Source organism: Erpetoichthys calabaricus, chromosome 14 (assembly GCF_900747795.2).
Source record: "Erpetoichthys calabaricus chromosome 14, fErpCal1.3, whole genome shotgun sequence".
In the NCBI taxonomy this organism is placed as follows: Eukaryota; Metazoa; Chordata; class Cladistia; order Polypteriformes; family Polypteridae; genus Erpetoichthys; species Erpetoichthys calabaricus.
Window position 1 is genome coordinate 62,294,140 of NC_041407.2, and position 109,690 is coordinate 62,403,829.

Here is a 109,690-nt window from a genome sequence, read left to right on the forward strand (position 1 = left end):
GCAAAGACTGTACTATTTTTATTTAACATAATATGCATTAAGTAGGCATACCTAATTATACAGTTGGAAGTACAGGGAATACATTTCACAACTATTTTAAGTATACTAACAAACAAGTGCTTTTTACTGATGTATTCTAATGTTGAAGAACCCCATTGATCTAACACTACACACCAGCAAAAATGTAGAAAGAAGGGAAAATGCATTATCTCTTAAGTAACGTATCTGAAGTATCTTGCTAAGTGTCAAAAATGCAAAAGAGTGGTAGATGTGTAATTTTTTTTTTTTTTTTAAATAGGTACCTACATCTGAGAAAAGCAATTTTAGAATGTCACATTATATTTGAACACCACTGTCTATCAAGTGCATGTCTCACTGCACAATGCTTCATGCCATTAGCCTAGGAAAATCCTGAAACAGTTATGGATATTCAGGAAATTCATGTTAATAAAACAGCTCCACCAATACCTTCAATCATCAAACAGGCTATCTGCATGTAGAATGAAATGGAGTACAGATCGAGTTTTTCTGCAGTAACTAGATCATACCCAAATCAACACTGGCAATCATCCACTAGACAAGTTATCAACTGCTAACAAGACTTACCGTAGATACTCGCGTATAAGTCGAAAAATTTATGCCTTAAAATTCATTCAAAAACACACAGTCGACTTATCCACGGGGCAACACTAATTTCATTAAATAATTCTTTAAACTGTGAAATACCGTACTTGAATTTGAGCATTAGCTTTTGCAGGTTTTGGATAACAAAAATACCATTAGCTGCCAGTAGATGGCGGTAACCGGCAACATACACTCAACATTCATTTGGCACAACGTTTTGCAGCTCTTTATTAAATTTGCATTGAATTGTTTCTGGAAGAAGCTCGGAGACCCCACATGCTCTGCATTATTAGCCTACATATATTTAATTGCAGTTTATTAATAAAATATATCAATATATTAAGTTAAACTTCTTACCGGTACGAAAATGAATTCTGAAAAGAAGACAAGAGCATCGTATCCCGCATCGTTCAAACTGAAAGTTATTCAGCGTGCTGAGGAAACCAATAATTGTGTGGCTGGCAGAGAGTTTTGCGTTAGCGAAAAACTTGTAAGAGATTGGATAAAAAATAAGCCTTCTCTACAAGCAATGCCAAAGTCTAAAAAAGCATTGCGTTTTGGACTTTCGCCTTTCAGTGGACTGGAAAAGGACTTGAATGACTGGATTGTAGAATGCAGGCAAAATGGATATATTGTGACTCGTTCGAGCATTCGGTTACGGGCACTTCAATTGGCAAAAGAAGAAAAGTATTTAACGATCGATGGTAAGCCTTTGTTGAAATTTCAAGCATCGGCTGGCTGGTGTACGCGGTTTATGAACAGATATGGGCTGTGCCTTCGTCAGCGAACAAAAATCGCGCAGAAGCTGTCAAAAGATCTAGAAGAAAAGGTCAGTTCCTTTCATAAATTTATTATCAAGCAAAGACAAAGGCATGACTTTGATCTCAGTAACATTGGTAACATGGATGAAACGCCAATGACATTTGATATGCCGGGGAATCGAACTGTAGCAGGTATTGGTGAGAAGACCGTACTTATTAAGTCAACGGGCCATGAAAAAACCCATTTCACTGTTGTCCTCTCGTGCTTGGCAGATGGTACAAAGCTACGCCCAACGATAATATTCAAGAGGAAGTCGTTCCCAAAGAACATAAAATTTCCTGCAGGCATTACTGTTCGTGTACACCCCAAAGGCTGGATGAATGAGGCTGGAACGAAATTGTGGCTTCAAGATGTGTGGGCTAGGCGATCAGGAGCAGGGCAAAGTAAACGCCCGTCACTTTTGGTGTGGGACATGTTCCGCGCTCATACATCAGAGGATATAAAGGATGAAGCCAGGAAAATGGCTACTATGTTAGCTGTTATTCCCGGCGGACTGACATCGATGCTCCAGCCATTAGATGTTTGTTTAAACAAGCCATTCAAGGACAGAGTACGCAGCATGTGGCAGCAGTGGATGTGTTCTGGAGAAGTAAAATTAACAAAAGGAGGGAATTTGAAGAAACCAGACATTGATTTAGTAGCTAAATGGGTAAAGGAAGCTTGGGACTCAATTCCAGCAGAAATGATCAAAAAGTCGTTCTTGAAATGCGGCATCAGTAATGCTATGGATGGATCAGAAGATGATGCCATCTATGAAGACAAAGAATCAGCAGTAGATGATTCAACAGATGACGACAGCGAAGAGGAGGATGTTTATGCTGACGACGTCAAGGAAGAAGACTTTCACATTTTATTCGGACATTCTGATGACAAAGAATCGGACTTTGAAGGATTTGAAGAAGACACTTAGGGCCACTTTATTATATGCGAGGGACTTGAATACAAATTTATTTGAAATATTCTAACTAAGTAAATAAATAAAAATGTTTTTGGAGTTTTAATTTTGGCTTTCTAAAATTCTTCAAAGATTAAAATGTTGAAAGTCTGGGCCCAGGTACATTGGGTATAATTATGAAAGTTTTACCCTCGACTTATACGCGGACCATAATAAATTTCATAATTTTCGGCTTAAACAATACACTCGACTTATCTGCGAGGTCGACTAATAGGTGAGTATCTACGGTAAGTCATATTCATTCATGACAAGGACATCACTAAAGAATAACCAAATTTGTAGTTTAAGATACTGTCTGACCTTGGGAGACTGACATGGCCTGTCAGAATGTTAAGTTTTGACAAGTGCATGTAAACTAATTGATTTTAAGGTTAAACAGTACAATCTAACCATTTATTGAAGTCTTATTTTCAAGCCCTACAAATTTTTATCAAGACCTCTATTTGAAATTACCCTTTCACTCCAAATGTTGCTTCACACACAACCAGAACACTATATTCTGAAAACATCTTTCTTCAGATTCACATTAAACACACACACACACACATTTAAAAAAAAAAAAAAAAAAAAAAAAACATATCAAGAACAAAGACTCAATCTATTAACTTAAAAATTTAATTCAAAACACAATGTGTGTATATATATATTTATAAAAAAGTTCAGGGTCAAAAGATGACAAGAGCAATAAATGTAATTACATTTGTATTAACTCCCACAGGCAAATAACACTGAAAAAATAAAACCGAATATTGGAACAAATGGAAAAACCCAATGTGCTCAACTGGCATTACTTAAAGTCATGGTTTTATGAAATAAAAAGTAATTCCCAAATCAAAAACAAACTGTACATTCTAGAGCGCAACCGGATTACAAGAACCTATTAACCAGTGGTGTTTTGGGCCCTTCATGGTTATTTATGACTGTGGAGATGACTGAGCCTTTCGCATAGATCGCAGTGCCTTCTCTCGAAGATGCTTTTCTAAATCATCAAGGTTGTCTTCTGCGTCAGTGTCTGAACCCTAAAAACAGAACAAAACAAAAAAATATATTAAGAATGCGGTGTGTATTTATCAGGTATGTTTGTATATTACACAAGGTAAGCAATTCAGATAGTATGCAATAGCAGGATTTCATTCCACACTAACAATTACCTTTTTAAGATCTGGATCTGGATCTGAATCAGCATCAGCATCAACTTCAGCTTCGGCTTCGGCTTCGGCTTCGGCTTCAGCTTCGGCTTCAGCTTCAGGCTCTGGTAAAGAGGTTTCTGGGAAAACAGTAGCTACCTCAGCTGCTGCAGCAGCGGCTGCTGCTGCCTTTTCCTTTTTATGTTTCTTGTGCTTCTTGTGTTTTTTGTCTTTTTTGTGCTTCTTGTCCTTTTTCTTCTTCTTTTTCTTTCCTCCAGCTTCTTGATCAGAATTCTGTATGAACAGCAAAATAAGACCTGTTTAAGATTTCTTGACACACTTTTGTACTGGTCAGTACAAACGTAGTTTACACCAAAGTAAAACATACACAAATTTATAATGAACAATTATTATGTTTATCAGGAATATCACAAAAAAACATTTCTAAACCTTTGCTGGAGATGGACTACGAGATTCACTCTTCGCCTTTTTCACTGGTGGAGGTGGAGAACCTGTTGGTGATCGAGATTGACAAGCTGATGGTACAACTGGTCTCTTCTTTCTAGAGGGATCAGGTGATCCAGATACAGATCTTGAGGGTATCCTATTTACAGCTGGAGGAGGACTAAGTGACTCCCTACAATATTAAAACAAAGAAAAGCTGCTATAATATGTGCCAAAAATGGAATAAGAAAACTTGTACGGAGTGATAATTTAATTACTATCAGCAACACAATGTCAGAGCACACATTTGAAAAACTACTAAGAATTGTAATCGTTAGCAATAATTAAGATATGCTGCCAAAAAAATCACCTACTTTATAGTCTTTTTAGGTTCCGGTGTCCTTGATACCCTTCTGATAGGTCTATTGCTTGGAGAAGGTGACTGTTGACGTCTTTGCTGTTGTGGTGAGCCCGAGGACCCTCGTCTTGGAGGTGGACTTCCAGATGCTCTAACATTTCTTCCTCTGGGAGCAGGTGATGGCGAGAGACGTTTACTGTGAACAGGAGGGGAACGCACTTCCCTTATCTGTCGGCTTACTGGAGGACTCCTCCTGTGTCGAGGCGAAGGAGACCTCCTCTTTGGTGGAGGTGAAACCCTGCGCTTAGGTAAGGGTGATCTGGAGGCACGGCGTTTGGGAGCTGGGGATGGAGAGGTTCGTCTTTTTGGAGGAGGTGTTACTGATCCTCTTCTTTTAGGTGGTGGTGGTGATGGAGAGTACCTCCTCTGAATTGGAGGAGAGTATCGTCTTGGTGATGGTGTACGTCTACGTGGTTGAGGTGAAGGCGATCTAGATTTAAAAATACTACATCAGTACTGTACCTACAGGAACAGGTTTTAGAGAATGCAAAGAAGTAGGTGCAAAGTAATTGCCTGCGCCGAGGGGGAGGAGATGGAGTCCTTCTGCGTCGAGGAGGTGGAGGGGGAGATGGAGTGCGGCGACGTCTTCCTTGAGGGGGAGGAGAAGGACTTCGTCGTCGTCTATAAAAAAAAAAAAAAACAAATTGGTGGAGAAAAAAAAATATATACTGATGATTTACCTTCACAGTAAGAACATTTATATAAAACATTAGCAAAAAAAGGTGGTAAGCATCTACACCAGGTCATCACTAAACAGAACGTTTAAACGAGCTTTAACATCATCTTTTAAAATATTGATAATGTAATTTTTAAATAATATACCAGCTAAAGAAAGAAAAACAATATTTGATACCAGTACCAAACATATGCTCAATTCAACTGCGTCTCTAAAACAAGTGTGTGCGACTGCATAGTGTTGCCTTGCAATAGACTGGTGTCTAATCTATAGAGTTTGTCCCTGCTTTGCACTCAATGCTGCTGGAATAGGCACCAACACCCTACACTGGATAACAGGATTAGAAAAATGAGTAAAAGAATAGATATCTTTCTACCCAGTATTGCATGTTAAATAGACCCATATAAAAATTAGTTTAAAATGAACTCCAATATGAAAAGGTGCATCTCACACCCACCAGTAGCTAAGATGTGTACGGGAAACTATGATCATCTTCCTAAATCTAATATGCCTAACACAAAAATAGCTTGTCTAACCAACCTTTTAGCCAATGGAGACTGCCACCTCTTTCCAAGCGGCATCCTGGCAGCAAGAAAGAACAGAACCAACCATCACAACTAAGGTTCAACATCAGTATTATAGGTTTAGACAAAGGTTCTTATTGTTGGAAGTTTTCATTTTTTTGCTCTTAGTGACAAAGAACTTTTTTTTTTAAATATTTTTTTTAAACTGTACAACTAAATTAAAACAAAATTTCAATAGATTTATATGGGGGGGGGGATGCTGTTGTCAGACATGAAGTAAATGTTTTATTAACTACATTACTGATGGTACAATCTAAAAAGTTTACCTAGGGGATGCCTCTCTTGGCCGCCTCCTTGGAGAAGGAGAGACACTGCGTGAAACTGAATGAGGTCTTCGTCTTTTGATTTCTCCATTTCTTGCTCCTGACTTTTTAGGTCCTTCATCTTCAGAGGAGGAGGATGATCCAGTTTCTTTCAAAAACACAAACAAAATGGATGAGAATCCTAATATAAAAAATACATTCTAACCCTATGGGAGGAATTATGACAAAAGAAACAAACATTTTATCTGGTCCAGTTGGTTCATATTTCCACATCACACAGCAGGAATACAATTTTAAGCAGCAATCACAAAATAGACTTACTATTTTTCAAATAATTAAAAAATAAATAAATAAATCAACTGAAACCTATTTAGAGTCATTTATTAGTTTTAAAAATTCACATAAGGTTCACAAGTTATTTTGCTGTGGAGTAGGAAGAACCTATTCAATAAGAATTAACATCTGTGGACTTCGGTATTTGCAGGGGGTTAGGTCCTGTAACCAAACCCCCGCGGATATGGAGGGCTGACTGTATGTACATTTAACTGCCAACATAAAAGAACCAATGTGTAAAAAAATGTATATTTATGCAAGCAATTACACTTGTTACAGATAAATATATGTATCACTGAAGAAATTAATGACAGCTTATATATAAGAAGCATTTTCTTTTAAGCCATATGCATTATGGATAAACATTTTATGTACCGTAGATACTCGTGTATTAGTTGATCTCGCAGATAAGTGGAGTGTATTGTTTAAGCTGAAAATTACGAAATTTGTTATGACCCGCGTTTAAGTCGAGCGTAAAACTTGACAGCTATCAGAGATAGAGGGCGACAATCAGCTGTTAAAGGCGACAAAACTCACTGTCATGTCACAGGTATTCCCCTCTGTGCTTGGAGAAATGCTAGACTCGTTGACTCTGCAACTAATCCTCGTGTGTGCGTGAGTTGCGAAATGTAAACAAAGGCAAGATGGCGTCGATATGTAACAAGGGAGCGAAGCGAGTGCAGAAAAGAAAACACTCGGCAGACGACGTTTTGCACATTATCGCCGAGTCGGACTCTGATTTTTCAGAATCGGATTTTATTGACAGTGATCAGGAATCGAGCAAGAGAGTGAGAAGCCGGCATGATCGGACACCAGCCAATGCCGTGCCAGCTGAACGCATTCGCGCAGCTACTGGACTTCACAAGACAGCATGGCTTGCTGTTGGACACGACAGATCACCCGCTGCTGGACTACTTCAGGCTGCTCTCTCCTGATGCTGCTTTTCAGCTACTGTACTACGTTGCAGCTAATGGTATGTTTGTTATCTAAAACCTGCAAAAGCTAATGCTCAAATTCAAGTATTGCACAGTTTAAAGAATTATTTAATGAATTTAGAAAAAAACTAGCTAATTAGCAATAGTATTACTGGCTTATAATTATTTCAAAGACCATGGGAAACGGCAGATGACCGGTGACTTAACACCGTGAAGCGTTGAGTGTACAATGTCATTACCCAAATTCTTTGGACAATTGTGTTGCCCCGTGGATAAGTCGATTCCGTTTTTTTGAATGAATTTTAAGACATACATTTTTCGACTTATACGCGAGTATCTATGGTACATTTTTAGTTAATAATGTATTTTAAGAGAATTTTAGTATTTTTATGGTCACTGAACAAGTCTACAGAATTAAATTTATAAATAGGTAACACCTGTGGTCTATAGTTTAATTATAAAAATACTAAAGTTAACAGTTTAATATAAAACTAAGGTTTCTATACATCTGGATATACAGGAGCCAAATGCAAAGAAGAAGAAAAAAAAAATAAAAACCTGACTGGAGCATCACTAAAAATCAGTATGTCTTTAAACATTTTAAACAAAGCTAAAATGTATAAAGATAGATTGCCAGTAATTCAAACTGCCTTGAGTAGCTTGGGGAAACAGCCATATTAATCCAACAGTAGTGTGGTACATATTTAGGTGCAAATTTAGCATTTTGAAAACCTAGCAAGCACTAGGTATCTAAAAATGGAAAAAAATGAGCAACAGTCAGTCCACTTAGAAAGTGATCATCAATCGTGATATTTATAAAAAAAAAAAAAAAACTATCTGCAAAATTCTACTCTCATTTCAGTATTATAAACAGTTGTAGAAGTATTTCAAGACATCATTTGCTAAACTTGGAGATTGTCACAGTATTGGGAAAAACTACAGTGGGGCAAAAAAGTATTTAGTCAGCCACCAATTGTGCAAGTTCTCCCACTTAAAAAGATGAGAGGCCTGTAATTTTCATCATAGGTATACCTCAACTATGACAGACAAAATGAGAAAAAAAAAAATCCAGAAAAATCAGTCTGATTTTTGAAGAATTTATTTGCAAATTATGGTGGAAAGAAAGTATTTGGTCAATAACAAAAGTTCATCTCAATACTTTGTTATATACCCTTTGTTGTCAATGACAGAGGTCAAACGTTTTCTGTAAGTCTTCAAAGGTTTTCACACACTGTTGCTGGTATTTTGGCCCATTCCTCCATGCAGATCTCCTCTAGAGCAGTGATGTTTTGGGGTTGTCGCTGGGCAACACGGACTTTCAATTCCCTCCAAAGATTTTCTATGGGGTTGAGATCTGGAGACTGGCTAGGCCACTCCAGGACCTTGAAATGCTTCTTACGAAGCCACTCCTTTGTTACCTGGGCGGCGTGTTTGGGATCATTGTCATGCTGAAAGACCCAGCCACATTTCATCTTCAATGCCCTTGCTGATGGAAGGAGGTTTTCACTCAAAATCTGACAATACATGGCCCCATTCATTCTTTCCTTTACACGGATCAGTCGTCCTGGTCCCTTTGCAGAAAAACAGCCCCAAAGCATGATGTTTCCACCCCCATGCTTTACAGTAGGTATGGTGTTCTTTGGATGCAACTCTGCATTCTTTCTCCTCCAAACACGACAAGTACAGTTTTTACCAAAAAGTTCTATTTTGGTTTCATTCCTCTTCTGGATCATCCAAATGCTCTCTAGCAAACTTCAGACGGGCCTGCACATGTACTGGCTTAAGCAGGGGGACACGTCTGGCACTGCAGGATTTGAGTCCCTGGCGGCGCAGTGTGTTACTGATGGAAGCCTTTGTTACTTTGGTCAAAGCTCTCTGCAGGTCATTCAATAGGTCCCCCGTGTGGTTCTGGGATTTTTGCTCACCGTTCTTGTGATCATTTTGACCCTACGGGGTGAGATCTTGCGTGGAGCCTCAGATCGAGGGAGATTATCAGTGGTCTTGTATGTCTTCCATTTTCTAATAATTGCTCCCACAGTTGATTTCTTCACACCAAGCTGCTTACCTATTGCAGATTCAGTCTTCCCAGCCTGGTGCAGGTCTACAATTTTGTTTCTGGTGTCCTTTGACAGCTCTTTGGTCTTGGCCATAGTGGAGTTTGGATTGTCACTGTTTGAAGTTGTGGACAGGTGTCTTCTATATTGATAACGAGTTCAAACAGGTGCCATTAATACAGGTAACGAGTGGAGGACAGAAGAGCCTCTTACAGAAGAAGTTACAGGTCTGAGAGAGCCAGAAATCTTGCTTGTTTGTAGGTGACCAAATACTTAATTTTCCACCATAATTTGCAAATAAATTCTTTAAAAATCAGACAATGTGATTTTCTGGATTTTTTTTTTCTCATTTTGTCTCTCATAGTTGAGGTATACCTATGATGAAAATTACAGGCCTCTCTCATCTTTTTAAGTGGGAGAACTTGCACAATTGGTGGCTGACTAAATACTTTTTTGCCCCACTGTATGTACAGTACTTATATACAACTTTCTATCTGCAAGTTGCTTTAAACTGCAAATAAGCAGAATAGCTCATGCGATACATATCAAAGACTAAAGCATATTTCACTGTACAGACAATTACAATATTTTTAATTCACTGCTATGTTGCTTGTTATCATAAGTAACATTAAATATATTAAAATTCTCTCAATTATGCACAGGCACTTTATATATGAAATAAAGGTAAACTCAAAACTGACAGTGATTATATATATATATATATATATATATATATATATATATATATATATATATATATATATATATAAATAAAAGGCTTTTCTGCCAAATAAAGCATTATCTGATATTATTCACGCATTAATGAAGCAGTACTTTCTAGACAGATCTGCATCACACAAGTATGATACTGGTTACGTTTTCCTAGGCTGCTTTAATGTACAGTAACACGGGTTTCATAGTTTCAGCCACAATATAAGCAACTATATACATTCACTCAATATACAGTACATTAGAGTAAATACATGTCTTTTATATCAGTTTGCAGGCAAACTTGTAATAATAGTTTTGATTTTAATGCTAAGTCCTAAGTGCAATATCATTTATCTTCATATCTAGTAAGTTATTAGTCACTGATTTCCACCTGGTTTAAATAAGTAAAATTGCTCATTAGGTTGACTTCTAGTTGGAAAAGCAAACTGCACTATTCAAACTTCAATTTGCTACACTAACAGCATAGAAGAAAAAGAAATTGTACTTCAAATCTAAATAGGATTTAAAAGGTGGATACATTTAATAAATACTATTGATTTTTCATGTAAATTTTAAGAATTGATGCGATTTAAATAAAATTTATATCATGATTACTGCTGGTCAAGTTTTTTTTCTCTTTTAAAAAGGCTTTGGAAAAAAAAAAAAAATGTAAATAAGAAAAATGGTATTTGATAAACTTGGGAGCTCTGAAACAAAGAAAAGCTATATTAAAAGTTCAAGGGAGACTGGAACTGCCCGGTTCACTTTGGTCCAAGTCTTCTACTTAGGCAGACAGGTGCAAGCCTCTCACTGACACTTCAGCTAAAGTGTAGGTTTTCCTCACAGGACCGGTCTTTGGAATGAAGATTCATCATCTTGCCAGATGTGGCCCACAAACAACTACAGGCAGAAGACATCCAGAGAAGGCTCAGTCTTACACAGTTTATGACTTGAATCAGTGAGCAAAGAGCCATAACTTAACTAGGGTAAACATTGCACTAATTATTAAGAAAAAACTGGAACTACAGTATGTATAACCAAGATACTAATGGGAAAATTTTATGCCCTTCTTAACCATTAGAAGAAGTGCTCTCTGCCCATTCTCGGTAAGGTCTCAATGGTTTACTCTAAAATTACACCACCTATTGCTTTGGGCATGTCAGTTAGAAAAGTTGGGGAGACCCCTCCAGGACTTATGACTTTTCCAGTACCAACCAGGACAAGAATCCAGGACAATCTGGTTCTGAATATCCACAGTAAAATACAAACCTAATAAATTCAAACATGTGGCTTGTATTAATTTACTGACAGCAAGAGCTTTAATGTCAGTTTTAGTAAGTGATTTACCCACAGTAATAGCATTATACAGATAATTGTTTTCTGGATAAACAATGTTCCATTATATGTGTGGCAGGCACAGAAGCATCTTGTGCCAATATCTTGGGGTCTGCAATCAAAACATACAAAAAAATCATTAAAAAAGCATGTTTTGTTTGAGTGTGGTTTACAAATGCAACACTTGAAAGCACACATAAAAATGCAGACTTTACTGTGTTAGACTGCTAGTGATCCGACACCCATTCCAAAATTTCATTTTTAGTGATCATTTAGGTAATAAATTGTTGTGGTTGAAAAAGATATGAGGTATACCTTGGGAAGGGCATCCACACACACTACCTAACTCTCTACGGTCTCACCATCAAAAAAAATAGCCTAGAAAAGCCTAAAAAGTTACCCACATCTTTGCCACACATTTAAAATGCAGAGGATTTCAGATACTAACTTTTCGTCTCATATGAAGACAAAGAAGGCAATATATAGTAAGCTGAAGTATCACTAACCCAACTAGCACTCTCTCTAACACTACTAATCCACTGGCACTTTATGTATGTATGCACATTGGTCGGAAGTGACAATAGCCCTGCAAAAGGCTTCCTTGTTCTTTCTCAGTTCACAATGGTTTCAACTTCCTTTCACATGCTTTTTCAAAGCAGACTCACCCATATTTCCAATGTTCTTATACAGTCCTTCATACAGTAACTACACACAGTTGTAAGCCTGTAAGGAAGCCAATCTTTATAGTCAGGATTTTCCAACCATTTTAATTTAAACGCACACTTTCCTGACATTTTGACTGCTCAATAAATCAGTGACAGGTCTAATGTGCATAATGCAATTTACCTTGTTAACCATTTATCAGTTAACGCTAACACATCACTGATAATTTGATGTGCAACCTAACAGCTACTATACATCTGTACCAGTTTGTCTGCATGTGCACAGAGAACACAACACAAGGTGATAATACGTGAGGTCATTATAAGTGATAATTAGATGTGGTTTTTTTTTGGGCAAAACATCTGATTTAATTTCATGATATGTGATAAATGGAATTCACTTTAATATTTTCCCTGACTTAAGTACCATTCCCCTCTCAAGAATTAAGATTAAAATGGGGCTGGAGAAGTCCAACACAGTTCTGGGACTACCTCACAAAAAAAAAAAATGAAGTCAGCTTCTCAACTTGGACACCAAACACAGACAATTTAAACTCCAAATTAAGAAGCTGTGCAAGGAAGGATGAGCAGATTATTCGACATCCACCACCTCACTATAAAGCTGCCTTGCTTGGGAAAATTGCACATAATGTAAAATAATCAGTAGTGTTGATGCAGAAGCTATGCAAGGCAAACATTCACTTTGACTTCTCCAGAGATAACCACATGGAAAGTACTTTATATCATCACAATCATATTATATTAATATATATATATATATATATATATATATATAATATATATATATTAATATATATATATATATATATATATATATATATATATATATATATATATATATATATATATATATATATATAAATAAAATATGCTGTGTACCAAATAAAAAACTACAAATATTCAGATCCCCCAGGTCACAGGCAACTGAAGTCTACAAAACTTTATAACACAATTCACACAGCAACCATGGACAGAAGTCCATCTTTAAGTACATGCATAACCACATTTACTAAGACAGTTTGGAAATGTCAGTCAATCTAACAATATCTTATATTTGTGGAATGTGGCAGGAACAAGTTAATTTACCAAGAAGGCAAGCCATCCCTCCACGCACGAAAAGCAAAACACACACAAACCTAATGTAGCTAAACATAATGCATTTAAATAAAAAACTGCAGGTAAAGAAAATAATATTTTCACAAAAAAAGGCTATTTAAGTTCTAAGATATTATTTTATATTAAATGTGGTTGCATTAAGGGAAGAAACCATGCTAGATGTAATGTCTTAACTTTTATTTAGCACGCTCTTCCATCTTGGCTCTCAATTTACAAAATACATCTTTTAAAGTGGTCCTAACAGCCCTATAGGGCATTTGCTTATGTTTATTTACCAACACTAAACAGAAATGAAGGAAAAAGTTTACCCGATGAAGACTGTTGATTCTGCCTGCGATACTGGCGTCTCTGTTGCACAGAATCTGCTGTTGCTCCTTTCCCCCCTTTCTCTTCTTCTGCAGTACAAATGAATTGAAGTGTCAGATTTTGCAATTAAAAAGGTAATAACTCTGCAATACCATACTAAGATGGTTTTCCACTGGAAAGTCTTGTGGTAAACGTGCCATTCTTTACAGAATATAATTTTCTCAACAATACAAAAAATGAACTGATTAATAACTATGAAATGCCTTGAGACTATAATACTAGGTGTCCTAATATATACAAATATTTTCCCCATAAATATTCATTAAGTGTAATAATTTGTACAGCACCAAAAGAAATATGAATCAAAAGCTTAAAAAATTGCAGAATGCATGCTACAGCTCAAAGGTTTGGGATCACCCAATAATTCTCACGTTTTTAACAGAAATGGACATCTTTTATAATCAATATACAATTAAATTTATTTAAAAATATAGCCAAAGCATTGCTAGTATTTGATGACCATTACTGCTTGAAATTACTAGGTTTTAGATTTTCACATATAGCTGCAGATATCATTTTCGAACTATAACACTGCCCATTTAAAGAAGCGCCATTATAAAACACAAGTACTGTCCTGGCTATATTTTAAATCAATTTAATGGTATCATAAAAATGGTATCAATTAGTATCAAAAACATGAAAATTTCATGGTGATCCCAAACTTGTCACTGGTAGTATACCTAATTTGAAGTGATAAAAATCACAAGCCATGCCTCATGCATTTCAGAAGTATGCAAGTAGCTGCAAAATGGAGTAATGTTTAAAATTTACAGATTCTTAGCGTTATTTTTTCTCAGGAAATGGTAAACACACTTTTCAATTCGCACGTACAGGCTCCAGTGGAGTTTTCATGTAATTGAAAAAACAGTGCAAAAAGTAGGTACAGTCCCAACTGGATGAAGTGGGAAGAATATCAAAGTAAAACAGGTTTGTAGATCTTTAGCATGATGCTGCCTTTCACCTAAAATGATTGAAAATGAGCAAATAAAGAACATTTTTAAATTTCCTTTCATCTTCTTTCAGGTAATCCTGATCCTTTAAAGCTATAGTTTGTAGTACTTCTAGCTCTGATTGCTTCCTCCAGTTCAGTTTTTTTCCCCCCTCAAAAGACCTCTACACCTCTGAATAATGATGGCTAAAAACTATATCAATATCACAAACAGCAATCTTGAACCATAAAATAGGCTCATAAGATTAATCTGCCTCTAGCAGTAACACCCGTTAGCATACTTCTGCAAAGGCATTTGACCTTGGTAGACATTTTTCAGATGTTCGCCATCATTCGCCCGTTTCCCCAAGACTCATCATACAGCTGGAGGGTATACATTTTCCTCTACATCTTCACCTTTGGTCTATAAAACCTTCTAACTGGTGCATTATGGTGTATCAGTGCTACTGTGGGAAGAACTTTCCCACCAGCCCAAGGGGGGGATTTCCCGCATAGGATGACTAAAACGGAAGTAGTGGCTGCTGGGGACGAAAGAGGCCAGCAGGAAAGTTGAAAAGGGAGGCCTGGCAAAGCAACAAGACATTGGTGTTTTTGTGGATCCTGTCCAACAGGTCATCTGAAAAGTCAATTGTGCCCTGGATCGTTTCCTGTTAGGATGAATGGACTGTCTCGTTCCTGCCGGTCATGTATATAGTGGTGGATTAATCGTCGTATGTCTTCAAAAAGAGCGCTCCTGCAAATATCACCCCTCGCAGCCCAGGCCTACTGGTAGGACTGTTTCACTCATTTACTACGGAAGCTGTTCTCAGGATTGTCATTTAGATACCAAACCATTTTATCCGCTTCTGCTGTATTGGACTTTATAAGGACGTTGTCGTGAGTGTTTACTGTTGTGGTTCATTGTTATGTTACAACTCTATCGGGGGGAACGGGGAGGTTTATCGGATTATTGTGTATTTTGTTTACATTTAATATATTTATTCATTGGTTTTGGGTCTCTGCTTCTGAGTGTGTACAGGTCGGGGCAAGGCTGGGTGTGTCCCTGGAATCTCCACCAAAAAACAAATAACTCAGTCTCACTGGTGTGAATCATAGCGGCACCAGACCACTACAATGGTCTGTCTAGAGAGAAAAGGATAAGCAAGTTGGCTAAACATCATGTTATGTTGGTAAAATAAGAAAAACATTTTAAATGAGCTTTCTTGTCTTTATTAAGTATTAAAATTTAATTCCAGGGATGTGTGTGTATTAGGGAGATTGTAACCACAACTAAACCAACACTAAGCAATAATAAGTTTACTTTTTGTTTCATGTTCCTTCTGTCCCCATTGACTGCTATGATGTTCTCCTGGGAGAAACATTTACATATAATGCTGTACTTAAAACTGTTTCCATGGTCAACAAATGCATGTTACGGCAGTAGAAAAATATTAAAAAAATTTGAAACAAATGCTTATTTTCCCTTGGGAACAAACAGTATAATCTTAATCTACACAGAAACAAATGGTAGGATCCTTAACCCTGTACTGATTCACACTAACACATGAGCTGTCACACGGGCTGGGTAAAATTTATTCAGAATAGATTTATTTTAATCTGCAAATTATTAATAAGTTGCTTCTGCTTGTTAGCAAAATGAAACACAAAGGAAGACACTGACCCGATTCTGAATGTTCAGATCTCCTAGGCTTTGGTGCCGGTGATGGGGATTCATTCTTTACATTGATCTTGCGTTTAGAAGCTGTTTAAAAAGATACAAATTAAATTTCTAAACAGAAAAATTTACACACCAGAAAATCAGATACTACTTAAAACTCAAAAATTATGTAAAACGCATAAAGTAATTTCAAAATCCCTACCTGTAGGTCTCGTAGGAGAAACTGAACTACGCCCTTTCTTTGTACGACTAGATGGCTGAGGAGTCGTGGATCTGCGGCTTTTGGGAGGTGGACTAGAAGGTGGTGTCCTGTGACGCCTGCGGGGTGGGCTTGCTGAAGGAGATGACCGACGAGGCTTGGAACGGGGAGGGGTATTAGAAATGCGTTTAACAGGTTTCTTTGGAGGAGATCGTGACCGAGATGAAGATGATGATGAGCTGCTCCCTGATGAGGAAGGGGATGGAGATCGCCTTCTGGAAGATTAACAAAACAAAATTCTATTGCTTGTAAAAAGATCAAAACAACTGGTGCATTTCGTAAGCTAAACAAACGCATATTTTTTAATTAAATGCAGAGGTGGATAATACTTTGTGTCCCATCATAATTTTTGCTGGATAGACCTTTGTGCTAGTCTACCAATTATTCTATACAATTTTCATGCTGCATTTTCATTTTCTACATTAATTTTAAAATAGCAAGCATTTGTAAAAACGGATCAGAATTACTTAGTCCAATGTAAACTTTGAGAAACTGCTTTTTTGGCAACATCCATAATCAGTAAATTGAATAATGCGTTTGACTTGGTGTGTCTAGTTAGGTTCTCCATTAGTGTTTTATGGCAAAAAAATGGGTTGCAAGTAGAAAAATGCCTTCAAACTACAATAGCAGCCACAGCACAAGCAGAAAAAAAACTTTCTTTCAATAAGACAACATATACTTGAACTTAACACATTTACCTAGTTACAAACTAAAAGTGCTGAGCATGCACAAAGATGCAACTTGTGTTTGCGCAGATACACGAGACCGAGTATGGGATGCAATATTTTACTGATCAATTCTGATTAGAACTGTAGGTCAATACCACTGATTTTTGATTTGCAGTTAAATAAAACAAAGCTCTAATTAAGATCACAGCAGTAAACACTGAACAAGTGGGATAGCTACAAAGTAAATATTAGCACTAACACTGAAAAAATATTTACATTTCCATACACTGGGAAATGCTGTTGTAAAATTCAGCTAATAATGTATCCATGACACAAACAACTTCAAAGTTGGGCTTATGCATACCTATTACTAAACTCCACCTCCAGCATTGTATTTTGCTCTTTTGTGGCCAAAACAATATCTAGTAGTTTTACTATGTGAATGCAGAACAAACACACCAAAACAGTTAAGAGCACTACTTTTCTAAACCAAAAATATTTCACATATAGGCATATTACAAAAAGTACTGGTAGTCATAGCTAGTGGAAAGAAGTTTTGTTACGCTCATAAAGACATATTCCAACAAGCTATGCCAATTGATTTACTGTATGCAAGTGCTACTCAATATTTTAAAGAAAATTCACGCTCAGCCACAAAATATGAGATTCCCTTAGAAGTCCTTAGTGTATGCTTACTAAACAAAAAAGAGCAAGGATTGTGACAGAACAACTGTTATGAGACATTCTTGCAGAGCTACAAGCCGAATTGATTAGTTAGGCTAGTAGTCTTTGCCTTTTACTGAATTTTCAGTAGAAAAGATTTAATCACCTACTAAAAGGCTAAGCTGCTGTCAAGTGGGTATTGCCCATTCTACTAGGCTTTAGTGGCACACTAGGCCTGTCAAAGCAGCAAATATAAAAGACATTCAGCGGTGTCTTCCCCCACTTGGCTTCCAAACTAATTGACTGAATTTCAGTTTGTACCAGGATCAGCCTTTATCATCTTCTGATAACAAAGGTGTAAATCAGAAGTAAACAGGCAGCTTTCCAGGGGCCTCTATGCAAACTCTTTCAAGACCAGAAGACTTCAAATGGGCTCAAGCAAGAACAGACCTATAATTCAAGGAATGACATCTGGGATGTACAGAATAACACACCTATGAGAAGACTCCAATTTTGTAACTGGTAGCGACTTTAATTCAGTCATAAGGGGTTCCAACTTTTCTTATTAACTAGTTACTTATCCCATCTGAATATATTCTCTCTCCCACACAGAACTCCATGGATAATTGAGGGCACAATGAGAACTTTCAGGGGAGCACTCTGCTCTCATACTCCCTAAAGTTAGCCAAATCAATATGCGGACAATACAAATTTCCATACCGGTTCGGTCGAGCCCCGGGTTAACGACGACTGCCACCAGTACTGTTAGTCAGCAGGGTGCTGGCGGAAATTGGGCTACTGTTGGCCGAAGAAGGAGAAGAGGGGGTGGGGGGAGGGACACATGCCCTGAGGCAGGAAGGTAAAGAGTGGAACCAAGGGTAGGAACTTTGAATTTTGGCAGTATGACTAGTAAGGGGAGAGAGTTAGCAGATATGATGGAGAGAAGGAAGTAAGTGTCTAAATGGAAGGGGAGTAAGGCCAGGTGGATCGGAGGGGAATTAAAATTGTTCTATCATGGTGTGGTTAGGAGGAGAAATGGGGTAGGGATTATTCTAAAGGAGCATTATGTCAAGAGTGTTTTGGAAGTAAAAAAAGTGTCAGACAGAGTAATGATTATGAAACTGGAACTTGGAGGTGTGATGAATGTTATTAGTGCATATGCCCCGCCAGTTGGGTGTGCAATGGAATGAGAAAAGATTTTTGGAGTGAGTTGGATGAAGTGATGAACAGTGTACCCAAGGGACATTAAGTGGTGATTGGAGCGGATTTTAATGGACATGTTGGTGAAGGGAACAGAGGAGTCAAGGAGAGGAATGAAGAAGGTCAGAGGATAGTAGATTTTGCCAAAAGGATGGACATGGCTGTGGTGAATACTTATTTTAAGAAGAGGGAGGAACATAGGGTTACATACAAGAGTGGAGGAAGATGCACACAGGTAGATTACATCCTATGCAGAAGAGTCAATCTGAAGGAGATTGAAGACTGCAAAGTGGTGGCAGGGGAAAGTGTAATTAAGCAGCATAGGATGGTAGTCTGTAGGACGACGTTGGAGATCAAGAAAAGGAAGAGAGAGTGAGGGCAGAGCCAATGATCAAAATTGTGGAAGTTGAAAAATACTGTAAGGTTGAATTTAGGGAAAAGGGTTAGACAGACACTTGGTGGTAGTGAAGAATTACCAGACAGTTGGGAAACTATGGCAGATGTAGTAAGGGTGACAGCAAGAAGAGTGCTTGGCTTGACATCTGGACAGAGGAAGGAGGAAAAGGAAACCTGGTGGTGGAATGGGGAAATACAGGAGAGTATACAGAGGAAGAAGATGGCGAAGAAGAAGGGGGACAGTCAGAGAGATGCAGAAAGTAGACAAGAGTACAAGGAGATAAGGCGCAAGGTGAAGAGAGAGGTGGCAAAGGCTAAAGAAAAGGCGTATGATGAATTGTATGAGAGGTTGGACACTAAGGAGGGAGAAAAGGACCTGTACCGATTGGCTAGACAGAGGGACCAAGCTGGGAAAGATCTGCAGCAGGTTAGGGTAATAAAGGATAAAGATGGAAACATACTCACAAGCGAGGAGAGTGTGTTGAGCAGATGGAAAGAGTACTTTGACAGGCTGATGAATGAAGAGAACAAGAGAGAGGAGAGGTTGGATGATGTGGAGGTAGTGAATCAGGAAGTGCAACAGACTAGCAGGAGGAAGTATGGACAGCTATGAAGAGGATGAAGAATGGAAAAGCCACTGGTCCAGATGACATACCTGTGGAAGCATGGAGGTGTTTAGGAGAGATGGCAGTGGAGTTTTTAACCAGACTGTTTAATGGAATCTTGGAAAGTGAGAGGATGCCTAAGGAGTGGCGAAGAAGTGTACTGGTGCCGATATTTAAGAATAAGGGGAATGTGCATGATTGTAGTAAATACAGGGGGATAAAATTAATGAGCCACAGCATGAAGTTATGGGAAAGAGTAGTGGAAGCTAGGTTAAGATGTGAGGTGATGATTAGTGAGCAGCAGTATGGTTTCATGCCAAGAAAGAGCACCACAGATGCAATGTTGGCTCTGAGGGTGTTGATGGAGAAGTATAGAGAAGGCCAGAAGGAGTTGCATTGCGTCTTTGTGGACTTGAAGAAAGCATATGACAGGGTGCCTTGAGAGGAGTTGTGGTATTGTATGAAGAAGTCGGGAATGGCAGAGAAGTACGTAAGAGTTGTACAGGATATGTACGATGGAAGTATGACCGTGGTGAGGTCTGCAGTGGGAGTGACTGATGCATTCAAGGTGGAGGTGGGATTTCATCAGGGATCGGCTCCGAGCTCTTTCTTATTTTCAATGGTGATGGACAGGTTGACAGATGAGATTAGACAGGAGACCCTGTGGACTATGATGTTTGCTGATGACATTGTGATCTGTAGCGATAGTAGGGAGCAGGTTGAGGAGACCCTGGAGAGGTGGAGAGGAAAGAAAGTCAGTAGGAACAAGACAGAATACATGTGTGTAAATGAGAGGGATGTCAGTGGAATGGTGAGGATGCAAGGAGTAGAGTTGGCAAAGGTGGATGAGTTTAAATACTTGGGATCAACAGTACAGAGTAATGGGGATTGTGGAAGAGAGGTAAAAGAGTGCAGGCAGGGTGGAATGGGTGGAGAAGTGTTTCAGGAGTGATTTGTGACAGACGGGTATCAGCCAGAGTGAAAGGGAAGGTCTACAGGATGGTAGTGAGACCAGCTATGTTATATGGGTTAGAGACGGTAGCACTGACCAGAAAGCAGGAGACAGAGCTGGAGGTAGCAGAGTTAAAGATGCTAAGATTTGCATTGGGTGTGACGATGATGGACAGGATTAGAAATGAGTACATTAGAGGGTCAGCTGAAGTTGGATGGTTGGGAGACAAAGTCAGAGAGGCGAGATTGCGCTGGTTTGGACATGTGCAGAGGAGAGACGCCGAGTATATTGGGAGAAGGATGCTAAGGATAGAACTGCCAGGCAAGAGAAAAAGAGGAAGGCCTAAGAGAAGGTTTATGGATGTGGTGAGAGAGGGCATGCAGGTGATAGGTGCAACAGAACAAGATACAGAGGACAGAAAGATATGGAACAAGATGATCCGCTGTGGCGACTCCTAACGGGAGCAGCCGAAAGAAGAAGCAGAAAGCAAAACTGATAATCGAGTTAAGTCTTTCCTCCCTTCCTACATTATTAGGATTGTCCCTGGGTAGGCAAGTTAAAATTAAATTTTTCCTTTCTTACACTGCTACAGCCAACAATATTCATAACACAGGATCCATTAACCCTAATGAGCATTATATATCAAAGGTGTACTTCAGTGACCAATATAGACAGGAAACAGTTTCTTGAAAAGTGTTTTCTCAATGAGGGTTAGACAAGAATATTAATAGTGTGCTTTTAATTTTCCTTAAATTTACTCAGAAGTCTGGTTTAAAAAAAAAAAAAAAAAAAAGCCTAAAAGATTGATGCCAAAGCCAGGTATGTGGACTTCTACATTACTAAAAGCTCTCATTGGTGAATAAACATCAGCAAAAAACAATACAGAAAGTTGCTATGTACACAGTTATGGAAAATACTTTAATAATTTTCACAATGAACATGATAGGAGCAGGGTACAAAAGGAGACAAGTTAGTGGACAGGGGTTGATGGGGAAACAAGTTTATAGCTTCTTCATTCTATTTGTTTTACAATATATTTGATCATACCATCGTTAAATGTGAAAACATGAACGCCTTACAAAAACCTGCTGCAATAACCAGTGTGTGCCATCAATTTTTTAAGGCTATCCAAAGCCCACTTTCTGGCCAGACATTACCCCTACATATTTAGGTCTTCTTGGGAGCACTTTCCTGATAATTTAACACTACTGGCCAATTTGAATCTCCTGCACCCTGGAAAAGAACAGTTCCCAAGACCATCAATTTCGACTATAAAAACGTAACTCGTAACTAGATAATTGACAAAATTGAAAGGCTTCTTCTCATTTAGCCATCACTTTAAGGTCTGGATTTAAATAGTAAAGTGATGAGAGGCAAAGCATTTCTGCACAAAAACCATATGAAACTTTTATTACCCCACTTCTGCATTCAAACACACACTATTGTAGTGAAGACCAAGGTTGTCTGATAACACAAATAGGCTTAACTAATCAAAAATAAACTTGTTTTTTTTCCCTTATGTTTTGTGCAGCAACAAAATGGATTTCACAACTAGGACAAAACATTATGGTGACCCTCACTACTAAAAGCCATTTGAAAATATGACAAACAGCTGAAAGCAGATGTTTAGGAAGCCCAAGTGAAAAGCGAATTAAAGTGAAAAGTTTATACCACCTTTATAAAAAGGTACAGATTATTTTCTATCCATTAAATGGATAAAAAAGAAAAATGGAATTGTTCATGCATTTTTTTTGACCCGACAACTTCCCAACCTTAAATGAATTCAGGTGAAGACAGTTTTAGAGCTGAATACTAAAGGTGCTTACTATCAGCAACTATGGACGATTCTGAAACAACTAGCTGAAGACTTGCAATACAACTGACACACATGATGTAGAGTAAATTTCAACTAAGAGACATATTAAAAAACTGAAATTAAGGATAACTTTTGAAGACAAGGCATGATCTGGATGACAAAAATCTCACAAACAGGCTTAAAAACACTCAAGATTCCCAATGCAGAACCCAAATAACACTACAAATGGACTGCAGAAAACATTTACTGATATTAGAATAGTAATCTATAATATAGTGATGATTATACACTTTCCAAATAGTAAGCTTTCCTATAATCACAAATATTGTTTTGCTTACTTTAGACCAGGGGTGTCGAACTCCGGACCTGGAGGACCGCAGTGGCTACAGGTTTTCATTCTAACCCTTTTCCTAATCAGCGAGCAGTTTTCACTGCTAATTAACTCCTTTTCCATTCATTTTAATAGCCCTGTTTTTAAGGAATCAGTCCTCGAATTGATTCCTTTCTTCAGCAGCCAAACAGAAATGAGACGTGAAACGAGCCAACAGATGAGCAGCTAAACCGGGATTTCAAACTCCAACCAATTTCACTCCAAACAGTCTCTTAACTCTTTTAGGGCGGATGTCGACTTTTGTCGACAGGAGGGGTTGAAGGCGAATGTCGACAAAAGTCGACATCCAGGGATAAAGGGCGACAATCAGCTGTTAATGGCGACAAATCTCACTGTCACGTCACAGGCATTCCCTCTGTGCTTGGAGGAATGCTAGACTTGTTGACTTGGCAAATAAACATTGCGTGTGCGTGAGTTGCGAAATGTAAACAAAGGCAAGATGGCACCGACATGTGAAAAGGCAGCGAAGCAAGTACAGAAAAGAAAACACTTGGCAGACGTTGTTTTGCGCATTACCGCAGAGTCGGACTCTTGATTTTTCAGAATCGGACTTTATTGGCAGTGATCAGAAGATCGAGCAAGAGAGTTAGAAGCAGGCATCAGCTGATCAGACACCAGCCGATGCCGCGCGAGCGGATCTGCTGCTAGTTGAGTGCCTTCGCGCAGCCGATGCATCTACGGCAAGGTTCGCATGGGATAAATACACATACATTGATCCGTTGAGAGCCGATCTGGCTACCGGAGTTTACAAGACGGCATGGCTTGCTTTTGGACACGACAGATCACCAGCTGCTGTACTTCAGGCTGCTCTCTCCTGATGCTGCTTTTCAGCTACTGTCAGACGAGACAAACAGGTAGGCAGAGATTTTTTTTAATCGCGGGCTGCGTTTGCATCGCATTCTCGTTTTTCAAAGTGGAAACCCACAACGAAAGACGAGATGAAGCGCGCTGTGGCATTACAAATAGAGATGGGACAGAACTGGTGATATAACTTCAGGGAGCATTGGTCCAAACGTGTTTTGTCCCCTGGTGGCTTAGGTACGTGCTGCTGCAAAGTTTTATTCACTTCTGTAATAAACAGAAGCAAATCCCATGGGGTGAGCCAGGCTATAATGCCATACATAAAGTTCATAAAGTTTCAGAAGATGAAAAGAGGTGACAATACGGTTTTCATGCAGGCAGAAAACTTGGTGGCAGTGGCATGGCACGATGGCAAATGGGTGACTTGTCTCTCTACAGTACACACTAACAATATATGTTAGAAAATGCAGCAACAGACAATTGAAAAATAGGCATCAAAACAACACATATTGTAAGGAGTGCAATGTGGCAATGACTGAAATTGGCTGCTTTGAGCGAGATCAGACTTTGCTGTGTAAAATGTATGTGATATGTATGTGAAATCATAGAGAATTCAGGCTCATACAACATGCAAGACAGTAACATTTGTCAAAAGTAAATATTTTTTGTTGATTTGATATGTTAAACAATTGCTTTGTGTTCTTTTTTTAAAAAATGTTAGTTTTTGGAAAAATATTCAGCCCTGGGAGAAAAGAAACAAAAAAAAAAATTAGCCCTAAGAGAGTTAATGAGAAGCTGATTCTTGCTGTTAATTAAGCCCGTTATTTAATCCCATGGCTTGTTGCTGCTTTCATTCTGCCACAGCAGACATTTCCAAATCTGTTGATTTTTCTGTTTTTTCTAAGAACATTTTCAAAGTGTTTTGGTGACCTGAGAGATCAACTTTACTGAGACCTTCACCTTTATTTATTTTCAGATATTGTGTGATGGGCACAGGTGAGCTGGTCATATGGTGGCTTGTTTGAGGTCTCATTGTTTGGCTACTAAATAAGGAAAGAGAGACAATTAAGGGGCCTGAGTCAAGTTAATTAAAACTAAAGCAAAAGAAGTTAATTAGCAGTAAAAGCGGCTCACTAATGAAGATGATGGTTGGAATGAAAACATGTAGCCACTGCGGCCCTCGAGGACTGCAGTTCGACACCTGTGCTTTAGACAATAAAAAAGAAGCATTTTAAGAATAAAAGTTCTTTACACTGATAAAAAAATCTTTACTACAACCATAAAAGATCTATTTGGAGAAAAACAGGTGAAGTTTTTGAAGAAAACAAAACTGGTAGTTACTTAGTTCAATGTATTCTTCCTCACTAATAATGCCAACTACACATTCTATAAAGAACTATGCTGAAAGGAGTTTTACATCATTTTCTTGCTAAATTGGTTAAATACATTTCAAAAGCAACCTGTAATTATAGAACAGGAAGGATAAAAACAGGTGGCCTTTATGGTGTCTAGACTGAAATAAAAAATATCCTGTAAGATCTCAACAATCCAGTACATACTAGAAGGGAACAGAGAAGGAATGGGGTTAAAAATTCTAAGGCAAAAAACAGATGAGAGTTGTGTTGGGCCAAGAAAATGTCTGAGGAGCTATTCAGTACCAACTGACTAGATGGCTAAACTTTTCTGCAATTCACCATGATTTGCATTTCTCTCTAAATTGTTAAATTCACAAAAGACATATAACATGTAACTGTGTAAAAATGTTTGTACCCTATATAGATTCAAAATTAATGGAAAAGTTACCAGTGACAGTGTATTAAAAAAGTCCCATGTTATTTGTTACATAAGCCAAAACAAACAAAAAGGCTTATGTGTTCACACAGATATTGTTTCGAATAATGGTGTGACAAATATATTTTATAAAAAGTAATGAAATAACAAAACTTACCTTCTCACTGGTGACCTACTTCTTCTGTGTCTTGCAGGTGGAGGGACTCTTCTTGGAGGGCTCCGCCTTCGTGGAGAAGGACGTCTTCTAGGACTTGGCCGTCTCCGGAGGGACCATGATCTGAATTAACATTGATAAAGTTAGACAAAGCATATCAAAAATACAAATTAAGAAAGTCAACTTTAGTAGTAAAGTAAATCTACCTAAATATTTTAAAATAGTACATTTTAATGGAATCCTGTTGTGCTAATTTGATATCAAAAACGCAAGCTTTTAAATTGGTAATCATTCCAGATTACTAACACAAGTTAAACTTGTGAAATACAAAACAGTTTTATATTCCTGTATATTATATCCATTCAGGCCACTAAAAAACAAATCACTGAATATTCAACTGCATACAATAGTTTGCAGCAACTTTATATTCTTAAGCACACAGGCCAACAATTTAAAAATCTTAATTTACCTGGAACGTGACCTTTGTCGTCGTCTTGTTCGAGAATGTGACCGAGACAATGACCGTGATTTTGAACGTGACCGGGATCTGTGTCGGTTTCGTTCTCTTGTCTCTTTCTCCTTTTCTTTCTGTTTTGGCTTTTCTTCCTTCTTTGAAGGTCTGTCTGGCGAGGCATCTTTAGCTTCCTGAACAGAATCAGGTTTGACTTCTTTCAAAATATCACTGATAAGGAGGGAAAAAAAAAACAAAAACATTTGTAATCAATATCAATTCCAAAGGTGAAAATAACAATTGTGAATAAAATGATACATTTTATTCTGGTGTAAAAAATGCCTCCCAATTTTACACACAGGCCTTCCCCACATTGCTCAAAAAACACTTTACAAAAATTCACGTACACACAGAAAATGTTTTAATATACTTTTTACTTTTGAATGAAAAAGATGCTGATCTTTCGCAGTTAAGAAGAATGAGCCTAGAATTATTTCAAAACATGTACCATTAGCTCAAACATCTGACATCTTGTCATTATACTGAATTCCTATAAGTTCAATACTTTGAAAAGTATTAACATTAGATATCATTTTCAATACCAGTTTTGGGGGAAAAATGTGGGGGACATGCAAAATATTGAAGACCAAATTTACTTTTTATTAAAAAAAACTATAAACTAGATCCCTCTTTTAGAGTGTACAATTGTCCAGAAGTCTCCAAGATGGTCATACATTCAAAACGTTAATAAAAATCCATAAAGAACAGCAGTGTAGACATATATAAACTGTTCAAAATTTTTGCATTAATGAGATTATTCTTGAGGCAACACACATGTTCAAAACGCCTCTGAAATTGTCACCTACTCCTAATTCCCAAGTCAGTAGAATGCAAGTACAGCAGTCTACTTTAAACATTACTGTAGCCTAAAATAGTGCTTCTCTCCGTGATGAACACCCAAGAATTTTAAAATTCCAATCAACACCCTAACATAGTAGTTTGAGAAACTACTTGAGTAAATGTTTTGAGAATAAGGGACTAAATACTGAAAGTGGTTGAGTAAAATTCTTCTAATAATTGCCCTTTAAATGTCTTTGCACACAGTACTTGGGTGTTAATAAAAAATAAGCATTTCTTATTACTGCCATTTTACTATGCTTACATCACATGTACATACTTCTTGCAAACAGATCACAGTAAGCACACCAATCTGGCTGAAGGTAAAACTGAACACTTTTTGAAAAATTTTAAATATAGTGTCAGCTTACAAAGAGCGAGCACTCTGCAAAAATGGAAACACACAGTACATCTGTAAACTAAGAATGACACAATAGAGGCAAACAGCGGAGGAAGCAGTTACCTGGCAACTTTAGCAATAGAGTATGTGTTAAATTGACAAGCAAAGGCATATGACCCCAAATAGATAAACAATTGCACATTAATGTGACTGCACTAAATAAAAAAGGTGTAACAAACTTAATGGGAGAATTGTTTGAAGACTTCACTTTTACTGCCAATTGTGAACAGTGAAAGGATGAGTGCATGTGTTGTAGTTTGTATGCCTGAACTCAATGTCAAAATGATCCGATAGTATGGAAAATACTATACAATTTATAAATTTATTAGAATCCATGATTGTATATTTATTAGAACACTCTAGACGAGAACAGGCCATTCAGCCCAACAAAGCTCGCCAGTACTATCCTCTTATTTCTTCCAAGAAAACATCAAGTCGAGTTTTGAAAGACCCTAACGTCTTACTGTCTACCACACTACTTGGTAGCTTATTCCAAGTTTCTATCGTTCTTTGTGTAAAGAAAAACTTCCTAATGTTTGTGCGAAATTTACCCTTAACAAGTTTCCAACTGTGTCCCCGTGTTCTTGATGAACTCATTTTAAAATAACAGTCTCGATCCACTGGAGTAATTCCCTTCATAATTTTAAACACTTCAATCACGTCACCTCTTAATCTTCTTTTGCTTAAACTGTAAAGGCTCAGCTCTTTTAATCTTTCCTCATAATTCAACCCCTGTAGCCCTGGAATCAGCCTAGTCGCTCTTCTCTGGACCTTTTCTAGCGCTGCTATGTCTTTTTTGTAGCCTGGAGACCAAAACTGCACACAGTACTCCAGATGAGGCCTCACCAGTGCATTATAAAGGTTGAGCATAACCTCCTTGGACTTGTACTCCACACATCGTGCTATATATCCTAACATTCTGTTAGTCGTCTTAATGGCTTCTGAACACTGTCGGGAAGTCGATAGCTTAGAGTCCACTATGACTCCTAAATCCTTCTCATAAGGTGTACTCTTGATTTTCCGACCGCCCATTGTGTATTCAAACCTAACATTTTTACTTCCAATGTGCAATACTTTACATTTACTGACATTAAATTTCATCTGCCACAAATCTGCCCAAGCCTGTATGCTATCCAAGTCCTTCTGTAATGATATAACGGATTCCAAATTATCTGCTAATCCACCTATCTTGGTATCATCTGCAAACTTAACCAGCTTGTTACTTATATTCCTATCTAAATTATTTATATACATTAAAATTCCAGGACACCCCGCAGATTCAAAAAAATCAGCAGATGCTTAAGTCCCTTATATACAGTGCCCTCTAATGTTTGGGACAGATGCACATTTTTCCTTGGTTTACCCCTCTGTTCCAGTTGAAAATTACAAATTGAACAATTCAGATGTGATTAAAACTGTACATCGCAGACTTTAGAGTATTTGCAGACATTTCGGTCACATCATTTAGAAATGACAACACTTTCTACACAGCAACATAACTTTTGGGACACAGCAAAAGTAGGTACCATATATTAAAGTAGTCACATTTAGTACTTTGTTGCACATCCCTTGCATGCAAAGCCTGCTTCATGTCTGATTCATAGACATCACCAGGTGCCAATTATCTTCTTTGGTGAAAGCTCTGACAAGCCTATAATACAGCCATCTTCAGCTCCTGCTTGTTTCAGGGGCATGTCACCTTAAGTTTTCTTTTCAGCATATGGCATTCTCAATTAATATTAAATCAGGTGACTGGCTTGGCCATTCAACAATTTACCATTTTTTGATGCTGAAAATCTCGTCTGTTTGGATAATGATACAAAGCATACTGCAATGAGTTTGGAGGCACATACTAGAACTATAGCAGAGGTTTCTATACACCTCAGAATTCACTGTGCAACTGCCATCAACCTTTCCTTCATATACGAAGTGTGCCAGTACCTGTGGCAACCATACATGCCCAAGTCATATCACCCCCACCACAAGGTGGTATTAACAAATGAGATGGTATGCTTTGGATCTTGGCAAGAGTAAAGTGTGGAGACAAAAAAGAACTGCCCATCACTCCGATAGTGATTAATCTTGATCTCTTTTGTCAACAAGACCTCCCCCCCACCACCCGGCTCACCTTGCGAGCTACTTTTAAAATGACCAGGTCGAAATGATCTACCTACAATAAAAATGCTATATTTTATTTTATTTTTTTTAAATGGGTGTGTTTAACACAGAAGATGCCGACCGTTTAACTAATGACTAATAATAATATGGGTTAACAATTTAGAAACACGTATAGGCTGATCCTAAAAAGTTACGTGCAAAAACAGATCTGTAAAATCCCACAACACTGTCCAGCACGTCTTAAGTAACATGAAGCCAAAGTTAGTGCGAGGTAAAACCAACAACCGCTCTTTTACATTCGATTGCCGTTTTTCTTTCTTGCCTTCCAAGATTTTTTATACATTTGAATTATGTTAGAATAGTGATATTCGATCCGACAGCCCTAGTTATTTACTTAAAACAACGTTGTAAAGATCTCCACAGAGCTTTTTTTTTTTTTTTTTTTTTTTTTTTTTTTTTTTTTTTTTTAAACTCACCTCTTGTCATCTGGCTGTTTTCCTGAGGCATCAATGTGTTTTCTTCGAGAATTTCGTTGTACATTTAGAAGAGCGTGCATGCCACCTCATCATTTCTCTTGGCCCTTTTCTGTTGTGGACCCTCAACAGTCGTTTTAAAGCATTAACTGAGGGAAGAACGTTAGAAGCCAAGGCTTCAGACTGGCAAATTTCTTTTGTCAGTTGTTTAAATGGAGAAAGGAGTGTGATTATGTTCTCGATCAAACCCCACTGATTAGGCGTTAAGAGTTGCAGGTAACTCAAAATCGGAGGCATAAGCCCCAAGGGTTCTTTTCTGCTCCAGCAAGATTTGCAGCATATAGAATGTGCTGTTCCATCTAGTCAAAACGTCTTGCTGAAGCATTTTCGGCTGCATACCAAGTTCAGTTTGTATAGTTTTGAGACGCGAGTTGGCTAATTGTGAATGCTTAAAGTGACCGACTATTTTTCTGCCAATCGCTATTGTATCCGAGACGCTGCACTGGAATAGTACGCCATTGTTCACGGCAAGCTGTAAAGTATGAGCCATACATGGCAAACTTGGGATCCCGCATTCCTCCATAGCCTTTGCAACGTTGCATGCATTGTCTCGTAATACTACATGAACATTCTCTTTGGGTATTTTCCATGTTTCAAACATTCTTTTAAACGCCACAGGGAGTGCAGCACCCATGTGTGATCCGGAGCATTCTTGGGCGTGCAAGATTGCTTTCTGCAATTCAAACTTGTGGTCGATCCACTGAGCAGTTAAACTAAGCATACTAATAGCACTCATATCATATGTCCATATATCTGTAGTAAAGCTTATGGCTGTGACATCTTCAGCAAGGAGTTTGTGCACATGACTTTCCACAATCTTATGTAACTCTGGAAGCGCTATGTCAGAAAAATAACGGCGACTGGGTATCTGGTAACGGGCTCAAGATGCTCAAGCAGCCTTCGAAATCCCGTATTTTTTACAACAGAAAATGGCTGATCGTCCAGAGCAATAAATTCCATCACTTTTGCAGTAATTGTTTGAGCTTTAGGGTTATCTTTATCAAATTTATTTGATTTTTCAAGTAACTGATCAACACGTTGAGCAACTGCAGTTTTTGATTTTGTGCGCGGTGGCGCAGGATTCTCCTCTTTTACACTGAGGAATTCTGTATATTTGTCAGGATGGCATGTCTTCAAGTGTGTAATTAAGTTGGTGGTATTGAAATTTCACCCTTTGGTCCCTCCGCGCAAAACATTAGTTGAACAAGTGTTGCAAATGGCATATTTTATGTCACTCTCACTCACTTTGAAAAACTTCCACACCGCAGATATTTTCACACAGTAGCCCAGCGTCGCCTAAACGTCTGGCACATCCGGAACACAGTGAATGCGTCATCAATATCGGTCCGATGCCGATAAAAAATTATTTTAACCCATTATCTGCCGATACAGATATAAATCCGACTTTATCGTGCACCCCTAGTAATATGGCATTGTATTTGCGTATACTGTAACCTACACACTGTCCTGTATACTTTACAATCTCCAATTTACTTAATACCCAATACAATGCAAATGCTATGTAAATAGTTGTTCTACTGTACTAGGGGGCTCTGCCCCCTGCTCGCTTCGCTCGCCAACCCCTGGTCTTGGGTAACCCGAAACAGATTTGAAAGAGATTACTGTCTGTCTTGGTAACTGTGACATTATGTATCATGTTCACCGTCACGACATCTGTAGGTCTATGTAATATATGTAAACTAGGGGGCTCCGCCCCCTGCTCGCTTCGCTCGCCAACCCCTCCAGCAGCGATTTGTATTTATCGGCTCTAAGTGAAGGCTGGTTGTTTTTTATCCACTGCAGATCATTTGATTCCGCTCGAACATAAACGTCAACGATGTATTGTTGAGTCAGCTTTCCTGCATTGAGTAATGGATTAAAGTCGTCCCTTACTGAGAGTCTGTAGGAGAAATATTCTTTCATGGATACACGTGATCGTCTCTGTGCCTGCTGTTTTTTAATTCTTGAAATTGTAGCACTCCATCCTTCCTGTCCAGTTGGAAATAATATGGGGTATGTTAAAGTATCAAGAAGCGGAAAGCAAATGTCTATGCGTTGGAATGTAGGTGTGTTGTTTTTATCAGGACGTAAATGTAGAACAATATCTCTGTGAAATGGAGGCTCACCATCTTTTCTTTGAAAGACAATTGCCACTTCATTAACGACGGGCAGATTGTATCGTCTTGGATCTTGTTCTTTGTCCTTTATCAAGACCAAAGCAATTGTAGTTGCCGCTATACCTTCTGCATTTGCTTTTGTATTTGCCTCCTTTTCAACTTCATGTAGCATTTTTATAGACTTAGCTAATGGGTGATTGTTTATGACATGTTTCAGAAGCGCGTTTTATGCGCCGCCGTCTATTTTCTTGTTTCTTTCGTGTTCGTGTGTTTGTTCCCGTTATCCTTTCCGAATCGTTTTGTACCCGTGACCGTGTATTCATGACTTGTTTCTTTCTCAGCATGCGAAATATGGATAAGTAATAAGGAGGATCGCACTCACTGTTAATATGTATCCTTTTCTGCAGTTGAACGGTTAATAGTGCTTTATTGAAAGGACATCCACCTATGCTGACACCTATGCCGACACCTATGCTGCCTAGTGTGAAGGTGTCGACGTTCACTTTAGAATATGTGGCTTTGGGTGTCACTTCTTATGGATGTGTGGGGGGGATTGTTGTTGCGCGAGCGTCTTCTTTCTTTTTGTGTTCCTGTGTCTTGTTTGAATCCCCCTCTTTGTGTGTGTCCCGTCCCTTGCCTGTAGGGTCTGTGGGGTGGGTTTGTGTTCTTTTTTTTTTGTCTTCCATGGGCTTGTTGAATCCCCCTCTTGGTGTGTGTCCCGTCCCGTGCCTGTAGGGTGGGGGGGGTGGGGGGGTTTGGTCGAGCCTTGCTGTTGTGCGGTCGTCTGTTCTTTTTTTTTTTGGTGTGTTTAGTTTCGTGTGCAATGTGTTTCGTGCTTTGCCCGCGTTTGACTACTTTTTTATGTGCCTTTTCCTTTTTTCGGTGCTTGTTGCGTCTCATTTCTGTGACTCCTTTTTGTATGTGCTCACTCCTTTTTTCTGTGGTCTTGTCCGCCTCTCGCGGCCCCTCATCCGCCTTTGTCGCCCTCTTTTGTCCGCCTTTCTCCGACTCTCGCGGACTCTTTTTGCGCCTGCGCCTCTCTCGCCCTCTTTTGTCCGCCTTTCTCGGCTCCTCAGCCGACTCTCGCGGACTCGTTTTGCGCCTGCGCAGTACGTCTTTTTGCAGCTACGGCCCATGGCCGGATGTGCCTGCGTCCATCATCCGGTTTAGCATTCTTGGTCCATCATCCGGTTTAGCATTCTCGGTTAGTAATATGGATTGTTTAGGGAAAAACAACTCTAGCAAGCGACATGGCACTTTTCAACAGATCTAAGACTTATTTTCTCATCAAAAGTTAGCATTTTACACTTCCTCTAAGCCATTAAAATAATGACTGACTGAGATAGTAATTAATAGGCTCTGGTAATAGTGGGAGGAAGCTTTATTTGTGGCACATGTGCTTCTAAGCCTGCACTCTACATAATGCCATGCTTCAAATTCTCACGTTCAAATGCACAATTTTAGTCTAGTTGCTGGTGAAAATAAAGCCATTAACTGTTTTACATTTTTCACTGGATTTATTTAAATTGACAGTTTTTTTAATTCAAAGTTGCCGATAATAAAATTGTTTCTTTCCAATATATTTTATATGTTTTGATAGATTTAATTATTTATCATGTATGTATAAACCTATACTGCAGCATCCTGATAGTAAATTGACCAGCAGTCAATGTATTAATAAAGCTTACCTCATACCTGTATCAATGCTAAGTATCAAAAGTCTACATAAATCAAAATAACCAGAGGAGCCTCAGTGTTCACCAGATGCCAAACACACACTGAACCTTAAATATGCAAATTTTGAGCTACATTAAATATAATTCTGACCTTAATGTCTGTATAAAATGTTTACTAATTTGAATCTTTACACTAAACATGTCTAATGTTTAAACACCACTACAAAAATGAGTCATTTTTCAGATACACAAGTTCCATAGACAGTTGACTTTAGTCGCACACTCATTCTACCATAATCTAGAAACCCAACTGGCTCTAGCTTTCCAGACTTAAGTCTTCTCACTGAGAGTTTCCTGTTTCCTATGTACTCTTTCAAAGGGATATCTAACCAAGTCATTACAATTAGATAACCAGCACAGACATAAATGGCTTTCTGAAATTCAGCTACCTTCACCTTGAGGCTATGGATTAGTGAGAACTTTACACAGAGCTCAATGTGTTATAAGAAAGGCTGTAGTGGTTTAGCAAATTACCTTGTAGATGAAGCTTCCTGTATGAGCAAATCTTTTTTCAAGATTGGCAAATGGTCATGCTCGGGTGACAGCTGTAAAGATTTCTTTGTTGGAAGTGGAGGAGGAGATGGTGAAGCACTGGGACTCTTAGTCTTTCGACGTGGAGACCGAGAATGACTACGCTTTCTTTCTCGTCTAAGTGGTGACCTTCTTCTAGGTGAAGGAGAATGTGTTTTTTTCCTAATTAAAAAAAACACCATAATGTATACTCATTTTTTTTGTTTTGTTAGGCACTCAAAGAACAGAATACAGACTTAAAAAAATTGCTACCAAAATTGGTTAAGAACAGCAACTATCACATGCAAAAAAATAGTGATTTTGGTACATTTAATATTAAATACACACTGATGGACAAATTATATTCAGTAAGAGAACACTAATATTACTAAAATGAAATTTCTAACTGAAGATCAATTAGCACTGGATCTTTTTTTGGCACAAGTGTATTCATACTTTCAAGAAAAATCAAACTTTTCTGAGTTTATTACCTTAAAGTAAAAGGATCACTTAAGTACGTCTACTTCTACCCAAATTAAACAAGATATATTGCTATCTAATAAAATCAACTAGGATGGCAAATTTCATTGATCATCAACACACTATTAGGGGAATATGCTTGGTCTGCAAAAAACTAACCAATCTCACTGAAAATAACTGGTAATAAGAACACTCGCCAACAAATTTTATTATTAATAATTGCTTAGTAAAGTACTGCATACATCACTTCACTGGCAAAGTAACACTTTGAGATATTGTGAAGGAGGATGCAAGTAGGGTCAAAGACTAAATTATTTGAAATTTGGAGTAACCATCACACCTGATAAGAAATCTACACCTTGCAAGATTTGTAAAAATGAGCACATTCAGTACAGGTACACAACTAATGTGGGAGCACCTGTAAAAGCACACAAGTAATTATGGTTCCTCTTTCACTTAACCCTTGGGGATAATTCAGCAGTATTCTCAACTACCCCTTCTTCTGGAAGATCTTTATCTAGAAGTGCAGAATGAGTGACCAACAGTATACAAAACTTGTGCAAAAGCATCTCTTTTGAGGACTGACATGGCTAGTATTTTGATGCTGTACTGTAAACTGGGAGACCCTATGTTCATCTTGTGGTCTTTGCTGCCATCTAGCAGATAAAATGAAAATGCGCTCTAGACAACTTTAATTGAGGCTTTGCAATGGTTTCATAAGGCTTCTGTCAATTGTGTCAAATTTTGATGACAAAAGTTTACAAGTGTAAAACTAGACCTTGCAGTTTGCAAAAAGACTTGTTGCAATGTATTTTTGAGCATACTTTGTACCACTGTTGAGAGCACTGTGCAACTATCATTTTATTTTAAACTTCCCAATTAATCAAAATTGACCAACTAACTGATTAGTAAAATAATTGCTAGTTGTAGCCCTAGTATATAAACCTGTCAGATAATGGTACAGGGGCAACCCAGAATGACTGGTCTCAGGCTATATGTAGGGTAGACATTGAAAGCCAAGCAGAACTGAGAGCGCACAAACGCACAAAAATGGTTTACCTGGGGTGCATAAGCTCCAAAAAACTAGGTAATAGGAAGGTAGTCTCACCATGTACCACATTCCATCTCAGCTCCAATCCTCTAGAATTTACTTCTAAAGAAAACAGCCACAGTAACAGAGTATATCACTCAACAGACTGCCTCTGCCTACCCACAATGGCAAGTGAAATAATCACTATTTGAGATTACACCTATTGACCCTTTTCTTGTTCAACATACTCTCCTGGAAATCTCCCTTCGAGTCTTACTCAAAACATCTGTGTAACACAGTTTACTCATATATTAGCACAAAATAGTGTGCATACAAAAAAAAAAAAAATGTACGTTCAAAATTATACCTTCTTGGGCTTTTTGATTTGTCTCTCTCTCTGCTTTCCTTAGTGTCCTTGTCTTTTTTATCTTTTTCTTCATCTTGCTTCTTCAAAGAAGCCAACTTTTCTTGTTCAATCTGCAATGTGGCAAAAAAAAAAACACACTTTAATAGGTGGCACTAAATGGCTAATATTTATATTAAAGGGGACACTACACCCAAGTTCAAAAGGGAAAAAACCCACAGCAGAAAATACTAAAATTGAAGGCATGCTAATTGGGCACGATCTACTCCTGCCCAGCAAGCATGTAATCCTTTTGCAGCAATTTAACAATTTTAAATAATACAAAACATACTAATGCACCATTCTTAATTATAGCTAGCCCCTTGCCAAAATATAACCTCATCGTACCATTGTGTGGAATCCACAAACTCTTTGCATGATTTTGAACAAAGTGCTATCTGGCCTAGTCTTGTGGTCAAAGCTAATAATTAAAATACATAGACTTAGATCAAAGCTACAGTTCCATGTATCAGTTTTTCTGATTCGTGATGTCAACAGAAATTGGCTACTACTATAAATCAGATTTTTCACTCAAAATGACTTAATGTAAATTGACCTCTCTCAAAAAACACTTTTCAGTATATGCTTGTCTAAGTTTTATTTAGTAATTAAGTTGAAGTGCGCCCTTACACTTGAGTACTTTTAATACTTTGAAGTTCGAGCAGTAAAACAACACATACCCAAAGACTGGAATAATGGCTTTTACATTAAAGTGGAGTAATAAACTGTATGGAGAGGACTGGCAGATGTATGTTTTGTCATAGGGGCTTCTTTCAACCCAAGTTTAAGACAAGTCTTCAGTAAAAAATTGAGAGGAGATGCTTAATGAAGTCTGGCTTTTCTTTTTGTCCTTCAGTTAAAGTTAACACTCCTTGTCCAGATGTAAATGGTGAACAAGCTTGTGTTTAGCACAGCAGTTCACATTCTGAATTAGAAAGAGAATCTGCTCTTTTATGCTTAATAAACAGGCTAGTTCAAGAACTAAATTTAACTTGTCAACTTTTTAAGCATGCTAGCCTTGTATGTTTCTTACAAACGTTAGAAATGTGGTTTGTAATTACCAGAAGCATTTTATTCTCTACTAGCCAACCCGTGGCGAAGCATATGCCGCATAATTATGTATTGATGGGTGAACACTTCCTGAAGGACACAGTTGTCCAAATGGGGTGGGTTTGAGGATACGACTGTTGGTGAATGAAAAGATGGAACTCTGGAGAGGGCAACATACAATAGTCCGTGACTGAAAACTGGAGGACTGCCATCGTGCCTCCACCTTCCAGAGCAAGGGACAGGGCTGGACGGCGCTCAGGCGCAGATTGTGAAACGGGGAGAGGGGAAGGACACCCATTCCGCCCCAGCCCCCCCGCCATTCTAGTCTGCTGATTTCTTAGTCATCGTTCAGTATGCACTGCCTGCTCATGTGCCCTCCCCCAACTCCTCACCTGAGTCGCTTTCGTCTGTGTACAGTCCACATGCACCTGTGAGTCGCATTGACTTTTCATTGTTCTTTGCGGTTCCGGCTGCTTTTCTATATATAATCCACCAAGTCACCCGACCATGGTAGTAGCGACGGGGGGTGTGTACAAAGGGCAGGGACTTAATCAGTGTGAGCGTATGACCCGCACTTACTGGGAATTGCTCGTTCGTGGGGAACAATTGCAAGCCCCAATCTCCATCACGAATGGGGTTCAACGGCTTACCCACGCCTCTCGGCGCCAGGTAGACACACGATCCATTCAGTGTAGAACCAGACATCTAAGGGCACCACAGACCTGTTATTACTCAATCTCACGTGGCTGAAAGCCACTTGTCCCTCTAAGAAGTTGGACGCCGACCGCTTGGGGGTCGCGTAACTATTTAGCAGGAGCGAGTCTCTTTCGTTATCGGAATTAACCAGACAAATCGCTCCACCAACTAAGAACGGCCATGCACCACCACCCACAGAATCGAGAAAGAGCTATCAATCTGTCAATCCCCTCTGTGTCCGGGCCGGGTGAGGTTTCCCGTGTTGAGTCAAATTAAGCGAAAGGCTCCACACCTGGTGGTGCCCTTCCGTCAATTCCTTTAAGTTTCAGCTTTGCAACCATACTCTCCCCGGAACCCGAAGACTTTGGTTACCCGGTTGGCTGCCCGGCGGGTCATGGGAATAACACCGCCGGATTGCAAGTCGTCATTGATTATGGTCGGAACTACGACGGTATGTGATCGTCTTCGAACCTCCGACTTTCGTTCTTGATCAATGATAACATTCTTGGCAAATGCTTTCGCTCGAATTGTTGGTGGGCGGGGCTCTGTGAGTTGGCAGGCATGGCTCTGTCTTGCGTGCATCTTGCTTGCCATGGACTTAGTGAATTCTTAGAGTTGGTGGGTGTGGCTATGTCGTGCATATCCCATGGTTGTCTTGCGTGCCCTGTCGGCTTAGTGAATTTATATAGAGATAATGCCACATGTATTATGGACAGTCTGTGTACAGGTTATTTTTATTAATATTTTCTATTAGTATTTATGGTCACTGAAAAGTAAGCCTGCAGAACTTAATTTTGTTTAAAAATAGAAAAAAGAAAAAGCAAACAGGTAAGACCTGTGGTCTGCAATTTAATTGTAAAAACGTTAAGGTCAATGCTTTAAAATAGAGCATAAGGCTTCTATACGACTGTCTGTGCTACAGTGTAGAAAAATGTAAAAGGGTAAAAATGCATAAATTACAATTCTGAACAACTGCGGTGATATTAAATGGGTTAGAGGTACTGTCTGCAATTCATATGATGCAAATGTTAAAAAAAAAAAAAAAAAAAACTCAAGATGGTTACCAATCGACAAGACAATAGTACAAGAGTTTAGTAATTTAATCCTTACACATTTAATCTATTTAGTCTGAGTCTTTATGCATTTAATGTTTTTGGATTATCATAATCTGATGCATAATTAACAATTTACGAGAACACAAAGAATAAAATTTGTAAAATACTGCTGATTGCCTTAGACAAAATAGTCAAAAGGAACCAATCAAAAATTTGCTATTTTATGGCTAAAGTAAAAAAGCTAAAATTTTGTACCTGTCTCTGTTTGATCTCCTCTTTCTTCTGCTCCAAGAAAGCAGAGGGAATCCCAGCAATGTTTTCTTGTGCACTCAAAAGTAATGGCCACAGCTCTCCCATAAACTCTCGCGCATTCTTCCCATTCAGGAATCCAGTGAGATTAATCTGCATCATTTTACTGTCTGGATTCTGCAACAGATATAAAGGCGAAGAAAAACACAATGCTTAACATACATAAGTAATTAACAGCATACACACAACTCCTATATCTGCCTAAACCTTACCTCTCAAAGACTTCACTGTCACAATAAACTTCAGTATCATTGATAAAAAAACAAAAAAAAAAAAAAAAAAAAAAAACTGACTAGTTGAATCTTTTCCTCTCCTTTAGTAGCAAAACCTTGCTCACCTTATCGGAGTCCAAGTGGCCTATTAACCCTTTGTTGACTTTATATGTAGTGCAGGAGCACTTCTACTTTCATAAGTGTAAAAGTTTACTTACAAAATGTAAGATTTACTAAACTGATTAGTCTTAAATCCTTGAGAAGTTTAAAGACTTGCTTGGTCGCTGAAACTCTATACATTCTGCTCAATACTCCCAAAACAAAGGTCTAGCATGCATTAAACTACTGATGGCTACACCAAGACTCTGGCCTAACACCTCATCTTAAATTATCTTGTATGTAAAGTTATTGTGAGCAAAGATGTGTCTTCAAAGGGTTAAGTGGCCAGTAGTTTCACAGCCAATCCCTATAATGTTCTTTGAGGTTTTGTTCATAAAATTTCTTGAAAAGATTTTCTTGCTCAATCAACAAGATCCACATAACAAGCGTATCAACACCACAATTCAAGTACAGAGTCCTGATGTCTTCTCTTTCTCCGTGGAACCTTTGGTTTTGGAATCGCCAAGTCTCCTGCAGAGAGAGATGTTCCCTTGGCTTGCTTCCGACTCCCTACAGCAACTCAACCACCTTGAGTTTAATGTTATATCATTTATCTAAATTGCAAAAGACGAACAAGCAATAATGAGTACACAGCCACAAAAAAAATGTTAATTGCTCTAAATGTTTTTTCCTTGAAGGTTAAACTTAATAAAAGCATAAGGAGTGCAAAAACTGGCAAATATCAATTTATCCTCAGTCAAGAGTGCTTCTAATAAATAAAAATACATTTCAGAAATTACACTCCTACCCAAGTAATGGTCTGAGTATAGATGTTTATTTTTTTTCTCTCTTTAAAACTCTTCTAATATGCTACCTGAAATTATATACAGATAAAAGTGGGTCAGGCTTCAAGGCCTATATTTAAAAGAAAATGTGAGTCGTCATACATGAAACATACAGTCACACAGTCTACTACTCCTATTCTAAGACAAATTTGGAAAAAAAAAAATTTAAATCTACACATCTGAAAAATCAGTAACAACTTACGTAGGCATTTTATTCGGTCCTTTTTTCTTAGAGGGGAATGACTATATTTTAATGTCCAATGCTGTTAGGCCATTATATCCAACAATTAAAATGTAAAGCAGTATCTCTTATTTTTAATGTTATTTGAATGAAACATTCAGTTAAATGTACAGCCAACCATTCAGAAAGCGGGTGTACAAAAGGGATACTGCAATATATAAAATTTATAAGAACAGTGTTTCTTTCCCTTAAAAAACAAAAACAAAAAAAAACTACAGAGCAGTGTAAAGATTTGTCCAAGTGCTCTTCACTGGAATTCAGGTCACTTTACACAACTCACCTCCAAACACACACTGCATCATCAAGGGAGTTGGGTCAGAGCGACTTTGGACGCTCACTCTGCTGTGACCTAATTAGGTGATGGTGCTATACTTCAGACGCAAGGAATAACATCCATATTGGTTCAGGCCTTTTAAATCATAAATCACATTATCATTAGAAAACTTCTGTCAAAGGTAATTAAAAATAACAAACACATTTAAATAAACAAGGTTGATTTGCATTTACCCAAGGAGAAAAGAGATTTTTCTCCAGCAGTATAACACTCAAGTGAGAAGCAATCTGCCATTCTTGATTTATAAAGTACCCTCCCATATCGAAAAAATACTCGTAGCTATACACTAAACATCATATCACTTGAAAAATCTATTTAACATATTACCTTCTCCTCAAGTTGGTTGAAAATAAACTCAATGACAACATCATCTTCAAATCCCAATATTTCTGTAACTCTCTGTGTAATCCATGGCTTGATTACTTCAAGGTTCACCTTTGTCATATCCACCTAAAAAGGAATGGTTATTGAACACTTTAGACAAAAAAAACCATGTAAATTTACAGTATTTATACACTAAATGGACAGCCTACCTGGTACAAAAATTCAGTTTACACGAGAGACAACAAGTACATTTACATGGACTTTAATAACTCAGTTATCATTAGACACACAGGGGAAGTATTTATTCTGGCTAAAGTAGGATATTGGTCTCTGAAAAACTGGGTTAACACAGATTTCTCCATGTATAACCAGTTTATTTGGCCATGTAAATCCTCAAGTAAGTAGACCCTACTTGATGTATATACCAGTATTAGAATGTTGTTGTTTCCATTAGGATTTCTATATTGTATTACAGAAAAAGGTATTATAGTGTTACTTGAATAACAGAGGTAGCTTTAAAAAAAGCCACAGAATGTGATGTTTTCATCACTGTATCGAAAGGTAGAGTAACAAAATTTCACTGATATTGGTATCAAAATACAAACACATATCGTAACATCCCTTAAAAAAAAAAAACAATCGGGGGGGGTATTATCCTGTATTATTCAGAGCATGCCATGTAATAAAAGCTCTTTGCCTGCTTGTACTTCTCAGAACATAACACCTATTGTTTTGAGATGATCACATACTAAAGAACAACTGAAATCCTTTCCAAAATGAGAAAAAAGAAATGACTTGCAACTAAGTAGAAGAAAAAAAAAACGAAAAAAAAAAAAAAACACACAGCCACGTAGCATAACTAGACAGTGGTATGTGTGTAGTCCAACTTAGTGAAAGCAGGTATTCCAGTGAGCTGGATTATGAAGGCAGAAAGGTGTTTCAAGAATATCCCTCTACAGCAGAAGACTGCAAGATTTATAGAGAGCACAGGAACAGTAGCATAGCATAACACATACAGTGGGTACGGAAAGTATTCAGACCACCTTCAATTTTTCACTCTGTCATATTGCAGCCATTTGCTAAAATCATTTAAATTAATTTTTTCCCTTATTAATGTACACACAGCACCCCATATTGACAGACAAAAAAAAGAATTTTTGAAATTGTTGCAGATTTATTAAAAAAGAAAAACTGAAATATCACATGGTCCTAAGTATTTAGACCCTTTGCTGTGACACTCATATTTAACTCAGGTGCTTTCCATTTCTTCTGATCATCCTTGAGATCACCTTCATTTGAGTCCAGCTATATTTCATTATACTGATTGGACTTGATTAGGAAAGCCACACACCTGTCTATATAAGACATTACAGCTCACAATGCATGTCAGAGCAAATGAGAATCATGAGGTCAAAGAAACTGCCTGAAGAGCTCAGACACAGAATTGTGGCAAGGCACAGATCTGGCCAAGGTTACAAAAAAATTTCTGCTGCACTTAAGGTTCCCAAGAGCACAGTGGCCTCCATAATCCTTAAATGGAAGACGTTTGGGACGACCAGAACCCTTTCTAGAGCTGGCCGTCCGGCCAAGCTGAGCTACCGGGGGAGAAGAGCCTTGGTGAGAGAGGTAAAGAACCCCCCAAAGATCACTTTGGCTGAGCTCCAGAGATGCAGTCAGGAGATGGGAGAAAGTTGTAGAAAGTCAACCATCACTGCAGCCCTCCACCAGTCAGGGCTTTACGGCAGAGTGGCCTGTCGAAGCCTCTCCTCAGTGCAAGACACATGACAGCCCGCATGGAGTTTGCTAAAAGACACCTGAAGGACTCCGAGATGGTGAGAAATAAGATTCTCTGGTCTGATGAGACCAAGATAGAACTTTTTGGCCTTAATTCTAAGCAGTATGTGTGGAAACAACCAGGCACTGCTCATCACTTGTCCAATACAGTCCCCACAGTGAAGCATGGCGGTGGCAGCATCATGCTGTGGGTGTGTTTTTCAGCTGCAGGGACAGGACTACTGGTTGCAATCGAGGGAAAGATGAATGCGGCCAAGTACAGGGATATCCTGGACAAAAACCTTCTCCAGAGTGCTAAGGACCTCAGACTGGGCCGAAGGTTTACCTTCCAACAAGACAATGACCCTAAGCACACAGCTAAAATAATGAAGGAGTGGCTTCACAACAACTCTGACTGTTCTTGAATGGCCCAGCCAGAGCCCTGACTTAAGCATCTCTGGAGAGACCTAAAAATGGCTGTCCACCAACGTTTACCATCCAACCTGACAGAACTGGAGAGGATCTGCAAGGAGGAATGGCAGAGGATCCCCAAATCCAGGTGTGAAAAACTTGTTGCATCTTTCCCAAGAAGACTCATGGCTGTATTAGCTCAAAAGGGTGCTTCTACTAAATACTGAGCAAAGGGTCTGAATACTTAGGACCATGTGATATTTCAGTTTTTCTTTTTTTAATAAATCTGCAACAATTTCAAAAATTCTTTTTTTTGTCTGTCAATATGGGGTGCTGTGTGTACATTAATGAGGGAAAAAATTAAATGATTTTAGCAAATGGCTGCAATATGACAAAGAGTGAAAAATTGAAGGGGGTCTGAATACTTTCCGTACCCACTGTATTTGCAGGCCATTATTAAGGTCAGCAATGTTATGTCAATACACAGGTGGGGCCGCTAAAAGGCCTTTTGGGTATATACCGCCATTGCAGTTTGCCCAAAATCTGGCCTGCCAGGTTCAAAGGGTAAACGGATCAAAAGATTGCAATAAAAAGAGCATTCAGAATGACCATAAGTATACCACAGATACAGTTAGATCCATAAATATTTGGACAGAGACAACTTTTTTCTAATTTTGGTTCTGTACATTACCACAATGAATTTTAAATGAAACAACTCAGATACAGTTGAAGTGCAGACTTTCAGCTTTAATTCAGTGGGGTAAACAAAATGATTGCATAAAAATGTGAGGCAACTAAAGCATTTTTTTAACACAATCCTTTCATTTCAGGGGCTCAAAAGTAATTGGATAATTGACTCAAAGGCTATTTCATGGGCAGGTGTGGGCAAGTCCGTTGTTATGTCATTAATCAATTAAGCATATAAAAGGCCTGGAGTTGATTTGAGGTGTGGTGCTTGCATGCGGAAGATTTTGCTGTGAAGAGACAACATGCGGTCAAAGGAGCTCTCCATGCAGGTGAAAGAATCCATCCTTAAGCTGCGAAAACAGAAAAAACCCATCTGAGAAATTGCTACAATATTACGAGTGGCAAAATTTACAGTTTGGTACATCCTGAGAAAGAAAGCAAGCACTGGTGAATTCAGCAACGCAAAAAGACCTGGATGTCGACGGAAGACAACAGTGGTGGATGATTGCAGAATCATTTCCATGGTGAAGAGAAACCCCAACCAGGTGAACACCACACTCCAGGGGGTAGGCGTATTGATATCCAAGTCTACCATAAAGAGAAAACTGCATGAAAGTAAATGCAGAGGGTGCACTGCAAGGTGCAAGCCACTCATAAGCCTCAAGAATAGAAAGGCTAGATTGGACTTTGCTAAAGAACATCTAAAAAAGCCAGCACAGTTCTGGAAAAACATTCTTTGGACAGATGAAACCAAGATCAACTTCTACCAGAATGATGGCAAGAAAAAAGTATGGAGGAGGCGTGGAACAGCTCATTATCCAAAGCATACTACATCATCTGTAAAACACAGTGGAGGCAATGTGATGGCTTGGACGTGCACGGCTGCCAGTGGCACTGGGACACTAGTGTTTATTGAGGATGTGACACAGGACAGAAGCAGCCGAATGACTTCTGAGGTGTTCAAATACATACTGTCGGCTCAAATCCAGCTAAATGCAGTCAAATTGACTGGGTGGCATTTCATGATACAGATGGACAATGACCCAAAACATACATCCAAAGCAACCCAGGAGTTTATTAATGCAAAGAAGTGGAAAATTCTTGAATGGCCAAGTCAGTCACCTGATCTTAACCCAACTAAGCATGTATTTCACTTGTTGAAGACTAAACTTCCGAGAGAAAGGCCCACAAACAAACAGCAACTGAAAGCCGCTGCAGTAAAGGCCTGGCAGAGAATTAAAAAGGAGGAAACCCAGCATCTGGTGATGTCCATGAGTTCAAGACATCAGGCTATCATTGCCAGCAAAGGGTTTTCAACAAAGTATTAGAAATGAACCATTTTATTTCCAGTTATTTAATTCGTCCAATTACTTTTGAGCCCCTGAAACTGAAGGGATTGTGTTAAAAAAATGCTTTAGTTGACTCACATTTTTATGCAATCGTTTTGTTCACCCCACTGAATTAAAGCTCAAAGTCTGCACTTCAACTGCATCTGAGTTGTTTCATTTAAAATTCATTGTGGTAATGTACAGAACCAAAATTAGAAAAAAGTTGTCTGTCCAAATATTTATGGACCTAACTGTATATTCAAGATGGCTACATTCATACCTCAACAGCAATGGTGTTCAAGGAAGGTAAAATTAAAAATGGTGATAACACTAAACAAACCAGTCCAGCCTCCACATCAGGCTACAATTGACCAGGGAATCCTACGTCAGACGCCCATCTTTGGTCACAAACCAACAATATGATTGCAGCAATCACAGCAAAGAATGGTGATGGAAGCATTATCCTATTAGACTTTTCATGAGCAGGGACTGGGCATCTGTTTAAAACTGAATAATGGACAGAGTTCAATAATACAATTCTTCTAACAAAAAAACTAAAGCATAAAAAAAGACACCTTTCTCAGCAGTTCAACAATACCAGGTCAAGGTCAAAGAGAACATCAGAGCTGCTCAAGAACAAAAAGGTGAATGATTTACAATGGCCCAGGCAAAGCCCTACTATCATTCTGATCAAACAAATTCAGCACACAAGAATCACCTGACTAACATGTTGCTGCAAATTTGACTTGTACAAATGAACCAATCAGGAATGAAATTGATGTCACAAACTAATATGGAAGTTTCAGTGTTTTAAAATAAGCATAACGCAGAGAACTACATCAATGAAGGATTTGTTATTCAGAAAAATTAAAGAAAAGGTTCAGGAACTGAATAATTTTGCAAGACAAGGTAAATGTTATCCTAAGGATTGCAAGGGTTTCTTCTTTGCTGTAAAATAAGCAGTTTAAACTGAAAAATTAGCAGATAAGAACCAACAGACAGATTAATTTATTTCTTCAGATACTACAAACCTAACATGGCTAACGTTTCCTTGAACAAACCAGTAATTTGGAAACAATCAAAAAAGCTAAAAGGTAACAGAGCAGAACTGCTCTAAAGTTCATGGTCCGTTATTACCTTTGATGGAGGCCAGGGTCAAGGCACAGGAACAGAATGTTAGAACAGTTATTTATACCATTCCAAGTTACACTTTTAAATCAAACTTAATTTTTATCATTATATCCTCCTAACTTCACACAATTCTGTAGTCTTGTATTCTCTCAGAGTTCAATTATTGGCAGATGTTTATCCTTGATTTTTTTGTGTGTGTGTATATAAAAACAAACATGTGATGGTCCAGTTCTGAGGGAAAAAAAGTTACAAACCTTCTTTTCCAGGCATTCTGCAAACTTCAGCTGCTTTAACAATTTCTTCTGTTTGTTGCTAAAGCGATTGTCTTGCTCTGCGCTTGTACCCTAATAAGAAGGATTTGGGGAAGAAAAAAGAAAATCATTAAAACAGTAATTACACTTCTAATATAAATTAACACACAAGTCAATGATTACAAATTAAAAAAATTACATTTCTGTATATTTACACTGTGACTTCAAATAATGCCACAGTTCTTTGTGTGCAAGACACCAGGGGCCTCAGGTACAAATGGTGCGTATGCACTCATATCGCGATGTATAACAACTAAACTTGGCATAAAGCCACACACATTTTCACGCCAGCTCAATCCCTTGCATACGCAAGCTCTCCGCTCAGTTTTGCAAACTGGCAGCACCCAGCGTCAAAGCAGTGCTCCTGTTCCTGTGTGGTTTCCCTTTCTTTTTTAGATCCACATCCCTGACGCGGCTTTATCAAATACACTGAAATTAACAGCATATCGTTTTTTAGTTCAAGGCATCGGATTGTAAGCAACCTGTAACCATGTAATGGTGCACTGAATGGACAAACTATTTCAAATACCATAGCCACTCTAACGTATGCATACACCACTCGAGTATTTTAACCCACTGTATCCGAGTGTGAAATCACAGCTGTACAGCAGCTGATCAGAAAGCTAAATGGCAGATTGTGTCAAGAGTATGGAGAAATATCAAGATACAGCTTCTAGCACACGCTACCTCAGTCATGGACACAGTCTAATTGAACTTCTCCCATTCGGCAAATGCTTCAGAGCCTTTCCTGTACTGACCGCGCAGTTCAGAAAGTTTCATCCCAAGAGCTATAAACACAATCAGTGCAGTAAGTGCTCCTGGAAGAACTGTTTGTACTTATAAGTACAATTACCTCACTGTAAACTTGCACTACAGTTGTAATATTGCAGAACCCGAGTTATTTATGCTTTCATATTGTACAGTATATTTTAATCCTATTATTACTGTTATTTTACTATTTATAGGAAAATAAGTTTATGGAGGATTTGCATATCGAATCTCATTGTACCACACAATAACAATAAACGAATTTAATTCAATTCAATAGAAGAGAGCGCATATTTACCAATGACGACGACTGGCCTCTAAGTCGATATAGATTTCCAGGTGCTATCTTCTTGGAACGCTTGATATTTTCAAGATGAAATGCAGTAAAGTATATAATATATATCGTTGAAAATAGTTTTACTGTCAAATATTGCAAAGAGTGTCATTATAGGACAGTAAAACTATTTTCAACCATTCTATGATCTGCCTCTCGCAACTGAAAGAGGGCACCATGGCGGATATTAACCGACTTGCTGACCAACCACAAGCATTACCTGGTAGGTAACCACCCATACAATCAGATTGTGATTCAGACTACGAATGCCATGGGAAAGAAAAAAAAAAATTTTTTATATTATATATACACACATACATACATTATTATATATACACATACATATATATATATATACACATACATACATATATATACACATACATATATATACACATATATTATATATATACACATATATTATATATATACACATATATACACACACACACACATCTACACATACACACAGATGGCCAGGGACCTTGCCCCACTGGGACACCTGGATCAGGGAAGGACCGGGAAAGGGGCAATATCTTCCCTGGACGCAAGAGGGCAGCCATCCCCCGATTTCCATCATTGGCCAAACAAGGGGCTGCCTGGATGGTTCCTGAGCCCTGAAGGACAGCATTTCTGCAACACCTGGAAGTGCTGCCGCTCCAGGAACTGTGTGCCCAGAGTGCTTCCAGGTGCAAGGGCAGCACCTCCACCACACCAGGAATTGGTTCCAGAAGACTATCACCAAGCACCTGAAGCACATCCGGGTCATGATAAAAGGGGCTGCCTCACTCCCTTCGAGGAGCCGGAGTCGGGAGGAGGAAAACGAAGCTTGCGAGAGAGGAGTGGAAGCGTCCAAAGAGAGATAGACAGAGGAGCAGTGTGTGAGTGCAAGGAATCAACTGAAAATAGTTCTGTAAATAAACCTGTGTGTTTTGGACATTGGTGTCATGTCTGTTTGTGGCCGGGCTAGCTTTTACAATAAATAAATAAAATATATACATACACACACACACACATTATACAGATAATTTTTTTACTTCGTTTAAATAATGTGTATTGTTAATGATTAAGTATGCGAGGACTCGGTTGCGCAGCAGCAGCGATGAGGTGGTGCACCGTTAAGGGGTTGTTCCTGCCTCGCGCTGTATGCTTGCTGGGATGGCGTGACCCTGTATGGATAGATGAAATAATTAAACACGTACTACGAAGATATTTCAATATCCCTTAAAACCTTTGAAGAATCAGCATTCTAAGCTTACAGATGGATTGACATTTACTAAAGAGCTGATTGTGTGGTGATTGCTTATTTGGAGAAAGAAAAAGGACGGACATGAATCAGGGGTGAGTACGTTTGAAACAGACAGTACTGCTGTAACAAATTATTTTGAGGGTCACACACAGTGCAGCAAGCATCTTGTGGGAGGTAGGAACAATCTCTGGAAGGGGTGCCAGCTCACCTCTACCACTGTGCCACCATGCTTCAATGTTAGATACATGCTTTAATTTTTATCATCATGAAAATATCAAGTATACAGCTTACAATTTAAATTGTTTAGAAAGCTGTAATATCATGAATGTAATGTATTCTGTGTCCTGTTGGCGTAAGAGAAAGTCCGTTTAAGAAGGACGTAGTGATTCACATACATAAGAGTACATAGAAGAACATACAATACACAAAGCATTGAATGTGCTACTTTAGTTATGATGGGATGTGAGAAAATATTAAACGATTTTAAGATGTTTATGACGTTCTACTTTAATGACAAAATAAACTGATTAAAGTGGAAGTTTCTACCTCCCCCCCCCACTATGTCCGTTTTTTTCTTTTCTCTGTACCCTAATAGGCTTCCATAGGACACCCAGACGGTTCAAGTGCCTTTTCACAGTGACTTTGATATCCATCCATCCATTATCCAACCCGCTGAATCCGAACACAGGGTCACGGGGGTCTGCTGGAGCCAATCCCAGCCAACACAGGGCACAAGGCAGGGAACCAATCCTGGGCAGGGTGCCAACCCACCGCAGGACTTTGATATCTGACCACTTATTTATTTAGGGCACTGTGCGACTTTCTGAACTTGAACTTTCCAACTTTCTTCTTTTGCCATTGTCTTTTCACCAAACGCAAAACATAAGGGGCTATTTATATTAATTCACATATTCAAAGAGGTGTAATTCTGGGAGGAGTCGGGCTGGGGATGCAGGTGCGTGCTTGAGCATTACTTTTAACGCTGACCGAGATTTATGGAGCGGAAGAACGTGGAAGTTGGCGTATGCACAGATGTATGCATCTGGATTTTTCTGTACGTACACACAATTCCGCTTTTGTCCGTACGCCACGTTTTAGTGTGAATTCTATACATAGCATTATGCATGAGGCCCCAGAAATTTAACTGAACAATGGGGCGTGAAAAGATCTTAAATTCAGCAGACACCATACTACTATTATTGAGTTGTAATATGTTAGAACTGTATTGGTAACATATCTAAGAATATTCATAAATGGCAACCACTGTCAGTCTGGAAATGCCACAACATACCTTTAACTGACAGTATGCTATATAATCAGCATTTGCAATTGCACTAAAACTGCAGAGTACAAGGTGCTTGAAAACTACCATTTACTTCAGGAACCAAAATTAACAAGATAATGATACCGTACCATTTGGTGTTTTCAGTGCCTTTTTACCACACAGCCCTAGTGCATGCACACACAAACAGTCATACTTGTTCATTCAGAGCAAAAGTAAAAATAAATAAAAATCTATAACTGAATCCCTATAATCTGTGGGGTAAACTTCACACAGAAAGTGACCATAGCAGGTTTTTAAACCAAGTCTGCTGTACCAACCACCATAGTGCTCCTTGTTTTATTTAACTTTCTACAAAATATGCCATATTAACATACTTGGCAAATTTAACAATTGCAAATACTTGAAAAAAGACACCTTGATAAACACTGCATTCCAACTGATTCAATGGATTTTTTTTCAACATAGCCAACAATCTCTCCATCATACTTTTGGGATGAAATTTCAGCACAGAAGTGTCACAATCACACATTTTCAATTCAACAGTTTAGAAATTTTTTCTAATTTAAGCTCCTCTTTCAGAAAACATTACATAAATGGCTACCATCATTGCAAACTTTAATTACTATTCAGGTTCAGACTTAAAAATAGACCCTTCATGCCTGCTTAATGGCAGAGTGCCAAAATAAATCTAACAACAACAACAAAAAAAAAAATCACATAATACAGAAACAGATCTCTAGCAAATACAAATTATATAGCCCTGAGGTGTTGCCTGTGCATTTTGCTTAATGTCAGTATGAACATCATTGCATCTTTAGTACAGTATATTGATTGTTTTTGGGGGTCGAGAGAGAGACAGAAGTCGTAAGCCTTATCAAATTGTATACATGCTGAATAAAGATCCATGACTATGCGAGTGATTCCTCATGTTTATAAATAAGGTCTGGATATCAATAACCTACTTTACTAACAATGGGACTTAACTGTAAACGTAAAAGTACAGAATTGAATTGGCTTCACTATGATTTTATGGTCATGCTAAACTTCTACCAAATCTTTTCCTGTACTATTTACAAAGAACGAAGTAAATTATATTTTTCAGTAGCTAAAAAATGCGAGTATGACTATCACACAAGTATCCCTTAGATCTGTGTACTGCATTGTATTGTATTGACCCCCTTCTTTTGACACCCACTGCACGCCCAACCTACCTGGAAAGGGGTCTCTCTTTGAACTGCCTTTCCCAAGGTTTCTTCCATTTTTTCCCTACAAGGTTTTTTTGGGAGTTTTTCCTTGTCTTCTTAGAGAGTCAAGGCTGGGGGGCTGTCAAGAGGCAGGGCCTGTTAAAGCCCATTGCGGCACTTCCTGTGTGATCTTGGGCTATACAAAAATAAACTATTGTATTGTATTGTATCAGAACTGCTCCCCCACTTAATACTTCATGCAGTTATTACAATTTGAAGTTCCAAATGGAGGCATTGCTATTTTTTTGATCTACCATTTCTTACAAAGTAAGGCTACAGAGCTGCTACAAGAACGGTTAGTAGTTTGCTAGTTCCATGAAGGGAGGAAAAATCCTCTTGTACTATTTTTCAACAGCAATGCTGTTTTTATTAAACTGAAAGCAGTAAAAAAAAAAAAAAAAAAGAGGCAACTGTGACAGTCATGACGTTACTGATGCGATGCAATAGTTGGTGATTATGTGCTCTGACAGTCTTGAGCACACAGATATTTCTGAAAGCTCTATGTATGTGAACAAATTACAAGAGACTCCAATTTTTATCAGTCTCTGAACTTTTCACCAAGTCTAGCTGGTTTTATAAAACTGTATTCCCTGGTGAGCATAAAAGATGCATTTTTATTTATTTTTTTAACGTGGGGTTTTTCTGTTCACAAATTAATCCATTTAAAGATTGCTCTTTGAAATGTTTGTTTAAAACAAAACTATGAACAGGAGCTCCATAAGAGCTGTGTGGTACATATCTAATGATGCCAAAGAATGATGCGGCAAGACAATCACATCATTTACTTTGTCACCATCAATCCTACTCGATAACATCTTGGTTACTCATTTTCTTAAATCCATGTTAAGCCAGCAAAGTCTCTGCATTATTTTAGGTGCTTTGTGTTTTATTTCATGTGTTCATGCACACTCACTCCACTAAAAGAAGATTGATTAATACGAAAACTGAGATCAATTGGGGCATTATGACCAAAAAGTAAAATTTGACCACTCACCGATTTATATAGCACATTATTATGTGTTTATCAGTTCTATTATCAGTTATGCCTATTAATTACTGCAATATTCTGATAAATTATCAAAATACTAATTTGTTACTGCATATATACATCTTGCAGTCCAAAACAAAAATACAAATTAGCAGAATGTAAAAACTAAGAAGGGAACTATCACATGGGAGCTTTAAATTATTTGAATTACATTCTCAGTTGATTAAATTGTAAATATCACACTGAGCAAATGATCACGGTGACTTCCGTAGATGTGCTTCATATATACAGTAGTCAACGCAGCTGATCCAAACTGAAATGCAGTTGGAGAGTTTGCATAACTGCTTGTCCAATCAGCTGATGCTGGGATGCTGCTTTTTTGAAAGGGAAAACTTTCCACTGTAGTTCAGATTGGATCACCTGTGCAAAATGCATAGGTGCATGAAGTCTGGCTCTCATCTAAACAGAATTTTGACATCTTGACTCTAAGTGAAAGCACTCTTACCCTTTTCAGGCATCTGTTACAGTCCATCCATCAAAGATAGAGCTGAGTAAGGAGAGTTTTAACGAATACCACCCCCCTCCCTAATCAAATGGTCTGTGCGAGAAAGGAAGAGTTTTACTGAATACCCCCCCCCCCCCCAAACAAGTGTTCTGTGTTAATTTTTTTTGTCCAATCCTTCCATTCCCTTCCTAAATTAGAAAAACTGTATAGCAAAGAACACCTGTTTGTGACAACAGTAATGCACAAAGCCTCTTTGAAATTTTAATAATGTAGGTTTAAGAATTTAAAACTGGTCTAATTTAATTGTGTTTACTGGTATAGTCAGCCCTACTTATCTCTGCTTTTATATTTAATGTGAAAATTTGTCAAACAAATGAAATGTTTCATTTCACCAATATACAGAGGTTTCACTGAAAATGTAGGCTTAAATAATTTTGGATGAGTTGCTGTATCCTGCTACTCACTTTGAATTTATACAAATCTCAATTTTTAACACAAGTTTGTAATGAATGGCAAGGTAATAAGGCAGTGATCACCAACCTTTTTGAAACAGAGCTACTTCAAGGGTACCGAGTAATACGAAGGGCTACTTGTTCGATACAAACTTCCTGAATAAAATTGCACAGTCCACCTTTAATGATATTAATACACTAGAAATTTTCCTTCACTTTTCTGCCATGATTTTCTTTATTTGTAAGGGTTAAAAACTCTGTCTAGCTCCTCATCGTAGCTGTGCCTGTTTGTTTCTCTCAGCGAACAGTGAGATGGAGATTTGTCTTGCGCATGATATTGAATTTTGACCGCATACTACTCTCCAATTTCCATCAATTCAAGTGTTACTTATTCAAAAAGAACAGCAACACAATTAAATGCAAATTTTAGATGGAGCTCCATGGTGTCTAGTGCTATTTTTGGAACATGCCCTATGGACAACTCACGTGGTCCCGTGGGCACTGTGTTGGCTACCTCTGTAATAAGGTATACTTTTCCAGAGTTGATACTCTGGCAAAGATGCTTTTGTGAATATGCCAGCCACATCTATTTTATCAGAAGCCATGTTTTCAGCACTGTAAATGCAATAACAATCAAGACAGGCATGCTGTGATTTTATGGTCATGCTAAACTACCAAATCTTTTCCCGTACTATATAGAAACAACTATGTACATTTTGCAACAGCTAAGAGTATGACTATCACACAAAGTAACTCTTAGATCAGAACTTCTCCCCAACTTCATGTAGTTACTACAATTTGAAGTTCGAAATTGAGGCATGGCAATTTTCTTGATTTATAGTTCCTTACAAAGTGAGGCTACAGAGCTGCTACATGAACGGATGTACTCCGAGCACCATTGTCTTTTCAAAGTTATAAAGCTTAGGTCTAATAGAACACAAGAGCCTATTTTGATCTTACGTCAAATTTAAGTTTGCATACAGTTTCAGACATGCTAACAATATAGCTATTGGTTTAGGTTCAGGAAGGTAGATATTTAAGGAGGGATGTGCCATCAACACAAATTAAAATGTGTGACTTCATTAATATCTTGTTAATTTTTTTTGTTGATAGCCATCATTGTACTTTATGGGAAACACACCACAATGCAATTTTTTACAGACACTTATAAGTGATCATTCAATGAAAAGCTCAACTCCATGACTTTATGATGCAAAACAAAATAATTTTTTAAGCACGATAACCAATGTGTGCTGGTCATTGTTAGTTTACAGGACTGATTTTATCATGAACAACAGACTACTGGCACTAAACGATCCATATACTGAAACAAAGGTGTATGTGCCAGTCATATCTACTTATCATAACACCTGTTTACAGATGCTGAAAATATATAAAAAAAAAAAAAAAAAAAAAAGGAGGGGAGAGCCAGGCTTAAACAGTACAACTGAGCACAAATAAGACTAAGTTCTTAATGCCATTCCTAATCAATCATTTAAATATATTGTTAACGATGTCTTGAAGTTTAAAAATGTAGCCGTTTGCCTTTTTCTACTTTAACATACGTAAAAAAAAAAATACCTTTAAATAGTTCAACAAAAAAAAAATCACATTGATATATACTTGAACAATTTGGTATAAATTTGATAAACCGATTACTTGATAAAACTGTCCAAAGACTGTATAAAGAGTTATAAACACTGGCAACCTACAATTAACTAGCAACCTCATATTTAATGAGAATATCACTGCACCTAATTAAGAAACAAATACCGAAGGACTTTGCCTCTGCAACAAGACAATAATTGCGGGCAGCTTTGTGATCTTTTTGCGCATAATAAATTGTTAAACGTTTCCGCTTTTGATGCGTTTAAACAAACATTCTAGTAAAACAAAATGCCACAACTGCAAATATACTGGTTTATGTTACAATTTAATATTAAAGTAGTAATATATCAAACTTTATGAAGGTTGATTAAAATCGGTTGCCAGGGCCTAAAAAAAGTTTGCGAGCAGTGAATTGGCACCTTCAACGCTTTGTCAGAAACGTGTACCAAAATTAAAGTTGTAAACTGAACGCGGAGTTTCAGGACATGAGAACGCTGGTTAGGCACTGCAACACATTTAACTTTAATGGTATCTACTCTGATCTGGTAATTTCATACATTCAGTCATTCCACACCTGGATGAATTCCCGAAACCGAAAGAAAATTAGCAGCGAGAGATTTGGCTGAATGGAGATTTGACGATATGCTTTAAGGATATCTACGTAGACGCCGAGCCCGGAATCGCGGTTAACGCTAATTGTTAATTTTGTCATTTTTTGACTACCTTAACCATGCTGCCACGGACCGTTCTTTATAGAGTGTACAACACACTAAACCAAATTAAAATGCATATCTATGTGAAAAGATGGCTACCGAATGAATTCTAAATCGAGATTAAGTGCATATTGAACGAAGCATGTGGGAGGCTGCTATCGCAATCAATTATTAGATTTGCATTTTTCCCTTTTGCACATCGTGTAAGAATGTCTTAAACAACAATCAAATACAACGGTGAGTAGTGGTTGTATCATGTTTTATAGTAAAGATGTAAACGCTAACGCGCGCTGGTAAACCGGCAGGATGAACACATGAGCTTAGGCATGCAGGCCCAAAACGTGAGATGACCCTCGATTGTTAACAACGAAATAAAACCGTAACACAGAATCTGAACAGACGTGTCTATAATAAAGACAATGTAACACAACTATATAAAAGGTGATCACGTTTTCCGAAAGAAATATTTAACTCGCTAAATGCGTCTTAATTCGCCTTCGCCATTTTTTTATCCCCAGACTGCTGCAGGATTTCGTGCAACTTCATACACAAGCATTCGCCTTCTAAAATCAGTTTAACATATCTACCACAACTCAAGAAAAAATGAATTTTCCTCCTAGTCAGGTTCAGCTGGAGAATCTACACTAATAAATAGTATTCTCAACATGCTTTTTAATGAAATTATTAATAAACAAGTACTTACGCGGAAGAATCCCGCGTCCATCTTCCACCGCTCTCCGAAAAGTGCCCACGAACCCACAATGCACTGCGGCAACGTAGAGACGCTTGCCGACTAAAATATAAATAACGCAAGAGGGCGCCATGTGTCGTCGTCCAGATAATAGGAGCCCTCTTGGTCGTTTGATTCTCCAAGGGACGGCACCGAGGAAAATGAGAAGCAAGAATTAATGCATCACAAGTATAATCGAATGGAGAGCATACGTTTGGGAAGTAAATGGTTTTCTTATAATATCTGTAGATTTTTAACTAAACATTAAAGTAATTTATGCTAATTTGTATTTGTCTTTAATAATCTTTACGCGTTTGCAGTTTACATATCGTTTTAGCAGGTATTATCTATGCGGCTATTGATTTAGGTGCTGGAAGGTACTTTAAGGGGGGGGGGGGGGGGTGTACTGCAAACACAAATTTAAATTTGTGTCCTCATTACATGTCTTTTGTTGATTGAGGATTTGTTGGTCAAAACTAGCCGCCATATGATAATCTTTAAATATTGAATCACTCATGCCAAATTTCTATATGCATTGTCCTAACTGGACACCTAACTACAACATAATGTATCCTGAGCCAAAAATATTATAATTCAAACATTCTATACATGATTTTTTTTAGGGATGCTAATAAAAACTAAAACGGAATAGGCTCACAGATGGCATGGTGGCTCAGTAGTAGCGCTTCTCATTCACTGTATTAAGTTCAGCGCTCACGTCCTGGGCCCTTCCTGTGTGAATTTTTCATGTACTCCCTGTGTCCACAGGCGTTTCCTCCTACACTCCAAACACGATCAGTAGGTGGACAGGAGAAGCACACTTGGCCCTAGTGCTTGTGTGTTTGCCATGTGATGAACTGCTGCCCTGTCCAGGAATTCTTGCACCCTATGCTTGCTGGTACAGACTCCAGCTTCACTGCGACCCAGCTGAGGATGAAATGAGTTTAGAAAATGGATGGATTAGGCTCACAATCCTATAATGGACATTGGTCACAGGAAAATCTATATATATGACAAAACATTTAGGGCAATGTTTGTGGGCAGCCTAGTAATAATAATACATTTTATTTATATAGGGCCTTTCCCATGCTCAAGGCACTTCACAGAGTTTAAGAAAGAACGGCAGAGTATACAGTATATAGCATTGTACTAAACCAGATAAATAAATAAAGAAAAGTAAGATAGTAAACTCAGAGAAAAAAGCCAAACAGACAACATAATTGATGGTCTAGCACACACACAGGTTACATGAGCATCTTGACATAGAGGTAAACTGAGAGACGGGTAATAAAGTCAGGTAGAGCTAAAAGCCTTCCTGAACAGATGAGTTTGAGTTGTTTTTCTTAAAAGAATTCATGGAGTTAGCTGATCTAATTAATTTCGGTAGATCATTCCAGAGTCTGGGCGCTATACAGCTGAAGGCCCTGTCACTCATGGAGTATAGATTAGTGTGTGGTACAACAAGATTACCAGAATCAGAGGACCTTAGTGGGCAGACAGGCAAATAGTGATGGAGAAGGTCGTTTAAGGCTTTGTAGGTTATTATTAGAATTTTATATTCAATTCTGTAAGACACGGAATCAGTGAAGGCGAAGCAGGATGGGTGTTATGTGCTCGCTGCTGCTGGTCCATGTAAGGACTCTTGCAGCCGAGTTTTGAATAAGCTGGAGCTGTGATATAAGATTAGAAGGGGCATTATTGTAGGGAATTACAATAATCAATGCGGGATGTGATAAAAGCATGGACAAGTTTCTCAGTGTTAGAAAAGGAGTGGAAGGAGCGAACACGTGATATGTTACGGAGGTGAAAGTAAGAATGTTTCTTAATGTGATTTATGTGGGCGGAATAAGAAAGGGAGGAATCAAAAATGACACTAAGATTCTTTGCAGTAGAGGCAGGTCTGATGAGATCACCGCAAAGATTGACTGGGAAGGAGCTCATTTTATTAAGTTGCACTTTAGTCCCAATTTGCAGGAGTTCAGTTTTGTTGCAATTTAATTTTAAAGAGTTCTGCTCCATCTAGGTTTTAATTTCACTGAGGCAAGTTGTGAGCTGAGAAAGCTCGGAGGAAGTTCCACTTTTAACATTGAAATAGAGTTGAGTATCATCTGCATAAAAATAACCCAGTCCAAAGCTACGAATAATATGGCCAAGGGGAAGCATATAAATACAGAAAGTAGAGGACCGAGGACAGAGCCCTGAGAAACTCCTTGTATGACTGTGCCATTGCCAAGACTAACAAACTCTTGCCTATCAGTCATTTAGGACTTGAGCCACTGGAGGGCATTGCCAGAGATACCCAGCATGTTCTCCATTCTGGACAGTAGAATGTCATGTCTGACAGTGTCAAATGCTGCACAGAGGTTTAACAGAATTAATATGCTGGTTTGTCCAGAGTCTGCTGCCATAAGCAAATCATTGGTTACCCGTAGCAGAGCAGTTTCACAGCTGTGCTGTGCTGTTCCATCAAATTATTAGAAGTTAAGTAGTTGGTGAGTTGGGAAGCTACAACACGCTCAAGAACTTTTGACAGAAAAGGTAAGTGGGAAATAGGCCGAAAATTGTTAAGATTGTCAGCATCAAGACCAGACGTTTTTAACATTGGGGTTATAGATGCGGTTTTAAAAGTGAGTGGCACAAAGCCAGTGTCAAGGGATGAGTTTATTATTGTTGTAATAGTTGGGATTATGGCATGAAGGCAGGATTTAAGAAGTGTGCTGGGGATGGGGTCCAGTACACAAGTAGTCGGCCTCATCTTACAAAGCAGGTCATTAACAAAAGCAGATGTGACTGGTGAGAACTTAGAGAAGAAGCTGGATGGAGTGGGAAAACAGGAAAAGATATAAACAGGTGATGTATTTATGTTAGTTGAATTATTTAGGTCTTTACTTTTGTTACGGAAAAAGTGGAGGAATTTCTCACAGACTTAAGTAGAAGAGGTAGTTGGACCAGATGCGGGTTGGAGTAGTTTATTAACTGCAGAGAACAAAACCCTTGGGTTATCGTGGCCACTTTCTATTATTCTGCCATAATGGGTGTTCTTGGCAGCAGTTAGTGCTTCTCTGTAGGCTGTTTGGTGGTCAGAGAAAGGCTGGATGTGCACGGTGAGGCCAGACTTATGTGACATTCTCTCAAGACGTCGGCCAGCTGCTTTCATAGATCCATCCATCCATTATCCACAATGCTGAATTATACCAAGGAGCTGAATGCTTAAATTAAACCTCCTTATTAAAGGAGCTGTTTTATCTAATGCTGAATGAAGGGCTGTGTTATAGTGGCCAACAAGACTATCTAGTGTTGATGGAATAGGTGAAGACAGTACAAGATCAGAAATGGATCCAGAAAGGATAGAGGGACAGATATTTTTAAGGTTTCTGTAAGAAATTTATTGTTTACAGGTAAGAGGAGGGAGAGGTAATGAGACAGTGAAAAGCATTGCTTTATGGTCAGAGAGTCCCAAATCAAGTGGCACAACAGTGTTGCCTCACAGCTCCTGGAGACTCGGTTGGAATTTTGACACTGTCATTTGTCTTGTATGGAGTTGTCACCTTCTTCTCATATCTATATGGAGGTTTCTTCCCATATTCCAAAAATGTGCTCGCTGGATAAACTGTTTTGTTTTTTTTAATTAACCCACCCTGTGATGACTTTGTCCCTGGAGCTACCAGGATAAGTTTGCAAAGATTGCAAAACCTTAAGCAATCTACTCAAGTTACTTTAATTGGAGGTTTATTTCATTATACAGTTAAGAGCAGTGAAACCAATGTTTTTTTCTATTGCCCTTGCTTATAGATTCTCCTTATTTCATTTTTATCATCCTAATTTGAAACAAGTAAGTCCTACGTTGCTGCCATTACCCAGACAAAATAATCATGGTTCAAACTATAACATAAAATAACACAAAAATAATTAAACCAAATATATGACATGTCACTGTGTAAACCACTTATGAAAGTGCTAGTAATCTGAATTGTTTTAAAAAAAAAAAAAAAAACTTTTAAAAAAACTAATATACAGGTGCTGGTCATAAAATTAGAATATCATGACAAAGGTGATTTATTTCAGTAATTCCATTCAAAAAGTGAAACTTGTATATTAGATTCATTCATTACACACAGACTGATGCATTTCAAATGTTTATTTCTTTTAATGTTGATGATTATAACTGACAACTAATGAAAGTCCCAAATTCAGTATCTCGGAAAATTAGAATATCAATTAAGACCAATGCAAAAAAAGGATTTTTAGAAATGTTGGCCAACTGAAAGGTATGAACATGAAAAGTATGAGCATGTACAGCACTCAATATTTAGTTGGGGCTCCTTTGGCCTGGATTACTGCAGCAATGCGGCGTGGCATGGAGTCGATCAGTCTGTGGCACTGCTCAGGTGTTATGAGAGCCCATGTTGCTCTGATAGTGGCCTTCAGCTCTTCTGAATTGTTGGGTCTGGCGAATTGCATCTTCCTCTTCAGAATACCCCATAGATTTTCTATGGGGTTAAGGTCAGGCGAGTTTGCTGGCCAATCAAGAACAGGGATACCATGGTCCTTAAACCAGGTACTGGTAGCTTTGGCACTGTGTGCAGGTGCCAGGTCTTGTTGGAAAATGAAATCTGCATCTCCATAAAGTTCGTCAGCAGCAGGAAGCATGAAGTGCTCTAAAACTTCCTGGTAGACTGCTGCGTTGACCTTGGACCTCAGAAAACACAATGGACCAACACCAGCAGATGACATGGAACCCCAAACCATCACTGACTATGGAAACTTTACACTGGACCTCAAGCAACATGGATTCTGTGCTTCTCCTCTCTTCCTCCAGACTCTGGGACCTTGATTTCCAAAGGAAATGCAAAATTTACTTTCATCAGAGAACAAAACTTTGGACCACTCAGCAGCAGTCCAAAGGCGAGATGCTTCTGACGCTGTCTCTTGTTCAAGAGTGGCTTGACACAAGGAATGCGACAGCTGAAACCCGTGTCTTGCATATGTCTGTGTGTGGTGGTTCTTGAAGCACTGACTCCAGCTGCAGTCCACTCTTTGTGAATCTCTCCCACATTTTTGAATGGGTTTTGTTTCACAATCCTCTCCAGGGTGCGGTTAACCCTATTGCTTGTACACTTTTTTCTATCACATCTTGTCCTTCCCTTCGCCTCCCTATTAATGTGCTTGGACACAGAGCTCTGTGAACAGCCAGCCTCTTTAGCAATGACCTTTTGTGTCTTGCCCTCCTTGTGCAAGGTGTCAATGGTCGTCTTTTGGACAACTGTCAAGTCAGCAGTCTTCCCCATGATTGTGTAGCCTTCAGAACTAGACTGAGAGACCATTTAAAGGCTTTTGCAGGTGTTTTGAGTTAATTAGCTGATTAGAGTGTGGCACCAGGTGTCTTCAATATTGAACCTTTTCACAATATTCTAATTTTCCGAGATACTGAATTTGGGACTTTCATTAGTTGTCAGTTATAATCATCAACATTAAAAGAAATAAACATTTGAAATACATCAGTCTGTGTGTAATGAATGAATCTAATATACATGTTTCACTTTTTGAATGGAATTACTGAAATAAATCAACTTTGTCATGATATTCTAATTTTATGACCAGCACCTGTAGGTTTCTTGTAGTCATGTTGGCTGTATGATTCCAAAAGATTCTATATATGAGGGACATTCAAAAAGTTTCTGCACTTTTATATTTTCGTTGGAAACTGTGAAGGCGGGAGGAGTAGTAATTGGGCATTAAACAGTTGGTAAGACGCTGGGAAAATTGCACCGCAAAGGAAGGTGACAATGTACTGTAAAAAAGTGATGTAATTTGTTTTCGAAACTCTTAATAGAGTTAAGAAAGAGTGCAGAAGTATTTTGAACGTCCTTCATAAATACGTAAAGAGATATGGGGCTTTACATCTCCCAGCCTAAAAGAGTATGAGCTGCACTCCTGTTTGTGATTCATTCGTCCACCTAAATACATTTGTATGTGGTTGTTTTTCATTCAAAGAACAATTAGTCATTTTCCAAGTTAGCATACAATTCAGCTTAGTACAATTGACAATTTCTTGAGTTTTTAAACAGTGCGTGCTGTTGAGGGACACTTTCAGTTAAAGCAGTATCATATTTTTTTACATGTAAACATGTCTGGTTGCATTGCATATTTTACATGTTTTTACATGTAAGAAGGAAGCTGGCATTTTTTGCAATAATATTTTATTAAACATATTCAACAGATAAGTAGCGACAACACTGATAAATGTAATTAAAAGAAAAAACGACAGCAGTTCGACAGTCAGTCGGCAAATACAAGAGTGTTAAGCACAATGAAAGAGACCAAAGAGACTGCATGACAGGTCAGTGCCCACACAGTTCATCATCAAATGAACTGCAGTAAACCATCTCTGAACTGTAGAACTAAATGAGCTGTGGATCTGTGATGAAGAAAGCTCCTGAAGGACTAGGTTAAAGAAGGATGTCTTCCAGTGACCTGAATTGACATAGTGAGATAATCTCCACTGGAAGGCCAACAATAATTTTCCAGCAATAGTAGCTACAGCTTCTTTACACTTTCTACTGCAGTACAGAGAGGGAGAGAATGGAAAAATGAATGGACAAATGAAGGAGAACCTGAGGAGAGAGATTTGGCCACATAGGACTAGAGAAAAATAACAGGGGGACACTGCAAGAACATGTGGAAGAAAGAGACAGGCATTTTGACAAAATGGTTAGTGGGTATGAAGCCAGGCCTGTTAAATGGTGCTTGAAGACAGGTTGAATAATAATTTATGTATAGTTTTGAATGGAGTGTGCCGATGATTGATGTTATTGGATGGAGTTTTAAAATTTCAGAATACGTAATTCCAGCACACTGTTCCATGGGAATGAATATCAGGAGACCGCACAGTGGAAACTGATAGAGGTTTATGGGAAGCTTTTCATAACAAGGAGTAGAGAGATGCTATAGGTTTGGATTTAGGGGATATGGAAACTGCAAAAGTATAAAGTGGGTAGTGAGGGAGAGAAGTGAAAGAAATTCCACAAGTTCAAAGCACAGACCTAAGCTGGAAATAAAAGAAGAAAGAAGCAGAAATGGCAAACCTTATTCTCTATATATCTCCTTACCAGGCCCTATCATCAAGTCCCATGTTTTTACCTGTCAGTGCTATGCTGATGATAGACAGCCGTACCTATCATTCCCTCCAGAGGATCACACAGTATCAGCTAGAATTGCTGTACGTCTCACTAATATTGCAACCTGGATGAAGGAACACCATTTCCAGCTCACCCTGGCAAAGACGGAACTTCTTGTTATCCAAGCTAATCTGTATGTGCAGCACCCTATTTCTGTTGACTCATCACTGACACCTGCCAAGTGACCAGCTGTCCTACAAGGACCATGCTGCTATGGTCTCTCAGTCTTGTAGATTCATGCTATACAATATCTGCAAGATCAGACAGTATCTTGCAGAATATACAGCACTACTTCTGGTTCAGGCTTTGGTCTTGTCATGTCTGGACTACTGCAACTCTCTGCTAGCAAGAGCACCAGCATGTCACCAAGCTGCTGCAGATGATTCAAAATACAACTGAGGTAAGCACATATCACTTCTCTCTTCAGATCACTACATTGGCTTCCTATAGCATTATGTATTAATTCATATCTTTGATGCTTGCGTATGCAGTAATCAGTGACTCAGCACCTATATATATATATAGGGATAATTCTGAGGTCTTATGCTCTTTCCTGACCACTCATGTCTGCTGTTAAATGGCATCTACTGATGCCATATCTATATGCTTATCAAATCTCAGTCCAGACCCTTCATGTGTAGCTTCTGCCTAGTGGAATGAGCTATCAAACTCCATTTGAAATTCTGAATTCCACACTGTGTTTAAGAAGCTTTTGAAGACTCTTTTGTTTGGTGAATTTCTGTCTGATACTGTTAGATTTTGTAATCTAGGAATTATAACTCATTTTTATTTTGTTCTTAGGTCTTCACTTGTGATGATCAATTTTGTACCATTGTCCTGTAACACTTGTTCCTAATTAGTCACCCAGACTGATGTTTACTCGATTATGTTGACCTCTTTTGTAAGTCGCTTTGGATAAAAGTGTCTGCTAAGAAAATAAATGTAAATGTATATGTAAACCTGAACTGTAAGGACTGAAACGATTCAAGTCCTGAATCATTGAAGATAACCTGTAATGTGCAAATTCCCCGTCTAGAGTAATTTGGAAAAACAATTGACTTTATTTTAATGCAAAGTTGTTAAACAGAGGTGTGTGGTGAACATTTCGACCTGGGTGTGGTCTCAAAAATTTCTCGGCATGACGCCATGTAAATAAGGGGGCCTGTTTTGGGGGTGCAAAGATTTAAATCTGCAAGTCAGAGATGGGAATAAACGATAGAGGGTGAGAGGAGACACAGATGTGCTTAATTTCTAACCAGGAAGGGGTGTTCAGAGGAGAGTTTATTCAGTGCCAAACTGGATGGAGGTTATAGGTCCAATGATACAATTCAAAGTCACAAAAGAAGACCCCCTGTCCAACAAGGTGGAATGTTTTACAAAGGGCTTTCCTGAGTTCCATAAAAAAGCATTCACATATTTTATTTCAGACCAGGAGCCTCATGTATAAATGGTGCATACGCACAAAAATGTTGTGTATGCCTGTTTCCAAGCTCACTTCGAGATGCATAAAAACTAAACTTGGTATAAAGATATGCATATTTTCACAGCAGCCTCACACCACGCGTACACAAGTTTCTGTTTCGGTTTTGCAAACAGGCGGCTCCCATTATCAAAGAAGCGGTACTGTTTGAGTCGTTTCTCTTTCTGTTTTAGATTCTCATCCATCACTTTTACAACATTACTTTTTTATTGTTTACAAATTAAAGGAACTTGATAGTAAACATTCTGTAACAATATAATGGTGCATGGAATGGCCAAACTATTTCAACTACCATAGCTGCATTACCTTTATTAGAAGACATTGCAAACAGAAGAATTAGAAGAGAATGTGCATTTACAGATGATGATGATGACTGGCTTCTAAGTCGATTTAGATTTCTAGGAGCTGTCCTCTTGGAGCTGTGTGCTGTTAGAATACTAGGATGTATGCTTGATATTTCTATGATGAAATGCATTAAAGTATGCAAATTTTGTTTTTTCTTAGGGAAAACAGCTGCTGAAACTGCAGTGATGATTGAAACTGCTTTTAAAGAGTTTAAAACATGGGTCTACGGGTGGTTTTTGCATTTCAAACTAGGGGAAATATCACTTGATCTTGCTTCGTGCAACTGTTTCTTGTTCCTGCATATGAAAAAATAACTCAAAGGAAAGCATTTTTGTACCGTGGAGGAAGTCAAAGAAAAATCTGCAGGCATTGGACAACGTTCCAGTTCAGCAATTCCAAAAATGTTTCCACCAGTGGGAAAACCATTGGGACAAGTGCATTCATTCACATAGAGAGTACTTTGAAAGAGACTAAAGTTTCAGTAAGTAAAAATTATTTAAAAAATTATTTTTTTCAAGTCTGATTATTTTGGGTACCTCCTCTTATATTACATTTTACAGATAAATTGTTAATTTAAGTAATGTATACTGTTAATAATTAAACATGTAAGGGCACAGTGGTACAGTAGTAGCAATGAGCTGGCACCCCATCCAGGGATTGTTCTCAATGCTTGCTGGGACCGGTGTGACCCTGGATGAATGGAATAATTAAACAGGTATAACAAAAGATTTTACAATGTTCCTTAAAAGTTGAAAAATCTGTGTTCTAAGCTTACAGCTGGTCTTACATTTATTACAGATGTTTACTGCGTGGTAGTTGGTTAAATAGAAAAAGAAAATGGAAGGACAGGAACTGGGTGTTGGTATGTTTGACAGACACAGTACTGCTCAGTAAATTATTCCATCTAGGGTCTCGCCCATCCCAGCATGCATCATCCCTGAGGCAGGAACAATCCCTGAACGAGGTACCAGCTCATCTCTACCACTGTGCCATCATGCTCCAACATAATTAATAAATACCTAAAGCATTTCATCATGAAAATGATATCAAGCATACATCTTAGTATTCTAAAATGTTCAGAGAGCTGTAATACCATGAATGTAATGTATTCTGTGTGACAATCATTGCCTGCACGCTCCTGTCAGCATAAGAGAGAGTCCGTTTAAGAAGCACATAGCGATTAATGATTGGGTCAGGGAATCCTTAGAATACAAAGCATTTAATGTGCTATTTTAGTTACAATTGTGTTTGAGAAACTCTAGTAAATTAAACAATGATTTTAAGATGTTTATGACATTCTGCTTTAATGACAAAATAAACTACAGGATTAAAGTGGAAACTCTGAGATTAAAATTGACATTTTGACTTTAATCTCAACATAGACCTCTTTTACAGACGGTAGGCTGAGACTTGCTTTTTCGCGGCAACTTTCTTTTTTTATTTTGGGCACTGTGCAACTTTCTGAACTTTTGAGTGCCTCCATCATGCTGTACCACTTCATCCATTTCCTTTTGTTGCTTATACCACTGCTTAAGCCATCAAATACTACATTTTTCCTTGCCTACACTTCACTGAGCAGGACCTCCATTTCACATTCGCTGAAATTCTTCTTTTTTCCACGTGCTTTTTCCATTGTCTTTTATTGTGATATAAATGTAACATATTGGTGAGGCTGTCAGATCAGAACCTGTACAGAAGTCAGGTTTCAGTTGAGTGAAACTCATGTAACTCTTGCGTTTTTTCTGGCTTACTTCTGTTGTTCCAGTGATTCAATCTGGCAAAGATGGGTGCCTTAGTACTTACGATAATTTTTTCAGACTGGTGATAGAAATCATTGGGACATTTGATGCCACTTCATGTTTATTTTATTTTATTTTTTTGCATGTTACCTTGTGGCTGCTAAAATTTTGCTGACTTGAAGGCATGTTTTGTCAATATTAATATTTTAATGTTATTTTTATTTGCACTCTGGTTGTGACAATAGACAAACAATAAAAACGTGGTCTTCGTGCTTTTTTGTCTGGCAAATTAAGTCATCATGTATACGCTTTGCCCATCCAGTTGTTTGAGTGACATTGTTTGTGTAATTCTTTTAATCAAATTCCTTTGTTAGCACACCACATGACTAGCGTAGTTTTCAGGAACATTTGGAGAATGAGTAGAATTAACATCCTACTGGTAGGTTTATAGGTTTTAATGATACCTTGTTTACTGAAATATAGATTGAAAAACATGTTCTGAGAGGTTTCAAGTGAGGAGGACTGAAGTTTCGAGGGAAGATAGTTAAGCTCAACTAATTGTGGTGCCTATCAGTGGTTACATATTGAATGTTAGTTGATTTGCAAATGAAGTATGAATTTCACTGTAATCTATACCTGTGATAAATGCTACAGTTATTGTTAGATTTAAACATAGTCTTTGACACCAGTGGGCAAAAAAGAAACACATATTAACCAGAAAATGATCTTTTTGTATAGGAATAATTCAGAGGTTTCCAGGTAATTTCCACATTTGATTATAATTACTTGCCAACCATGGCACCCGAGAGTGGTGACATGCTGCTTGTTGATCAGACATACAAGTAAGAATTTCATTGTACTCAGTCCATATGACAATAAACTTGAACTTAAATTCACTTTTTTGAAATGTAATTTTTATTCAGTGTGTACTATTGAAATATATAAATATAACATTTGAATGTATCATTAGAATTATTATATAACATACTGAATCAAACCCTCCATACACTGAACATTTACTAATGTATTAATGTTTCCCGTTTCGTGTTATAGCTCATTTTTCTATATTTTGGGTGGCATAGATCTGATCTTGTGGCCTTCTATGTGGAGTTTACATATTGTGTTTGGATCCATGCAGGTTGTTCTCTGATATCTCAAAAACAAAGTTAGACTCTTATTACTTTCAACCAAAGTTAAAAACAAAAGTCTGTAAATGATGCTGATATGGAAAATTACAAAGCTACTGTGGCAGAAAACAACAGTAGAATGCTGCTTGTAAGACTATTAAAATATTTAAGAATATCTATATTAGCAAGATGTGGAAAGAAATGACATTAGAAGAAATATGTGAAACATATAGCATTATGTCTGATTTTTCAAAAAACAGGAATACTGAAGATAGTGCTCAAGGCCAAAAGATTTTGAACACTGCCATTTACTAAAGCGATCCTGTACATGAAGCAAATTCACTTTGATAAAATGAATAACAGACTTTCATGTTAGTCATACAGTGGGGTTTAAAAGACAGATAAAGGGTGATATGATTTAACACGACAATCTTAACAAAAAGGAACAGCATATACAAGTAGATTACTAAAAGGAGCAGGAGATGACAAATTATTGCTGTAGGCCATTTGTGCAGCATTTTATCTCGGTCATTTGCTGAGTTCCCAGACACAGTTTAATGAATTCTGTGTAAATGTATTTTTGCCAGCATGAAAATTGGCATTGTTAGTAGCACGGTCTCTTGAAAACTACCAAGGCCATGGGAACATAAAATGACAGACAATCAGAGATAAAGAAATACTTTATTAAATTAATTAGCCTTTATCTAGTATATTTCACAGTGCACTCCAAAAAGTACTTTGGAAAGGAAAGAATTGAACAAAACAATACAATGTAAGTAGGAAAGAATTGAACAAAACAACACAATGTAAGTGAAATCTAGATAAATTATGCTTGTTTGTTGTTATATGTAAATAGATGAACACCAAATTGTAAGTTGTGCCATCCTGCTCAGTCCTGACTACAGAGGACTTATTAAACAGATTCCACTATCACTGCCAATCATTCTCAGTCATCTCTGTTAAACAGACAGTAACACTGCTTTTGACTCTTGCTCTAAGCTTTCCATATCCCCAAACAAGGTATACCAATTTATACCACTTATTAGTTTTATGGTCAAAAGGAAAGGTTATCCTCAAACTTCCATATGAATTAATACTGTAACACATGTAATGGGAAATATGACATCTGCTGGAACATTTACACAAATGGCCTTCTAAGTGCTTGGAAACAACTTTGTTACCCAGTTTATTTGACTTGTTACATAACACTAAAGTATCATTTCATTTCAGTATTCAGAAATAATCAGGCCAGCTAAAAATTGCATTAGTCAATCTCATTTTATGTTGAGTCATGCAATTCACGCTCAGTCCTATTACTGTTGATTCTTCACCCCAGCTTTTAGGGCTTTCCTCTTCATGGCCAGAAGCCTATCTTCTCTGTCCTCATAACACCCTTTTTTCAGCTTTGAACCTTAATCTAGACATCTTTTAAATGTCGCTTGCTCATTTTTGCAAGTCAGCATTCAGGCATTATTTATATAAAAAAATAAGTCACAACATTAAATCCACCTACCTAATATCATTCCTATCTCTGTTTTACCATATGACCAGGGATTAGAATAAGGCCAAAATCCCTCTTGCATTTTTTTAAAGATGAATAAAGAAAACTGGAGTGAGGAAGGGCACCTGGCTTTAAACAATTCCGCTCCAAAGTCTCCTTAATGAAGAGGTACAATAATAACAATGTTTTCCATTTAAACTAAAACTGTTAAAAGTATCCCACAATTTCTTTTCATATTAAAATATGTCAAATCATTTTTTGTAGGCCAACTATGTGAACTCTTTCTTAAAAAATTCTTCTGATTATTTCGGAGAACAGCATTAAACTAATTAATAAAACAGTAAATTAAGAGACATTAGATTTAAAAACAGATGGTATATAACACCACGATATGACACATACATTAATATGGGTCTCAGATATGAAGGATGAACTTTCTGTAATTCCAATAGAGTACAGCAACACCAACAAAAGTATAAGTCTGACTCAAACCCTTGTTGTCTTTGTTTTCATGTCCTTTGGGAAAAAAAGAACAAACACACGAAAAGGAATATTAATTTACAATGCTCTGTAGAACTTCATCTTGATTTTTTTCTTGTAAATTAAAGCTACATATTATAACAAAACGAATGTTACTAATAGTCACTGTAAGAATGTATCAGTTCAAGAGCAACACAGTTTGTATGCTTATATATCTTTATCATTCTGAACTTGCAGTAAATATACAAACTAACAATAATTAGCCACTGAGGTTGACTAAACAATGGAAACATTTTCGTATTAAATAATTGGATATAGCTTCTGGTAAGAATTAGGGACTTTAGATTTCACTTCCCTTATGTAGTGAGTTTTGTAATTGTATAAGAAAGTCAGCCATATATCCATTTTCTATGCCTGCAGTTTCTGTTACAAGGCTGTGAACTTGTTGGCTATTTCAACATCATGGTGCACAAGGTAGAAAGAAAGCAATCTTGGATGAGGGCCGCTTCAGTGTCACCAAATAAATATGGTAGGCACATCCTTGGGTTATGAAAGAAAACCAGAATACAAAAAAAGGAAAGCTATGCTCTGTCAAGGCACGAATATGAAAACTTCAGGCAGAAAAGGAAATGCTCCCAGGCCCCTAGAGGTGCAAGAGAGCAACATTAATCACTGAATTTTTAAAAAAAATATATTTTCAATTAAAATATATTTCTTAATTTGGACGTTTATATGGCTTTTGTCCATGTACTTTGATTTTGTACAAGAATAATGAATGACAATAACAAGTGTTGCACATGAGTGCATAGTGAGCATCTACAGGGCTCTGTTAAGGTAAGTCTGCCATCACAGCTGTCTGAGAGAGCACAGCTGATAATGCATTCCTCTGTCTCAAAGGCAAACCAGAGCACAAGCCCAGGGATGAGCTGTGACCTCATGTCCAGTTTTGCCCCAGAGGTCCCACCTCTTCTGCCCCAAGGCTATTTAATGAAGTGAGGCTTTATTAACCCTTAACTGCTTGTGTTGGTGTATTTCATACAACAGGCTCAGTTGTTTATGTCCAGTGCCCTTTTACTTGAACCTACCGGCAGCGTCCACCATTTTTCCTCAGCTTCATTCACTACAAGTACAGTGTCACAATGGTTTCCCTCCAGTGTGCCCAAAGCCAATTTTATGAGTGAATGCACAGTTGCATGTTCCATATGGTGCATTTGTTACACCATGCAGGTACTTAGGTATGTATGACAATGATGAGATGTGCGTCTTGCAATGACTTTGTCTGCAAAGAACATTCAGCAACTGAAGTGAAATGTGATAACATGTGCAAATCCTGCAGTGGATGAAAATGTAACCGGTGACGAATGAGCACTGGAGAAGTGGTTTATTTTAAGATAGTCCTAGACTGTGTCATACTAGTCAGTACTATGGTAATAATTACATTAAAATGTACAATTTAAAATTATTGCAATATTTTATTTTACAACCTTACATTGTGCATATAAATAGCCATTTTAATACTGGTACATAAAATACAACACATGAGTACAGTACTTATGAGATGATAAATTGTGCAAGTAGTTAAGGGTTAAGGAAACCACATCCAAAGAGGATGGAGCTATCAAACAAGGCAAACAACTATTTAGTAACCTACAGAAGAGGCTCCAATTGATGCAAGTCATCTGTGATATTGTTTGGACTTTTTCCTTTTTTATTGCATTAAACACAGTACCCGGTTCATCCCCAACCCTTTACTATCCCTGTTGTTTCTTATCTTATGTCTAATTATTTCTACCAGCAAATGCTACTATAAAAAATGAAAAAAGAAAACCCTCAGCCTCCTTTCTACTCCAAAACATGATTTTGTTAGTTAAACTGCCTCTTCAAATATAGTTGTGGTTAAGCATGAAGCAAAATCTTCCAATACATAGCATGCAAATTTTGTAAATTATGCTCTCTCTTTGATATGTTTGCTTACCTATGAGTGTAACTCTAGAAATGTGAATTGTTAACTGATACATCCATCTACAAATCAAGACCATTTAGGATTTTGATTTCATCAAAAGCACCATGTCTGCTTTTTACTAACGTGGTCTCCTTCTTACACTATCTTTCACTACAAAGTCCAGTTCTGTGTTGATAACATTTGCCTGTAAAGAAAAAGCAGGTAATATATATAGGTTGGACACCAAGAAAATCAATCTAGACAAAAGGTTTTTGAATACAAGAAATTAGTAAATGAACACAATTAATTTATTGAGAAATACTTAAGAGCTTTTTGAAGATCATGAAATTGACATTGGGCTGGGCAGAGTGGCATTATGTGAATGGTTTGATGTGCATGTTCAAATAAGCTGTGACTCCCAGTGACCCTAAACTGGTTAAGTGAGTTCAGAATAATGCATGAAAGCATACATAGATAAGAAACTTTAGTAATAAAGTAGTTACATTTTAGCTGTGTTACCATGTATTAACTTTTGAGTGTTGATTATTTACAGAATACTGCTTGAATCAAATTTTTTTTATGTCTGTACAGTACTTAATTTTCTTATCGTGTTTCTAGAAATGGCTATTCAAAAAACTAAGTCCATTTATATGGAACTAACAGCAGCACCCAGAGTGTTGCCCATTTAAGTAATTTTAAGCTTTTTCTGATAGTCTGGCTTATCTTGTTGCAGCACTCAGTGCTGCCTGTGTAAGTAATTTTAAGCTTTTGTCTGCAAGATTGGACCAAGGATGTGGAATTGTATAAAGAACAAATACACACACATTGAGCATTAAATATATTAGATGACGGTTTACAGACAAAACACCAAATATTTCATCAACTGCAACAAACTTGCAATGCTCACAGACATACAGAAATGTATTGAAAATCAGTTTTTATCATTAGCAATGTCTGAAGCAAAGCAAAAAATAAAATGTAAAAATTAGTAATTATAAGGTTTTAAGATACACTAAATAAGTGTGACTAAATCTGGAACAAAACATTACAGTAAGTCAGATAAAATCTGAGAATGTACAGTACATTTCAAAATGTAACTAAGAAAAGAAATAATTCATTTTGTATTTAAAAAGGAGAGACAAATGGATGGAGGTGCAGAGAATAGATAATATAAAAGAACTAATACATCTGAAATAAAAATCATGTAATCATTTTCTCCATGTCTTACCTTTTCCAGCATTATTAGTGTGGACAGCACATCACCACTTCTTCCAGAAGCAACACTGTCCTTCAAGACAGAATCACTCAGTTTTCTCATCATTTGATGCCGCCTCATCATCTCCTCCTGTCTTCCTTGATTGACAGGAAGCTCCTGGACCTCCTGAATGATTCTGAAAAGAAAAAGTAACCCAACAATACAAGTCCAAGTTTTCAATATTCAGAACTTATTATGCCATTATATTTGTACTTGTATAACTGTTTATGTAACAACATGCAGTAAAATGTCAACCCGGTCCACTTCTCAGATTATGCAAAAGAGAGTAAAAGATAAGAAATAAAGAGAAAAAAAAAAGCAAGAATAAGTTTAGATAGAACAACTTTATATATATATGTATATAATACAAAACTAACTGACTGACCTGCTCACTCACTCATCAACAAAACTCTGCTTCCTGTATAGTTAAAAAGTTGAAATCTGGCAGGACTGTACATCTAGAGCATTATGTATCCACTAAGAAAGGACATTTCAATATATATTAATATTTAGGGGTAAACACACACGCATACACAAGAAAAACTACAGATCTCAAAATTTCAAAAATCTTTAATTGAATTTTGATGTTACAGAAAAATATAAAATAAACATACCTGTATTTTTTAACTTGTTGATCATTTTTTATTGTCTATTAATATTATGCTAACGTGGAGGATTTGCGCTGTACTGAGACCAAGCTTTATTCAAATAAAGGACAAAGCAGAAGCAATTGACTGTCCATGTGAACAGCACCACTAACCAATAGGGTGGACAGAGGACTGAAGAAGGGAAGTGGTGTTGGTCTGATGGTGTCAGTTTAAACTTAACAGGTCCCCCACAAGGTACTCCACTGTAATAAACATTTGCATCTGTGGACTTGGAAAGGGGACCCCCTACTCTGCCCTTGGAAATTGTTTATATTCACATGCATGTCTGCTTACATAGCATAGAGGATACCCCAAACCCCACCATTCTTGTCTCACTTTATTTATACATTCACATCTGTGGACCTTAAAGGGAGACCATATACAACTGACGAAAAAGACGAAAAGAAATACTAGAGTGAATGATGTAAAGAAATAAAAATCATAAACATCTAATGATGATAACAATTGTAACAAAGGCGCTATATAGGCACCCGACCCGGCACAGATGGACACAGAGGCATGTAATAAATGCACAAAGCCTTTATTTTTTCTTTACCTGTGGATGCACGTCTTCCCCGTGACCCACAGGCAATACACAGTCCCATAAAGCACTAGTCCAACACAGCAACAACCCTTTCTTTTACCACCACTCCTCCACAAGCGTAGTCCTCCTCCTCCTGACCCTGGCTCCTCGAGTGGTGGTGGCTGGCCCTTTTTATATCCCACAACGGCAGCGTTCCAGATGCTTGACCACCTGGTCCTAATTGCCCTTCCAGGTGGGGCTGAAGATACGTCCAGCTGGGCTGCTGACTCCATGCAGCTCCCCCTAGCAGCCATCCGAGCCCCCAACCAGGCTGTGGAGGACTCCATCTCCCATGGAGGCATGTGACAGGTTGGGGAATCACTGTCTGCCATGGAGGCTGCCACCAAGCGTCCCGGGAGAGGTACTGAGCTGCCCATGGTTGCTCCCCCGGAACAGATGCAGAAGGGGTGTCCCTGACGGGCATGGGACCCAGCTGTTGCCACACAATATATAATCAAATTCAATGATTACCTGTTTCAATTCAAAAGAACACACTTTCCTATAAAATTGTGCTTTCGAAAAACCATCAGCAAAAGCCACGTCTCTAGAAAAAGCAGGAACTAATCTAATGCAGTAATGTTTTACTCATAGACAATTGTATGTAGCATGTTCAAGAGTAAGCAGCTCCAGCAACCTAATATTATTATTACTGTACTTATTATTTGGCTGATGCCTTTATCCAAGGTGACTTACAACATTTCAGATACAATTGGTTACATTTCTTTTTTTTTCCCATTTGGGACACAGGCAGGTCAACTGACTTGCTCATGGTCACACAGTGTCAGTACTGACTGCTAAAAATACTAGCCCTTGGTAAAAAAATACAAATATTGTATATAGAAAAGTACTTAGTTAAGTATTACTTCTGATACACCTGATTAATTGACAGCACTATAACTGAGGCTCATTATCTTACAAAATCCATCCATCCATCCATTTTCCAACCCGCTGAATCCGAACACAGGGTCATGGCGGTCTGCTGGAGCCAATCCCAGCCAACACAGGGCACAAGGCAGGAATCAATCCCGGGCAGGGTGCCAACCCACCGCAGTATCTTACAAAATTTCCCAAGCAAAGTTGGGTAAAATAGCTAGTATTAAATATAATACAGCTAAATAGAAACAGCTTGACCTTTAAATAAAAACTAACAATATACTATATACAGGGCTGTATATATACTGTATATACATATATATAAACTGACCAGAAAGCAGGAGACAGAGCTGGAGGTAGCAGAGTTAAAGATGCTAAGATTTGCACTGGGTGTGACGATGATGGATAGGATTAGAAATGAGTACATTCGAGGACCAGCTCAAGTTCGACGGTTGGGAGACAAAGTCAGAAAGGCGAGATTGCGTTGGTTTGGACACGTGTAGAGGAGAGATGCTGGGTATATTGGGAAAAGGATGCTAAGGATAGAGCTGCCAGGGAAGAAGAAAAGAGGAAGGCCTAAGCGAAGGTTTATGGATGTGGTGAGAGAGGACATGCAGGTGATGGGTGTAACAGAACAAGGTGCAGAGGACAGAAAGATATGGAAGAAGATGATCCACTGTGGCAACCCTTAATGGGAGCAGCCAAAAGAAGAAGAAGAATATATTATAAACAGGGCATAACATATAGTGGCAGAATGACATTTTATTATGTCATTTATTATATTATGACATATGTATACCCATTCTACAAGGCAACTGCAATAATTGAATAATACATCTATATTAATTAAAGCAAAAAATCAGAGCTATATAGTTGCATATCAATTCCCATCAAAGATATGCAGGAAGATGCTTAGTAAGTAAGTAAAACACATTTTAAAAAAGCTGAGATTGATCTAAGTGCTGTAGAAGAGTATATAAATTAAGGAACTAATAAAATAAAATAATGCAACATAAACAGAATATAAAAACACACATAAAAATACATTATCAAATCATTTATAAGCCAAAGAAAACAAATTAGTTTTCGATCTAGATATAAAAAGCATAAGTTAGCAGGCTGATCTGATGACAAGAGGTAATTTTAGGCATGACTTTGATGATGACAGTGATCTGGGTGAGCAGTAAGGCATAGTCAAATCAGCAAAATATACTTGAGTGTTTATCTGCTTTTTTTTTACTGCTGCTAAGTCTTTATAGTTTTCATTTGTGTGCTATCCCATTTTTTCCCTAAACACAGTATGTTTTTACAGTTGAATAATCTCAGCATCGCAGCCTTCAATATTTTATTTTTTTATTCTGCCTTATACAATTTCTTGTATTAGGAATTTGTTAGTTTTCACATACCCCTTGGGGTCAGAGTGCAGGGTCAGCCATTGTACAGCGCCCCTGGAGCAATTGAAGGTTAAGGGCCTTGCTCAAGGGCCCAGCAGAGTAGAATTTCTTTTTGGCATTGACGGGGATTCGAACCGGCAACCTTCGGGATACCAGCGCAGATCCTTAGCCTCAGAGCCACCCTGTACAACTGGATTTTAGATTAATTGCAATATATGGGTGCAATTAATCTAAAATCTAGTTGTACATTTGACAAAAGTGAATAATAAACAAAGCTAAGCCAACATAAATAACAACAACATTTTTTAAACATAAACAGAGGGCAGCTATAGCAATTCAGGGTCCTGGCTGTATCAGGCAAAGGGGAGGAAACAACCCTAGCGCCAGTCTGCTGCAGGGCTCAACCACACACATACCGACAAGTCTCACAGGGACAGTCTGGAAGTGATACTTAGTCTAACCAGCATGTCTTTGGGGAATGCAAAGAAAAATGGGGTATTCGGACAGGCAGACTCCAGATAAGAAAGAATCTATGAAGCACCACTACATACTGTAAATTTAGCTTTCACTCCTGAAGACATATACTAAATTACTTACGATTTAATAGAAGATGCTACGCCAGGCATTCTTCTGACCACACCAGGTTTTTTCACATTTTAGCTGTATCTTTTATGATGGTTTAAGTAAATTAACATGAGTGATGTGTGTTATAAGCAGCTGCACCTTTTTTTTAACATCTTACAGCCACAAACACTGACAACTATAAACTAATGGTGACATTATTAGATCATTTCAGTGGTAGTAACAAAACTTTTGAAAAAAAAAATTTAAAAACAAATGCTTTGAACCTGTCTAATTCTTGACGAAATGTAATATACTCCTCCATGTTGTCCTTCATAAGTTGGATGATGAATGTTAAGTTTTCAAATTTCTCAATATCAAGGTTTTCAATGGGGTCCTGTATGCAAGGTTCCCCCATAAGAGGGACTTGTTTCGATGTTTCTTCAATGCTCAGATGAACCAGCCCATCAGATTCTTTCTAAAAAATGAATAAACAAAATGCATGGTAATCATGATATTGTACTTAAAAAACTATTGAATATCATAAAGTACTTTCTGGTTAAGCTGGTTTGAGCCCTCAAACTTAAAAAAGTCACTATTAACTTCAGTTGTTATACTGTATTACTTGTCAAAGAGGGAAGATTGGAAGTAATTTGGACTAAGGTGTTCTTTGGCGAAAATAGCTTCCTTTTAGAAATACTTGCCTGCAAAGGTAGTAGAGACAGCAGGGAAAGTCTGAGGACAAAGAATAAAGCATAGGAAGCCTGTTGAGCATGACAAGGTGTTAGAAGGTCTATAATAGATTTATTATTTAAATAAAGGACTGAACATACTGTATACCTTGGAGATGATAGAAAGTACTAGCCATTGTTTTTTCTAAGGTTTTATATGTAATACAAAATCTGAAAGCCTATGATTAGAATGGTTATTCACTAAGCATCTACAGTACCTTTGGTCGTGTGATTGTAACATTTCAACACATTTCATACATGGATTTTCACTTTTTTATAGATTCTGTTTTGGCATTTATTAATAATTTTGACTTATTTTGGCAAAGTTTTAATTCATTCCTGTGTGACGGTTCAGGTTAGGGTCCCTTTGGCAGCCTCTTGAACCCACCACCATCGATAACAATCAATAACCAAGATTACCCAGGCAAATGAGGACACTCACATAGCAAGAGGTAGGTGTAAAAGTGAATACGTGTCATTCTTTTTCCTTCCCCCCTTCAGTCCCGTGCAAGCTTCTCATATACTGACGCACCAAATGGGGCACAGGTGTGAATGCGATGCTCCTTCCAAGGAATAAATGAGACACCGGAAGGACACACCCAGCCGCTCCCAGAGTAAAGCACATTTGCCCACCCACCTGTGCCCAACTGAATCCTGCACTTTTGAGGGCACAAGTATTTATTTAAAATCAGCCACCTATTGCTAAGCTATGGACCCGCTATACCACATCCTTTCTTATGTGTCATGATATAATATATCAACTGTTCACAATCATCATATCATTTACATCACTGGAGGCAATGACATACTGTAAATATTGCAGTGGTTTCTGGATCCATTATCCATTATGAACTTTCTCAGCGATAGTTAACTTCTTACCAAGAAGCCCCAGGCATCAAATTTTCTCTTTTTTTTAGCTCCTTTTCATCTTTGACTTTCAATTCTTTTGATTTGTTTAGCCATCACATTTGACCTAGCTTTCCCTAACTATGATTTTTCATTTTTGTCATCTTCTGGTTATTTTCAACTCATCTCACAATAAATTTTGGACACCTCATGTCTTACAACAAATATACTATAGTATTGTATTTTAACATTTTTTAAGTAAACTGAAGTGGAAGTCATGCTTAAACTGTAGTATGCCAAGGCTACATTAATAATATACATATGATTGCTTATTTGTTCATCTGCCTTCAATGCCATGGTTTTCCTGTGGCAATCATGCCACATCTAGTACATACATATAGAGTGTTAGTAACTTAAAAGATTCATAGTAGTTCTATGCAGCAAGCTCTTTCAATCCAGTGTTTACATTATACATATTAAAATACATATGCTACTGTTTGATCTGTTTGAGTTATACTTTTAAACATGATTTAATTTACAGTCTGGCTCAGAAAAAATTGTTTCACCAGGTACATAGCAGAATTGCAACATTTAATGTACACATCAAATGTAAATGTGGGAACAGTGGATTCAGAAGTATTCACTTTCTGCACACTTTATTGTCTTGTAGATTTAATTTTAAATGGATACATGTGCCATTTTAGCCCCATCGGTCTACACTCAATAACCCATTATGAAAAAGTGAAAACGTGTTCAGAAAGGTTTGCAATTTTTTTAATAAATCCCTAATTTCTATATGTATTCAGACCATTTGCTATGGCACTCCAAATTGTGGTCAGGTGCATTCTATTTGCCTTAATTCTCCTTGAGATGTGTTGAGAATTTAATTTGAGTTCACCTATGGCAAGCTGAACTGATTCGACATCATTTAGAAAGACATACGTGTCCCTGTGTTTATACTGTAAGGTCCATAACTGACATTGCATGTCTAGACAAAAACTAAGTCATAATGAAGGAATTTTTTGTAGACTGCCATGATTAAATTCTGGTGAGGCATAGATTAAGGTAAGAATATAAAATAATTTCTAAAGCTTTCAGTGTTCCCAGGACATAATGGCCTCAACAACTGTGAAATGGAAGAGTTTACCATTCAGACAAACTGAGTAACCAAGCAATTAATTTAAATTAACACCTTTAAATTAACTTAATTTGAAAATATAACAGCTATTTTCATACTTGCAATTTTTCTGTGTATGGAGGAAAAGAAATGAATGAAAAAATATAATTCATTGGGAAGAATCTAAAATAAATTTTTACTGAATTACCTAGCACTCTTACTGCTAACTTACTTCCTAACTCTCCCTCTAGGTGGCAGTATCACACATGTCTGTCTTCGACCTGTCAAGTCTAATTGAGGTTGCAGTCCTTGTCTTGTAGCCTTTATCTGCATGCCATGTGAAGTATGACATATTCTTAATCAAAACTATTAAAATACATCATAATTAAAACAGGTGCTTTTTCTGACAATAATTTTATTTTGAATGTGTGCAGGTCCTTGTAAAACACACAAATGGGTGTAAAAAAAAATGGAAGTGACAAAAGTTATCCTGCACTTTAAAATGCTTGCAAAAGACAGCATATAATGTGGCACTATAAACTGCAAATGTGTTGCATTATGTTCTGTTTTTACCAGTTTTGATTGTTTTTACATTATTATTATTTTGTTGAGTAGACATTGTTAAACTTTATTAGGTCATCTGTTAAAAAAAAAAAAACAACAGGCAAGGGAATAATCAGAAACTATGAAAAAAGGTCAAAAAATAAATCACACAGGTAACTAAAGAACTGTTAAATAGACCAACATTTTAAAAAGTGACAGCAAGATGTCATAAACACAATAAATCAAATAAATGAAGAAGCTCTAAGCTGGGCTGTGAAAGACTCAATGACTGAACACTGAGCTAACATAAAGGGTGTAATGGAAGTCACTTGCAGTCCCTACGCTGATGGACTGAAGGCAGTACCCCAGATGTCCACATGACCAGTCAGTCAGTCAGCCATTATCCAACCCGCAATATCCTAACACAGGGTCACGGGGATCTGCTGAAGTCAATCCCAGCCAACACAGGGCACAAGGCAGGAACAAATCCCGGGCAGGGTAATAGCCCACCGCAGGGACCACACACACACACCCACCCACACACCAAGCACACACCAGGAACAATTTAGGATAACCAATACACCTAACCTGCATGTCTTTGGACTGTGGGACTAAACCCACACAGACACGGGGAGAACATGCAAACTCCACACAGGGAGGACCCGGGAAGCAAAACCAGGTCTCCTTACTGTGAGGCAGCAGCGCTACCACTGCGCCACCCCCACATGACCATCATCTTCAAATTCTTTCACATGAAGCCTGAAAACCATGAGGACCGATTTATATCATTTAAGTTAGGCAGAATGCCCAATGGGGGCTTGGCAGTCTCTTGGCATTGGAATCCCTGCTGATTTAGTTTTTTGTATTTTTTTATTCTCCACTCCACCTGGAGTTATTTTTTTCTTTTTTTTCTGTCCTCTTGGCCATCTGAACTTATTTTATTCTTTGTTACTTAGTATTGCCTAATCTTATGTTCGTTTCATATAAACTTTTCTTTCTTCATCTTGTAAAGCTTTTTTGACCTACACCATTTATATGAAAATATGCTTTATACAGTATATAGCATATTTTCATATAAATGGTGTAGGTCAAAAAGCTTTACAAGTACTGTATGTGAAAACTTTCCGGATGCACTGTAAATAAATGTTGTCGTTGTTGTTGTTGTATGGACTGCACCTGCAGGCAATATGTAATAGTGCGGGTTAGGAGATGGACAGTTATATGCCAGGGAGTCTCACTCTAATGGACTGTGCCTGGTAGTCAATTTCTACCAGGATCTAAGTAACGATGGAGGACAGTGAGGGAGCATGTTTTATATGTCAGGATACCCCCAAGCTGGTAAGTGGTTCTCTAATTGTCACTTACATGGCAAGTGCCCTAATTGTGGCCTGGCCCTGTTTAAGAAGAAATATAGAATACCTGGGGAAGTTCTAGCAGTATGGCCCCAGAGTTACCAAGTTTTCGGGAATTCCCTAAGAGTTTCCTAGACACAGCTTAAAAGCTATTTATGGCAATTAAGCCAGTGAACATGGAGCTGGGGGGATTCTTAGATTTTACACCAGCCATCCAGAGTGCTTAGATCTTCTGGTCAGTTGTCTCTTGTTGTCCCTCGTACCAAGTGTAAAACTAAGGGGGACAGGTCCTTTGCAGCTGCTGCTGCTCGCCTGTGGAACTCTTTACCTCATTACATAAAGGAGTCGTCTACAATTGAACTGTTCAAAACAAGATTAAAGACTCATTTCTATTCACTTGCATTCTGTGACCTTCAGTAATACTGATGGTTTCCTCATTGTGATTATGTAACATTACTTCCATTTATTATTTATTTTATTTATGTTCATTTATTTTATTTCTATTTATGTTATTCATGTTAATTGTATGTTTTTCTTTAATTCTATTATTGTAAAGCACTTTGGCCACAGCATTCCTATGTTGTTTTAAATGTGCTATATAAATAAATTGACATTGACATTGACAAAGGCACATTTGGCTAGAGGAGAAGAAACCAGAGGAAGGAAAGAAGGTAAAGTAGTAAGCAGGTATAGACATAAAGATGCTTGTACCAGCCTTGTAAAAAGTTGCTTTAGGCAACCAATATCTGATAGGGAATAAATCTGTGTGTAGCCATGTTTATTATTTTCTCATATACAGTATATGTACATTTATCTAAATCAATAATTTCCTCTTATATACTTTTGCCTTTTTGGCTATATTTGGATTTAAGGTCACATCATATCGGCCACATGAACCTCTACAAGACCAGTAATAATATAAAATGCCTATAAAGTAACTGAAAGATGTGTCTATGAGCAAACTGCACAAAAATAGGTGGTCTCAGAGGAACATCTGAAGGTGAGGCACAACAGCAGCAATTTACTAGTGAATTCTAGACATGTCTCAGCAAGTTACATACGAAAAGAGGTGGGCATAAACTAGCACCACAACAAAAAAAACTCACTTCTGTTTAAAAGTCAGTCACAAAATATTAATTGAACCAAGATAGCTGAAGTTGTACGCTGAGGAAAATGTGGAAAATCCACAGAAACAGTGAACAGGCTGGGATTCAAACCAAGAAATCTGAAGCTGATACCCAGTAGTGCTAACCACTGTACCACGGTGTCGCTCCACATTAAGTACTGAATTCAGAAATGCTAAATAATATACAAATGAACTATATATACATATCTAACTATAAATATCTCAGATGTTCAGTAGGCTAGCATAGTGTCCAGAGTTTGACTTGAATTGTGTCTGTTATTGGACAGAAAGACGTCTGCTAAGCTTGGCTCTGAAAGGGATAAATTACTCTGAAAATTATTTTTTTAAGTAAGATATTTTCACATAAGCACAAAAGAAAGGGAAAGAGGAGTTTCTCTTTTTGATAAGTTTGTTATTGACACATCTGTCTGATCTCATTACAAAGGATTAATGAGCAAGATGCTCTTAGGCTATGCCAGTACAAGTATGCTGCAGTGGTAGCAAGGCACTCAGATTTTCACTATCTTCAAAGCAGTGATTTATTTATTTTAATTCGGGGATGCACTCAACCTTGACACAGCTCACATATTTACACACAGAAATACATAATAGAGCAGCTCAAATAAATCAATAGTCAAGGATGTATCGAATAAATAATGAAGGCAATAACAATGTCCATGCAAAGTCCCACCCAAATAACCCTGACAGTGACAACATAAATGCAAGTAAAACTCGACAACACACTAAACACCAAATTATCAATGATAAACACTCACGACAAAGGTCCAAACAGTAAATAATAAAAGAGATCCCAAGTAAACACCTTCCTGAATGTCATGTAAAGTTTCATCCTACTGTGATGTCAATGTAAATGAAGATTTGTAGAAGTTGGGAGAGCTCTCCAGGGGCCTCATGTATAAACGGTGCGTACGCACAGAAATGTTGCGTAAGAACGTTTCCACGTTCAAATCGCGATGTATAAAACCTACACTTGGCGTAAAGCCACGCACTTTTTCCACGGTACCTCATACCCTGTCATACGCAAGTTCTCCGTTAGGTTTTGCAGACTGGCGGCACCCAGCGTCAAAGCAGTGCTACTGTTCCTGTGTGGTTACCCTTTCTTAGATCCACATCCATGACAGGGGCTCAAGTGCTCCTTGTAGAACTGTTTGTACTTGCAAGTTACCGTGAGGTAATTGTACTTATGATACAGTTATAATATTGCACAACCTGAGCCACATTATAAAGCGCGTATTTACATATGATGACAATATCATTTTTAAGATGAAATGCAGCAAAATATGTTGATTATATTATACAGATAAAACTTTAACTACACGGTGCCGCAGCGCTAGGGAGCTTGAGCTTCGTTCACGGTTTGTTCCTGCCTCGCGCTGTTTTTATGCTGTAGCTGGCACAACACTGGAAGGATAGATGGATAGAATAATTAAACATTGTGAAGATATTTCGATGTTCCTTAAATGTTTTGAAGAATCGGCGTTCTAAGCTTACAGATGGCTTAACGTCTATTACAGAGCTGATTGTGTGGCGATTGGGTATTTGGAGAAAGAAAAGTAAGGACAGGAATTGGGGGTTAGTACGTTTGAAAAAGACAGTACTTCTGTAATAAAGCATTTAATTGAAGGTCGCGCATGGCGCAGCAAGCATCTTGCTGTAAGACATGAACAATCACTGCGCCACCATGTTCCCATGTTTAATAACATGCTTTAACTCATATCATCATGAAAATGATATCACGTTTACTTCTCAGTATTTTAATTACTCAGAGAGCTGTAATATTACGAACGTAATGGATTCTGTGTCCTGTCGGAGGAAGAGCACGTAGTGATTCTGGCACATAGAGCACATATAAGATCAAATACAAAACAAAGCATTTAACGTGCTACTTTAGTTACGATAGGATTTGAGAAACTAGTAAATTAAACGATTTTAAGATGAAGTTTATGATGTTCTACTTTAATGACAAAATAAACTACGTGATTAAAGTGGAAATTTCGAGATTAAAGTTGACATTTCATGCTTTTTTCACACTGTGTGCCTTTTTTTTCACTGTACCCTAATAAGCTTTCATATGACACTCAGATGTTGGGCTACGAGTCGCCTTTTCACGCCGACTTTCATATGTGACAACTTTTTTATTTCGGGCACTGTGCGACTTTGTGAACTTGAGCTTTCGAGTTTCTCCGACACGCTATGTCACTCAATCCATTTCCTTTTATTGCTTACAGTATATAACTGTTTAAACCAACAAATAGTATGTTTTTCTTTGCCTCCATTTGGTATTCGCTGAAATTCTTCTATTTTTCCTCGTACTTTTGCCATTGCCTTTTCACAGAACGCTGGGCTTAAGGGTTATTTATATTTATTTGCATATTCAAAGAGGCATAATTCTGGGAGGAGTTGGGGCGGGACAGCAAGAGCGTGCACGTGCGTTTATTTCCACGCTGAGCGGGATTTATGTAGCGGAAGAACGCGGAAGTTGGCAAACGCACAGATTCCTGCATCTGGATTTTTCTGTGCGTAAGCACATTTCGGCTTTTGTGCTTACATCATGTTATAGTGCGAATTCTACGCACGGCGTTATGCATGAGGCCCCAGATGAAGATGTTTTCCAGACAAAATGAAATCACATGAACAAGTAGGGACAGGACAAAAACATAAATCCAGAGAAAACTGTTATCCAGTGAGTGATAGCATTTGTAATCCAGTGGTGGGGAGAAACCTTGCAACAAAAGACATCAGACAATTGTGATCCTGCTGGCTTCTTCTGGCTCACTTTTAAATTCCATGCCATATCTTGTTTCTGCCAGCAACCCCTGCAGAAACTGCAAAAGCTATCCAATGGCGCAGCAGTCTTGGGGGCTACTGGGAATTGGAGTCCTTTTCAAGTAGCATTGCTATAGTGTTTTAATTTCAAAATGCAGACATTAGTCTGCAGTTTTGCCTTTCTTCAAAACTACTCAAGTGTTTTTAACTTCCAAAAACAGGGACTTTTAAAAACAGTTTCCAGAGCCATTTTCTTCTGAAAATACCGGCTTGGTGTTGCAAAATGGAAGGGTAAAAATAAAGAGTATTGAAGACGCAGACTGTAATGGTGCTTTGATTTGTTTGTGCTCATTATGCAGCTCTTTCCTGATTAGATCCTTCTCATTACAACATCTAATTTCCTGATTGGTCACCTTTCACGGAAGAAAACCACATTCTAACAAAGCGGACATAGAAGAGTTACTTTCCATGCTACTTGTTGTGTTGCTTACCTGTATGCATCGAAATTACGTTTTGTATAGTTTGAGAGCTGCATAGATGTGCCAAAAGCAAATAATTTATTGGTTGCTTGAGTTTTGTGATAAAACCCATGGCCAAGGTGTTTCCAACTCCTCAAGGATATTCCACTTATATAAACATGCCCAGTGTAGGCGAGCATCTATGTCATATGCGTTCTTGGTCATTTTAGAGTTTTAGAGTTTAGTTTGGAGTAGAGATACTTTCATAAACAATATGAAAATATAAGTGTGGACAAAGATCATTATAGTAGTGTGGATATAGTCTTAAAGACAAAATGAAGAAGGCAAATAAAGAACAGACAGATGTGTGATAACAATGTGCATCTTTTCTAATTTCCTACAAAAGTATTCTACATAATAATAAATTCAGGGAAAAGAAAGTTACATTACCCGTCCAGTAGTAAGGCTGTAATGAATTAAAAACTTAGGAAAAGGAATAGACTGTTCTGTCCAAGTACACTTTAAAACACCAGAACTTACCCCCTTTTTCTTCTGCTCTATAGCACACTGCTTCATATAGTCATCCATTGCTATTTCCAGATTGGTGGTCACCACAGCAACCAAAATATTGGCAAAAACAAAGCTTCCACTTGTCACAAACAAAAAAAAATAAATGCCCGCAATATGCATTGCCATGCCCCCTTCAGACCTGCAAAAGAACAAGAGACACAGATTGTTATTTTAATCTTGAGGTTTTGAATCAGCTGTTAAATGCTCATAACATTCTCAAACATGCATAGTTCAATCCATGCTTTTGCAAATTTGCAGTTACTAGGTTTGAAGAACATGATAAGTCTAAAATGCTGATAGCTCTATTTTATGTAGCAATTCTTTTTATATTATTTTTTAATAATGTACAATGTACTGTGAGCTTTTTACAGTACTGGGTCATGGAGAGTCAGTTCTGGCAATACTGGTTGTAAAGGTTAGAACCAATCCTAGAAAAGACAGAACATGTGCACACATATACTTAACAGACCCTCAAAGCAATCTCCTGTAAAGACTAGATTCAATTATCCATCCATCCATCCATTTTCCAACCCGCTGAATCTGAACACAGGGTCACAGGGGTCTGCTGGAGCCAATCCCAGCCAACACAGGGCACAAGGCAGGAACCAATCCTGGACAGGGTGCCAACCCACCGCAGTAGACTCAATTAGACAATAATTGTTTAGATTTTAAGATGAAAACATGTAAACTCCATACAAGGCCCTTTAATAACAACTTAAATTGAAGTCTAAGAGCTACTTATGCCAATAAAAATCCAAAATTCATATTCTGCACTGCTAATAATGCAGTGTAAAGAAACATGGGATGTTAGTGCATGTGTATTTAACCCTTCATCTTCTATCACTCTTTTTGACATGAAGCATATATTGTGGCCATAAAGGGATGCACATGGTCAGCAATGCTACTCAAATAGGGCACAATTATTGACTGGTTTTAACAGGTCCATAGTGTGCCAAGAAAAAATTCCCCAAACCATTACTCCACCACCACCCTGGACTGTTGACACGAGGCAGGCTGGGTGTATTGGATTCATGCTGTTGGCAATAAATTCTGACCTTACCATCTAAGATTCATCAGACAGACTACATTTTTTCAGTCTTCAGCTGTACAGTTTTGGTGAGTCTGTGCCCACTGAAGCCACAGCTGTTTGTTTTAGGCTGACATGAGTGAAGCCTGACGTGGTCTTCTGTTGTTGTAGGCCATCTAGTTCAAGATTCAATGTGTTGTGCATTCTGAGATGCTTTTCTGCTCACCCGAATTGTACAGAGTGGTTATCTGAGTTACCATATCCTTTCTGTCTGCTTGAACCAGTCTGGCCATTCTCCTCTGACTTCTCTCATCAACAAAGTGTTTCTGTCTGCAGATCTACAACTCACTGGATGTATTTTGTTTGTAACACCATTTTGAGTAAACCAAGAGACTGTTGTGATTGAAAATCCCAGGGGATTAGCACCTGGCATCAACAATTATGCCTTTCTGCATGAAAGGTACTAACTGGCATGAACAATCATGCCAAGGTCAAATTTAATAAGATCACATTTTCCCCAGTCTGGTGTTTGATGTGAACATCAACTGAAGATCCTGTCTTGTATCTGCATGATTGTATGCATTGCGTTGCTTCCCCATGATTGGCTGATTGGATAACTGCAAAGATAAGCAGGTGTACAGGTGTTCCTAATACTTTTCTCACTGAGTATTTATTAGAGAAAAGGTCATTGGATGTTGTAGAAAACACCGGTACCTTGCCAGCCAAACACCAAAATTAATAGTTAAAAGGTCTTTTTCAACAAATGGTTGAAACTGATAGCTGGTGCCACCAGGTGGCAGCACCTTCTTGTGGTTTTGATGTTATATGTGCAGGCCAGATGTAATTCCATGTGAAGTGCAGATAGATAGATAGATAGATAGATAGATAGATAGATAGATAGATAGATAGATAGATAGATAGATAGATAGATAGATAGATAGATAGATAGATAGATAGATAGATAGATAGATAGATAGATAGATAGGGAAACAACATAGACCAGAATAATATTACATACAAAACAAGTGCAAGCCACAGAGCTATACATACAATATAATAATAATGATATAATCAATATATAAATAATAAAGTTAATACTATCTCTGTGTAATTGTGTCTATTATAATAGGCTAGAGTGAAGGCAGTCAGCTTAGGATGAGGCATTTATATAGTCTTAAGGCAAAAAAACAGCTCCAGTAATGTGTCTCAGCAAACCATAGTAGGAAGGGATGGTGGCTCCAGGGCAATACATCATGTAAATTGTAAATTGTAAATTAGTCACAAAAGCCACAAACTTTGCCATTGTCATTTTTTTTTCTTGATATTTCCACAAATGAGTCAAGGTCAATCCTGTAATGAAGATGAACCTTCTTGATCAGTTAATTCTGGCATTTTGCTCCCCCTGAGGTGGTGTTACATAGATCACAATGTAGAGCAGTGCATTTGATGATACAAATTAGTATTGCATCCCTAACTGCTTTTCACTCACATTAGAGGACCTGCATCTCACTAGAAAGAGTGACTGTGTTATTCTCAAGTCTATATTTCAGAAGGAGGCCCAGGTATTTCAAAGGGCTTCCTGACATACCAGACGTCCATTACCAGCTCATTTTTCTTGGTAATGTTTAGATTCAGGTAGTTTTCCTAAACCAGATGACAAAGTCCTTTACCATTTTTCTATACTCCTCTTCCAAGTTACAGTAGAAGAGTCATCTAAGAAGTGTGCAGATGACATAAATTGGAGTTTTACATAAAATCAATGGTGAAGAGGATGAAGAGAAATGGAGACAGGGCAGTTTCCTTGTGAACCCTATGCTACTGACCACCATCTCTGACACATACAGTCTTGAAACTTTACATGTTGTCTATCAGGGATGTGCACAAATAGGTGGCTGCAATGACAGAAGTGTCTTTCCCTTCCATCCATTGGCCCAAATGCCTTTCTCTTACGTGCGGAATATTCACTTCCTTTTCAATGTAAGATGCAGAGAAAAAGCAACACTAAGTAACAGAAGTAATAGGCCTAGTTAAAGCTATTGGTATTGGGGACAGCTTAGCTATTAGCTAAACAAACAGGTTTGATGGACTGAGTGGTCTTCTCTTGTTTGGCTCATATGTTCAATTGTCTACGGTATTTTAGTACCACCCTCTTAGCGGTTTTCTTGATGAATTGGGCATGATTACAGTTTTCTGGCTGTAAGATTAAGTGATTTGGGAAAGGAAACAGAGGGGTATTATCTATAGAAGTAAGGCATATGCTGCAAGAGTAATTTTAATATGGACAATTGAGTGAGCAATCTGGTACCCTTTATATGGCACGAAAAGAGATATCTATATAACGTTCACCCAATTTTATTTTCACTTTTTCCAAATTTTTCTATGTAACAATATTTCATCAGTTTCCAAGTACTTACTTTAGATCATCATAAATGGTAACCCATCCATCTTGTGTGATGCAGATAAAGAGCGAAATCATTGCTTGGTTAAGATTACCAAAGTGCTGTGGATAATCAAGTCCAAACATGTTGACACCAAACACACCAAAGATCTAAACAGCAAAAACAAAAATCACTATATTAAAAAAATTAATTAGCTGGAATGTTTTTACAATGCAAAAACCTTCCATACTTGGTGGCACCCATAAACAATATCTGTGACTGAACACTTAACATTTTAAAAAGCCAGTGTACAAAAGATCACACACTGTTCAAGATATTGCCATGCTTTTTCATGGTGTATCATAACAAGAAATTGCTTGAACTTGTCCAGATATTTTTAAAAAGTACCATTATTTATTGAACCTCTTTAAACTAGTTACCACTGGTGAGAAACCAATGACAATCAAGACAGCTTGTTAATTATGTCCAACTCAGCACAGGCTGCCAGTTCATCACAGGATAGCAGTAACTTCTTATTCTTCCTTTAATTTTCATAGGGAGTTATTCAGTATTGGAACATGGAGGTAAGGATCCTATAGCAAGAGCAATTTGTGCAAAGCAGAAACCATCCCTATATGCAATGCCAGTTTATTGAATGTTCAATGTTTTTGAACTATATTCTAGAGAACTGAAATGTCATATGAAAAAGCTGATCATGCAATCACACAGACACGGCTGTCAAAGTTCTTACATTACCTACAAAGCTTCCCCTACTGCTCCTTACAAACTTTATCAATTGCAGAGTCAAAGCCTGCCCCAAGTAGGAACAAACCCAAGGATGAACTTTGTAAAACTAGTAAGAATTCACTCAGGTTCAGGGAAAACATCCAAACTCTTCATATTTATAAACCAGGTGGGGAACTGAGCCTAATAAGATAGATACCGTGTGACCATTCTACTTATACTTTGTAACCTGTTTGACTGAGGAAATGGTACAAATCTGCTAAAGTGCACTTTCCCTGCTGTCAGTGTTGACCATGGTTTCTCGCCCAAGCATGCTATTTTTGATCATTATCCTAGGGGGAAAAAATGGGATTTCACGGGTTGCATTTTTTGGCTACTTTTTTAAAAAAACGATGCAGTATTTTGGGCTTCTTTTCAACCCCTCTCCACCGCAGTTTTACCATGTTTTTCATCCATCTGGCACCCATTCCTCTGTTATTTGCACTTGCATATGTTCTTTACTGTTGTAAATGGGTACATACCCATTCTATCACTCTGAAATATTGGGACGACTCCCCTCTATGATGGTGCATACCTAGCCCTCTCGCTCTAACACTGCTTCACGCTTTCTGGTGTATCATTTTGTACTCATGTATTGGCTAATTTTTTGGCCAAATTCTATGTTATTAAGTTGTCCTTGGGCTAAACATTTTTTAAAGACCTAGCAATCCTGCCTTCTGTCCCCATGTGGTCATAAATGTGATCGTAGTATATGCGCATGCTTGGCTTCATGTAATAATAACAATAATAATAATAAAAATAATACATTTTATTTATAGAGCACCTTTTTAACTGTTTGAGGATCCCTGCCACACACAATGTTCATTCATATTTTCAACTTGTTAAATATGCAGCTTACCATCATGTAGATTACAAGGACAAAGACGATGCTAGCCATGTCAGGAAGTGATTTCACTACAACGGCCACCATGATTGAGACACCACGCAGGGCTTGAAAGCCACTAAAGCTACGGACCAGTCTCAGTATTCTAAAAAAAAAATACAAGACAAAAAGTACACTGATTCTAAGTACGGTGTGATTTATACCTATGATTCTGTGTTAAAATAGATAGGTCCAGGTGAGAATATTGACCCAGCAAGCACCAGGTCAGTGGTCTGATATTGTCATCTTCTACTATCACCATTCAAGCCTTCAATGTCATTGGTGGTCTTCCTTTATCTTTCATCTCTGTTTCATTTAAAGACTTTGTTAAAGTGAAAGCAAAATATCAGTGAATTATGACTGGTCACTTCACAGGAAAAAGTTAAAAATGAATGCAGCACCCATTAAAGTGAGGAGAGGCTGGCAGACATTTTAAAGTGTTTAGCTACCTAAATGCTTTGATCCATTCAAAGTCTCCAGATGTTGTAGAATCAGTAGGGATCAATGTCGAAAAGGAAGCAGACAAGCTGAAAATGTTCAATAAATTCTAGAAAAAAAATTGCAGTCATTTATTAAAATAATAAATGCAAAAAAATACTATTCACCATTATACATCCTGTAAAAGTACATTTTCAAAGAATGAGAACACAAAACACAATTTTGCAAATAACAATTTCCTGTTGTTAGGCAGGGTAAGATGTTCTCAACTCCAGACCTGAGGACCCTTCTGGCTTTAGGCCAATTTTGCCTATATTTTTGTCCATTTGTGTGTAAATGTATTGAGTATTGTGGCTTTTTGTGTATAAAACATTATTGGCTGGAACAGTATTAGACTTTCACGGTGTTATGAGCAGTGGCAACAAAGATGGTATTATTTTATCTTATCTTATATTATCTCATCTGTTGTGCTTCAGTCAGGCCCCTTCAAATGTCTCTTAGGTTTGTTTTGTTTATTTTTTATGTTAACAATATTGATTATGTAGTTTCTTTATGCCTATGTATCTTTAGCCATGTGCCATGTGTTTTGTATGTGTGTCCATCACCATCAAAGGACTGCCCTCAGCCTCCCCTTGTGGTTCAATGAATGCGCTGGCATCGGTGAGTGTCTTTTGTGATTATATTGTGCATTCTTGTGACTATTCTGGATTTTTTGACCTTATGCTCTATTTTTTTTTACTTTGCCTACTGAATTGTGTATTGGGACTTGTTTGCCTTGGATTGCCTTTGGCTTCTCGGGCAACCTCTGCAGTGCTTTTTGTTCTCTTCAGAACTTCATTGATTACATTTTTGTGATTTATTTTATTCATAAAGCATTATAATGCATTAGCCCCTTTCAGTTCTAGATGGGATTTGATCAGTTTCCCCCTGTAGAGGGCATTTTATGTCATTCTTTGGAACCTATTGTGCTTAGGAACCCCAAGTTCATGGTATTAGCTTATCTTTTCTTATTTCATATGACAATCATCTCACCTGTTATCTCCCAAAGCTTTTAGCACATAGTGATCTATGCGACCTCCTTGTTTATTTCATTATCATTTAGCCATTTACAGGAGGCAGTTATAGGACGCATACACTAAACTGTTTACATATATAGTAAGCTCCTCACAACAACAAAAACAAAGATTGTATAGCACTTTTGTTATTTCCAAGTATTTAAAAAAATGTTTATAGCTATAGCTATTAGAGGATAGTGCAACACTATCCTACTAGAGCTTTGACTCAAGTACCCCCTATGCATTGACTTCATGTTACATAAAGCATTCAAATTCAAGTACTTGAGTGCTACTGCTCCCGTTCAATTTATATTAAACATGCTGGTTTTTCTCCAGTTTCTACATTTTATTGTGAATTCATAAACTAACAAAGACCAGACACTGATATAAATGACAGTAATGGTTAAAGAGGAGCAGCTGCTTCTGTATAATACTGATCTAAGTAATTATTAACTAGCATAACTATTATGTTCAAAAATAAATGACAATTAAAACTTAACATCCAGGATCAGGAAACGTCATCAAACTTGTTAAAGGCTCATAAAGGCAAATAATCTGGTGAAAATTTTAATACTGAAACTACAAAAGTAGAAACTGATAAATAAAAGTGTTTAATTGAAATAGCAGTCCATTACATACCAAATTTAATTTATACAGTTAGTTGAAATGAAAACTTCCAGTGTGAGTGCCATGGAGGACAGACAGGAATCCCGGCTGAATAATGACATGACCACTTGACAAAATGAAGTGTGCCAGGAGATGGACGAAAAGAAGCCAGAGACTGGTCTGCTGGAGGAGTCCCAGCTGTTACACTCGTAGTGGTTCATGGCAACTGAGTCCAGAATTGCAACTCTGTCAAGGTCCTTGGGTACAGCAAGATGATGCTTTTGGGGGAAAGCTGCAGTGGTTCTCATACAAGTCCTGCTGGGTCAATGGAAGACATTCCAGGTCCAGCATAAAAAGAACCTGCTGCCTTACTTCGAGGAGTCAGAGTTGAGAAAAAGATGGCAACACTCACTTGGAGGAGTAGAAGGAGCTATTATGAATTGAACAGTGTGGTGTGGACTTTGAAAAAGGTATTTGCAAATTGAAAAAAAAATGTTTTTGCACCCATAACTGTCTTGGTATGGCTGTGTCTGGGGTTTGGAAGGTAGTGATGCCCCGGTGGTCACACGAGTAACCCTGGCCACCAGTGCTGGGACAGAATGCCCCCATTTTATACTGTGCATGTTATGTGACAGGGAGCCATCACACAATGACATAAACCACATATTGTGAGAATAATAGCATGGGAGCCAACTTAGCATAACGGCAGGTCACAGATCATACTGACTTGTAGTAGTTTGTCACTAAAAGGCACAAAATATTTTAACTCAGAATGCAAATTCACCTGCAACAGATAATCTAATAAACTGCCATGAAAAAAAAGATATAAAAAAGTGAGTGAACCATTTGACTATGCTTTAATTTTTTTTCTTTTTTCAAAGTATACATGTGACAGATAAAATTGCACATTTCTCTTCCACATGTAACTAAGAATTTCACTATACTTTGTACATGCGACAATACTGACCCTATGAAAGTCAATTTTCTAAGGCACTTATGGTGATCTGGTTTGCTGGGTACCAGTACTGATTGAAATGTTGTGCCCTGGACTGGGCAAAAATCCATCACAGATCACAAGCATACACACTCCAGTAAGTGAAATCAGGCCAGTTAAACTAACATGTATTCCATATAGATAGTGCCAGAATTAGGATCTGAACTAAGGGTGCTGATAGCGTAAGGCAGCAGTACTAAACTCTATGCCACCATACCATCCAAGTACAATAATTGTAAATAAAACATAAACTATTGACAATTATTCAAAGAAAATCATACAGCACACTAGTAAATTATGCAAATTTATAAGCTCAATAATAACCTAAAGTATTTTACTGCAAGATTTTAACATTAATTAAATATTATATATGGAACATTTCTATAGTCTCAGGTATTACATTTCAGTTTTTTATAATTAACTTTTTAATCTCATGAGTAAAAATGACTGGCTTAGACAATGTAATGATGGAACATTTCTTACCGAGGAAAATGCATATGGTGCAATATAACACTTCAGCACACCTTCTGACAAGAATGTTACCAAAATGGCCTCATCCAGTATGAAGAATACAGTGGGATATTCCTGAAAAAACATTTATGTTTAAACATTTACATTGATAAAGCTGCAATTGCCAAATATTATATTCAAAAATGTTACATATAAAAAGTACTATCCTTCAATTCACTTGCTAGACATGCTTAATCTAATTTTATCATTACCAGGAACCTGCATCCAGCAGCACTGGATTCAAGGCAAGTTCCAACCACAGATGTTTGGCTATTCTGCAAAGTGAAAACAAATTCAAATCTGTCATTGTCACGAAAGAAGAAAAGAAAAGACCCAGTTGTTGCTTACCGCAATATAATCCCCATCTGTATGGAGTGCCATCAAAGTGCAGTTGATCATGGTTGCAAAAAGCATTGCAACTTTGAAATAATAACTTGTCAAAATCGAGGAAACCAATACTCCTGAAACACGTCTTTCATGAAAGTCTTCAGTCTGTAATGCAGAAGAGTCAAAAAAATCAGTTAAAAAAGACTGTTGTCAGGGGTGAGAGACTTTATATCACCCAGCGTTGTAACCCAGGCAACTCCAAGTGCAAATCAGAGAGCAAAATAAATCTATACAGTATTATATATATTGTCAAAGAAGATATTGATTGGACGGAGGGAAGCAGCCTTCTGGCACAATACTGTAGACACACTCCACAAGGCTGCTTGGGAGTTGTCATCTCAATGAACAGCCTTGGTGGATTTCTTGGGAGATGTGGGGACGAGAATTTCTTGTCTTAAGGAGGTTCTGGCTGACCTGGTGAAAAACAGGGGCACTGAAGTACTCCCGATCTGCCATAAAGTAAGCTGCTCCACCTCACCCAAGAGAGATGGAGTTGAGAGAGGAGAAGAACAATGTTTGTTTGGGAGGATTGGAGGAGGAAAAAGGAGAGAGAAGAGAATTGTCAGGGTATTGTGCTTAATAAATATAAGCCTTTTGAATCCAGGACTTTTGTCTGCATTGTGTGGTTTGGGGCTCCTACAGGTCCATATATTCACACACATATATATTGCAGTGGACAAACAAGGACCTTATCCGGCCAGGATGCCCCAACCATGAAAAGACTCCAGGAAGGAGCATTTCTGGAGCATTAGCTCCGCCAGGGTACTAGAGGGCAGCCCTCCTGGAATGCAGTGGTACCACAGGTTTTGGGCATGGAAGCTCAGCCCTGTTGGGGTCCGTGTCCACCGCTAGAGGGCACCTGGAAATGTCTTGAGCCCATTTGTTGCAGCTCTGCTGCTATACCTGAAAGTGCTTCTGAAAATAGGTCAACAAGCACCTGGAACACTTCCGGGTACCTTATGAAAGGAGCCTACAGCTGCTGTTCTGGGAGCCAGAGTCGGGTGGGAGAAGACAACACTTGCCAGGAGGAGTGGGGTGAAAGAAAGAGGGAAGAAAATGTTTTGTGCTGGACTGTGCCTAGTGCTTGTAACTGTGCTGTGGCAGTGGAAAATGGGTGAAGGTGTTTCCCACGGGGAAAAAGAAGAATAAAATCTGTGTGTGTGCTTGCACTTGTGTCTAGTGTCTGTCTGTGTCGGGCTGGGGCAGCTGTACGTGGTCCAATTATTTTCATGGGAATTGTTACATATGCATAATAGATCTAACTATTTTACATTACAGCGAGTAATTAACCATAGTAAAAAACAGTAAAATGTAATAAATTGAAAGAAAATTATGTTTCATGTTGTGTTAGAGGTATTCGTTGCATTATACATTTTCGTTCTGTTTGGCTTTGAAATTAACACGCAAATATTTTTTAAACTTACACTTTTACTGTAAAACCAGTAAAAACAATATTTGGAATTAACTTTTCATCAATATCGCATTGAATTTTGATTCCGTGTTTGGAGTTACAGCGTGACAATGCAACATATAACTGCCCATGAGTGAATATCATTTCTTTCTCTCTAATAAATAAACCAACTTTTTCGAATGCTTGTCCCTGTGATTTGTTAATTGTCATAGCAAAAGCTAATCTAACGGGAAACTAAAAATGTTTTAATATGAATGGCATATTAAGATCTCCTTTGGTGTCTAATGTTTTCCGCGGAAGATGTACTGCATTACCTTTCTTGTTGCTGGTTAAAATTTTACATGTCAGAATTGTTCGACCAATTTTGAATGCAACTAATCTTGTCCTATTGCATAGCCCATCACTCATACATAAATTACGCAATAACATTACAATACATCCTTCTTTCAACAGTAATTCGACCGGTGACAGACTGGATGGTGTTAGTGGTTGTAAATATTCTACGGGATATTGTAAGTTGATGTTTTTATCTTCCGCACCATCACCACTAACTGTTTCAGCATAGTCTATTGATACGCATGTAACCAAATTGCTGTGTAACTGATCGACAATTTTTGCGTTAATTCGTTTGACTTCATCGTTTCTCAGCGCAAGGATTGCCCGTGTACTCATTTCATCTGTTGATAACCCTTCGGGATGAAAGTCTTCAATATGATTTGGACATAACAAGTCTTTTTTATTGGGAAAGTGAGGAAAACGTAAAAATTTATAAGAGCTGAGAGTGCAGGAACTGACAAATGCATTCACACGAATGAAAGGTGAAAAGACCGTGGACGTGGGCCGTTAACCTGAAATGGTTGAGAGGAGGGTGGGACTTGAAAAAATCTCTTGGCAATAGTCTCTTCTCGCGGGACTTGAAAAACACTCTTGGCAATAGCCTTGTCTCAAGATTTTCTTTTATAATATATATATATATATATATATATATATATATATATATATATATAATATACATATATACTAGCCATGGGACCTGTCAAAGACAGATAATGGAATAATTTAAAAATATTTACTCTTGCCCTATATTCAGTGCCTTTCTTCTGTATCCTTGTATGTCTGAGCCTCTCTTCACAGGTGCTGTCTCTGTCGAGCACGTTCCTGTTAAGTCTGCTTTTTGGACCCTGTCATTACTTTGCCTCCTATCCAGTTTTATACTTGATGTCTTCGAAAGCACAGCTCTCAGTGTGTCTCATGCATCTCATGCTTGATCTTCCTCATTCTTCATGTCACCAAACCCAACTATATATATATATATATATATACTAGCCATCCCCCATGGCTTCGCCCGTCTATTAGTGAAACAGGACAGTGAGGAGGGCCCCGGCCCAGCTCTCTACTCCTGACGTCACGCTTCCCCCTGCCCTTGGGTCGCAGCCTCTGTCTTGGATTAGTGTGATTATATCGCTCCTGCAAGCAAACTATGATTCTTAGTGCAATGAGAGAAGTCACTAAATCAACCGGAATGTTCAAGCAAATTATAGAAAAAAAAAGATCTAAATCCATTAAGTAGTTCTCTCGTTCGCTAACTAAGCAGAGTTAAGGTTATGCCCTGAGGCAGACGCATGAGTGAGGAGGGCCCTGCCACCCCTCCCCGCAGCCTGATGAGTCTCTCTCGGATTTGCGCTAATAAATCGGTACCACAAGCGAGCTGTGATACTTAGCACGATGAGAAAGTTGCAAAATCAACGGAATGTTCAAGCAAGTTATAAAAAAAAAAAAAAAATCTAAATCTGTTAAGTAGTTCTCTCGTGAAAAGCGGACAGACATACAAATGGATCTAAAAAATGATAAGAAAATTTGCGCTTGGACCATGAAATTTTTAAAACCGTTTCTTAGCGAGCACCTATGGGCCATGGGTAACCTACATTCCAAATTTCAAGTTCCGAGTTCACATGGTTCAAGAGATTTTGTGATGAGTGAGTCAGTGGCATTTGGCTTTTATATTTATATAAGATATGTATATCTTCTTTGTTATTCACTTTTCCCCTTTCTAGGAAAAAACTGACAATTGGTAGCTATGATGAGTGTAGCCAAAACTTTGACACTAATACAAAATCACTACTTATATTCCCATTAAACAAAGAGAATTTCTTTCAGTCAACACGTACAGTATACCTACCACTTTGGTGAGAGATCAGATCTTGGAAATGATGCAGTACTGAAACTGGGTTGGAAAAGCTGGGTGAAAGCAGATGGAACAACTTTCACTAAGCCAATTAATGTTAGTCTTCCCAATTCCCAATCAAGGTCACATTATCATGACTCAAGTTGCTATACTGTACAAGGTACTCATTTGAAATGTCATGATACTGTTTGAAGAGTATAGGAACCATCCTTTGGTCTTAATTAAATGTCTCTTCTGGCATCCTAAATAAAAGAGTCTTCTAGCTATCTAACTAGTTCAGTAGCTTGTAACTCCTGATGTTGTGTCATTTACAATAGCTTAGTCATGTATAAACTAGCTTCCTCTTTATGGCAACTGTATACTCTGTGAAAGGCTATGGCTAAATGGAATCCCTCTTAGGGTAGCCTGAGGCTTTATGAACATCTGTTCAAAATAGGTCCATGCTAGCTGACTAATATCTTACCAAATGGTATTCACATTACGAGATGTTTAAAGATGTTTTTCTTTTCTTATCTTACCTTGATATCCACGACATCATTAAAGCTAATTTCATCCTCTTCTTTTTTCCTTGCCTACAAAAAACGGTGCTACAATTACAATATCCCCATGCTTAAATATTCAAACTCTGGTCTTTACTTACAGTTTTTTTTTTTACAATTGGATACATGTGTTTGTCAATACTGAGTTCAGTTTTTCAAAACCCTTCATACAGTAAGCACAAAAGCAGTCTATGAGGATGATACATTTCATTGCTTTGACACAAAATGTATTCAATAACTACATATTTCAAAATTCATTAATTCTTTTCTCAGTCAGACTCAACTATCAGCAAAACTGTATGCATCTACAGCTGTTTTGCAAAGGTTTACACATGCACTTTTTAAAACCATTAAACTGACATTCAGAAACTAAACATAACACAACATTGAATTGCACCACGTTTTGGTGTATATTCAGTCCTAAAAGAATAAAAATTAAATCAATCACAGCTAATACCCCTTTTAACTGAAGTCCTATCCCGGTGTTTTGTATTCATTTTCATTAACGTCATCATTGAGTCTATCATTGGAATGATTTTTTAAGTAAACATGAACCCTAACAAAGACATAAAACTGAGGAAGAAGAGTCATCCAGAGAGGGAAAGGAAGACAACTGAGAAGAAAATTGTGCTATAGTCTCAGATGAAATTAGGGCAAATATAATTGCCCTAAATCGTAAGTCTAGGCTAGTGAGGGAATGTAGCCAAATCAACAATGCTTAATAGGATATTCAGTTTTGAGTATTTTTCAGGCAAACCAACAGAAAAGATATGAATTTTGCCAGGGCTTCTGACTGAGCTGCATATAACAGTAATACAGTAAATTCAGCAAAGCCTTCAGAATCACACGAAAATGAATGCCCTAGGACCCAAAAGTTAGTTTCCACCAGGGGAAGGAGGTTGAATTTTCATTGCTAAGTAGAAAACAGAAATCGTTGCCATGGTCATCACCAACAATACCATAACACACAGATTTCTCAGATATTGCTGGAGTTCTGAAGAACAATTAGGTTATAATGAAGCAGCTGTGTACCTTTACCATTGGAGAGGAACTCTGGTAATGCCAAATAACTCAGGTACCAATATGTCCAGGTACATTGTCAAAGCAATACAGTACTGGTTTTGAGTGAAACCAAAAGAACAAGGCACAGAGTCATGATTTAGGTGTAATGGAATCCACTATAATAGTACAACACTAGCAAGAACTCTTATAATTGAGCTTGATGGCAGGTAAGCATCAAACATATCTGAATTTGTGAATGAGGTTGGTTTTAACTTGGCCAAAATTTGTTGGTGAGGAAGACGTGTATTTGGGAAAATGGCAAAAGTGAATGTTCTAGGCTACAGGGTTCCCACCATCACAATGTACGCAACAATATCCTCTCATGGTTTGTTATTACAATCCCAATTCCAAAAAAGTTGGGATGCTGTGTAAAATGTAAATAAAAACAGAATGCAATGATTTGCAAATCTCATAAACCCATATTTTATTCACAACAGGACATAGAAAACATATCAAATGTTGAAAGTGAGACATTTTACTATTTCATGAAAAATATTAGATCATTTTGAATTTGATGGCAGCATCATGTCTCAAAATAAAGAAGGAGGGGGCAACAAAAGGCTGGAAAAGTAAGTGGTACTAAAAAGAAACAGCTGGAGGAACATTTTGCAACCAATAAGGTTAATTGGCAACAAGTCAATAACATAATTGGGTATAAAAAAAGCATTTAGAGAGGTAGAGTCTCTCAGAAGTAAAGATGGGGAGAGATTCACCAATCTGCAAAAAACTGAGTCTACAAATTGTGGAACAATTCAGTCAGTCAGTCATTATCCAGCCCGCTATATCCTATATATATATGGAGCCAATCCCAGCCAGCACAGGGCACAAGGCAGGAACAAAACCCAGGCAGGGTGCCAGCCCACCGCGGGGCACACACACACACACCAAGCACACACTAGGGACAATGCCATGTCTTTGGACTGTGGGAGGAAACCCATGCAGACACAGGGAGAACATGCGAACTCCAGGCAGGGAGGACCAGGTCTCCTTACTGCGAGGCAGCATTTCATCCACTGTGCCACCATGCCGCCCTTTGTGGAACAATTTCAAAATAATATTCCCCAGTATAAAATTGTGCAGACTTTGGATATCTCATCATCAGTCAGTAATCACCAAACCCGCTATATCCTAACACAGGGTCACGGGGGTCTACTGGAGCCAATCCCAGCCAGCACAGGGTGCAAGGCAGAAACAAATCCTGGGCAGGGCGCCAGCCCACCGCAGGGCTATCTCATCATCTACGGTACATAATACTGTCAAAAGATTCTGAGAATTTGGAGAAATCTCTGCTCACGGGACAAGGCCAAAAATCTGTATTGGGTGCCCGTGATCTTCAGGTCCTCAGGCAGTACTGCATTAAAAAAAGGCATTATTATGTCATGGAAATCACTGTATGGGCTCAGGAGCACTTCCAAGAAATCATTGTCTGTGAACACAGTTCGCTGTGGCATCCACAAATGCAGATTAAAGCTGTATCATGCAAAGTAGAAACCATAAGTGAACACGATCCAGAAACACTGCCATCTTTTCTTGGCCAAAGCTCATTTAAAATGGATTGAGGCAAAGTGAAAAACTGTTCTGTGGTCAGATGAAACGAAATTTGTAATTCTTTTTGGAAAACATGAATGCCGTTTCCTCCGGACTAAAGAGGATAGGGACTACCTGGCTTGTTATCAGGTAACTTTTGTTATGTTGTCACTTTCCCCCAAGCTTACTCTCCATATCTCAGCCCCATAGATGAATTCTTTAACTCATGGAGGTGAAACGTTTATGATAATCATCTGATATTACTTCTGTATGCAATCATATCTACAGAAGGTTCCCAGGGAGGGATCAGGCAAATTATTTTTGAGTTGCATCAAGGAGAATGTATGACATGATGTGGATGAGAACTTGTGGCCAAATACAAAAGACAGGGTTGACTAGCACTGTTCTATATTTGTATTGATCAGAAAATATTATGTATACATTTTTTGTATTACAGTATAAAAATTAGTAAGATACTTTCTTTTCCTTTATTTTGGAATTACTTTATGCAAAAAAAAGGAAAAAATAAAGCATAATGCATCAGAAGATTCCAGGATGACTATTACTATTGAAAAGGACATAAATAATGTAAATCTGTGTGGGCAGTTATAAAAAATGAGAATTAATCTAATTAAATCATGGTAATGCATGTGAGGCATAGGGACATAATATTTGCATATAAGTAAGAGAAACAAAACTGGAGTATTGTGTGCAGTTCTGGTTGCCATGCTACAAGAAAGACATAGCAGTACTTGAAGCCAGGACTTAAGGACATGTCCTACTCTGACAGACTCAGAGAATTAGACCTGTTTATCCTCGGGTAAAGGAAACTATGTAGAGACCTAATCCGGGTCTTCAAAATTCTCAAAGGCATTGACAAAGTAAATCCAGAAGAATTCTTTCACCCTTATGGTGAAACATGTACTGGAGGACACCATAGGAAATTAAGGGGAAGTACATTTAAGATGGAAACCAAGAAGTACATCTTTATGCAGCGTTGTGGGACACTGGAACAAACTATGGAGACATGGAGTTGAAGCAGAAACTTTGACAACCTTTAAGAAGAATCTGGATGAGATATTGGGACAGCTTAGCTCTTAGTTAAATAAGTGGGCTTGATAGACTGAATGGTTTTCTCCCCTTTGTCAAATTTCTTTTGTTCTTATAAAGCCTGAAGTGTTGATACACAGGGTTCAAGTTCTTTGTTAGCATCAGTCAAAGGGGTTTGAAGTGGCAAGTCTGTCAGAGTAGGTCATGTCCTAAGTCCTAGGATGCATTTAGTTGCTCTCCTCTGCACAGCTTCAAGCGCTGCTATTTCTTTATTTTATTTATTTAATACAAGAGGCACAGTAAATACCTCAAATGACTCCAAACTTTATCAGAAAAGAAGCAAAAAGAGAGAAGGGACATCAGAAAGGGGTGTTCACATTACATTAATTTTCTGAACCCACTTTTAAGGGAGAGGGTTGTGCAGAGGTGGAGACTATCCCGGCAGCATTAGGAACAAGATGTGACGCAGCCAACAAAGAGTACACTCACATCATGTTACTATTTAACCTAGCATTATGTGTTGGAACTCTGGGCAGAAAAGGGCAGAGAGTTGTGAATCGGAAGATTAGATGGTCAGGCAATTAACTTTACACCTTTAGCAATCAGACATTGTGATACAGGCCTTATATAAATAAACATCTGTAATTTGCAATGTCCATAAATAGTAGTCTATTATATTATATCTGCATCAACTGAGGATCATGGCATGCATGTATGCATGCAACTCTCTATTTAATTCCTGGGTCATTTTTCAAAAGTACTTTATTAGGCACAATTAATTCAAAAACATTAACAGATTAGGTGCACAACTGCGCATGCATACAGTCTATCAACAACCTATAAAGGCAATATCAATAGGAATTCATATCCACACACCCATTTTTTAACCTAGTTGTCCAGTTCGGGGTTGTTTGATTATCCTAACATTATTGGGTGCAACATAAAAACAAGCCCTTTATTACAGGATGTACACACACACATACTAACTCACACAGAGTGAATGCAGAGTCCCTGATTAACCTAACTGGCACATCATTACGACATGGGAAGAAAATCCAGTGTAACCCATTGAAAAACTTAAGAAGATACAGAGAGAATCTACAAACTGTACAGGCAGTGAACTGCATACATTATTTATGTTTAAGATTAAAAACTGACTTTGAATTATACAAGTGAGTTGTTTTTCATACAAAATAATCACAATTTTCTATCAGTACTTTATATTAGTCATTAATTGATCTTCAGTGCAGAGTACAGAACTGCACTGTGTGAGTTTATGTTAGCAGCATTAGCTACTCATTGCATATAGTGCAGCATAGAAACATGTCAGGGTCATCACATGGTACACTCAATCTTTGGCTTGGTCATAACATGCACATCTTTGGCATGTAAAGTTAACAGGAACACCCAAACAATACCAGAACATACAGACTTATTACAGACTGTGACACAACAGAGAACTGAACCTAAGTACCTAGAGTTTTGAGACTTTAGCTACCACTAGAAATTGACACTCTAGTACGCAGAAATGCATGGGGCTCTAAAAATGTATTTTAAAGGGCATGTTGTATTTTCTACCGATTTCCATAGGAAAGAGTTTTGCACTTTTTAATCACTGATACTTCAGCTGAATATCTTCAAGCAAGTTTAATCTGGGGCTTATCTGCCATCAAGGCTTTTTAGGATGCATGCCCAGGTGCCCGTGATGGTAAGGGGCCTTTTCACCAATGGATGAAATGATAGAAGTGGGAAAGTGGGACACACTGCATTAGTCAAATGGGTATGGAAGAGCTGCGATATTTAAAGGTATGATTAGCGCTCTGTGAAGGAGGTATGCCACCCGGGGTCCTGTGTATGTGTGTGTGTTGGGGGGGCTTGGAGGGGTGAGGGTCTTAATCTGAGCTTGAGCTGCACCCAACATTATGACTGAATGATTTGGTTATCTTTTGGCAATATTTATGGGGATGTACATGTCATTTAAAAAAAATTTCAGTGCAATAAAATCCATCCATCCATTTTCCAACCCGCTGAATCCGAACACAGGGTCACGGGGGTCTGCTGGAGCCAATCCCAGCCAACACAGGGCACAAGGCAGGAACCAATCCTGGGCAAGGTGCCAACCCACCGCAGGACACACACAAACACACCCACACACCAAGCACACACTAGGGCCAATTTAGAATCGCCAGTCCACCTAACCTGCATGTCTTTGGACTCTGGGAGGAAACCGGAGCGCCCGGAGGAAACCCACGCAGACATGGGGAGAACATGCAAACTCCACGCAGGGAGGACCCGGGAAGCGAACCCAGGTCCCCAGATCTCCCAACTGCGAGGCAGCAGCGCTGTGCAATAAAATAATTGAAAAAAACACAAAACCCTGTGGGTATCTGGGTAAAAGTGTTCTGCGATTGAATGGTTGCCGATCCATAACTGGTTCCTTCTATTGCCTAGTGCTGCTGGGATAGGGCACAACACCTCGAACATTTGATTCAGTGAGCTACAAAACGGATATCCTGATTAAATTGAGCCCATAGGGGCCAGAATTTTTCTACTGAATAACTGCACATTTCACTTTGGTGGCGTTGCGAGCCTCAGCTGAAGAGCCAGCCTGGACTGTTTAGACTGAAGTTTGATCGAGCTTTCTCACTGTATTCGACTTTCTCCATATTCATGGGTTTCCTTGTGAATTTAGCCAACGACTGACTAAAACCTTCACCCCAGACTTGCACCCTAACCTGTATGTTATAAATCGGATGAAACGAATGATTGCATGAATGCGGACCTATAGCAGTAATACCACACCCCTATTTGCATTAAAACGAGGCGAACTTTGCGACACGATTCAGCTAGTTGTGCATTCATTTCCAGACGAAAAAGGCGATGATCAATTATTTTGTAGATTGAGAAAATGCATTTTTGTTAAATTATCTAATGTAATCTGAGTATAAACTAACCGTCATAACGCCTCTTTTATTTTAGATTTCTCGTGTCCTAACTTTTACCAATGTGCTGATTGTACTTGCGCAGACTTTCAAATGCGGTGTTCCACTACTCACTTTCCTTTTTGATTAATCAGAACTGCCCACGCAATCACAGTATGGTACGTGCTCATTTTAAACCCGCCTCACTTTGGAACGATCTATAAATTCGATATATACATGGACAACGTCCATCAATTTTGTAGCCCGTTTAATTAAATTCAGACTCGAGATAAGGATGTATATTACCCAGTCCAAACTAATTATAATTGTGGATTTTCGCTCTTCTTACAAATTATTGTTGTTTTTTTAATTAACTATAGTATGCCACCAGAACGCACTATTATTGTGTAAAAGTTTCTTATTGTCATTTATTTGACATTTAAGTATAAAGAGCTGCTATGTACACATCGCCCAGTTTTCCAACCCTTGTATACGCAGACATACTGGTGAAAATCAGAGAAAAACGGCTTCGTTACAATTATGACGTGCAATGACAGTCTCAAAGTCACGTGTAGCTCCTATAACGCCGAAGACTGCAAGGTCTCGCGATATTTGTGTTTTAGATGGCGTTCAAAACTTGTGACGTTTAAAGTATACATACGTCAAGGCCTTGTTTTACAAAACAATATTTTAAAAAATGATAAATACGTTTACTTATCTAGCTAAATGAACAACTCTTATTATGTAGATTACAACTGCCTTTATAATGTAACGTAAATACACTTTTTTTGCTTATTTCGTTATTCTTTAAAACTTCTTTTGGAGAACTTCGGTCTGGTGTACGCACTTTTCGTTGTGAAATAGAGCTTTTGCAAGTAAATGGAGAACCATCAAGATGAGATTGCCTTATAGTCTTCTTCCAGATATTGTTGATTTTCTGCATCACTTTGACTTTGTAAGTATAATGGCAAACATTTTAAACAAGTGAACCGTTTACAGTATGTAGTTCGGCAGTCTTTCTGGTGTCGTACGGTTTCTGATTTATCATTCCCGAGGATAGTAGTACGGTTCCGTAGATATTTGAAGTAGGTGCACAGTAAGGCATTATGCAGGCGTATTGCTGTTGGTACTGTATAAAAGAGACCCAGTAGCTTTTCTTGACACACTTCCGCATAAAAATCAGTTGACTGAAAGTCTTCTATGTTAGTGTGTCAGAGAGATGATGTGCAACATTGTTTATAACGACACTCAGTTTTGTTTTAATTTAACGATATCCAGGGGCCTCTGCCCAAATGAAAAGAGTGCATTCTCCTAAGAAAAGACCCAGCTGTGCCCATTCTTATATCATTCCTCTGTGTTAGGAAAACCGTTCTTGAAAGCGTATCAAAAATCCTCGGGGCTTGCAGGAACAAAATGTGCCATCATTTTAATTACAACCGTAAGCTGATTTTTATAAACCGTTATTAAAGTATATGACACCATTTACGTTAATGCATTCCGTCTTAGCTTTGTGATGCTCTTAGCTTTAGATAGATATACTTTAATGCTGATTTGTTGAAAATGAATTGAGTGTCCTGGAACCAGAAGCATCATGTTTCTCCTGTAACAACAAAACCTCTGATCTGATCAACCACCAGATGATACTAATTAAACATGTGCTAATGTAAAAAATTTTAACATCAAGTCTCATACATATTTTTTCCAACAATTTATTTGCAGGAGAGGACTTATTTAAGCCCCATACTGAGGAGAATTTTGTTCAACTGTATTTTTTCAAGTTACTTTTAAAACTAATTTAAGCCAATTTTACATTTTGAATACCATGCGGATGCCTTTATATAATCCAAAGTGGCCCAGGAAGTATATTTGACACAAATTTCACTCTTGACGTGAGATTTGGGGCTTATTTTAATGAATCGTAAGTTAAGCATGGGTTTTTATTTCTTGAATTGTGCAACTTGTCAAAATGAATTTCAGTAGTTTTCCTCACCATAATCTTGTAGGCATGTAATACTGTATGTGAAGGAAGCGTTGGTTGATACAGTAGTTTTACAATTGGTGTGACACCAGAAGCATTAAATAGAAATTAAAATGGGGATTTGAATACCAAAAAATAAAAATGTCAATTTCAATACTACTTTTTGCTTACTTTTAGAAGCAAATAACACAAATCAAAAGCAGTCCTTTCCTGATA

The 109,690-nt window shown here is 38.0% G+C and overlaps 2 protein-coding genes across 3 annotated transcripts; both read right to left on the bottom strand.

Annotated features, from left to right (window-relative positions):
• Positions 1-3,002: 3,002 nt before the first annotated feature.
• On the bottom strand, positions 3,003-57,137 carry srrm1 (serine/arginine repetitive matrix 1). Of its 2 annotated transcripts, XM_028819490.2 has the most exons (18): positions 57,079-57,137; positions 47,173-47,262; positions 41,592-41,714; positions 39,480-39,650; positions 36,388-36,497; positions 34,475-34,693; positions 26,218-26,430; positions 25,752-25,871; positions 16,255-16,526; positions 16,056-16,136; positions 13,389-13,475; positions 5,917-6,061; positions 5,607-5,648; positions 4,904-5,011; positions 4,347-4,820; positions 3,979-4,165; positions 3,553-3,822; positions 3,003-3,420 (listed from the first exon to the last, which is right to left on the bottom strand). In XM_028819490.2, the coding sequence occupies exons 1-18, from the start codon at positions 57,097-57,099 to the stop codon at positions 3,316-3,318; spliced, it is 2,838 nt and encodes a 945-aa protein (XP_028675323.1). In that variant the 5' UTR covers positions 57,100-57,137; the 3' UTR covers positions 3,003-3,315. The 2 variants fall into 2 exon arrangements, with proteins under 2 accessions (XP_028675323.1, XP_028675325.1); XM_028819492.2 differs by lacking the exon at positions 5,607-5,648.
• Positions 57,138-72,904: 15,767 nt separating this feature from the next.
• Positions 72,905-87,873, bottom strand: LOC114665276 (cation channel sperm-associated protein 4-like). The gene is made up of 4 exons (XM_028819744.2): positions 87,711-87,873; positions 78,498-78,688; positions 74,126-74,288; positions 72,905-73,102 (listed from the first exon to the last, which is right to left on the bottom strand). The coding sequence occupies exons 1-4, from the start codon at positions 87,864-87,866 to the stop codon at positions 73,037-73,039; spliced, it is 576 nt and encodes a 191-aa protein (XP_028675577.2). The 5' UTR covers positions 87,867-87,873; the 3' UTR covers positions 72,905-73,036.
• Positions 87,874-109,690: the final 21,817 nt, after the last annotated feature.

Bases quoted from the DNA above. Each gene is read 5' to 3' on its own strand.
- srrm1 (XM_028819490.2), bottom strand. From the start codon at position 57,099: ATGGACGCGGGATTCTTCCGC. The intron at 34,694-36,387 runs GTATAATTTTGA...TTTTTTAATTAG, and splicing joins AAATCAAAAAGCCCAAGAAG to GAAAAAAACACATTCTCCTT. The intron at 5,649-5,916 runs GTAAACTTTTTA...TCTTGCTGCCAG, and splicing joins CCAAGAGAGGCATCCCCTAG to GATGCCGCTTGGAAAGAGGT.
- LOC114665276 (XM_028819744.2), bottom strand. From the start codon at position 87,866: ATGGCAATGCATATTGCGGGCATTTATTTTTTTTTGTTTGTGACAAGT. The intron at 74,289-78,497 runs GTTCAAAGCATT...TTTTCTTTTCAG, and splicing joins TTTCGTCAAGAATTAGACAG to AATCATTCAGGAGGTCCAGG. The intron at 73,103-74,125 runs GTAAGACATGGA...TTTTCTTTACAG, and splicing joins CACTAATAATGCTGGAAAAG to GCAAATGTTATCAACACAGA.